The sequence below is a fragment of the Mustela putorius genome, unplaced genomic scaffold (assembly GCF_011764305.1).
Source record: "Mustela putorius furo isolate JIRA1106 unplaced genomic scaffold, ASM1176430v1.1 tig00003834_pilon_pilon_pilon, whole genome shotgun sequence".
Classification (NCBI taxonomy): Eukaryota; Metazoa; Chordata; class Mammalia; order Carnivora; family Mustelidae; genus Mustela; species Mustela putorius.
This window is the reverse complement of record NW_025421987.1, coordinates 72,732,326-72,876,504: the sequence shown is the minus strand read 5'-3', so window position 1 is coordinate 72,876,504 and position 144,179 is coordinate 72,732,326. Positions and strand designations below refer to the sequence as shown.

The 144,179-nt window shown below is 38.1% G+C and overlaps 2 protein-coding genes across 9 annotated transcripts; both read right to left on the bottom strand.

Moving 5' to 3' along the window:
• Positions 1-14,824: 14,824 nt before the first annotated feature.
• SKIL (SKI like proto-oncogene) lies at positions 14,825-43,646 on the bottom strand. Of its 6 annotated transcripts, none has more exons than XM_045088623.1 (8): positions 43,195-43,643; positions 42,686-42,957; positions 39,805-41,584; positions 25,290-25,387; positions 23,268-23,500; positions 20,588-20,829; positions 20,082-20,306; positions 14,825-19,234 (listed from the first exon to the last, which is right to left on the bottom strand). In XM_045088623.1, the coding sequence occupies exons 3-8, from the start codon at positions 40,900-40,902 to the stop codon at positions 19,076-19,078; spliced, it is 2,055 nt and encodes a 684-aa protein (XP_044944558.1). In that variant the 5' UTR covers positions 40,903-41,584; positions 42,686-42,957; positions 43,195-43,643; the 3' UTR covers positions 14,825-19,075. The 6 variants fall into 6 exon arrangements, with proteins under 6 accessions (XP_044944558.1, XP_044944559.1, XP_044944560.1 ...); XM_045088624.1 differs by having other exon boundaries at positions 42,686-42,938; XM_045088625.1 differs by lacking the exon at positions 42,686-42,957 and having other exon boundaries at positions 20,151-20,306; positions 43,195-43,646.
• Positions 43,647-74,109: 30,463 nt separating this feature from the next.
• PRKCI (protein kinase C iota) lies at positions 74,110-142,683 on the bottom strand. 3 transcript variants are annotated; one of them, XM_004756557.3, is made up of 18 exons: positions 142,376-142,682; positions 125,697-125,818; positions 110,537-110,626; positions 108,599-108,649; positions 105,286-105,371; positions 104,489-104,629; positions 101,091-101,145; positions 99,720-99,778; positions 92,810-92,986; positions 92,272-92,369; positions 90,966-91,052; positions 88,994-89,129; positions 85,900-85,987; positions 84,340-84,465; positions 83,708-83,787; positions 81,321-81,410; positions 80,831-80,946; positions 74,110-76,710 (listed from the first exon to the last, which is right to left on the bottom strand). In XM_004756557.3, exons 1-18 carry the CDS (start codon positions 142,474-142,476, stop codon positions 76,623-76,625), a joined length of 1,791 nt encoding a protein of 596 aa, XP_004756614.1. In that variant the 5' UTR covers positions 142,477-142,682; the 3' UTR covers positions 74,110-76,622. The 3 variants fall into 3 exon arrangements, with proteins under 3 accessions (XP_004756614.1, XP_044944555.1, XP_044944554.1); XM_045088620.1 differs by lacking the exon at positions 142,376-142,682 and adding an exon at positions 111,570-111,794; XM_045088619.1 differs by lacking the exon at positions 110,537-110,626 and having other exon boundaries at positions 142,376-142,683.
• Between the last annotated feature and the right edge of the window lie 1,496 nt (positions 142,684-144,179).

Sequence of the window (144,179 nt, the reverse complement as noted above, 5' to 3'; positions counted from 1 at the left end):
TGATTCAGAACTCTTGCTTCTGCATCTTATGTTCTCCCTGCATTCATACAATTTGATTTGTGGAAACTACTGTACAAGAATATGTCTGTTTTTTGAGGAAGCCGTTGTGTTTGGGAGCATTTTGTCACCTGGATGTTTTCAGATATTTCCTCACAACATTTTAAAAAGAGAGAGAGCACTTTTGTATTAAGAACAATAGAAAACATAAAACCCATTCAACATCAATTCATTGAGAAAGCAACTGTGAAATCTGCACTCTTGTAACTCCATTAGCATTTAACGTTCTAACAGTAAAGATTCAACCAATCAGAATTTAACAATGTTCAGGTCAACCACAGGTCACACACTCAGAGGTATTTGTAAAGCCAAATTTCAGAACTCAAGACACTAAATGGTAGAAAGAGCTTTGAGGTTGTTAAGATCTTGGAATGGAACCTCCTGAATTTATATTCCATTTTTATCTCTGTGTTGTCCCTTAACCTATGTAATTCTCCGGTACTCCATCTATAAAGTGAGAATAGCAGATGACTCATAGGGTTATTGTGAAGGTCAAGTGAGAGGACTTATACAAAGTTTTGTATATGTATATATACATACATATACATACACACATATATATTATAAATGTTAACCACTGTTAATATAGTCATAAGTAAAATGGATCAATGGAAAATATGAATTGCTTTTGATAAAGACTAAAGCTAAAATAATTGGGCCATAATTATCATTATCTATTAACAGAAGAGAAATCCTAAGATGAATGTCTAAAGAATCAGATGTACAAAAGGCCACTGAAGGAAGACCAGCAAAGTGTAACCTCTTTGAATAAATTAGCCACAAATAAAGAGAGAATCTGTCCCTTGGAAAGGAAGTAGGGCAGCATGGACGTGCAGGAGATGGTATAGTGGCGAGACTCCAAATTGCTCTGTACAGTGAAGTCCCTGAAGCTATTTTTGCTGAGGAACTTTTCCAAAAATCATCCAAATTCCTTGGCTGTGGTGACTTTTCTCCCTGAGACTTCCTTTTGATTAAAAAACGACTTCCCACATAGCATAACTTAATAAACTGATCTTCCTAGTCTACCACAAACCCAGGTACCATTTTAGTTACAAAAGGCAGTTTCTCAGAGTCCAGTCACCCCAGATAATTGTCAACAGTGGGTCCCCAGTACTGTGAGACAAGGTCTATCCAGTAAATTTTCTCTCAGAAAACTTTGTCTTGCCAGCTCCTCACATTTTGACTGTATAGCACAGAACTAGTGACATAAAGCTGAAATCCCATTCCAGGTCTTCCAACCCTAAGTCCAATATTCTTTCCATTATTGAAAGTGTAAGAAGGATCTTTCCTTCCTTAATCTTATTCAAAAATAGGGGTGCTTAGTCGGCTAAGTGTCTGCCTTCAGCTCAGGTCATGATCCCAGGATCGAACCCAATGTTGGGCTCCCTGTTCACTGGGGATTCTGCTTCTCCCTCTCCCTCTGTCATTCCCCCTGCACATGCTCTCTCTCTCTCTCAAATAAATAAAATCTTTTTTAAAAAATCTTATTCAAAAATATGTAAAGGAGAGCGTGAGAATGACGGTCACTGACCTAAACCCCACAAGTGTACTGAACAAAGAAGACGGCCTGGTTAACTGTTCTTCTATCATTTCCACCTGAACATAGTCAGTCACATGCCTGTGATTCAGTTAGAGCATGAACGCACATGCCTTTGGCAAGCGGGTCTGCCGACAAGCAGCAAAAGCCGACCTAGAAAGCAAAATTTGGGCCAAAGGAGTGAGCTTGCAGCGACTACTAGTGGTTGTCTTTTATCATTGCATGGTTGGTAAAAAACATTTTCTGTGTAAAGTAGCCTATGAGTTGCAGAGAACCAAGATTAACAGCAACTTCCCACATGCCAATGCGCAGTCATTAGCCCCAAATGCAGTATACACTTCTCTGTAAAAAGCTTTCCTCATAGGGATGCCTGTATGGCTTAGCTGGTAGAACCTGCAACTCTTGATCTCAGGGCTGTAAGTTCAAGTCCCATGTTGAATGTAGAGATTACTTAAAATCTTAAAAAAAAAAAAAAAAAAGTTTTCCTCACATATTAAGAAATATGCTTCTCTTTAGAAAACCAAACGTGAAAACATAGGACATATACGATACCACTTGGATGAGATTATTCATTTAAAAAGTAAATACTTCTAGTAGGACCCCCTTTAAAAGGATAATTCCTCTAGTTGTAACACAAAATTTCAAAGACACACACATTTTTAGAAATATTGTAGCACAAATTCATAGTGTAAACAAATATCTCCAAAATTGTAAGCAAATGTCTCCAAAAAGTCCATTCATAGACTTTAAATGAAATGCCTGTGAGTTTGGGGGTTTTGTCTATTTTGTTGATCACTGAAATCTGAGTGTGGCCCAGTGTCTGGCAGACACAGAGGCACTCTGTCCATATCTCTTGAATGGAGCTGATTGAAATGTTCTCCCAAAAAAGGAGAGACTTCATTTGGCCTCCAAGTTTCACTAGGATGCTGTCTTAGTCTGTCCCAGCTGCCATAATGGAATACCATAGACTGGGTGGTTTATAGACAACAGAAACATTTCTCACAGTTCGGGAGGCTAGAAGTACAAGATCAAGGCACCAATCAGCAGATTCTGTGTCTGGTGAGAATCCTCTTCTTGGTTCATAAACGGCAGTCTTTTGGCTGTGTCCTTAGATGATAGAAGGGTCAAGGGAATTCTCTGGGGTCACTTTCGTTAGGGCACTAATCCCATTTAGGCGGCCTACACTCACGTCACCTAATCACCCTTGAAAGATTAGGTTTAACCGGTGATTGCAGGAGGACACAAACATTTAGTCCATAGCAGCTGGGAATCTGAAGAAGAAGAAATCAGGAGGTAGGGATCGGAACTGGTGTGAGAGCAGGCAAGAGGCAGACTGAAGGCCCTTTGTGGTCTCAGTACCCACCTGCTGTGCTTGGTAAAGAAGAGCTTTCTCCAGTAAGGAACGTGTGCTGCTCAGGTCTCAAGCAGGACAATCTCTGATTACCTAGAGATCCTGGCTCAGTCAAGGTATCTTCACTGAGAGCAGAGCACTTTCACAAAGTTCTTCCATCTAGAATTTCGACTTCAGCTACTGGGGGTAGGGGGGTTGCCTTTTCAGGGTCCCATTTCTTGGCCTGCGTGATGCAATTAAAAACCATTCCTGCAGAGGCCATTTTATTCCAGATTTCCCCTCCTTCCACTTAAAGATGAAGCAAAATAATGAAAGGCTGCATCTGGATTGTTAGGTTTGAGCCCTTTCCAGAATGTTTTCTGTCCTCTGCCTTCAAACGGCTATTCATCTGCTTCTGTATCAGAAGTTTCAGAATACACTGGACGCTATAAACTCATATGTCCTAAAGACCAGTCGCAGTCCATATTTTTAGTTCAAACTGGAGATCGCATTTTTCTGAAAGTAGAGTTGTCATGAAGTATGTAAGTAATAAAAGAAAAATGAGACAATTGACTCGAAGTCCACACTATTAAATTCTCTTTGAAATTAAATTCTCTTCCATTTACCCACCTAAGACATCAAAATATAGAGCAATTTGTCAAACTGTAAATCTTGCACTGAAGAATGTATGAGTTACAGAATAATCAAAATCATCATGTATCCTCTTGTTATTCATTCAATACATGATATTAGATTATAAATTACGTTATCAACACTATACTGTTCCATAAAGAATTACTAGAAGAGAATCCTGTCTCAATTGTACCAATTATTTTCTTTCAATTTTTCATTAGTTTGTTACATAAAGTTTCTACTTTATGAATTATCCTGAATGAGAACATTCCTGGACACTAAGATCTAAGGGAGACATTAGAGCAGGTGGTTAAGAGCACTGGGTTGGAATCCTAGCTCCATCACTTACTAGTTACTTAACTAGTTGAGCAAGCTATTTAACCTTTCTGTTAAGTTATTCTGTTTAGTAACCAATATTCTATTTCTTACTAGTAAAATGGTATTTAAAATAGTAATTATTTTACAATAACCATGATAATTACTATATGTAAAATCCTTGGAGCAGTGCCTAACACATATAACCACTCAATTAATATTAGTTTTTATAAGTAGTTAATCAGCTTGTTTTAAACCTGTTTGAAACAGCATAATCTTCATATAACAAAGCAGTGAAATTCAAAACATTTCATAATCTGGTAGCAGATGAACAAGAATTTGAAAGGAAAGCAAACCGCATCTGTTCTCTAACTAAAGGAGAGAAGGCCTTTTTAACAGCCAAGATATTTCTAGCACTTTGCTCTTTTTGTCATTAAAATTTAACAACTAGATACAATTCCTTTTTAATTCTACCGTTGGTAATATTTTTGCAGAAATTAGCTTGGCCACTGGAGGGCTCTCATGGTCTCTCATTAATGCTATATAAAAGTGATACGATAAAAACAACACAAAGAATGAACGCTACAAAATACTAATAAAACATGATATAGGGACACCTGGGTGGCTTCATTATTTGAGCGTCTGCCTTTGGCCCAGGTCATGATGATCCCAGAGTCCTGAGATTGAGTCCCACATGGGGCTCCTTGCTCAGGGGGAGCCTGCTTCTCCTTCTGCCTGCTGCTTCCCCTGCTCATGCTCTGTCTCATTCTTTATTTCTGACAAATAAATAAATAAAATCTTTAGAAAAAAATTTTTAAAATATGATACATCCTTTCACAAAAGTAATTCAGCAATATATAGCCAAAGGCTTTAAATACGTATATTCTTTGTTCCAGCTTCTAAAGGTCTACTAAGAAAATCGTTAAGAGTGTATTCAATTCGGTTTTTTTTAAAGATTTTATTTATTCATTTGAGAGAGAGAGAGAGAGAACATGAGCAGGCGGGGAGGATGAGAGGGCAGACGGAGAGGGACAGACAAGCACAATCCTAACAGAGCAGGGAGCCTCTTTAGGGACTGCATCCTGGAGACACTGGGATCATGAACTGAGCCTAAGGCAGAGGCTTAACCTACTGAGCCATGCAGGCACCCCCAGTTTTTCAATTTACATTTCAATTAAGTGTTCAGTTCAGAAGCAAATATGTTGGGGTGCCTGGCTGATGCGGTCAGTAGCATGTGACTCTTGATTTGGGGGTCATGAGTGCATGTCCTATATTGAATGTAGAGCTTACCTTTTTTTAAAAAAAGTAAACATATTATAAAATATGAATTTCAAAATGCAAATCATTAAATTGCATTTAGAAATATCTAGACAGTTGGAGATTGGTTTTTAAATACATACAGATATATTTGGAAAATCAATGCTGAAATAACAAGCAGTTCCTTCAGGTAGTAAGATTGAGGGTTCCTTCCCTTGCGCTTATTCTTTAGGCATTTTCCAGTTTTCTGTAATACGCATGAGTTGATTTTAAAATAAGGAAATAAATTTAATTTTTTAATTTAAAGTGCTTTCAATATTTTTAAATATCCATTACCATAAGGATCTATAAACAGTACTCGTGTCCCTATATATTATGTGACCATCCTGATGATTATGTCACTACCTCACTGACAGTCCTTTTCACTTTTGGAACACATTCCAAACCCTTTAAGATGCAAGAGCACACACACCCTTTGTGAACAACCCTCTCAGCAACTTCTCCCTTCCTTTTTACAGCCCCCCACTCCAAGTAACAGCCATACCTGTTATAATGAACTTTCTAGCAGTTCCTCATAGAAGAATGCCACACTTTCTCATTCCCTGTGCTTTATATCTGCCCTTCACCCTATAGGAAAGGACCTTCTTCACGCAACTATTTTCCAGTCACCCAAACTAGTTAGCTCAAGAGCTTCCTATGACAGGAATTTATGTGCCTTTTCCTATGAAGTTCTGAGGTGTTCCCATAGCACCTTTTGTATGGTTATATCAAAACATAAATTACTAGCATTATACTGTTAAGATTCAAATTAAACTGTGTGACTTGTTCTTTCATAAAGTATAACATTGTAATCCTTACTATCCGAAAGTAGATCCTTCCACCTAGAAGGTTTCCCAACACAGCCACAGCTCTTCCTCCCCAAATTCCCATCTCTCAAAGTTCTGTTCAGTTATCATTTGAAACAGGAACACTCCTTGCCTGTCATGTTAGGCTAAGTGTACTCTTCATGTTCTCCTAGCCCTCTGTATAGAACTTAGACATGCTGCTTTGAAATGATCCATTCAGATGTCTGGGAGTTCCTCCAAGGTAGAAGTTGTGCTTGACTCATGCTGATAGGTCCAGTATCTGTGTCAGGCCAGGGCAAACAGTAATCATTGCTATCTAAGCCAAACACCTCCCCTTAAAACTTTCCAAATCAAAGTTCTAGCTATAATGTATGCAACTCTGTGGTTTCAACCAAGATTATTTTGGTTATATGTATATTTTATTATAGATATATTATTATATTATTGGTTATATGTGTATTTATATATATATATATATATATATATATATATATTACCTATCCTGTGGTAAGCAACCTCTAAGATAACTCCCGGTGGTCCCTACCTCCCGGTATTCACTCTTGTGTAGTGCCCTCCTACACTGTTCCACAGTGGGTCTGTATGAACAATAGCATAGGACAGAAGTCATATATCACTGCAAGATCAGGTTATAAAGTGTCTATGGCTAAATAGGACAGTGGTAAGTCAAACAATGAACCTGGATGCTCTAAGCTCTCATTCTCCCACAGAAACATTTAAAAAAAAAAAAGCAATGGCAGCATCAACTTTGTCAGTACTCTGGAAAATAGCAAAAGCTTTAAGCAACCAAGCAAGCACCCAATTAAAAAAAAAAAAATCTTCTAAAATGATAAGAATGTTTGGGGATGTTTTGTTTGCCCTTTTTATCCCCTCTCTAGTGTAGAAGTAGTCTTGATCTTAAAGCACCAGCCCAGTTTCCAGATCCCTCCCTTGAACAAGAGGGAGCAGAGAAAACCTTATTTGAAAATCATCATGTACATCTGGGGCGCCTGGTGGCTCAGTTGGTTAAATGTCTGCCTTCGACTCAGGTCATGATCCCAGGGTCCTGGGATCAAGTCCTGCATTGGGCTCCCTGCTCAGCAGTCTATTTCTCTCTCTCCCTCTGTCCCTCTGCCCACTTGTGCACTCTCTCTTTCTCAAAGAAATAAATAAAAATCTTTTAAAAATGAAAATCATTGTGTACATCTGTTCTGACTTGTCTGGGAATACTTGAACTACTGATGAAGTTTCTCATCTTCAATATGCCTGATTTGGAACTTAAGTGGAAAAAGCAGTGGGGATTGCTTATAAACAATGCAAAGGTGGACTACAAATTCACAGATGCCTGGCACAAGAGATAACAAGGTAGAAATGAACACAGACTAAGTACTGAAGGAGAAGCTAGGATGAGATTCTTTGGGAAATTAGAACATTCAAAAGCAGCTCTGTGTGTGAAAGCCACACACATGCCAGGCAAGTTACATGCCCAGAAAAGATCCAAGAAGGCCTTAAACTTTCATTTTGGGCTGACTCCTAGGATGAGAGCAAGTATAGCTTAGTGTTGAAGGAGTGCTCCAACACAGAGTCAAACTGCAAAGACTGGGAGAAATGCTTGTACTTCTTTGTTTGCTTTTGTTTCTCTTTTTATATTTTTTGTGAGTTTTGTTGTTTTGTCTGTTTAGCTCCTGACATTCAAGGAAATCTTTCAAAACATTAGCTGAACATGAACTAAAGGAACAGCTACTTCAGTGACCACACAGAATAAGGAATAGTCTGCAAAATAGTGTGGAAAAGTCAACCAAGAAATTTATATTTGGCAAAACTGTCCTTCCAAAATAAGGGAGAAATTAAGACATTCCCAAATAAACAAAAACAGGAAATTCATTGATACTAGACCTATCCTACAAGAAATACTGGAAAGAATCCTTCCAATTGAAACAAAAGGACACTCAATGGCAACATGACACTTTAAGAAATAAAGATCTCCAATAAAGGTGAATTCTTGGACAAATATAAAAGTCGATATTATTGTAATTTTGGTTTGTGGTTACACCCTTAGTTCCACATGATTTAAAAAAACAACTGCATTAAAAATAATAAATCTATGTTATTAAGCACACAATATATAAAGATGTAATTTGTAACATCAATAATAATAAAGTGGGGGAATTTAGTGGCATAGGAACAGAAGTTTATATGCAATTGAAGATCAGTTGGAATCAATTCAAATTAGATTGTTGTAAGTTTAGGATGTTAAACATACACCTCATGGAAACCACAAAGAAAGTGTTTACCGAACATTTTCACAAACGAAAAGGAAAAGGGATTCCAAATATGTCATTACAAAAAACTCAACTAAAACCAAATTAAGGCAGTAATGGAGGTAATGAGGGACAAAAAAAGTAGCAAAATGATGATAGTAAGACCTTTCTTTATCAGTAATTACTTTGAATATAAATGGATTAAACTCTAATTAAAAAACTGAGATTGGCAGAATGGATTTTTTTTTTTTTTAAGATCCAAGTATATGCTGTGTACAACACACTTTAAAACTAAAAACACAAACAGGTTGAAAGTGAAAGGATGGGAAAAGATACAGAAATACCTCAGAGATATGTGGGCTCAATTCCAGATCACCCTGATGAAACAAATATCACAATAAACTGAGTCAAATGAATTTTTTGGTTTCCCAATGCATCTAAGACTTATGTTTACACTATACTATAGTCAATTAGGTGAGCAACTCCATTTTGTCTGGAAAAAACAATGTAAATACTTTAATTAAAAACACTTCAGAGTTACCTGGGTGGCTCAGTCAGTTAAGCATCTGTCTGTGGCTCAGGTCATGATCCCAGAGTCCTAGGATTGAGCCCCTCATTGAGCAACCAGCTCATCATGGAATCTAGTTCTCCCTCTCCCTCTGCTCCTCCCCCTGCTAGCGCTCTCTCTCTCTCAAATAAATAAATTTTTTTTTTTAAAAACCACTTCATTGCTAAAAAATGCTAATCATAATCTGAGCTTTCAGTCAGTCATAATTACTGATCATGTCACTACAACAAATATAATAATAATGAAAAAGTTTGAAATATTGCAAGAATTACCAAAATGTCACTCAGAGATGTAAAGTGATCAAATGTTAGAAAAATGGCACCAGCAGACTTGCTTGATGTAGGGTTGCCACAAACCTCCAATTTCTAAAAATCGCAATATCTGTGAAATGCAATAAAGGTTCAATAAAACAAGGTATGCCTGTAGTCTGTGAAAATAGTAATCAAAAGACAGCTGGGATAAATGTGCTAATATCAGATGAAACAGACTTAAATCAAAAACTGTTACAAGAAACAGGGGATATTATATATTGATAAAAGGTGCAGTTCATCAAGATGATATAAGAATTGTAAACATATACGCACCAAACAACAGTGTCCAAAATATATGAACCAAACATTGACAGAATTGAAGGGAGAAACAGTTCTACAATAAGAGTTGGAGGCTTTAATACCCTGCTTTCAATCATGGATAGAACAACCAAACAGAAAATCAATAAGGAAATAGAGGAGTTAAACAACACAATGAATGAATTAGACCTTACAGATATATACAAAACATTCCACTCAATAACATCAGAGTACACATTCTTCTCATGTACATATGGAATTCCCCATGATAGAACATATGTTGAGCCACAAAATGAGTCTTAATAAATTTAAAAAGATGGAGCTCATGCAAATTTTCTTTTCTAATCACAATGGAATGAAACCACAAATCAATAACAGAAGGAAAATACACAAATTGGAAAATAAACAACTCAACCTTAAACAACCAAGGAGGAGTGCCTGGATGGCTTATTTGGTTAAGTGACCAACTTTTGATTTTGGCTCAGGTCTGATCTCAGGGTTGTGAGATCAAGCCCCATGATGGACTCTACACTGAGCATACGGTCTGCTTCAGATTCTGTCTTTCCCTCTCCCTCACCTCCCCCTGCTCATGTTCTCTCTCTCTCTAAAAAAACAAACGTACAAACAAGGAGTCAAGAAGAAATCACAAGGGAAATTAGAAAATAGCTTGAAACAAATGGAAAAAAAGAAAAAAACACCACACACTACATACCAGAACCTATGGGATGCTAATTAAATTTCTATTCTAAGATAGAAATTTATAGCTGTAAAAACATCCATTAAACAGAAAGAAAGATCTAAAATCAATGACCAAACTATAAATCCTGAGGAACCAAAAAAAGAAGTGCAAACTAAATTCAAAGCTAATAGAAGGAAATAAAAAGATTAGAGTGGAAATAAATAGAGAAGAGAAAAATCAATAAAATCAAAGGTTGGTTCTTTGAAAAGATCAACAAATGAAAAACCTTTAGCTAGATTGACTAAGGAGAAAGACAACTCAAATTCCTAAAATCAGAAATGAAAATAGGAACATCTCTACTTATTTTACAAAAATATAAAGGATTTTAAAAGAACACTATGAACAATTACATCCCATCAAAATAGATAACTGGGGTGCTTGGGTGGCTCAGTCATTAAGCATCTGCCTTCAGCTCAAGTCATGATCCCATGGTCCTGGGATCAAGCCCCATGTGGGGCTCCCTGCTCAGCAGGAAGACTGCTTTTCCCTCTCCCTCTTCCTGCTGTTTCCCCACTGCTTGTGCACTCCTCTCTCTCTCTTTCTCTCTCTTTCTCTGTCAAATAAATAAATCTTAAAAATCCAAAAGGAAAAAATAGTTTTAAAAAAATAACCTAGATGAAAAGGACCGATTCCTAGAAACAAAATCTACCCAAAAAACAACTCATTTAGAAACAGTAAATTTGAATAAACTTATAACTAGTACGGAGATTAAATCACTAATCAAAAACCTCCCAACAAAGAAAAATCCAGGGCTTCACTGGTGAGTTCTACCAAACACTGAAAGAAGAGTTAACACCAGTCTTTCTCAAACTCTTCCAAAAATTTGAAGCCCAGAGAACATTTCCTAACTCATTCTATGAAACCAGGATTATCCTAATACCAGGACCAAAGACATTACAGAAAAAGAAAGAAAGAAGAGAGAGAGAGAGAGAGAGAGAGAAGGAAGGAAGGAAGGAAGGAAGGAAGGAAGGAAGGAAGGAGAAAGAAAGAAAGAAAGAAAGAAAAAAGAAAGAAAGAAAGAAAGAAAGAAAGAAAGAAAAGGAGAAAGAAAGAAAGAAAGAAAGAAAGAAAGAAGAAAGAAAGAAAGAAAGAAAGAAAGAAAGAAAGAAAGAAAGAAAGAAAGAAAAGGAGAAAGAAGGAAAGAAACTCCAACTAATATAATTTATGAGTATTGATGCAAAAACCAACAATCTTAGCAAACTTAAAAAAATACAAATGCATCAAATTAACATAGTGTACACCTTAAATTTACACATTGTATGTCAAGTATATGTCACTTACATAAATATATTCACCACAAGCAATGGGATTTATTCTTGGAATACAAAAGCTAGTTCAACATACAAAAACCAAGCACTATAATACATCACAGTAATGGGGGGGAGCACATGATCATCTCTAGCACTGCAGAAAAACCACTTGACAAAATCCAACACCTTGTCATTATAAAAACACTTAATATCTTAGATATAGAAGGAATTTCTTCAAGTAAGCCATATCTGAAAAACCCACAACTAAAAAAAAGGGGGGGGGAGGGGAGAATCCACAGCTGATATCATACACAATGGTGAAAGACTGAAACCTTTCCCTCTCAAATCAGGAACTGAACAAGGATTCCTGCTTTCACTACGTCTATTCAGCATAGTATTGGAGGTTCTAGTTAGAGCAGTGAGGCAAGAAAAAGAAGTAAAGCCATCCAAATTAAAAAGGAAGAAGTAATTTTTAGATGATGTGATCTTATGTGCAGAAAACCCTAAAAATTCCACACAGTATAGAATTGTTAGGGTTAATAAATAAATTCAGCCAAGTTCCAGGACACAAAACCCACAAAAATTAACTGCATTTTCTACACACTAGCAATGAACAATCTGAATGGAAATTAAGAAAAATCCCATTTATAATCATCAAAAGGAACCAAATATATAAGAATAAATCTGAGGGGAAATTCTTGTACATGGAAAACTACAAAATATTGTTGAATATATATATATTTATATATATATAAATGCATATATATATTAATGCATATATATATAGATATATATATCTATATATATATAAATGCAAAGCTATTCTGTGGTCATGGACTGGAAGACCTAATATCATTAAGATGACAATACCATCCAAAGTGACCCAGACTCGGGTGAAATCCCCATAAAAATTCCAATGGTGTTTTTTGTAAAAATAGAAAAACCCATCCTAAAATTCATATAGAATATCAAGGGACCCCAAATAGTCAAAACAATCCTGAAAAAGAATAAATATGGGAGACTCACACTTCCTCATTTCAAAAATTGCTACAAAACTACAGTAATCAAAAAAGGGTGGTACAGGCATAAGGAGAGATACATAGACCAATAGAATAAAACAGTCCAGAAAGAAACGTTCTCATATAAGGGCAGTGATTTTGGACAAAGATGTCAAAACCATTCAACAGGAAGAACAGTTTTCAACAGATGATGCTGGATATTCATGCACAAAAAAAAAAAAAAAAAAAGGAAGGAAGGACGAACGAACGAACTTAGAAATTGGACCTCTTGGGCGCCTGGGTGGCTCAGTTGGTTGGACGACTGCCTTCAGCTCAGGTCGTGATCCTGGAGTCCCGGGATAGAGTCCCACATAGGGTTCCCAGCTCCATGGGGAGTCTGCTTCTCCCTCTGACCTCCTCGCTCATGTTCTCTCTCACTGTCTCTCTCAAATAAATAAATAAAATCTTTAAAAAAAAAAAAAAAAAAGAAAGAAAGAAAGAAATTGGACCTCTTACATCATGTATAAGAAAAAAAAAACTTAGAAATTGGACCTCTTACCTTAAATCATTTACAAAAGTAACTCAATGTGGATCAAAGGCCTAAATGTATAAGCCTTTTTAAAAATATAAAATTCTAAGACGAAAATATAAGAGGAAAGCTTTCTGACATTGGATTTGGCAATGATTTCTTGGGTAGGATACTGAAAGCATTAACAGATAAAGAGAAAATGGGTAAATTGGACTTCATCAACATTTAAATGCTTTGTGCATCAAAGGACATTAAAAGTGAAAAGACCACCTACAGAATGGAAGGAAATATTTGTAAATCATTTATTTGATAAAAGATTAATATCCAGAATATATGAAGAGTTCCTCTAGCTCAACAAAAACAAATTATCCAATTCAAAATGAACAAAGGACCTAAGCAGACTTTCTCCAAAGATATACAAATGGCCAATAAACACATGAGAAAATGCTTAATGTCTCAGCCATTAGGGAAATGCAAATCAAACCACAGTGAAATAACACTTCACAATCATTTGGATGGCTATTATTGATAAAATGGAAAATAACAAGTGTTGGTGGGAAGATGAAAAAACTAGAACCCTTGTGCATTACTGGTGGGAATGCAAAATAATGCAGCTGCTGGGAAAATGCTTGGTGGTTCCTCAAAAATGTTAAATGTAGAATTACCCAATGATCCAGCAATTCCACTTGTGGGTGTATACTCAAGAAAAGGCTCAAAAGCAGGGACTTAATCAGATACTTGTAAGCCAATGTTCATAGCAGCATTACTCACAAGTTAAATGTGGGAACGACCCACACGTCCATCATCAGATGGATGCATAAACATGATATGCACAGATATATAACACTTATATTTACAATAAAATATTCAGCCATAAAAGGGAATGAAATTCCAATACATACTACAACACAGATGTATCTTGAAAATATCTAAGTGAATGAATAAAATGGAAGTCAGACATAAAAGGACAAGTATTTTATGATTCCACTTATACCAGATACCTATAATAGATAAATTCATAGAGACAGAACATACAATAGAGGGTATCAAGAGCTGGGAGTGGTGGGTAAAAGAAGTTGTTTAACAGGTACAGAATTTCTGTCTGGGTTAACGAAAACCTTTTGAATATAGTGGTGATGGTTGAACACTGTGAATGTAGCTAATTCCATTAAATTACTCTTAAAAATAATTTGCCTTATTTTATGTATATTTTGCCATTAAAAAAAACTGGGAGGATAGAATAATCAGATTCTAGGATGGCCCTCAATAATCCCTTCCTTCTGGTCCTCCATACCCTTGGTAATACCCTCCAACTGCATATGGGCTGGACTTGTGACTCACTTAAGAGTCTCATTAATAGAAGAAACTGGCATCATTCTCTTTTGGATCATTCATTTGGGGGAAGCCATCTGCCATATTGTGGGGAGCTCCATGGACAAGTCCATAGAGGAGGAAAGTGAGCACCTGTCAACAGCCATGTCAATGAACTTAAAAGCAGATCCTCCAGCTGTCAAGCTTCCAAATGACTTCAGCCCTAAATAACATAGTAACTGCACACACACTTGTAAGAGCTCCTGAGCCATCACTCTCAGCTAACCTGCTTTTGAGTTTCCAACTGTCAGTTACTGTTTGAGATATGTTATTTCAAGCAGCTATATTTGGAGTAATTTGTTACACTGTAATAAATAATAATACCAGAGGTGGGAGTAAAGGAGTAAGGGAAAGAAGTGAAAGCAAAAGACTCTATATCATGAAAGAAAATAATCACAAAATGCTGGTATGTTCTATACCTGAAATATTGCATAAAATTTCATAATTTGTAATTTAAAAAAGATTTCTCAAGTTAATCACTTAGTGTGTAATGACTAATAGATTTGAAGGAACAAAAGGAGAAAATGTCAATCTTAAGGGACAAGAAAGTTGAGCTCACACAGGATACTAAAAGGGCTTCAATCAGTTTTATTGGCATTAAAAGTTTTATTCTGAATTTAATCCACAATCTATACAAGTTATTTACAAGCCATGAAAATGGAAAACAGCACAAAATACAATTGAGGTATAAGCTGAGAGCACAGTATGTCATGTTTCAATAAATATAATTCAAAATTTGTAAACTAAGTAACCAGATAGATGAGTCTTGTTTTATAGTAAAACCATATAAAATATTTATTCCACGTGAGGTAGAGGACAGTTTTGTGTGTCATGTGATGCAACCAACCACAGCAATTTAAACCATAAAACTGTACATCATTGGCAAAATTTTAAATTGAATTGTGGTCAATGTAGTCAACAACTTGTTTCAACAGTTGCAGAACAATTTTACTTACTGCCTTCACAGGTTAGAAATTCAGAAATAATTTAAGACTACTGTGTTGGCTTAAAATTATCAGGATAAGCAAATACTTCTAACAGGATGGTTAAAAGCAAGTATATTTTATTTCTCCCAAACTATAATTCCCCCAAAGTTGTCCTAGATTAAGCAGTTCTTTTAGCAGGACTTTTTTACTAGAACTACTTTAAGTATGCTGTGCTTTATTTTCAAGTGAGGTATCTATATTGAAGAAAAAAATCTTATAAATTTCTTTTACATTCAACTAACTTAATATACTATTTTGTTTTCTGGGCTTAATTTTTAAATTTCAGTTTTTACATTTGATCACTTCCTAATTCAAAACCAGTAGCACTATATAAGACATTTAATTCTATTACTAAAGAAACAAGCCTCAGACTGCATTACAGTTTTAGAAGCCATCTAAAATGGAAAGATCTTCCAAAAACAAAACGAAATGAAACAAACAAAAAACTGTCCTTTTAAACAAGATGTAATATAGAATACCCATATAAATTTCTTCCAGTAATGGAAATGCTTCAGTATCTTATAATAGAAAATAATTTAAGCTGTTTATTCAATCCCACAATGTATAATACAGCAGTAATGTGTCCCTTATTGCTGACAGCTTCAGTTAAAAATTAACAAGTAGTTCTAAGCACAGAAACAGATGTACAGTATGAGCACAACTTTTCATTACACTGATTTTTAATGTCCTGTCGTGCAGATTAAATGTGTAAGAGCAAATGAAAATGCGGATTTTCCCCAAGGCAATCAAATCAAATCAAATCAAAATAAGTCACTGAGAAGAAAAACTTTAGAAGCTGATCAAAAACCTTCAGCACCAGCTTGACAATTAATTTTAGGGAAAAACCTTGAACATATTTCATATTATTGGGGTTTCCTTATCATTCTACTTTCCTTCAAACAGAAGCCAGAGATGTGCAAATAAATTGGTTGTTTTGTCATGACTTCTAAAACCTATGGATGACTTCCAAATATCATCGTACTCGTCTATTTCACCTACTTTAGTAACTGGTTTTTAATTCAGTATGTACAAATGATTTTATATCTCAACTGGTAATATATGTTATAAAATTAGTTCAAGAAGCATAAAACATCCTGACTCTCATGGACACAGAAATTCAAGCAAAAGAATATGCTTTACAAAACCAAAGCACAAGCCAAACTTATGTTGTTGGTCAAATCCTTTCATAGTGTTACAAGCTGCATTTGTAATATCAGGCTGGTTTAGAGCTTCTTCAATGACAGTAGGTTTTACATTTACTACCTTTATAGATTTGGTGCCTTTTACTCACAACAATTAAAGTACAGAAACTATCATCACCCATCACCCAGTAAGTTAATATTCTATCTTTTCTTCCTTCTTAAGATGCCCTAGCACCTCTGATAAGCCGTTCCTTTAGTGCAGCTTTTTAAAGTAAATATTTTTATATTTTTCGTAAAAAGAATATTACAAAGTCTGAGGAAAAATCTGCTTACCTAATAAATTGGCACACAAAAACTAACACCAAAACAAACTTTAAGCTAGCAACCAACACACAAAATGAGCATGCAAAGAATAGAAGAATAAGTTTATATGGATAGTTCAGCAGAGGCCACTTTTAAAGTATTACAAAATCTCTCTATTTTCAACCTATGTGGTGCAGTTTAACTTAAAATTACTTTTAACTAGAATAGGTAAAATATTTACAACTGTCTAAAAAGCTCTATTTTCAAGGAAGAAGACAGAAACCTATGGCACATCAATGTATCTTCTAGAAAATGAAGACTACACAATTTTATGTGGCAAGTTTTCCTAATGCAAAGGACTAGAAAAAATATTTCTTTACTCAATTCTAACTTAAGAGTTTATGATAATTTAAAGATGGTTAAGCACTGCTTAGAGTTTTAAAATAAACTATCTCAAAGATTAAGCAATGTATTTTAGAAGTTTTGGGTTGAAACTTAAGTAAGCTTGTCATTTACATAAGCACAAAGATTTTTTAATATATCAGAAAGATGAAATTATAGGGGTTTGAGTTTGTCTCCCAAAAAGATTAACTGTGACACAACTAAAATGAACTTTATCATAAAATGTCTTTGTGATTCTTCTTTCTCCAGATCTAAATAAAAGATATTAGGAGGGTATATCATTTTTAACATTTGTTCCTCCTTGAGGAAACCAAGAATCAACAAATTAAATTGGAGGGTAATATAGTAAAATTTAAATGGAAAATAGAAAATACACATTTACATCACACTCTAGTAAAGAAACTATACTTTGAGAAGTACAAAAATTCTTTTAGGATATGTAAGTACCATTAAGCGAAATATGAAAATAACTGGCTAAATGATAACCTACTGGTTTTTGAAGTTTTATACCAGTAGAGCATCTATCGTCTACACTGGGAATAGTATACAACCTTAACTCTAACTGATTTATTTTAAAAATAAACTTAGCTCTCAAGTAATTTCATACAGTACCCTACATGAGAACATAAACATTAAATTCCTGGAATAATGATGTCAATTAATGGTAGCTTCAGGAAACTTCCTTTAAAAAATGCATACTAAGAACTTTACCTAGTATCTTTTAAGCCAAGAATTAACGAATATGAAATTTGCCATTAAAGAATGACAGACTTTTCTGTGCAAAAAAAAAGTGCAGAAGATTTGTCCCTCCCCCTAACTATGGAATTCCTTTGTCTTCTAAAAATTATCTAAAAACCTTTTAGTAGCAGAACTAAACTTCCCTATATTACCTATCATACACTACCAGCTGACTGTAAATTCCTGATTTTGATATTAAGTAGTAACTGAAAATGGTCCATTTGTGCAAATATTGATAAGACTTAACATTTAAACATACAAAAATCCAAAATAAACGTCACGGTGTTTAATATGTTACAATTTAAGGAAAAAAGAATCCATTAAGGAAAACAGATCCATTATATAAATTTCAGTAAGACCCATAACTACATATAAAAACTGTACAGGAGGATTATGGATTGTATACAAACTGAAGTACATCAATGGTATCAGTTTTTCTCAAAAACATTGATATTTTCACACCTCTATTAACAACATAAACAAAAGTTCAAAAATCATTACATTTTATTCCCTCTTCTAAAGTTGCTACATAAAAAAAATTCTAAATAAAACCACATGTAAACCAAAAAACACATTACAACTGCTTCTTGTATTTAACAGCAGTATATAATAAAGTATGTTATTCTTCCTCATTACGCCTATGGGGTGTGCTATAACCTCATCAATGAAATTCCTCTTTTGACAAAATGTCTCTTAGGAGACATTAAAAAAAAGAGAACTGGTGGAAACTCATTCTATAATATAAACAAAAGAAAAGCAGATTTTATGTGTAATGACTATATCAATTTAGAAAGGAGACTGTGTTAATGAAAAACATGGAGATTCAATTCCTTCAGTAGCTCCATATATCTGAAATATGGAGCCACCATTATATTAAAATTGAGTCTGAAATATGGGTAACAAAACTGACCGCAACTATCCATCACACAATGCAGCTTTTAAAAAGTATACAACTGCTAAATTTGCATTTGAAATATAGGCAGATTATATAATAGTTCAAACCATATAGTACTGTTTCTAAGCTGGCTGAAAAAAAGAAGTACAAAGAAACATACATTTTCATTCATTTGGAAAATGTAAAAATTTATGTACTAATATATAATCTCTTCACTTTCTATGATCTACAAATGGATAGGATGCCTAGTTATCTTCATGCAAACAAGTTATTCAGAATTCAATAACCAAAGCAAATAAACAAACAAAACTAAACCCTGTTGGGAATACACAGATGAATCTCTTTAAAGGTTTCTATTCTTTCGCAGTCTTAGATGATTTCAAAATTTGCAACTTTAGCTCTTTTATCATCATCTCTAACTTTTGTCTTGCCTCCCGTTCCTGTCGAAGTTCATCTTGGAGTTCTTGCCTATCAGCCTCAGCATGGTCCAATCTCTGTCTCAGTTCTGCCAACTGTGAGATTTAAAAGACTGTGTCAGTTTTCATTGTTTTGTTTTTCCATTTAATTTTCACACCGTGGCGAAGATCTACTTTCAAAATTACTTTTTAAAAAATGAACTACATTTGTAACTTCATGCATATACAATCCTTGAATATCTAATAATATTCATCCAATTTTGACATAACATCGAATGGGGGGGGTCAAGAGAACTAACACCTAAAGCACTTTCATTATGCCCTACAATTTAGTATACCTCTCAAACAGCCTGCTCGAGTTAAGGGTTATTTGTTCATCTTCCCCAAGTTGTGAGCTACTATTCATTTTTGCTCAAGTGCTTTTAAACATTTGAACAATTCATGTCTGTTAATTTGTTGATTTGAAAGCCCATATACTACATTAAGGTAATTTAACATTTGACATTCAGAGAGCTAGAGATTAGCAATTTGGGCAACTAAAATACAGAAACCTAATGAAAGTTTAATAAAGCAATCAAATTCAAAAAATCTCTTGGGGGGCACCTGGGTGACTCTTAACCATCTGCCTTTGGCTCAGGTTGTGATCCCAGGGTCCTGGGATTGAGCCCTACATCAGGCTCCCTGCTCAGCTGGGAACCTGCTTCCCTCCTCCTTCTGCCTGCCACTTCCCCTGCTTGTGCTGTCAAATAAATATATAAATGAAATCTTCAAAAAAAAAAATCATGTTGGATGATACACCATAAACTTGTGTTGAACAGAATTTTATATATTTTGAAATCTTGCCCAATGAACTGAACTTGACAAAAAGTAATTTTAATAGGGAAGGTACAGCTTCAATCTCCACACCGAAAGGGCAACATTACACAAACTGAGTCATTCTTACCTGCGCTGCATATTCAGCCTCTTTGTCTTTTTCTAAATTTGAATCACAGGTACATTTTTGCTTCATTACCTGCTCTAATTTTTTCTCTAAGTCTTTCTGTTCAATATAAAATTCTTCCATTCTATGAGCATGTTCATTCTGCAAAGATTCAAGCTCTTTCTGTAAATTCTGCTGTTCTTCAGTGAGTTCCTTCATAGCTTTTGAACTACTCAACATTTCAACTTCCTGTAATACACAGAATCACATTACAATTTTTATTTTATTTCCATCATGCTAAAAATTTCAATACAAAAAAAAAGGGCAGAAAATATCTAAAATTCAGCTGTCACATCAGTTTTATATATAAGTAATTATCTTGAAAAAACTATTTTCTCTAAAAATTTGAAAGAAAATTGCTTATGAGCATAGAACTCTAAATCTTAAACACATTTAAAACCTCTCTCTTCATTTTTCTTGAGAATATGCAAACGTATCTTTATAATAGACTATCACTTTAATAATTTTACCATCTGAAGTTGTTGCTTCTTCTGCAAAATTGAGTTGAGTTTTTCCTGTTGTTTTACATAAGTTCTCATTACTTCTTCCATGATCTTTCCCTTATCATCCTCACAAATGATATCTTTGACAAGAAGTGGAGATGAAGCTGCAGTATCACGGTCTATTCCTGCCTTGCTTGTGTCTCTGATGAAACTGCAAGTAGCAGACTCGGGTTTCTTTTTACTTGTAGAATTATTGGAGATTGATGGATCTTTGAAAAGCAAAAATGAAGTAACAAAAAGTGAGCATCATTGTGAAAAAGTCACTAGAACCCACAAACTAAATGAAAAAAAAAAAATTGCTTTTACAAGTGAAATAAAAAATAATGAAATAGCTAAGAATAAATTTAAGAAAAGTAGTATAAGACCTATTCAATAAAAACTACACAACACAAAAGATCTGAACAGATCCAACAAGACACAAAAAGGTACTCAATATCATTAGTCATTGGAGAACTGCAAATCAAAACCATGAGATATCACTTTATAACCATTAGGATGGCTATAATCAAGAGAGACAATAACAAATGTTGACAAAGATTGTAGACTGGAACCCTCATCAGCTGTTGGTTGAAAGAAAAATGGTATATAGCTGGTTTGAAAATATCTGACAACCCCTCAAGATATTAAACATGACCCAGTAATTTCACTCCTAAATATACACCCAAGAGAAATGAAAACAGGTCTATGTTAAAACATGTGCATAAGTGTTCATAGCAGCATTATTCATTACAGCCAAAAAGTAGACACAATTTGGGGCACTTAGCTGGCTCACTTAGTAAAGCATGTGATTCTTAATCTTGGATTCATGAGTTCAAGCCCGAAGTTTGGCATAATATTTAGTAGTAGTAATAAAAAAAAAGGGGGACACAATTCAATGTCCATGAGCTAATAAGTGGATAAACAAAATGTGGTATATTTATCTATAAAATAGCAGAATATTATTAAACCATAGAAAAAAAGTACTAAAAAAGTACTAAAAATATGCTACAACAATAAAAGGTCACATATTATATGATCTCTTTCATATGCTATGTCCACAATAGGCAAATATATAAAAACAAAAAATAAACAGAGGCTGGGGAAAGAGGAAAATAGAGTGTAACTTCTAATGAATCACAGGGATTTGGGTGGCAGTGCGGGGGGGGGGAATGAAAATGTCCTGAAATTAAATAGCTGTGACTGTTGAGAATTTACTGAAAGTCACTAAACTGTACACCTTAAAGGGATACATTTTATGGTATATGAAATATATCAACAATTTAAGTCACTAGAATTTGGGAAATGAAATATAACACAAATATGACATAAGAGTACATTACTAATTATTGTTTACCATATTTAAATTCAAAGAAAGCTGAACTTCAAAATTAAAGTACAGAAATCGCTCAAAGAATCTCAGCTATCTATGAAAACAGTTAAATGACTAATGGACACTTTAGCTACTCCAAGATAGCTGAAATAACTGTCACACTTGCCTAAGCTGGAAGCAAAGCTCTGCTGCTATGTAAAGGGTAAAACAGGCAGCATTTGTGTAGACATGTCTCCTTTGCTCCACAGTACTTTAAAAGGCACTGTAACTAGGCAGATTTTTTTTTTTTTTAAGATGCCCAGCCAGCAGTCTGCTTTTTATACCATCTGCCAGGCTCCCACACCTATTGAGTTTTCGATCTTTGCTTATCACATGGCTAAGTTTCCCTGAGTCCTATACCTAACTACTCTTATGTACTTCTTAGCATTATTTTTTTTAAGACTTTTATTCTTGGACATCTGGGTTGCTCAGTCATTGGGCATCTGCCTTTGGCTGGGGTCATGATCCCAGCAGCCTGGGATCAAGCCCCATATCAGGGTCCCTGCTTAGCGGTTAGCCTGCTTCTCCCACTCCAGCTTCCCCGGGCTTGTATGACAGACTATCTCTGTCATAAATAAATTAAATCTTTTCAAAAAAAAATTTTTTTAAGTTTGGTTGTTTTTGTTTTTGTTTTGAGTAATTTCTACATCCAGCGTGGGGCTCAAACCCAGAGACCAAGAGTCACATGCTATACTGACTGAGCCAGCCAGGCACCCCATTACATACTTCTTAGCATTATAAAATGGTTTCTCAGTTCAAAGCAAATTAGAAAGGGCCTTCTGAAGAAAACTAACAGCAAAAAAAAAGGGCAGGAAAGGAAAAAAACCAATCATGCAAAAAACACTTACAGTATGAAACCATGTAGACTACATATCTACAGCATTAGCATCTATAGCTATAACTGTTCTAAAAAAAAGTTTAGGAACTAAGGTTCTAAGTAGTCACTCAGAGTTTTGAAAGGTGCACTTTTTTTTTTAAGATAAAAGCTTCAACTGTCTGGAACACTCGCTTAAATAGAAATCCTCTTTGTAAATGCTGAATGAGGGAACCTGGGTGGCTCAGTTGGTTAAGGTTAAGCAGCTGACTTCCCCACAGGTCTTGATACCCACTCAGCCCGGGAGCCTGTCCCTCCCTCTCCCACTTCCCCTGCTTGTGCTGTCTTTCTCTGTCAAATAAATAATATTGTTCTTAAAAGAAAGAAAGAGAGGAGAAAAAAGAAAGAGAAACAAAGAAAGAGAAAATGCTGAATAAATGTGTTTAAGTATATGATTTTAAAAAAAAATTTTTCTGAATACTTACCTAAACGGCTACATAATTCTCTGTTTGTTTTTAAATCCATTTTCTCCTGTTCCTCCAATGAGACATCTGGGTAAGACGCCAGTTTTTGATGTTTCCCACTACTATGAGGCTTCTCTGACTGTCTCGGTATAGATTTACTTGCCTCTGACTTTGTGACCTCTTTAGACTGGGATACAGCAGAAGTAAGGGACACATTTGGAGCAACCACTTTATCGCACATGTATAAGTAGTAGCTACAAACAAAGAAAGGCAAAATAAGATATATAACACATTTGGGTAAAAAGCAAAATACATTAAATCTATTTCTATGGTTAAAAAATTTTATACTAAAACAGACAAAATAACTCAAAAAATAAGGACTGTAAGGGTAGGCATTGTGGGGAACCCTGTGTATTGTGTAAGGCTGATGAATCACAGGCCTGTACCCCAAAGAAATAACATATTATATGTTTATGATTTTTAAAAAAGAAAATTAGATCATAGAAAAGAATTCTTTAAAAATTCAGTACTTTAGACAGTAAGTGCAAAATTATGAATAATTTTTATTATATTGCAAAAATTTCTAAGCACTGAAGAGACACTCACTGGCAAAGAAAATTACAGTCTCATCTCCTTCCCTCAAAACCACCTGAGACTAAAAGCATGAAGCACTTTAGGGCTGTTTAATAGCCCTGAATAGGTAAGGCTTATGCTAGAAAGAAAACAGATCAACGCTACTTGAAAAACCATTTTCTTGACTACCACCCGTGAAAGCAAGGAATCCTTGCTCTTTGTTATAGAGGCTGATTCAGTCCCATACTACAAGGCTATGCCCTGATTCACCATAGGCCCAATGAGTAGCTCCTGGGGCCTTTCTTATAGAGCACTCAATACCACCCAGCTCCTGTTCCTGGGCAGTCAGTCCTACTTGTTTCAAACCCCACACAGCAGTCTTCCCAAAATACATTAGTATTTCCTAATTTGATTAAAAAAACAACAACAAAACTTCCATAGTGAGTTGCACAAAACTAAGACTGAAGGGATAACTACCAATTTTGCTCAAAGCTCACATAAATTGTTCAGCAGATTATCTGAGAGACCCATGGAATAAATTTGAGCTAGATACTGAAGCACTGTATTATTAGCTATAACCTACATAACCTTTAGCCAGAAGATGCAACCATTTAACTGATGTACTACATAATACCTTAAACTCTAAATGCTCTCCTCTTATATCTTATTTTCTTTATCCAATAATCTATATTATTCCTCTTTACTAATTACAAGAATTCTGAGGATTAAAAACTCTGTATTCTGCTAAGAACACTGACAGGTTTAATAATGTCCAAAGACTTACTTCAAACACAATAGGAATGGTAGAAACTGTGCAAATGTAAATTAAGACTGCGATTCTTCATCACCATATTTGGGGGGAATATATATCTACAGCACTAAAAATCTAGAAATCAATGAACAGTTTATCATCTAAGGTGCATTTTTATTAAAACTATGAAACTGGATTTTGAGGGATGTGGCTACTAAGAAACTTCTAAGTTTCAAAAAATTTGTAAAACACCAAAATTGCATACCAAACTCCTGAAGAGTTGGTTTACCTCTTCTAGGGAAGCAAGGAAATTAAAGGAAAACTTCCAGGGGTAGGGGGAGGGTGACTGGGTTATGGACATTGGGGAGGGTATGTGCCAAGGTGAGTGCTGTGAAGTGTATAAACCTGGCGATTCACAGACCTGTACCCCTGGGGCTAATAATACATTATATGTTAATTTAAAAAGATATATATATAAAAGGAAAACTTCCAATTTTTACTTTAGAGAGAAAAGGAAATGACAAGTTCCTAGAAAGAACATAAAAACATCAAGAAAAGGTTATCTCAAATATTCAATGCAATTTACAATTCATTTAACAAGCCTAAAACTAAAAAATGAATTCTCAGGAACTAGAACAGTACCTGACATATAGATGTTGAATAAATGAATGAACAAATGAATGAATGAACAAACAAATGAGCTAATAATACTCACTTACCTGGGGTGTAAAAATGAATGTGTCTGAGCAACATGCTCACCCTCCTGCTTTATAACAGGGTACCATGACTGTAATTCCATTCCTGATGGTGTATCTATCTGTAGAAAAATGCAGAAGGGAAAAAATTCATTGAGGGAAGATGTGATGGTTAATTTTTTATGTCAGCTTGACAGGGCCAGTGCATGTCTCTGGAGAACCCTAATAAAAAGTATGTTATTTGAGAGTCCTCTGCTAACAAGGCAGCCTTCCCTTAAAGTACCAAATGTAGTCACTAAAAATTATATGAATTATCCTATCACAGAAACAACTTCAGTATGCATATTAACATGGACTACCAAAAACGATTTCATAAAACTTCATACTAAGGAATCTATTTTTAAAATCCATTATAAGGGCATTTGGGTGGCTCAGTCAGTTAAGTGTCTGCGTTCAGCTCAGGTAATGATGCCAGGATGCTGGGATCAAGTCTGGCATCATCAGAGTCCAGTATGGTCGGGGCTCCCTACTCAGCTCAGCAGGGAGTCTGCTTCTCCCTCTCCCTCTGTCCCCCCACCTCTGCTTGTGCACTTGCTCTCCCTTACTTGCTGTCTCTCCCCAATAAATAAAAATCGTTTTTTAAAAAAATTAAATTAAATAAAAATTAAATAAATAAATAAATCCATTTTAAATAGTACCTTGCAAATGTACAGCATCAATAAGTGCGGATTCTTCTTGCTGTGACAATCAGCTAGAATGTCCCCCTTCCCTACTGTACTTGTTAGTGGATTAGATAACATTCTATAGCAATAAATACTTTGCCAGGGGAGAGATGTCACGAAGATGGCAATACAGGTTGTTCTTGACTTCACACTCCCTCACAAGAGAAAAAACATCTATTCAAGAACAAGATACCATAAGAGAATCCTGTAACATGGCAGTGTGGAGTTGGTGAAGCTGAAGCACCCCACCGCACCTCAGAGACCGAGACAAACTGCATTACAAGGATGGATGTTAACTGAACCTGCTGTGGTAATCACTTCACAATATACGTAAATCAAACTATCACGCTGTATGCCTTACACTCATACAGTGATTACGTTGATTATTTCTCAGTAACACTGGAGGGGGAAAAATGTGGACAGACAGATAAACAGGTAGATTTATAATAAAAGATGTATGGTGGAATGTTAAAAAAAAAAAAAAAGTAAGAAAGAAAAAACAAAAATTAGAAAGACAAGGGAACCCAGTCAGAGCCTCACAGAGTAACCTGAGTGGAGAAGACAGGGTACAACATCCAGAAAGACCAAGGCAAATCAAGTCAGCAGGTCAGAGAAAGCTGCCCAGAGAAAACTCTACAGATCTGAGGTGGAGGATCCACCTCAAGAATTCAGCATAAGCACCTGAGCAGCACTCGCTCATGAGGAAACTCCTTAAAGCTGAATCCTGCCTTTCTCTGGACAGCTGATATGGTCACTGATACAATGGAGGTAAAGAGCTGTGGAGACCAAAGGAGTAGCAATTTTATCCTAACATGGTAAACTCAAATGGCCATTATTCACTCCACAGTTCTCTACCAACTTGGCTGAAACACTGATGGGACTGCATTGCACATTTTACCTTCCCTCCACACAGTCTCACTTCCACTCCCTTCCTTTAGCAGGCAAAAAACAACTCCCCAACAAACACCTTACACACCAAAAAAAAACCCACAAAAAATAACAAAAAAAAAAAAAAAAAAACTTCACCAGGTTAAACTTGAAATTACTTTGCTTGCTAACACTTATTGGTAAAACACATTTCCTCATAAACTACACATGTGAATAAAGGAAAAGAAGAAAGTAACTGGCTACTTAATGAACATCTATCTACCTGATAAGAACTTTATAAACCCTACTTACTTTTTTTTTTTTAAGATTTTATTTATTTATTTGAGAGAGAATGAGTGAGAGAGAGCATGAGACAGGAGAAGGTCAGAGGGAGAAGCAAACTCCCCAAGGAGCTGGGAGCCTGATGCGGGACTCGATCCTGGAAGTCCGGGATCATGACCTGAGCCGAAGGCAGTCGCTCAACCTACTGAGCCACCCTGGCGCCCTAAACCCTACTTACTTCTAACAAGTACTCCTTTATTAAACGGGTATCGTTAACTCCATTTTACAGATTAGTAAACCGAAGTTCAGGAACTGAAAAAGAAAAGAATAACCTGTGACTACGAACTTCTCCCTTATTTTGGTTTGTTTTATATGGCCTCTCCACTACCACCAACCACCAGCACCATTATGCACATGCACAGTATTTCAAGTCACAGTAATTACCCTGTTATTTTTGAAAAAGAATATCTTAAAGGGGGGACAAGACACAGTAGAGAAGGGAGCTAAAAGGACATAAGGTTTGGGTGAGCAACAAAGACAGGAGGTTAATGGACAATCCCAATGGAGTAAGAGAGGATGGAATTGAGACTGAGATAAAGGAAAGATGAAACAAAAACGAAAGCTGGATATTCCTCTGAATGTCTCCTGGTAAGATGTGGGAGAGAAATGACATCCTCATCCAATAATCCATAAACACAGCACTCAGGGGACAGCCACTAAATACTAAGAGGTTAGGAAAACTATTTTGCCTGATGTCCCAATATTCCAGTTCAGAACAAAGAAACTACATAAAATGGAAAAGAAACAAATCTCCAGATGCTAAGCAGTTATGATTAAAGCAAAATCAATTCATAAACTGTCCACCATTTGACTGGGGATACCCTTCTAATGGGGGAAAACAATTAGGATGAAGAAACTCAGGAGAAGCCTGATAACCCTTGGCCCCAACAAAATGGGTTGAAAATGAAAAGGAAACCACTTCTGCAGCAAACATTATATGTAATTTAATCAATCAGGAGATGATTTAAGACCAATGAAAAGCCAAAAATAAAAATATGGTAACTTCAATTGGTGGTAAATCAACATTTTGGTTAAGAATGAACAAGGAATTTGAAAAACTAACGAGACCACAAGATTAAGGAAAATGATGGTATTTTCAAAGGATTTAAACAGTTGATTATTCAGTGAGGGCCTCTAGGCTCTATACAGTTAAAAAAACAAACAAACTCAGGCGCCTGGGTGGCTCAGTTGGTTAACTGTCAGCCTTGGGCTCCGGTTGTGATGCCCCACTCCCACACCCCATACCCCCATTCCTGGCATCATGCCCCACCCGCATTGGGCTTCCTGCTCAGTAGGGTCTCTGCTTCTCCCACCTCTGCCCTTTCCCTAACCCCCCATAACAAGCTCTCTCTCTCAAATAAATACAATCTTAAAAAAAAAAAAAAAAAAAAAACACTCACAATCCAGATCAATTATTCTAAATAAGTTCAGAATCTGAGGCAAAATCAAATGCTTATTCAGAAAATAAGCCAATCACTTGTTCACACAGTTTCTCAACCTATAGTCCAGTTCTACAAGTAAATTAGAAAGGGTGGATGCCAGGCAACAGCTGATAGCCTAAAGAGAGGAGAATTATAAGATCCAAACACAAAACCTGATTCAAAAAGCAAGACAATCTGAGGGCTTTATCATAGGCCAGGACAAATAATTTAATATATCTCAATTGTCCCCTACCTTCATCACAACACAGTACAGTAACTGATGTTTAAGAAGTCTTGAGTTAACATGACATAGTTAAATTATAGTCTATATTTATGAGATATAAATAGTACACTGTATACACATACACCATAACTATATGCCTACCACATAGACTGAAAACTAAGACATTTTAGAATGCATTAAAAAGGTTAAAGTTTGGGGCGCCTGGGTGGCTCAGTGAGATAAAGCCTCTGCTTTCAGCTCACGTCATGATCCTAGGGTTCTAGAATCGAGTCCCACATCGGGCTCTCTGCTCAGCAGGAAGCCTGCTTCCCTTCATGTCTCTGTCAAATAAATGAATAAAATCTTTAAAAAAAAAAAAAAGGTTAAAGTTTTTGGGTTTTTTTTAAGATTTTATTTATTTCGCAGAGAGATAGAGAGAGCACAAGTAGGCAGAGTAGCAGTCAGAGGGAGAAAGAGAAGCAGGTTCTGGACTGAGCAGGGAGCCAGAACTGAGCAGGGGGCCTGATATGTGGCTCAATCCCAAGACCTTGGGATGGTGACCTGAGCTGAAGGCAGACACTGAACTGACTGAGCCACCCAGGCGCCCCAAAGGTTAAAGTTTCAAAAAAACACTTCTATAAAGAGTAGCTTCCTCATCCAGAAAACTCACTTAGGCAGAACATTTTTCACCACAACACTGTATAACAGGAGGTGTTTACAAGCATGGATAAGCTCACTCTAACAGATCAATGAAATAAAACATCAGCTTGAGTTAAATGATAATTTCTTTTCTAGAAGTCATTTGTTAAACTCATTATTTAGAAAATAAAGCTCCACTTTTTTTTTTTTAAGATTTATTTATTTGATTTAGAGAGATCACAAGTAGACAGGAGAGAGATCACAAGTAGGCAGAGAGGCAGGAAGAGAGGCAGGCAGAGAGAGAGGAGGAAGCAGGCTCCCTGCCGAGCAGAGAGCCTGATGTGGGACTCGATCCCAGGACCCTGAGATCATGACCTGAGCTGAAGGCAGCGGCTTAACCCACTGAGCCACCCAGGCGCCCCTAAAGCTCCACTTTATATCACTTTTATATCCAAAATAATTCTAGATGTACTGCCCAAGATACCAACTGTTTCCAGATATTTTAAATTCAAATTACTAAAATTCACTTATATATTCAAAATTTTTTCGATTATAAGCTGGAATCCCCAATCTTCAAAATAGCAAGTTCTAAACTTCTTCACCCAAAGATCTTGACTTGAAATCTGAATCAATATTAAAAACAAACAAACAAACAAACTGACTCAATTTTGATCACATTTCAAAACTCTACAGCTTGATTTGTGTAAGTTTTACTTTTATTCATGAGCCAAACTCAGCATATCTTCTTACTTCTCAGTCTTTAAACTTCAGATGTAAATAATAGCTAGCATTTTAAACATCCATCCCTCTCTAATTTCTTTCCTTTATTTTCTAATCTCACCCTATCCTACTAAAAAAATCACAATCAATAAATTCTAAAGAAATCTTCCTTAAAGATCACTTAGTGTAGTCCCCTAGTCAATGTCTGAATTCCCCATTCAAAATCCCTAACAAGAGGCTATCAAGCCTCTGCTTCAACTGCAGCTTGAGGTCAAGGACCAACTTCCTTACTTTTGTATTTTCAGTACCTAGCACCATGCCTGACATATAGTAGGAACTAATAAATATTTGCTGAATGAATTCTGAATGACAGCTTAGCTCATTAATTCCCAGAGTGGCCTTTTATCAGGTTACTCCACTACCCTGAAACTGAGAAGACAGTTTCTTTCACACTCAATACCCTTCTACTCCATGAGGTACCAAAGAAGCTCAACCATTTCTGGGTCATATTTTTAGAATCAGATCTACAAATTAAATAATATAAATGATAGGGAAATGTACAACACTGACCATGATAAACTGTTGGGATTTAATTTTATCCAACATGTGGTAAGCCATAAACACATTTATAACAACTTATCCTAACTGTGTGTTAAAGACAATTAAGAAAAACACATATTATACAACAGAACATTCACAGGCATGCCAGATTTTCTCATCTATTCTGCATTTGTGTCAACATACAAATTAGGTCTTCAAAAAAAGAACAATATAATTAAATGGCACAGCAGTAATGCTAGCACTGATCAGGAATAAAAATTAGATACCAAAAGATACAAGCATCTATTCCCTCTTATCTTACCTTTAAATGTAGGAAAACTTCATTCACTTTGTATATTTAAACATTAAAATACATTACTTGGCAAAGGAGAGAAATAGATCCCTTAGCATCTAAAGTTGGAGTCTTAAACATTTTAAAATGCTTTTATTGCCCAGCTTCCCTATCATTATCTATCACAAAATGAACAGATGGCATCCTCATCCAAAACACATAAGAAATTTTTCAGACAAATTATTTCATTTCAAAGGTTCTTTCTCTAAGTCATAAAACAAATAATGTCTATGAAAGCAAATTTTAAACAATCCCAAAATGTATAGAAGAATTCATTTTAAATAAGTAAAAATCAGGAAATGTTTTATGAAAATTTCTCTAAATTTCAACTGTATTATGTAGGCATGAACCTTTGATAGACTTCCTAATAAAGAACAACTGTATTCTGGTAGTACACTGCTTATTAGTCTCACAATGACAAATAATTCAGAGAACTTGATTTCATTTACCAAAAAAAATAAATAAATAAAAATAAACATTTAGTTGCCACTTTCTAGACACAAAACAATCCTACCCACTCAGCACTATTCATATACAAACCCAATTTATACTTAAATCAATCAACCAATCAATCAATCAATCAATCAAAACCCTTTACAATTCCTAGACTTATCTCTGATAATAAGCTTTGCTTTTAGGTGGCACTCCAGTTTTTCATTACAATATCAGATTAATACTATCTTTAATGAAAAACAAATATTAATGAACTAAAGAAATCAAGGCAATACCTCAACATATTGGTGAGACTTCCAAATATCACCAAAAGTCAGAATTAAATTTTTTCAAATATGTGGAAAAATTATTTTTAAATACAGAATTTAGAAAGAGCTATAAAACATGTAGATTAATTTTTACATTGTGGTGTTCAGAAGACAGTAAGCATACAAAGAACTAGCAGACTGGTAAATTTAACAGGTTACCTAATGATGTGCTTATATAAGAAGTAATACATAATGCATATTAAATTATCATTACTTTGTACAAGCCCAACATAAATCATTAGCAACCTTACTAAACACATGACTGAATACATAGCTAAGCAACAGCTCCTTAGGTATAAAGTGAATATACCCGCCAGGGTCTTCTTACTGTGTTATTATAATACTAAGACATTCAAGTGGCCAATAAACGATTTCAGAAGGACACAAAGACACCCTACCACACAGCTGCCAACAACTCTTACTGAAAGAAATTCAATCTCTCACTAAAGGATCAGCTTTCCTCAATACTTCCAACATGTTGTGAATGAGTGTTTCAACAACTGAAACAGGAATAGTGTTACAAGTAGCAAATAGCTACTTAGAGAGATCTTTAAGACTAAGCAAGGCTTAGTCTTGTGCCTTGCTTCCTTGTAATTATTCAAATTAATCAACCCAATGAAAACTGAAACAATAAGGGCACTAACTGCCCAAAAACAGATCTTCAGGAGTTATAGGAATGTCTGCTACTCCCTCACACTGAAAGATACCACATATCTCACAAAGCCAATTTTAAGTTTAAAGTGCTGAAAAATGCTCATCAGAAAAACAAAGACTCACATTTTTATAATGTGCAACTATTATCTTAAATCCTTTATGGAAACAAAACCACGTGAAGTCCATGTGAAGTAGCATGGTATCACGCCCATTACAATGTGAAGGAAAAGGAGCAAACTGATAAAAAATCCTGTTAATAAAATCCTGGTACTTTTAAAAATAATTTAAGTTTATTTATTTATTTAAGTAATATCTACACCAAATGTGGGGCCTGAGATCAAGAGTCACATGCTCCTCCAACGGAGTCAGTCAGGAACCCCTAAAAATAATATTTTTTATATTGTAATTCTACAGTGTCCAATCCATTTAATATTACAGTAATTTAGCAATCTCCATGTCATATACACATTTTCACTAAAATATCTGTATAAATATAAGGTTTTGTTTTTCTATCCCATTTCAGCATACATGCTTTCAAAAAATGATCTCAGATTATTTTGGTCTTGAATTAATGCATATTGACAATATCAAAATGTAGATTAATTTTATTATGTGCAACATAGTCCATTTTTTATTTTACTCTATTTCATTTTATTTGAATGTGGATGACCCACTAAATTGATTTCATAACCCTCCTGGCCCTTCTCAACCGTGGTTCTCAAGAGACAAGCCCAAATGCCCCAAGGCATCCATTGTATGCAATGAATTAACTTCACTCCAAAGCATTTAGAAGGGTACTATATACCATCATTGGAAGAACTGATGAAACCATCACTCAGGTAATTTTATGTAGGGCTTAATTCTCCCCTCATGGCAGCCCAGATGAAAAAGGCTGAATGAATGAAAAATTGCAATTTGAAAAACCTTGCTCTAAGTGAACTGTCTAAAAACAGGTCCAAAAGTATTATTTCAACAACTGGTCCTGTATTTAATAACACCTGTGTACTGTGCAGGTGCTTTTGCACAGATTTACAAAGCATTACATATGTAGAGGAATTATCACTCTATGCTACAAGTATGAAATTTTTTCTTTGCACTTGTTTAGGATTTACTACAATGAGCCTATACTATTTTAATAATCACACCAAAAAAACTTTTTAACATGGAATAAAAGCCGTAGTGTTACCAAAATAAACTGCAGTGAGTTTCCTAAACTTTTGTGTTCCTTGTCCCCATAACCCAAAATATGCACTTTCAGTGCTATTTGAAATCTCAAAATAAACTCAATACCATAAATAAAAACAAAATGCTACTTGCTTTAAAACTAACCCTGGTTTCTCCTCGAAAATCACTGGTAACTTTATAGGGCTAGTAATACTTTTCATTCAGTTATTCAAACCTTTATTAAACATCTACCACATTCTAGATTCGGAAACTAGAAGATAAATTCCTGCCCTCAGGGGCCTGCATTTAGTCTTTATGTACATATTTCTGTGACCCACTTCTGAGTCTATAAATCAAAATGAGTTTTACAGGGTGCCTGGGTAGCTCAGTCCGTTAAGCTTAAGCAGCTGCCTTCAAAGGCTCAGGTCAGGATCCTGGGGTCCTGGGTCCCAACACCAAGCCCAAAAGCCCCGGGAGTTGGGCTCTCTGCTCAGTGGGAAGCATGCTTCTCCCTCCCCTTGGCCTGCCACCTCCCCTGTTTGTACTCACTCTTTGTCCAAAAAAAAAAAGCAACTTTATATTCTTTCTAGTCATTCTTCTGCCTAGAATGGGGCTGTAATACTTTATTTAGTGATTGAGGCAAACCGCAGCTTAAGAAAAGGTTTAGAATTTAATTATATATTTTTTTTTTTTGCTTTCTGTTGTCTAATAAAATCCTTAAGTTTTTTACGTATGAACCTTCATTAGACTAAAATTCTGCTTGTGGACAAAATACAGGTTCTTGCCATTCCTAAAGCTATTCCCAAACTAGTTCTACCTCTTTACTTGAACAAACTGGGTTCTGGCTCCATAGTTTCCTCTCCCAGAATTCCAAAGGAACTGAAATTAACCCAATTCTTGATTCCTTCCTTGTTCTTCCAATGGCATAAATTATGACATGTGTACAACTATGAGAACACTATTGGTTGCCTCCACACTGATTCAGGTGTGCCCTTTTTCTTCTTCCTTTTTTCCCATTTCTCAGACCAAAAAGAATAAATTCCTAAGTTTTTTATCAAAGCCTTTTTAAAAATGTTAACATTTATAACTGTTTTATTATTTTTTAGTGGTAAAAACAAATATAGGCTCTGTATTTTCTAAACCATAAGGGGGCACTATTCCCAAAGCCATTCTAAAGATTTCATTTAATAGTCCTTAACATAATTCTTATAACAGACCTGTTTCACACTTTTCTTCTCGCATAACTTTGTTTTAGTAAGTAAATATCCAATAGTATAATTACTGTGTACAAATAACGAAGAGTGAGATACATCTGAACCCAATACTCAGTTATTTTATTTGTATTAGAAATATATTCCTATAATTCTAAATTAAGACAAGAAGATATATGGGGAAAGGAAAAGTCCCCAAATACGTATTAGTAAATATTTCAATGATAGTTTGAAGCACCACCCTGCATTCCTAGACTCTTAACTTCAAAGTGCTTTCACTTCCATTCTCATTCAACAGTTTATCTGCAAATTATATATGTGTTTATTTCCAGATCAAACCATCATTTTAAAAAAAAAAAAAAAACCCTCCACATATTCTGAAATATAATGTTGTTTTTCAAAAATCTATTCAGTTAAAAAAAGGAATTTGCTGAGTGCATCTGACATGCCAAGCACTAAACTATGTTCTGGGAAAATAGGAAAAAGATAGTCTCTAAACTCATAAAGTCAGTTATTAATTTTAGAAAGTTAAACAAAAATATTCATACTGGCACCCTATATGAGCACACTTTATCTGATGCTAACCTTATCCCCACTTGATCAAAATTTATGCTAATCACAAAATGCACAATCTATCACTGATATATCAAACAAATTACCACCAAATCTGTCCCAACTATTACTAGAACACATTTTGTCTCAAACTACTGTTTGTAGTTGCCCATTCTTTCAAGTGTATTTCCTCACTTCATTTAGGTTTGGAATAAGAAACGCACTTCCTCAACAGAAGAAACAGTTTACAAAATGGGAAAATTTTTTTCTACTATTACTATTATTCCAATGACCTCTGCAGAAATGATGAACTGAAAGTAAAATGCAAAACTAAAAGTAGTAAAATGTTTAATGGGTTTTAAGAAACAATTTTGTTGATACCTTTAGGTCATCTATTTGCATCACAGACAATCTGTAGGGGTTTTTTACCCCTAGGCAGAGTAAAACCATATTCTATTACTTAAAGAGTCGTCAAGTCTAAATGTTAGAAAGCTAAATTTTAATTTAAAAAAATATATATCAGGGCATGGGGCACCCGAGTGGCTCAGTCCCTTAAGCAACTGATTCCTGGTTTCCTCTCCCATCATGATGTCATGGGTTGTGGGATGGAGCCCGACTCTGGCTCCACGCTCAGCAAGGAGTCCTGCTTAGGATTTCTCTCTCCCCGTGCCCCACCCCACCCCGTGCACACAGGTGCACACACACTCTCTCCCTAAAATACATAAATCTTTAAAAAAAAAAAAAAAAAACCATAAGGGCATACACCATCTTAAAGATTATCTGCCACATTCTGTAACAGTAAAGAACCACCTATGACTACAAGTGGACTTTTCTAGTGTGCTTAAAAATATTCTTAAGTATCACCCTTCAAATTTTATTTACAAATAATCAATTTGCAGGGTGTCTGGATGGCTCAGTCGGCTAAGCATCCTACTCATGATTTTGACTCAAACCATGATCTCAGGGTCATGGAATCAATCCCTGCATCAGGCTCCAGGTTTGGCATGGAGTCTGCTTGGGATCCCTTGAGATTCTCTCTGCCTCTCCCCACTCACACAAGCTCTCTTTCATTCTCTCTCTCAAATAAATAAAATTTTTTTTTAAAAATGGGCAATTTGCTTAGCAATCTTTTTTTCCATAGACAAAAATGTATGAACAACAAAATCAGACTTAGATCAAATAAATAATACTCACTGAAGATTTGGAAAAGAAATATGACATTCTTGTATACATTCACACACTGTAAAATACAAGAACCATATTTCTAACAAAAAGCTCTGGTGATATACAGAAATAAATAGTTTAAGAACACCATGTTGCAAAGCCACCTAGGCAGTTCTAAAATCAAATGTGTTTCTCGTCGTGACCTGAGTAATAAAGAGTTCAAAATATACCTTTAATTTCTACAGAGCCAGTTCCTCCTTAGAACACTGACCTTATACCACTTATTTCACCCATCTAAATATAGGTACTATGCAAATTAAATGTAGTTATTAGTCATGCAAATAGTTTGGTGATCATTACTAATATAATTTCCATCCTTGGAAATAATTTAACAGTTGCCACATTTCAATCAACTCCTATTGAGTTTCCTAATTTTGTTTTTTAATCTAAAACAATACTTTGACTACATTAACTATATAAACATATTGAATTACATTAGTATTCATACTAAACATAAAGTTCTTTATATGAGAGGTTAATTTATTTAGTATATTCTACTATTTAAAAAAAAAAAAAAGCTTGTCTTGACTTTTCAAACACGCTTCCTCTAGGTCTATTTGGTTTGTTTGGCAACCAACTCACTGACTCAGAGAAGATAATAAAAAATGTTCCCCAGTCAAGCAGATCTCCTAGCCCCCCTCCCAGTTAAATACCTGAGTCTATAATTCAAGTTAATACAGAGGTTATTAACCAATATACTAAGAGAAATTGATAAGAAAAGTTAATGTTTCTCAAAATTAAGTTTCTACTACTAAGTCTGCTTTAGGAAAAAGCACTAAAAATTACTAGACATCAAGTCTGAAGAAATGCCTCATTCTACCACCCAGTAAGTTATACAACCAGAACATGTGACCCATCTAGGACTGGTTTCTCATGAGAAACCTCACTCACAGACCTTCAAGCAAGAACTACCTCACAAAGTTTTAAGGAGTAAATTTTCAAAACATGAAGTGACAAGCACAATAAACCACTTAAGTATGTATTACACGTGAACCGAAAAAGACTTCCTTCTTAAAGATTTGATTGCTAGAAATTTTCTTAAATTCCATTAAATTGCTTAAAATTCACATAAAATTGGAAGAAATACACCAAAACACTGAAGTAAATCCTGCAAAAAGGTAACACAGACAAAAGGTGGGGGGGGGAAATCTCACATCTTCCCCCCAAAAAAATTATTCAAATTAGTAATTTCTGAGACAATAAAGGACTACATCCAGATGAAGAATGGTTTCCTTTTTACCCAAACCCCAGCACATTCAGTTTAAGTAAATTCACATCTTCTTTTTAACCTTTATCTTGGTTCTCAGATGTTCTTTTCTCACGAACATAGAGCAGAAATATCAGGCAAAGTAGTTTATCCCAAAAATGCTTATGTCAGGGGCGCCTGGGTGGCTCAGTGGGTTAAAGCCTCTGCCTTCCGGCTCAGGTCATGATCCCAGGGTCCTGGGATTGAGCCCCACATCGGGCTCTCTGGGCTCTCTGCTCAGCAGGGAGCCTGCTTCCCTTCCTCTCTCCCTCTGCCTGCCTCTCTGCCTACTTGTGATCTCTGTCAGATAAATAAATAAAATCTTAAAAAAAAAAAAATGCTTAAGTAAGAGCAATGAAGACTGGAGCAAGGACAGGCGGCAAATAATGTGGTCACCTATGGACAGGTAAGGGTAGAGCCCCTAATTAGCTTAAGGCAAGATATCATAAATATCAAAAGGGCATTCCACATTTAGAGAATTTCCAAGCACAAGCCTCAGCGTGGGACCAATCCAGCTGTGAGCAAGTCCAGCAGTTTGAGAAGTGGCTTGAAGTCAATCCTGCTTCAAAATCAGTCAATAAATGCACATGAATAATATAAACTTATCTAGGAGCCACAGGCAAGGAACTCCAAAGCGCTGACCCTTTGGAAGCAGCAAGTAGCAAACTCTCCTAAATTAGAGTCTAAAATTACCTTCTTGAGCTTCAGAAGCAAATCGCAGTTTTAAAACTAAACTGTAACTAAATTTCCCTCAAAACCTTAAAGGTACTATAATAAAGCACTCAACACCAAATCTAGCCCAAGCTCTAATATTGCTGTGAATAAGCTTCAGTCATTTAATACGCCTCATTCATTTCTTCTGTGAAGTAGAAAAGGCAGAGATTATTTCAAGAAATAAAACTAATAGTGGAAAATTAGATTCTTAAGATGAAACATGGCCAATCTTTTGTTGTAGGAATCAAATAAAATTATATATGTAAAGGCTCAAGAACAATGTTTGCCACGTTGTAAGTATTAAACAGTGCTAGCAGTATATTGGTTTTAATCAAGTAGAAAAATATATATAAAAATCAGATCAACAAACTGGATATTTAATAACCCGTATCTTGTTTTACCCAGACATTCAAACTCTTAGAATGAAAATCTTAAATACCAAATAATGTGGTGGATACATAATGTTTAAGATCTCTTTGTTGACAGGTTTTTACATTAATATTTAGTTAAAATAATCTTTTTATTCTAGCTGTCAGTTTTTTTAAGTTATTTCTTTAAAGAAAAAAACCTTGCTTACTAGAACCACAAATTCTTCAAATAAATCTGCCTTAACCATTTATTTTCAATACCAAATAGCCAGATATAGAAACAATGTCAGAAATCCAAGATCTACCTTTGAAAAATGCTGTTTGAAGCCCACAACCAGAATTGTTTTGGCTAGCTATTATACCATTTGCAAATGGAAATAACACCAAAGTGTAAATTATCTTGAGTCTTAGGACAACAACAGATCTAGTCATCAAAAAGCAGGATGTGTGAAAAAGAAAGAGAACATGACTTGAGAAAGAAGCCCTAATCCTCCACTCCCTGGCTATATAATCTTGGGAAAGCCACTTGATCTCTGAGCCTCATTCTATTTATCTGTAGAATGGGAATAATCCTAATTCTTACAACAGGTTGTTCAATTCTTCCAAATGAGCACACACGGAGGAGAGCATTTTATAGCTTAAAATGTGTAATACAAACATTATGCATTACATAGATCAGTATTTTTTGTTATTGTTGCATTAGCAGCAACAGTGTCTTAATGCACAGGTTAAGTAATAGTCTAAATTTGGAATTGATTTCAAAGTAAACCACTGCCATTATTCAAAATTACTATTTAAAAAAGCAAAAACAAAACTTGCCTTGGATTGAGTTCTCTTTCCATTTCTCATGCTAAATTTCTCCTTCATTTCTTCTAAAATTATCTTCAGTTTCTTTTCTTCAGGTGTCCCTAAGTATTTCTGGTTTACATGAAGATAGCAATGCCATTTGGCTGACTCAAAGCCCCAGTGGCAAGTCCTTTTGTCAGGTGATCTGTGAGAATGCATCACAAAAGTCTGGGGCGCAAACATTCCACAGCACTCCAGACACTGAATACAGGGAGCATCGGGCTGAACATAAAACTGGGGTGCAAATAGACCCTGACATTTGCCCAAGCATTCGTGTTCCACTTCAAAGGCACTGCCAGTTTCCTTTAACTGGGCCAATGAGTTTTTAGCAGGAAGTACACTACCATTTTGAGGAAAAGTGCGTGGCCGCAATAAAGCATTACATAGTCTTTGTGCATCAGTTAATGTGATCAGCCCACAGGATGGGGCATTGAATGGAAGTATTCCCAGGACCTTTAAGATATGAAGCTGGTCTGAAGTACACCGTGAACAATAGATGTACAATTCATCACACACTGTATTTATTTGCTGGAGTGAAAATTCTCGGAGAACCGAATTTAAGACTTGGGGCAAACAGAGTCTCTTTTCTCCTCCAACCTGAAAGCAAGAAATAGACTCTCCTTCCAACACAGTCTGGGTGAGTTCTGTGGAGCTATCAGAAGGGATGAGCAGTGGGCCAGGAAGAACCTGAGGAGATGGAAGAGGCAGAAATACAGTAGGTGACATGCTTTCTTGGGAATATCGAGCAGAAAATGCTGCTGGTCCACCCAGGGAGCTCTGACTACTTAAATGGAATTGCGCCAAAGTGTGTTTCAAACTGGGATTTAAATGTAAAGGTTCAGGCACAGAGGCACAGGTTCGCTTGACATGTTCCCCATCAGTTTCCATTGGCACTTCATAGTCATCCAAGTGTTCCTTCTTTACTGCTGGCATCTTGTTGATCATCATTTTCCCATTTGCGTGGATGTCTGTCATCATTTTTTTCACTGGAGGGCCGCCATCATCTCCCATCCCATTCAGTTTTTTATTTGTGCCCTGAACCAAGGAAAAATTTGTCTGTAGGTTTGCCATGGCTAAAAACTGTTGTGTTAAATAAATAAGTCTGAAATTTGCATTGTTCTTTAGTCACTCATTTGAAGAGAGAAAAGCAATGCATATCAATACTTATGGCAATTACTCTCATAGAAATTTAAATTTTCAAAGAGAAATCTCCCTAAATTACTCAATAGATTTTGCAACTTTTATTTTGTTCTGCTTCTACTCTAGTATAATTTCACTGCCAGTGCTATAAACTTTCTTCTTTTGTCTCTAATAATAATATAATAGGGAGGCACACCTCTGAGGAAGCCTGTTTTCGTAATTCTTCAAATATACATTAAAATAAACTTATCAATTCTCTCAGTTCAAGAAGTCCAGAATCAATGCAATGGTTTGGTTTGGTTTTAAGCAAAACATGTGAAAAGCTTATGTGATTACTTGTGTCATAAACCGTAGACACAAACACAGATCAAAATGTCACATCCAAATTTAGGTTTTGGCACCAAGGACACCAAAAAAGGGGGAAAAAAGGTATCTTCTCTAAAAGTGATGATCTTGTTGGTCTGTGTTAACAAACTGAAGGCTTGTATAAATCCTTGCACCAGTAAGAAGAGCTTCTGACTCCACTTGAACTTCTACAGTTAAAAAATGATACCTAAAGAAAAACTGCCTGGGGAATCTTCATGGATTACTGTTCATTCTTCTTTTAATTAATCTAGAAGAGAGCGGGGTGGGGGAGAGTTACATTTGAATTTGCTCCAGAAGCTGAAGGGTTGGTTTGAAACTAGTTTCTTAATCTTATACCCAGTTCAATTTTACCAAAGGTGACACTTGAGCAATTTCTTCAAATCTAACACCAGTTAGATAGAAGAACTTCATTTAAACAGGAAAGCAATTTGGAGAATGAGTAATGGGGGCAATAATATCCCTCGAAAGAAAAAGGGCTACCTCAACTGAGAACAGGGAGAACCTTAAGTAGATCATCTCACCCAAAATTCTGTACCAGAGGCTTTCTCAGTTATGCCATTTTAATGATAATAATCCCTTACTACATCTCTTAATATAAAACAATATATACCAGTTTCATCCCCCCCAAAAAATCAGATACAAGTTAACATATCTACCATATGAAACTAAGTTACAATTTTAAGTGCATTAATTCACCTAGTCGGTGTACGCTATTTTTCTGGAATGACTGTAGGCAAAAATTAACTTTCCCTTTAAAAGGTGGGTGAAGTGGCTTAATGGAAGCCAAAAGCTAGACTCCACTCCTGGGAATCTCCATCCTTAACAAGACTAATCCCGAGGAAAAAACACAAGGCAGACAGACCTCACAAAGAATGCAAATGGAGGAAGAAGGAAAAAGAAAAGATTCTTCTTCCACTTCCTTCTTTTCCGAAAGAAATTCGATAAATAGAAATTTTTGCCTCCCGAACTCCCAGCAATCTACCTTAAAATATACCCTTAGGGCTACGGACCAAGGCCACCAGCCAATGTTCTGACTTTCGCCCACCACAGGAACACCTCAGAGAACGAAGGCTGAGAAAGAGGGCAGGAGGCATGACCTACAGTGGGGGAAGCCCCCAACCCTGAAATCCTCGGACCACGCAAATCCACCCACCCATCACAAACTCGAGGGGGAGGACGGAGTGGTGGGGGGATATGGGACGCTTAGGCTGTGCAAGGGGGGGGTGTGGGAAGTGGAGGAAGAGGAGTCCCCCAACCCCCACCCACAGCCTCGGGACAACCCCAAGTGCCCTCCAACACTGTCCCACTGCGGGGGCCGCGGGGAGGACTGTGGAAATCCCCCGCGTACCCTCTCCCCGGGAAGTTCTCGGGTGTTACCCCAGCACCCCTACGGCTGCACCTCCCCCGCCTGCCCGGGGCCAGAAGGGAGAAGGGTCTGCGAACGGGTGGGGCGACAAGTCGGGATCCTCGCGCCGCAGGCAGCCGACAGACGCCGGGGGCATCCCCGAGGAGTGCAGACAGGCGGCTGGGAGAGGGTGGGGGAGTGACGGGCGTCCGGGTCTCCGGGGTCCCGACGGCTCCGGTCAAGTGCAGCGCCCTTCCTGTGTCCGCGCCCAACGCCTGGGGTTAGCGAAGCACGAGCCGCGCTGGGACACCCGCCCTGCGCCCCCTGTGGCCCCGACCCCACCCGGGACCCGCGCATCCGGACCCCTGACTCCGGCCTCCGTGCCGGGAGTAGCTCGACGAGCTTTGTTAACTCCCCACTACCCCGAGCACCGCCGTCGGGCTCCCCCGAGGCCGCGCGCCCCTTGCCTCCCGCCGCGCCCGCCGCGTCCTCACCGCGAGCCGGGGCCGCACCTGTGCTAGCCGCCGCCGCTCGCCCGCTCCCTTCGGCTGTGCCGGCGCCGCTCCGAACCCCACACACATCGCTACACACAGCCCTCTGACGTCACCGAGTCCTCGGCCCGCCCACGTCACTGCGGAGACACACGGCTTCCCGCAGACGCCGCCGCCGTCTCCGGCCGCCCGGGGGAGAGAGAGGGCGGCGGGGAGGGGGAGGGGTGGGGAACGGAGCCAGCGGCGGCACCGCGCGCGCGGTCCCGCCGGCGTCGCCGCCGCCACCGCCTCTCGGCTCCCAGCTCCTCGGGGACGCGCGCGCCGTCTGGCCTATTGTGGCTCCTCAGGGCTCCCCACTCGCCCCGTCGCCTCGCGCGCGCGCCCCTCCCCCCAGGCGCGCTCCCGGCGCTCCTGGCCCCGCGCGCCGTCTGGGCGGCTGGCGCACGGCGCTGTCTGCGGTGCACCCGGCGCAGACAGGATGTTCCCTCCCCGCCCCACCCCCACCGCCACCCTCCCTCCTTCCTTCCTCGAGTCGCCCAGCCGGCTGTCTGGGGCCGCCACCGCCCCGCCCCCGCCCCACCCGCTGCTCTGTGGTGACGGGCCAGACCCGGGGGCGCCCTGGCCGCTCGGCTGCCGCGCGACAGGGAGAGAGGGGGCAGGGCGGCCGCGCGGTGCACTGTGCGCGACCCCAGCTGCCAGCAGGGCGGAGGTAGGGCCCGCCCGGCAGAGCGCCGCCGCCCGAGGTCAGGCACGGGCGACCCTCCCCCCGCGAGGCCGCAGCTGGGCCGCCCCGCCCCGGAGGCAGCCGGGTGGCGGCCGCCCAGCAGCGCCCCCGGTGTGGGCCCTGCTCCCCGGGGCGCGCCGGGGCTGCCCCCCGCCCCCGCGGGGCCTCCAGCCCGCGAGCCGCCCTGCCAGCTGCCTACGCTCCGCCCCACCTCGGCGGCCCCCGCCTCGTTCAGGCGGCCTCCGCCCAGACGCCTTCCCCGGGCTGACCTCCATCCGCCATCCGGCCGGGCTAGAGGGCTGGCCAAAGTTCCGGCAAAACCGAGAGAGAACATTTCTGTCCCTACTTCTCAGCCTCCCTCCTCTCCCCTCCCCACTAGGCTTCTCCCTCGGTTTCAAAACGGAGCTAGAAATTACAGGTTTCTACGGTGTTTACTGAGGGCTTATTATTTGGTTTTTGTTTTAGAAGGGAACACGAAATGAGATGAGGAAAGGTACGACCTAGGAGCTTTTGGCTTTGACCATCGGGCGAGCAGTGTGGTCTTCCTTGTTAGCGTTCCCAGGATAGCCAATTAGCATATTAAACTCTACCGAGTTGCTCCGTCATATTTCGAAACACCAAGAAATCCCCTTTTCTCCACCCCACCGCAAGATCAGGAACCGAAATAGTTCACCGACTTGCACTGCACAGAATTCAAAGGACTCGAGCTTCGCCCCTGGTTGGTTTTTTTTTTCTTCTTCTTCTTCTTTTTTTTTTTTTTTTCTTTTTTCCCTTTTCGCTCCTTTTCGTCCAGTGTCTCCTGGCTTTACTGCTTCGAGGTCGCTCCTACGGGGTCCGCATTTGGAGCTAACCGACTGGGAATAGTCCTGTGCTCATAGATTTTTTTTCCCCTCTTTTCCTCCCAGAAGGCCTACCAGAGGCTCACAAACCTCTCATTCGCCCCACTCCCACGTTCCCTTCCTTACGCCCCCCAACGTCGTGCTCCCGGGTCGTGCCCCCTCGCCCACCCCCCACCTTCCCCTCCTTCTTGACTGCCTCCTTTGCTGAACATGAATAATTCCGCAGCACTTCCCATCTGTTATTGCCATAGAGACAGAAGCTCGGCAAAGATAATGATGTTCTGTGCAGAGCCAGTGGGGGGAGAACAGCATCTGTGAGTCTGGGGGATAGATTTTCTAACCGCGAGAATATTTAGAAGGCCGGCTGCAGATCCAGTGTGGAAGACTGGACAGTCCTGGGACTTGGCATCCGGGCAACTCGTGGCACCTGGCTCGTGTCTCTGGAGAAGAAACAGTTTTGGGGAACCAAAATGACAATTTTTTAAAAAAGTGATTCCAAACTGCAATTAATGACAAATGTTTAGTAGTCGTTCCATCAGCCATAAAAACAAATACTTGCTAGCATGACCAAAGGCCTAAGGACCAAAATAAACTGGACAGTAAATAGACTTTTGAGAAATCAAATGCATTATCCCCTCCACTGTTCTTTTGATTTGCTTTCCCCAGGAATCTGTTTTTTGAGGGAAGGATCTTTTGTGCCTGTTATTTTATGTACAATAGTTTGAGAAATAGTGACAGGCAAATGTAGCTAGAGCCAATCAAGCTTTGAGGGCATTTTTTTTTTCATTATTCATCAAAGTACAAAACGTACCAAATTAAAATTCACTTTACCCTTGAATTCCCAAGGTCTCAGCCTCAAAGGTACAGGTTTGAACACAAGTGAAACTAAACAGGGTATATTTACACAGTTCTGATGCAGCTGAGGAGGCTCTTCCTAAGCCACATTTTTGCAGGCTTACTTAAAGATTTTCAGGAATTATCAGCAAAATTGTATAATATGAAAAAAACACACAGAAGCAGATAATAATGGTTCTTTATCTCAGAATTAAGTAGACACAGAGAATACAATCCTTAGAAAAAATACGCACTGTAAGGTAATGAATATTATAATTCCCATATACTGATGGTCTTCATCAGTGTTGAAAAGTCACCGCAAGTATTGGTTAGTAAATAGCTAGTAGATAGGTTTCAATTGCCTCCTACCTCATCCTGCTCACTGCCAGTAGGAACTAAGCAAGACCACTGTGAGAATGTGTGCCTGTGTGCATATAATGTGTGCAAATGATTGGATGGAGGAGCCGCCTACCCGTTGTCTCATCTTCCACTAAGCAGTCCAGCTAGAAGATCCAAACTAATTGCTACTAGATGGTCTAGAGTTTCTTCTTCATTCGTTATGACCCTCTGGTAATAAGAGAAACCAAGAATTCAAAGACTAGTTCTGACCTGTGACCTGATAAATGATTTGGTGCAAATGCCTTCCTCTTGTCTCCATGTACCCATCTATTGATAATGACCTACCAATATTAATTACGAAGAATATGAAAATGGAAAGGACAGGGTAAAGTGCAAACACTCATTGTAAATTAATTTTATTTTCATGAAGGAGGGGGAAGAAACATCAGATAAACGTTAATAACGGAGCACAAAAACACTGGCTTGTGTTTTTGTTTACACCCCTTTGTGCTCTTTTCCAAGGAAGAAAAACCAGTTGTAGCTTGATGGTTCTAGTGCCTCTTCTCCCGTCTCCCTTGATCTTCAACAAAAAAAAACTTGTTTGACATATTTTCTAGCAGCAAATCAGATGCTACAAGGTCCTTCAGTTTCACAAAAGAATCTCAACTATTTCCTTTTCAACCTTATTTTTTTCTGTAGCTTTTCATTTATTTCTACTTGTCCGAATTATGATGGTACTGATCCTCTTTAACTTCCTCACAGCCCTCTCATCTTTTTCCTACCTATCCCCTCTCCCCTACTCTCCTGCCCCTACTCCCACCCCCCAGTGCACTTTAAGCCCCATATTAGTTTAATGCTACTGTCCCTGCTGGTACAAAAATCCTTCCCCTCAATGACTAGGCTTTTTCTTCTTTTTTTTTTTTTTTAAAGATTTTATTTATTTATTTGTCAGAGATAGAGGGAGAGCGAGAGGGAGAGAGAGCGCGAGTGAGTACAGGCAGACAGAGTGGCAGGCAGAGGCAGAGGGAGAAGCAGACTCCCTGCAGAGCAAGGAGCCCGATATGGGACTCCATCCCAGGATGCTGGGATCATGACCTGAGCCGAAGGCAGCTGCTTAACCAACTGAGCCACCCAGGCGTCCCTAGGCTTTCTCTTCTTATCTGCCAAATCAATACTATGCCTATAAGATCCTAATCCCCATTTTCATGTCTTAAATAAGATAAGAATAGATGTTTAAAAATTATTAACCTCCTTTTCCTGAATAGTGTCATGCAGCACTTTTTTTTTTTCTGGATTTTAACTTGGGCTCTGTGAAACTGGAAGGGAAATATGAAGAAGAAATCAAAAAGGAATAGCCAGAAAGGGTAAAAGAGAAAAAGATCATGTTAGAAGAGTTTGAATTTTTAGCGTATAAATTGCAATAAACCCTAAAATCAATGTAATGGACACATGGAAAGTGTATTTCATTGTGAATTCTAGGAATTTCATGAGTGTTTAGAAAGTGTGGCAAAGTTTGACTTACTGCAAATCAGAGACCTTTTCTCTTTTTCAGGGAAAAAAGTCATAATTAGCCCTGTGATATTGCCAAGCTAAGATTTGAAAACTGCGTAGTGCTAGGACTGTAAGTAGTTCAAAATGCTTCACATTTTCCTATGAAACACAGACAAGAAATTCCCTTTTTAACAAAAGAGAAGTTGAGGCAGAGTTTAGGTTACAAGCCTAACCACTAGGCTGATAAGTGGCAGAACAGAGGTTAGTAGGACATGCATTTGACCCACCATCACTGGCGTTTCCATTCTTCATTTCCTCACTCTTCTTGGTTCTCAGTCCCACATGCTGTAAAGGCTGTCAAATTGGCCAAAAAAATCCAAATATTGAAATTTACAGGTAGGTGCATTGTACCAAGCTTCAGAGAATATTTATCATCACCCACAATAATACTGTTCCTTCCTATGGAGTAATGCTCTGTGATAGTCTACTCTCTATTCTGAATCTTTGAATTTCAATTAGCTACTAATACATGCAGCCTACAGTTTAGGAAACAATGCATTAAAGAATAATAGCCAGTGTTAACATTTATATAGTATTTACTATTGCTAGGCTCTGTTCTAAGCATTTTAAGTATAACTCATTTAATCCTCAAAACAACCCAATAAAAGAGTGGCTATTATTACCCCATTTTACAGATGAAGAAACTAGCACAGAGTTATGCTCAAAATCATACAGCTAGGTACATCCTTCCTCTTCAAATTATGAAAAATATTATCTACATGATTTTCAAATCTGAGTTCTATGTAAGACCAATCTGGAGGTAAGAAATAGGATTAAGGTTTATGTTATATGATTTGAAGGTCACAGAAGATTCTATCGTCCCCACTGCCTTTCTGACATAGTGTTTGAGATTCCCATAATATATTATTTTCACTAATATTCAGGTTAAAGTGCAAATGTATTACATAGAAGGGAATAAACATTATTATTATTATTAGTCTCTATTATTATATAATTATTAATCTCACAACACTGTCTCAAGTTAGGTAATATTACCCCTACTTATCAGATGAGAAAACTGATATTCTGGGTTTAGGTTATATCTTTGCTCTGTTTTGCCATCTTTATCAGATTCATTGGTCACACAGCAGAATCCTATTATAATGCCACACAAGATAAGGAAACTTTGATTAGAGGAGGACATAGAAATAGAAAGTATTCATGTATAGCTCAGGAAGGGAAAGCGCAGGTAAAGAACCAAAGCAGGGAGTTCTGGGCCACCAAATGGTAGACTGAGAATTTAGTAGCTTCGCATAGGGTTGGCTGCCCAGCTATGCGTCTTTTCCTGGCTCCTATCCCACTTCCTCAACCACGTGGCTTCTTCAACTACGAATGACCTTCCCTGCAAACCTAACCAACTGGACCCAGAATAGACACCTGAGCCAAGCTAGACCAATGAGCACCTTCCCAGAGGGGTTTGGAATGAGCACTAAGAGAGTTTAGCCCCAGCCTGGCTGGTGTACTGAATGGAGAAAATATAACCTCCAAAACTTTTGGTGGTCCTGCTGCCATATCGTGAGTGGAAAAGCAGTGTAAGCCATCTGCCAGAAGAAACCCAAATGAGGCAGGTGTAAAGAGGAGAGTGGATAGAGTGCTGATAAGACTCAAGGTTTAGGCTCCAGTGTGTTCCCATGCTGAGCTATACTCCTGTCCTTGGATGCTCCTGCAACCCTGAGCTGAATCCACTCTTAAGCTTGAGCTAGTCTGAGTCCTCGCAACCTAGAGTCAGAAAGAAGTGGAAGAATGGGGTAGTGGCAGAAAAACCTGTCTGCTTCCGTTTTACACAGCTCTGGACTTAGTGTTAACTACCAAATCTCACTAGACTTAGATTCACCAAGAAAACCAAAAACCAAACAACAACAAAATATCTATTAGAACACCCCATCTGGGACTCCTGGGTAGCTCAGTGGGTTTAAGTGTCTGCCTTGGGCTCTGGTCATGATCTCAGGTGCCTTGAATGGAGCCCCGTGCCTGGCTCCCCACTCAGCGGGGGGACTGCTTTCCCCTCAGCCTCTGCTGCTTCCCCTGCTTGTGTGCTCTCTCTCTCTCTATGACAAATAACTAAATAAGTAAATCTTTTTAAAGAAAGAGGGGGATAAAAAAAACTTTAAAAAATGGGGAAGGAAGGGGGAAAGCGGAGAAAAGCAAAAACACTATGAAGACATAAAATGGTTCTCTGGGGCCTCCATTGGTTAAGAGTGTGACTCTTGGGACACCTGGGTGGCTCAGTCATTGGGCCTCTGCCTTCAGGTCAGGTCATGCTTCCGGGGTCCTGGGATGGAGTCCTGCATGGAGCTTCCTGCTAGGCTGGAAGACTACTTCTTCTCCCACTCCCCCTGCTTCCGTTCCCTCTCTCGTTGTCTCTCTCTCTGTCAAATAAATAAATAAAATCTTAAAAAAAAAAAAAAAAAAAAAAAAGCATGTGGCTCTTGGTTTCAGCTTAGGTCCTGATCTTCCAGTCCTGGGATTGAGCCTATATTGGGCCCAGTGCAGAGTCCGCTTCAGATTCTTTATCCCTCTTCCTCCCCCTCCCCCTGTGCTTCTCCCCACTCTCTCTCTCTCTAATAAATAAAATCTTTTAAAAAATAAAGAACAAACATAAACATAAAAAATAAAATAAAATAAATGGTTCTCTGATCAGAATAAAATTTACCTGACGGCAGGAGCGCTGGTCTGGCTCAGTCCATAAAACATGTGATTCTTGATTTTTAGTGTTGTGACTTTGAGCCCCACATTAGGTGCAGAAATAACTTAAAAAATAAAATCCTCAAAAAAAAAAATCTTCACCTGATTGCATTAACAAGCCTACAAAATAGAGATATCCTTCAGAAGGCATAACTGGTCAGGAAGATTAGCAAGGCTCTCTCAATTGTGGAGATGAATGAATGCATCAGCCTTGAGGTATCCAGAGAACAAATTGTGTTCCTTATTCTGAAGCAAACTTCTGTTTATACTTGAGCTTCCCAAACCACTGGTATGTGGAGAAGTCCATGTCAGTGTAAATGTCCAGTTCCTTTCTGACTATAAACAAATGCCTGCTATGCTGATTGTGCGCACCAGATGTTGTGAGTTTGGTTCAAGGGAACCGGCTCACAGACCAGAGTCAATCTTATTTGTTGACAAAATCAAGCAGCTGAACCTTCGAAGCCAAGAACCAAGTTCTAATTAACCCAGATAATGCCAAAAGGTCTATCCCTAGGAGGAGGCAGCCAAATGGCCTCCCCACACAATCCTGACGTGTCCCAGAGACTTGTCCTCGAAATATTAATTCCTAAAGTAGAATCAGGAGAAACGCCAGAGCTCCTCAGTGGATTCTGGGATGGGCCAATAAGAACAGGAGAACCAGAGAGATTAGGAATGGAAGACTGTGAGACACATGAGTTAATCAAAAAGGATGGATAGTGGGGCACCTGGGTGGCTCAGTAGTTAAGCATCCACTTTTGGCTCAGGTCTCCGACCCAGGGTCCTGGGGTCAAGCCCTGCATCAGGCTCCCAGCTCTACGGGAAGCCTGCTTCTCCCTCTCCTGCTCCCCCAGCTTGTGTTCCCTCTCTCTCCTCTCTCTGTGTCAAATAAATACATAAGAGCTTTATTTTTTTTTTAAAGATTTTATTTATTTATTTAACAGAGATCACAAGTAGAGAGGCAGGCGGGGGGGGGGGGGGGGGGAGCAGGCTGAGCAGAGAGCCTGATGAGGGGCTTGATTCGAGGACCCTGAGATCATGACATGAGATGAAGGCAGAGGCTTAACCCACTGAGCCACCCAGGCGCTCCTACATAAAAGTTTAAAAAAAAAAAAAAAAAAGGATGTATATAGTAAGAGAAAGCAAGGGCCAGCAGCATTCTTGTTAGGGAGGTACTGGGTTTGAAACAGAGTTCAAGTTCTTCTTTAAGATACATTCAGATCTGGGGTGCCTGGTTGGCTCAGTCAGTGGAGTGGGCGAATCTTGATCTTGGGGTTGCAAGTTTAAGCTCCACATTTGGTGTGGAGATTACTTAGCAAATGAAATCCTTAAAAAAAAATTTTTTTATAGGAAAATTTTTTTAAATAGAAAATTTTTACTTTTTTTTTCCTCTCACCCAAAAAGTACCCATTAAGTCCCCAAAGAATTTTTGTCAAAGTGGGGTTTGCCAAGCACCTGCACCAGAGTCATCTGAGGAACTCGTTAAAGATCTAGACTCTTGGGCCCCAGAAATACCAAATTAGAATCTCAGGGGTTGGAACGGCAATCAGCAATTTCAATAAACATCCAGGCATGTCCCTGCCTTCTCAATTCTGAGAAGCTCTTCACCCAGGGAAGTATAAAGGAAAAGTAGAAGGGAGAATTCTTCTACCTGAACAACTCTGGCAGCAGAATCAGTCAGAGCGGCCATAGGGGCAGACAAGGCAGAATACCAAGGCAGCATTCCCAGAGACAACACCCACGCCCACTTTCCAGACTCTGTCAGGGGTACGCCCACACTGAAAGCAGGTTTGGCTTTGTGTGTGTGTGTTTGATCTATTACAAAATTTGCAAAATTAAGTGAAAAAGAACACCTGGAATGTTATTTTTTCTATCCTCTGGATGCTAGCCTCCCCTATGGCAGCCAAGGGGCCCTCACCTTTTCTTGAAGAAAAAAAATTCTAGGGCACCTGGGTGGCTCAGTGGGTTTAAGCCACTTCCTTCAGCTCAGGTCATGATTTCAGGGTCCTGGAATCGAATCTCACATTGGGCTCTCTGTTCAGCAGGGAGCCTGCTTCCCTCTCTCTCTCTCTGCCTGCCTCTCTGTCTACTTGTGATCTCTGTCTGTCAAATAAACAAATAAAATCTTTGAAAGAAAAAAAATTCTAGAGATATGACTGTTTCCCAAAACATAACATTAAAAATCTTTCATCACAGTTTCACAGAAGCATGAGAAAGAGAGCAAAGTGGTAAGGCTTCACCGTTTTTGTGAGCTGATTGCAGAAGTAAAACTTTTATTTCTTTCATGTTTACACACATGGAAAGAAGCAGTATTATATTCTTTGTGTTCAGTAAGTGAAATAGTAAGAGATGAACATATGGTAAAAATATGTCAGGACAGGTAGTAAAATTAAAATTTTTCAGATCCTTTGACTTAATAGTTATTCTTCCAGAAATTTATCTTAGCAGAGTTAATGGACAAGTGCAAAAAGGTATAAAACGAGGATGTAGGGTGCCTGGGTGGCTCAGTGGGTTGGGGCCTCTGCCTTAGGCTCAGGCCATGATCCCAGTGTCCTGGGATGGAGCCCTGCATCAGGCTTTCTGCTCAGCGGGGAGCCTGCTGCCTCCTCTCTCTGCCTGCCTCTCTGCCTACATGTGATCTCTGTCTGTCAAATAAATAAATAAATAAAATCTTAAAAAAACCCCTACAAAACAAGGATGTATATCAAAGTGGCTTACAATAGAGATTGGAAACTTCTGATATAAAACACACCAACCATGATGCCAGCAATGCCTTCATCCTCTTAACAGAACCCATCGTGTTCACGGTCTTTTGCTGTGATCTAGACTATTCCTTGAGCAAAGGGTGGTCACTGAATGGATCAGGAGTGGGGCCCTGAATCATAGGCTGGCCAATAATGTAGCTTAGCCTGACCCAAAAGTTCTGGCCCAGAAGGGTTGATACTAATTAATTAGGCCAATTAGCCTTTCTCCTTTTACAATTTAAGAGAAAAATACAGAACTAGCAATTGGAATCGACATACACATTTTTCCTTATAAATAAATTATAAAGTTATATATTAAAACATCAGGCAATAAAATGATTACTTAAAAATATGCTTACTGTAAGTATGGAAGTTATTTTCATAAGAAAATATTAACAACTCTGTTGTTTCATCCATTAATGTCTTGACCATTTATTTACCAGTTAAATTAGTTACAGTAGGTGGTCAACATATTCTTTCAATTGAGAGCATGGGAAATAAGTGTTGATAATAAAGTCTTACATTCACCAAGTTAAATATCTTGAATTTTAAAGCTTGCTAGAACTGGCCTCTGTGGGATATGAATATTGGCTCTGTTACCAAAATCAGAGACTGGATTTCTAATGAATAGGTTTTCTTTACACAGGTAATATAGATTTTAAAGAAACCACATGGGCTCATTAAAGTTTAATATAAATGTGAAATTACTACGCTGAAGTTCCATTAGCCACTTTGTTGATTTTTAAATAAATCATCTTGTCAAATAAAGCTCTATATAATATTGTCCTCGTGTGCTCTAACACTTTCTCCTGCATGGACAAGTGCCAGGCAGTCAGTATATTTTACACATTTAAAAATAGATAAAATAAACATGGCATTACCATGATTTTAGGCAAAGGGAGAACAACCTGCCAATAACTGTTACAAAATTATTCAGTTGTAAACAATCATCCATAACTTCTAAGGCCCTCCATGAAATACACACTGCAGGGTGGCCCATAATAATTCCCACAGGCCTCTAGGACCTTACCAACCCCACGCCTGCTTGGATGTTCTATTGAGAACTGTACCTAATCTAGAAGATCTTCTGGTGTCACCTCTCCACTTTTGTCTTTGATGCCAACCATAACACCTGCTCCACTGATTCTCCGCATATCAAAATGTCAGAAATACACAACTACTGTGAATCAACTGTATCCAATTTCTGCCCTTCAGGATATAACCTCTCCATTTTTTAATTCTTATCAAAGCACAGTTTTGAGGAATGCTATTCATCAGATATTTCCTGGAGGACTGGAAGGCTGTTTGCTCCACTAGGCATGTTATATTTTTCCCCTCCCAGATTTTTTTCCTGGGATTAAGTCAAACCATCAGTGTTCATATTTAAAACAAGGAGAGTTCCCTTCCTTACCCGAATTTGGTATTATGCTCTTCATCTGTGTAATGGATATTAGAAGACAAAGCCACCTGTCCTTCATTGGTTAAGGATGACGTGGCATTTCCTTCATGAGGACCCATGAGAGGTATTTCCGTTGGGCCTCAGCTGCTTTACTTCTGTCTTACAAATACTAAAAAGGTTATTAACCACATCCCCCCACCCCCCACAGCCAGTTACAAGTTCAGAATCAGATTTGTAACCACATCCGGTCACAGTTGTGTGTTAGCTCTACACCTGGTTTGATTCTATTTCTCACCTTAAATTTCTCATTGTTCTCATTTCATCCATGAGACAAGGAAGGAGGGAGGAAGAGGGAGGGAGAAATTGGGAGTAAGAGAAAAAGAAACTGGAAGTTCTGGTTAATTCATGCCACTTCTCAGTTCCTGTCACATGCAAATATAAGGGTAATGTCTACTCTATAATTACTAAGATGACTTTCAAGGTATTTGTACAAAGAGGGCCTCAGAGCTAAGAGAGAAAGCAAAAAGTTACTATTTCCATTCATCTTGTCCACATGATTTCATCGGATGATTCGGTTAAACAGATATCTGTTCCATTTACTTCAAATCACTTAGAGGATTTAAGGACACCCTCAACTGGAACCAGAAAATCCTCAAGCTCCCAGGTAGCCTCGTACCACCACCAAAGTTTTTCAGAACTTTGACTTACACATGGCATCCTTTCATTTAGCTTTTTTCATATCTCTACCTTTACATTTTCAAAAAGGAGACTCTCATGGGCTCAGAATATCTTTCTCAGCCAGGCTACTCTGGTCAGGCCACACCTGGGAGTGACATTCCTGGGCCATGAAACCAACTTTAACCTAACTTGCTGGAATAGAGGTTCTGGGCATTAAAACATGACTGCCTAGAAGAGCTTTTGGGCAAGACAACTTCTTTAGAGGGAAGGCAAACAATATCTAGTATAGCATGAAATAATTAGATAAGAAGTCTCTCTCCCCTCTTAACATCTACTAAAACTGGGGCCAGACTTTAAAGCTAGCATCATTTCCCAGATCTTTTGTGAAGATTTGCCTGTCTATCTCAGCCTTTCCTAATCTCATGGTCATTGATATTCACCGTATTATGTATTAGAATGTAATTTTATGATCTTAGATCATCTTCTGTATTGAAAGATCTGACAGAGCAGGAACTGCATCTTATTTATCATGCCCATGTCCCCCACAGGGTTTGGTATGGTTCCTTTACATGGTAGTCTCAGTAAGTGTTTGTTCTTGACAACACAGAAGTTGATATGGTCAGCCGTCCTATTAACCCACCACATGAGCCAATAATCCTATCAGCAAGATCCTGAAACACACCAAGACCCCCAGTTTTTTGTAATACTTTCCTACTGCAGGTATTTCTCTAATATTTAGGGAGAATCTCAGAATTATCTTTTTTTAAGATTTTTAAATTTATTTATTTTTGAGAGAAAGAGAGAGAGAACACAATGGGTGGGGGGCAGAGGGAGAAACAGACTCCCTGCTGAGCAGAGACCCTGTTGCAGGACTCGATCCTAGGACCCTGGGATCATGACCTGAGCTGAGGGCAGATGCTTAACCAACCAAGCCCCTCAGAATTATTTTTAAATTGAATAAAAATCAACTAATCACAGAGAGGAAAGAAGCAAGTTTCCTGCTTCTTTCTTAGGCCCTTAATCCTCCTCCCACTGCCCTTTACTCCCTTACAGTGTCCAGCAAAATCTCTGGTGACTGCAAAGTCTAGACATGCCCTTTGCCTGTGAGTATAAAGGATGCCCTTTGGAGCCAATCGATATGGCCATAGCCTGTTAGTCCTGACTGGGGCACTTCTGACTCTCACCAGGATGGATTTCCTGTCTGGCTGACACCCTTGGTATACAGATTCTTATCATTAGGTCAACATAGACAGGCTCCCTACGGGACGCCCTTTTTCCTGGTCCTGCATTTCCTACCCATTCTTGCTTTGTCAGTTTGATAAGTGAAATATTTTTTAATCCACTCTGACGAGGTACTAGCTAGTCAGAGTTCTCTGTGGGCTGTCAAAGAGTTGGATATGGCTAAAAGTTATACTTCCAAGAATAGTCTAGATTCAGCTCAAGTACGGGATAAGGTTTAGGTCTACTGTAGGGATCGTGAACTTGACGAGAGGCTATAGCTTAGACCTGTGTTCTTGGGCTCCAGTGTTCACTCTCTTTCTGTGTGTCATTGAGTTTGAATGCTTTCGGATAGAGCATGCGCTCTTCCATGTACCGTGGCCCCAGTACTTCCAAGCACTGGCCCTGGCACACACTTTTACACTCAGCAATTACTACCATTCACAGTGCTAGCTACGCTGGCTCTTCCTTGGCTCTGAAGACCCAGCCTGACTCCAACGGCCCGCACAGAGTAGGCTCTGTGACAAGCCACAGGAGGCCTGGGCATCTACACCAGCTTTCTGACTCCATTGTAAGGAAAGCCAGTCCCATGGAATAACGGTTGGTGGGACCAAGAAGACAAGCAAAAGAATAAGCTTCTCTTTTCTCTAGTATGTACGTCTAAACAACAAGTCTTCTTAAAACACAATCACAACACCAGTGCCATACCTTAACTACTTAATAACAACACCTTAATATCATCAAATATGTAGTCAGTGTTCGCCTTTCCCTGGTTGCCTGATAAAAAAAAGTCTTGCTTGGTGGCTTGTTTTAAAAGTGAGTATGACTGAATCAAGATCCACCTCCTACACTTGGGTGTTTCTTAAATCTTTGAGACTATAGGTACTCCTTTTCCTTTGCCATCTATTGGTGGGGGAAAAAAACTATCATTTGGCCTGTGCATGTGCCTATATTCTGATATTGTTGACTGCGTCCCGATAATGTCAATTTTTCATGTCATGTAGCCTCCATTTTCTTTGATAATGGTAGTAAAATCTAGAGACTTGATCAGATTATGTGTGATTTGTTGACAAGAAGAGTTTATTGGCCATATTGTATACTTCCTATTTATATCACCTGAGACACACAATGTCTGCTTGACTCTTTTTTTTTTTTTTTTTTTTTTTTTTAAAGATGAAGATCAATCATGGTTTTCAGCCAGTTTTCATCGGGTGTTGTCAGCCTGATCCATCTATTATAATGTTCCCCATCAATTTTCAACAAATGCTTTCAGAGGCCATTGATGAGCATTGCCTGGATTTATTATTTTGTTAGAGGTTGCAATATCATTTACTCCTTCTTCATTTATTAGCTAGACTGTGTGCTTGGAAGAACTCTCCCTCATGGTCTATTGGTTACCCTGAGGTATAGGGCTATTTTTCTGCTTTTTGTTTTTCAGAACAGGCAGGCTGTTCACCTTTTATCTACCGGTTTTCAGGAGAATAAGCATCCTCCAAAGAAGACCAAGAAATATTTTAGCTTTTAATCTTTGTGTCATTACGAACATGGATATTAACGTATTTTCCATATCTCAATCTATTACAGAGTGTTTTTGTTCAAAATGTTCCACTTTCAACATAAGGAGCTGCTTTGGTTCTTAGAGGTGAATGACCCACATTAGTATAAGCATTTACTTTCCAATATGTCTAAGAGCTACTTTCCAGAACTTATAAAATGACTTGTTATGAATTACTTAAATCCAGTATTTATAGACCAAAATGTGTGTGCTATTGGGTGTAAGAGGACTCTGAGTTCCTCTACGAAGTCTGCCAGTGGTGATGATGGTTGGAGTCAGCTTCAGCTGGGAGAAGGAACTTCCCTTCTGTGTGTCATCGGTATTGTACTGCTCACTCCTCATGGTTTTCAGGTGCTGCTGTTTCTGTGTGGCTGCTGTGACTTTTACTCTACAAGACTGAGGTTGGGAAATAGCACATACCTACTACCCGACAAGCAGCCGTCCTGGAAAAATGATCTGTGCTTTTTTCCAAACCACTCATTAAAGGGGGAATAAATGAATAAACAAGAACAGCCGCAACAATGATGACAAAAAGCTAGAAAAGATAAGGACAAAGGACAGAAAGATGAGACTGATATGGGAGGGAAGCCCCAGGTGACAAGTGCGTTCCAGGTGAGGCGAGTGCAGAAGAATGAGAAATGACAGAAAATGACACATTTCCTAATGGTTGAACAAACAAACCGTTTCCTAATGGTTGAACCCTAGTATGTCGTGTAATGTTTGAAGATGAACAAGTGATAAATGGGTATACGGAAAACTCAGCAAAGTTGTTTTGGTTTGTGTGTTTAGGTGCTAACTCTAGAAAAAAGTCATTTGAGAAAGGAAATCACAATATATTACCTGGCTCTGCAGTGAATAAAATTGATGTAGTCATAGTAATATAAATCCTCTATAAATAACCAAAATTGTGAAATTGTGCTGTGTGTGTGTGTGTGTGTGTGTGTGAGAGAGAGAGAGAGAGAGAGAGTGTGTGTGTGTGTGTGTGTGTGTGTGTGTGTGTGTTGTGTAAGGGGGTTGAACTTTTGTCTTCCATAGGAAGCAGTCCTTAGATTAAAATATAAAACTCGGAAACTTCAAAAGTAGTATGAATTACCTTATTTAGAATTATGGAGGTAAATGTGGGAAGAAACAGCTAAAAAAGTTGAAGGTGGTTGTTCCTGGGAAGTGGGAATCTAAAGTGAGGGGGTGGGGTGAGGGACTTTTATTTTCATTTCTATTTGACGTTTCAAATTATGTAACTATGTACATTTATAAATTGAGATATTTTTCATTAAAAACTTCAGGGATACCTGGGTGGCTCAGTCAGTTGAGCATCTGACTTCAGCTCAGGTCATGATCTCGGGGTCCTGGGATCGAGCCTCACATTGGCCTTCCTGCTCAGCAGAGTCAGCTTCTCCCTCTCCCTCTGCCCTTACCTGCCCCCCTTCATGCTCTCTCTCTCAAATACAGAAATCAAATCTTTAAAAAAAACTTGTCACATTTCTATTTCAAATAAGTCTACTGCCAGAAAATTAATCTCTGTCATGATTTGGAATCCTTCTCTCCCTAGGGTCATTCAAGAGTCCCAGATGGTCTAGTGTATTCTTAAACACATAGGCAGGTCATCTGGTCTCTAGTGCACATAGTTTCCCATGCAATGTCCAAGTCCATGATGTCTTCCATTCTTGGCCCAAACTTGGGCAGAAGAGTCTTTTACTGCTGCCTTCAAATCTTAGCATCTCCCTACACTTGTCATCAGTAAAGGTCTTGTCACCTCTGGGGGGCCCTGTGTGGAGTGGGACTCCATTGTACCGACTCATAGAACCTGAAAACATAGACATGGGCACTGGCTCCTTCTCCACTTTCTTCTTTCCTTTCCTTCTCTTCTTAATGAACTTTGAGAAACTCAGAGCCTGTTCCTCTTAACTATAAGGATGGGGGTAGGAAGGGGGGTCATGGGCGGGGAGAATATCTGCCTTGGTCCCTCCCCCATAATCTTTGATTTCAACAATTGACAATTTTGCAATCCTATGTAAAGTTCTGTGTACAGATAGCTTCAGGGCTAGATCTCACCACCTCTCACTTGATCCCTCCTCCACTTGCGCTCCAACCAACAAACTTCAGCTGCTAAAACTGAGAGGAGCCTATTGCTAGCAATTTTTTTTTTTTTTAAACTCAAGGTGTAACATTTGTAATACTATACTTTGGTTGTACTTGTGTAATCTGTGTATTGTTTCAATTTTTTTGTAATTTTGTTTCTCTCCCATTATAAGCATCCAGTTCCTCTACTCCCTAAGGGAGTGTGATAAATGGGTCCTTTGCCTCATCAAGAGCCAGTTCTAAGATAGCAATTTTCAAAGGGGCATGTGCACATCCCAGGAATACACATGGTGATCAGTGGGGTGTGGGAAGACGATGCTGAGACTTTTATTCATATGTCTTCTTTCTATTTTTGTATGTTTTCTAATGTACATAAAGGAAACTTCTAACAAAAAATTTACATTTTGGGGGGTGCATTCTCAAACATTCGTTCCTTGATGAATTGTTGTTGTTTTAAGATTTTATTTATTTACTTTGAGGGAAAGAGTACAGAGAGAGAGAGAGAGAGAGATACACACCCCCCACTGAGCAGGGAGCCTAATGTAGGGCTTGATCCTAGGGCTCTGGGATCATGACCTGAGTCAAAGGCAAACGCTTAACCGACTGAGTCACCCAGGCACCCCTTCATTGATGAATTGTGTGATCTAGGATATTTGAGAGTTATGCTCTAGGCCAACACTGTCCTACAGAAATGTAATGTGAATCACAAATGTGAGCCTCGTATGTAACTAAGTATTCCATAGCCACAATTTCTTTTACATAAAAATATATTTATATTATATTGTACTTAAATTATTATATTATATTTAAATATAAAATATATATATTATATAAAATATATCTTAAAATATATTTTGTTTAACACATTATGTCTAAAATATTCTCATTCCAACATGACATAAATATAAAAATTATTAATAAAAATGTTTACACTTCTTTTCTTACTAAGTCTTTGAAATCTAGTATGTAGTCTACACTGACAGCTCATCTGAATTTGAACTAGCCTAATGCTCAGTAGTACATGTGGCTCCTGGCCAGCGCATTAGACCATGGAACTCAAGGGCATCTGACCGGACTCTAGGAACTGCTTTTAAGGTGGGGACCTCGTGTGGTTAAGACAGGAGTGCGCCTACTTCTATCCGCAGCACACCCAGGGCAGTAAGGAGAAGAACACTAGTTCATGGAGTATCTGCTCTGCACTTCAAGCATGTTTCCATCTATGTTTCCATGTCACGTTCTGGCATCATGTTCAAGATAGAGACTATCAAACCTTATGAGGTGAAGAGACAGAGACTTGGATCATGGCACTACTTAGAATCCCAGTCTTCTTCATCCAAAGCCCTGAACGGCAGATTCTTCTAAATGGCACTCTGTCCGTTCCTCTACAAGCTACGGAACTGATTTCCACTCACGGTTGTGTAATGCTGTTACCTACTGAGAATGCTTTCAGAGAGCGAGTGAGCAAAATACCATAGGACCCCAGGGCAGTCAGGATTGCCCTCCCCCACCCCTGAGAGAACAAAAACTGAAAATTCTGCTACGGGGCATTCTCCTGCCCTCGTAGACTCTCCAACTGCTCACTGTCAGATTTCCTAGCGGAGGACTTTCCTGGCTGGGGCTCCTCTATGTGAAGTCAATCTGCAGTAAATTAATTAAACACTGGATTGATTTTCTATTCTCTGGGGTATTTCTAAAAGGGTTATATTCTTGAGCCCCCCTTCTCTGAGTTAGTAGAACATTTCCCTTTTGGAGATGTGATACTTGGAACTGTCTCACCATCCTCCCACCCACCCCGCCCCCGGTATCACCCCCTCCCCATCAGTTGGCATAAAATCTGACTCCTTGCCTTTCCCCAAAGATGGTGGTGGCAAGAAAAGGGGGAGGGAGTCCTGCTGGTTTTCAGGTCATGTTGATTTAACACTTCATGATTTATGCATCCTGTCTTGTCTTGCTTGTAGCTTTTCATTTTTGCATGTTGCTAAATACCTTGCAGGGGTGTTGTTCCTCTTAATTAGTTAATGTTTGCAAGGCACATTACAGATGAAAGTGCAGTGTCAGTGCTAAAGATGAACACTGGGTATCCTCAAGCTGTCCTTTGTCTGCACAGGAATTTTTGTTGTAAGACAAATCGTGAAAGATCGGCGTTGGAAAAAGGCTTGGGTGTTCTCTCCTGAACTGTAGATTCTATTAAAATATACATATTTGGACAAGGGGTGTTAGAGAGGAGAAGGGAGTTGGGGGAAATTGGAAGGGGAGGTGAATCATGAGAGACTATGGACTCTGATAAACAACCTGAGGGTTTTGAAGTGGCGGGGGGTGGGTGGGAGGTTGGGGTACCAGGTGGGGGGTATGATAGAGGGCACGGATTGCGTGGAGCACTGGGTGTGGTGCAAAAATAATGAATACTATTATGCTGAAAATAAATAAATTAATAAAAAAATGAAAAAAAATGTACATATTTGGGAGTCAAGAGCCACAAGAAACACAGGGCTATTTGCATTCACACATTTTTCTGACCCCGATGTAACAGTGCTCTCCCCACTTAGTCAAAGCGTTATGATAGTGGGGAGTGAGTGAGAAAACAACTTTTCTTGTGAATTGTGCTGCCTTAGTGGTAGACCCTCCACCTTCCTGATATGTACCAAGCAATAAGTCATTTTTGGGTTCAGTGAGTGGGTGACTGAAACAATGTAGCTGTATCTTCAACGTGTCTGAGTAGGGAAAAAGATTCATTTAAAATTACAGCATATTAAATTAAGTTTGAGTAATGTTTCGCTAAGAAAAATTTTTAAATACCAGTTTCATTCGCTTTTGTGAACATAGTCACTAAAACTGACTGTATCAAATTTCTAAATGTGTAAAGAATCCTCCTTATGAAGGTATTGATTTCAATGACCCATCTTTGAACACAAATAAAAAATGTTTTCTTTTAGAAGATTGAGTGGCTTTCCATTCTTTATTATTTCTTAATCCTCAGCCTTGAAGCTAGATTATATTTTAGAATAAGGAAACTGCTTGAGGGGGGTGCCTGGGTGGCTCAGTGTGTTCAAGTCTCTGCCTTTGGCTCAGGTCATGATCCCAGTATCCTGGGAAAGAGCCCCACATTGGGATCTCTGCTCAGCGGGAAGCCTGCTTCTCCGTCTTCCACTCCCACTACTTGTGTTCCCTCTCTCACTGTCTCTCTCTCTCTGTCAAATAAATAAATAAAATCTTAAAAAAAAAAAAAAAAAACACGAAAACTGCTTGAAATGGAACAGAGAAAGTTGCAGGGTTCTATTTTAACAGCAATGGTTTATGAAAAAGGTGATTTGGGGGGTACCTGTCATTTTTTTTTTTAATAAACAAAAAATCATGTGTAAACTTCCAGCCAAAAACTTTAGATTCCCCTCACATCCGCAAAATGGCTATTACCTGGAAGTAATTTACAGTTATGTGAATAAATATTATTTTTGCTGATCCAGATTTCATGTTAAGACTCTGGCAAATTATCCGTCAGTTCCACTGCTTTTCAATGTAAGAAAATCTTAGATTTATTTTTAATAACCAAAATTCCTAAATGTTCCAACAAGATCCTCAGTCAATGTAAATTTACATAATTCATCTTCTTCCACTCAACTTGTTTTTCTATAATTAGCGCAGCTGTCACCAGGGAGCCACATTCTTGTGGGCAGGTAGCTATGGGTACAGCAGGCAGGCTTCAGTCAAACATTTCCTTTTAAACCATCCATCAGTTTTTTCCTTCATTCCCCATTCTTTAAAAAAGAACTCATTTTCCACCTAGCAGATTCCCCTTTTCAAATTTTGGCTATTATTCCTTAATTTACAATTCCTTCTCCAGGTTTGCTTAGCCAGAAGATACAAAGGAGTGTGTGAAGAATTTCTTGATCAGGTCAACTTCTAGCCTGCGTAGATGATATTTCTCTTTATAGCTGCCATATTTTTATCGAGACAGATCCTCATTTCCACATGTAGTTATAATGCTGTGAAAAGCACAGGCAAACCACAATATAAGTACAATGACAAAGCAAGATCTAGAACAGTACAATAAATATCTAGCTTTACATCTTTCTAGCATATATAGTCTTTAAACTGTTTTTCTTTTTAGTTTTTGGTAGAATCTTCCTCAGGAGGGCTATATAGTTAGCCTACTCTGTTATCTATTCTGTCATTGCTTCATCTGTAAGATTTATTTTAAGGGCTGAGTAGCCAATGCTTAAGTCATCTAAAGCTTCACTATAAAAAGAAACCCCTGGAGCACCTGGATGGCTCAGTCGGTTAAGTGTCAGACTCTAGATTTTAGCTTCGGTCATGATCTCAGGATTGTGACTTTGAGCCCCGTGTCAGGGTCCATGCTGAGTATGGAGCCTGCTTGGGATTCTCTCTCTCCCTCTCCCTCTGCCTCCACCCCCATCCCACGCTCACTCCCTCTTTGCCTCTTTTTCGGTCTTAAAAAAATAAAAGAAATAAAATAGAGTAGCTGAGATGTTATTTTTTTAAAAATTTTCCCTTAAAATAGTAAATGAAGGAAGGAAAAGCTAGTAGTTATAGCATTTAGTGAGTGCTAAGTATGTGCTAGGTGCTGAGGAGTAAACAAAGAAGTATGTATGAGCCACAACACTTAGGTCGTAATACTCATTATATCTAGATCAAGGGTTTCTAACTTAGATAGGGAGGCAGGTGGCAGGTCACCTACATTTAAAAAAAACAAAAAACAAAAAACAAAAAAACCTGGGTGCCTGGTGGCTCAGTCCATTAAGTGTCTGGCTTTGGCTCAGGTCATTATCTCCAGGTCCTGGGATCCAGCCCAGGGTGGGGCTCTCTGCTCAACAGGAAGTTTGCTCCTCTCTCTTCCTCTTCCCCTCCCCCAACTGTATTCTCTCTGTCAAATAAATAAATTAAATCTTAAAAAAAAAAAAATCTCACCATTACAAGGCTGTTGACATATGTGCAGGGACAGATGAGGATTCTTAGTGAGCGTATTTAATGTCTACGTCTTCTGAACTGCTTGGGCCACAGAAGATTTCCAGTTAGGGAGCTCTTCACAGGAAGGAGGCACGAGGCCCTCGGCCCTAGGCCCCCAACACAGACCCAATCTGCAGCTTGGGAGAGCAAAAAGCTGAGTGTGTTTGAGTGTGAAAGAGACAACTTCCAGAAAGCCAAGCCAGCAACTGGCCTGGACGGAGGTCAGATGGAGGTGAGGAGAACAAAGGAGGAGACCAAAGTGCCAAGCCAATGGGCAGCCTTGAACAACAGCGTCCTGGGCACAGGGCATCGGCACAAGGTCTAGGGCTATTCCCTGCATTAGGCTGTTCTCAGCCAAGCCACCTGAGCCTTCCTTGAAGAAGGAAGTCCAAGAGGGACGTTAAGAGCTGCCATCCCCAGGAACCAAGAGGGGCTGTGCCGGTGACCCTCTGACTGTCAATTCAGGACTTCCCACCTAATCTGTCTCTATGTGAAACATACACTGAGGTCCCTCCGAGGGTCCGTTCCGGACCTCTCATTCGCCATGACTCAGTCTGAAAGAAATTCTACTGCAGCATGGTGGAAACATCTACTTGCCTCTTCTTCCTCGGCGTGCAGCTGGCTGGGATTCTTCAGCCTCCCTGGTTTTAGGAAAGGCCAAAGGACTGAGTTCTAGCTGAAGTAATTCGAGCCTAAGTGAGGCAGGCTCCGTCAGGGCCTGGGCCAAAACACCTCCTGTGAATGTAGCTGCCTGCCTTTCCCCTTCTGATGGTTGGAAGACGGCAGACCCGCCATCAGCCTGGGCCCCTGAATGTCAATGGGAAACAGAACCCCATCCTTCCAGATGGGGTCTTCCAGCTGCAGACCCAGAGCGTCTGCTGTGGACTGTTAAGAGAGGAAGAAATAAACTTCCCTTACCTTACAAGTCTACTGGTTGAAGCCATGTAGCCTACCTTCAAGAAATACTCAGGGAGGCTTCAGATTCACAAAGGCCCCAAAAGGATAGTCCCAGAGAGGATGCCCCCGAACATTGCCTTTATATGGGTCATGTGTATGACCACCCATGCATACACATAGAGACTGTTTCCACAGTAACACTAGGTCTACTAGTTTGCTTGTCTGTCTTTATTTAGAACATAGAAGATCTTTCCCCGTGTACATCGTTTTAGAAATGGCAGTTAGGTCCTCACACCTAACACTTACTTAACCTAAAAGACCAAAAACACTAACTCAATACAGTCCACCATCATTTATAACATCTCTGTCTGATGTCGGAGAGTGAAGAAAACAGGAAATTGAGAAGGGGAAATTAGACGTGGTTTCTGTTAAGCTCACATTAATAGAAAGGGCCTTGGTAAGATTACTCCAGGTTTTAAAAGGGGGCAGATACTCTGTGAAGGCCCAAAGGCCCAAGAATCATGCAAGCAGAGTATGAATCTTTTTTTTTTTTTAAGATTTTATTTATTTATTTGACAGAGAGAGAGAGATCACAAGAGGCAGAGCAGCAGGCAGAGAGAGAGAGGGAAGCAGGCTCCCTGCTGAGCAGGGAGCCCAATGTGGGGCTTGATCCCTGGACGCTGTGATCATGATCTGAGCCACCCAGGCACCCTGCGGAATATGAATCTTAATTGTAGACCTGGAGACGGAGCCACAGGATACTAATCCTCACAAGGCAAACTCTGATTTTTTTTTTAGTAAAAAAGGAATTTAGAAGCCACCCCAAACAAAACAAAGCAAAACAAAAAAACAAAACAAAACAAAAGCAAGGCAATTGCAATTCTTTTCTGTCCCCCCAACCCCAAAATGCCTGTTTCCTCTATTCATCTGAGCAGCAGAGATGGGATGTGGGGTAAGAATAGTAGTTAACTCAGGGTGCCAGGTGGCTCCGTCGGTTAAGCATCTGCCTTCGGCTCAGGTCCTGATCCTGGGATCCTGGGATCGAGCCCTGCATCAGGCTCTCTGCTCAGTGAGGAGTCTGCTTCTCCCTCTCCCACTCCAACTGCTTGTGTTCCTGCTCTTGCTCTCTCTCTCTCTCTGTCAAATAAATACATTCTCTAAGAAAGAAGGAAAGAAAGAATAGCAGTTACCCATGTGATAAAGGAGGTGGGTTAAGGATGGGGGGTGGGGAATTAAAGGCGGCTCTGAGTGGGACGTTCTCTGCTACCAGAGAGCACCCATGGAGAACAATTCCAGGCCTGTGGCCAAGATCCTGCAGTCTTGTAAGCTTCGAAGGATAAGGATAAGGATTCTAAACTAGAGGTACAAGGCCTTTCTTTTCATCCCCACATCCCAACCCTGTGAAATCCTGTTGCGAGTAGCCTGGAGTATAGAACCAATGAAATATTCTTCTGGGTTCTGCAAACATGCACTTAGAAGAGCGCTCCACACCTTGGTCCACAGCCAAGCACCTGGGGTACTACCAGGAGGCTGAATGAAAAGACAAAGAACGCAGCTTTGGGGAATCATTGAGCCGGAGAGAAAAAAAGATGTTTTCTCCATCATCATTTCGTCTCCCCTGAGAATTGAAGCCTTCCTCTGTGGGTCAAGAAGAAGAAGCAAAATGTCCTATTTACCTTAAAGTCAATCCAGCAGAGGTTCTTGCATCAGGGAGAAGAAAGGAGGCAGAATTAAGGTCCAGGTTTCCAGAACAATATTTCCCAGATTTGCCACCCACGTGAGACTTGACTCTAAATAGCTTTGGAGTATTTCTGAGAGTCAGATCCGTCCTCAAAGTATGAAATGTGCTGCCACTGAGCCTTTTCAATAGGATTCACCTGGTTAAGGCAATTGAGGCCGTCTATAAACTGAAATTCTCCTCTCCTAAATTCTTCCTACAAAGTGGAAAACTCATAATCAACAAAACCGGTCTATGTTTTGCAGCCTCTGTAGTATTTCAGGAGGCCCTTTTCCCCAGATTTCCATCTTTTCCTGAGAAATTAAGGGTCTTGTCTAAAAGCTTCCGTTTATATCAGTGCTGGGCAATCCCACAAAACCCCAGAATGATTCACCTTCCCAACCGTAGCAAAAAGTTTCTTTAGCCTAGGTCAGCATTCAGTGTGTGGGGGAAGGCCTTTTCCTAGCTCCACTTTCCAGTCCCTGTAAAAGCTTAAAAACCATTGGCGTGGTCTCTTCAAAGTCCTGGCTCCTTAGCCCCCACTCTACTGTAGCAATGAAAGTTACTCTGATGATCTCCACTCAGAGGGAAACCATCAGCCACCGGGAGCTTCCTCTTTCCAGAAATGTTTGTTCATGCACTCGTTTATTCACTCATTTAATAAATATTTCTGGAGGGTCTGTGTACCAAGCATTGCTCCAGGTGCTGGGACTACAGTGGTCAGTGAAACTGACATGGCCCCTTTCCTTGTGGAGCCCCCAGATTGGTGGAAGTGACAGATGATAATAAAACAAGCCAACGAATGGGACCGCCTGCGGGGCTCAGTCGGTTAAGCATCTCCCTTAAGCGTTAGGCTCAACTCCTGATTTCTGGTCCGGGAAAGGAAGTAGCCCTGAGGGTAGAGAGAGCAATGTGCCAGGGGCCAAATCCTCCTCAGGTGACATGGGATAAACAGGAGGGCGTTATCAGACAAGGAGGTCAAGCCATGGGGCATGAACCTGGAAGAAGTGGGATTTTCCTACTTGGGTGGAGGAGTCATAGTAGGCAGTGGCATGAAGGAACCGGAAGAATGCTGGCCCCTGGGCTGGGAACCATCTGGAGAACAAGCAGCTTCTACTTCAGAGTGTGGAGGGAAAACAATGACTCCAGGGGAGTCAGAAGGAGAAGGAGAGTACCATGAATAGGTTGAGAGCTTTGATAATGTTCATTGACCTAGGATCCCAGTGGGCACTGGAGAAATGGTAGGAGGGTAGGGAAGAGGGAAGGTTGATTTTGGGAAGGGTGAAAACAGAGAATGGGAAAGCGAGGATGAGGCAGGTTACCTCTCTGGAGTCACATGGTGGGCGGTCGGCACAGATCACTGGCATACGGGCACTGTGAACTCCAAGAGAGCTAAAAGAACAAACCCTCGCAGTCACCTAGAGCATTAGTGATAGGTGTGTTTTAGAGGGCACCTTGAGTTTCCAGAAATCAGCAGCATCCTGGACTTCTTGATCTGAGGGTGTCTGAGCTGGGGAAGGAGGCCAGACACAGGATTCTTTCACTGGGCAGGCTCACACCCAGTGTCAGATATGGGAATAGTTTCTTCTTTTTTTCCTTTTCTTTTTTTTAAAGATTTTATTTATTTATTTGACAGAGAGAGATAGAGAGAGAAAGAGAGTACAAGCAGGGAGAGTAGGAGAGGGAGAAACAGGCTCCTTGCTAAGCAGGGAACCTGATGCAGGGCTCAATCCCAGGACCCTGGAATCATGACCTGCGGCAAAGGTTATGATTCCAACTGAGCCACCCAGGAGCTCCTGGGAACAGTTTCTGATGGACTACCACACAGCTCTACCTGCTTGAAAGGAAGGGGTCCTGGCCTGTCTATAGAGTAGGAGGCTCAAACTATGGAAAGACAGAGTACAGCATCACGTGAAAGGCTGGCCAACTTGAACTGACACAGTTGCAGAGAATGGACTGAGGTGTTAAACATACCCACAGAGATGGCCTTTGAGTCAGCAAGACAGCATTTTAAAAATAGTGTGTTCGTTGTGTGTAATTTCTCAGAAGGAGACAGATTTTAGTGCAAACTTTGTATTTATATAAAATCTCTTGAGAAGCAGTAGGCACCGGAAACATAGGGAGTTTGCTTCCTAAATCTCCATTTTTTTTTTTTTTTAATCTGATGAATGGTGAAAGTAGCCCATATTAATACAGGTTAGTGGTTCTCAAAATTTAAACCGAGACTCGTCTGAGATGCTAGTCTCGGGTCCCACTCCAGAGACTTCAGTTTAGTAGGTCTGGGGTGGGTGGCACTGTCAGAAGTTTCTTAGGATTGAATGCAAAAATGTTTGGCATAGACCTGGCCCATGTTAGCTATTAAAATCAGTAAATAGTATTCCTTTCTGGGTGGATTCAACGTCGAGGAGCAACTTTCTTTGGGAAATTCAACTTCCTCTGGCATCAGTGAAAATCAAGCATTTAGTTAAAACACACACACACACACACACACACACCCCCAAAAAACTCCTGCCAGACCTCATGATAAAGTACAAGCTTTCACCTGTCTTTTAAAAAATGCAAAGGAATTCTTATACTTCTAAGAAAACTGTGCAAGTGGACAGTCATCATACTTCCCAGTTCCTCTTACTACCAAGTTACAATGTGCAGATTACAAAGTGGTGTCTACAACACACCGTCTTAAAAAAGTTGTCGATGAAAAAGCCTGTGAAGGAGAAGGTGTGAGGTTGTTTAATGCAACTTACGGCACATTGTACAAGCAGTTATTTTGGGCAATGAAGTAAATACCTGCCTAGAATTGAGGCATGGTGGAAATTCATTTTCAACAGGATTAACAAGAAAATGCCTTTTCTTGGGGCATCTGGGTGACTCAGAGGGTTAAGCCTCTGCCTTCAGCTGAGGTCATAATCTCAGGGTCCTGGAATCAAGCCCCTCATTGGGCTCTCTGCTTAGTGGGGAGCCTGCTTTCCCCTCGCTCTCTTTGCCTACCTCTCTATCTACTAGAGATCTCTGTCAAATAAATAAATAAATAATCTTTTTTTTTTTAAAGCCTTTTCTTGGCAAATTGATGCTTTCAACCCCTTACCTCCAGTACAAAAGTGTTTACGTGTTTTTGAAATAGAAACAGAGTCAAAATTTTTCTGAAATAATGTTTTTAATGGACAATCTGAGTGTTTGTAAACATTCATGGGTTAAATCTGTGAGGTCACGCCATATCTGATATAGAAAGTTCCACAACTGAAGAATCTTGGATTTTATTTTTGCTGATTTCTTGGTGTTTAAATGACCCAAAAAAGCCCTGATTTTATTTTCAGCTGAAGGTACCCTCCATAGAGGGGGGAAATGCCCAGGTAGCATGAGATGTGATATGACTAAATCCTTGCTTGAATTATTCCCCGGTGCCTGGCACATAGTAGGTCCTCACTTGTGTTGAATAAATATCAAAGTTCCAACACCCAGAAGGCAAAGCACTTTTGAGAAAATTTGCCAGACTCCTGAGTAACATATTTGAGATTTCCTTCAGAAGAGCGGTTCAAATGTTGATTTCCGAAAGTTCTGTAAAATCACAATATCCGTTGAGCACCGATGAAATCCTGGAACCTCTTGCTCGCTGGCCTGCGTCTCCCAGAGGGCTGAGGTGACTCTGACCTTGATTACAGCAGCAGACTGGCCCCTGGTGGTGGTAAAGGAGATAGAATCACCATTGCAAGAGGCGGACATACTGCCCTGTGTTTTGGACCTCGCTGCCTGTGGGAGAATGTTAATTTTTGTTTTAATCGTAGGAAATATCCCCTATCTAAAGGAATAACATGCATACAGACTATTCTTTTGAACTTATGCCAACTTTTCTGAACGAATTTTTTCTTTAGATCACAAAAAAATTTCTCATAATAAAATGTTTCTAAATCCCGCAGAATTGGCAGAGTGTTAGACACATTGTAATGCCTCCAATAAATAAAATCAAAAATTTAAACTTAAGGATTAATTTAGCAAAATGTCAAGTCTTTGCCACAGTGATTTAGATTTTCCTCATTGAAATACTGTTTCAAAATGGGTAAACTTTCGAACTGTTCACAAATGCACATCCTTTCGTGATCCTCAAGTTTAAAAACCTGACTTTTAAATTAAAACCTAGAATGCCTAGAAATAAATGTTGCTTAGAGAGAAAATGTTCTGTTAAAGGCCATAAAATGTGAGTTAGAATAGTTCCTGTACTTAACTACCTTTACCTGATTTTCCCCTAAATATGTTATGAATGATGTAAAAAAGTAACCAAGAATAACTACCCACATTGCAGACAGTTTATAACATGTCTAAGTTTTAAATCTCATTTCGTGTCACTACTTCTAGAAACCCAGCATTTACATTTTATGGGAAAAAAAAAAATAGCAGTATCTAATTTTTCAAGGATTTTGATAGATCTTTTCATTCAACTGGCTCTCTTTCCTAATGGGTTTTCCTATAGAATTAGAATATTCTTCTGATCAGCTAAACTGTCAATGAAAAGCTAAAGTTCTTGGGGCACCTGCATGGTTCAGTCAGTTTGGGTCTGTCTTTCACTCAGGTTGTGACCACAGGATCAAGGAATCTAGGATCATGGGATCGAGCCCCACCCCACATTGAGCTCCCTACAGTGGGAGCCTACTTCTCCCTCTCCGCCTGTCACTCCCCCTGCTTGTGCTCTCCCTCTCTGTGAAATACGTAAATAAAATCTTAAAAAAAAAAAAAAAAAGCTGAATCTCTCTCAAATCTCAAATCCAGCTGGCATGGTTTTTTTTTTTTTTTTTTTTTTTTTTTAACTTTTAGACATCCTATAAAAGATCAGGCCAAGCAATCACTTAACTCTTAGAAAAATTATAATTTCATTTTCTTCAATAAAAACATTAAGAATAGTAATTACAGTAAAAATAGTGTTAATGTCAGTAAGGCACAAATGGCTACATGAAGGTGGACTGACTACCGAAAATCACTCTTAAATTCTGAGCCAGATTCATTTTCATCATAAATTTCAGAGATGAATTGTACAAAATCCAGTCTAAGCAGAAGCATCCAACAATTTTCTCTCCCACTCCCATTCATATTTCTGGGCACAAGAGCCAAAAACAATCGAATATAATATATGAAAGCATGTATGTATATATATGAATTCTTATTATATATAAATGAATTCTTTCTGTATATTTATGAATTCTGAAAGCTTTGTGGAATCTACCATAAATTTGAAAAACGTCTTGCATAAATTACATACGAATGTCAAGTAAAACTCAAGACAAGTTTCCCTGGTGAAGATGAAAACTATCACAACTGTACATACTGTATATTTACTGCATTTATTTGGTTCCTCTCATTGGTTTCTTTGTTGTAGACATGAACATCTTTCTCAGTGTGTCCACGCTCCATCCTGAATGTCAAGGCCAGAGATTCTTTTCTGGCACCCTGTATGGTAAACTACAGTATATTCTGGAACAATAAACTATGGATACAAAGTACATGGATTATCTGGGTTTTAACTGATCCTCGAAGTGCTAGGGCAGAGGGGGTAAATCTAGGGAGATAGGCCATCAATACACCAGATTGACTCACTGGTAGGTGTTGTCCAGAAGCTAAGCTACTGAATTTTAAAAACTAGGGATTGGCTTTACCTTTCAGGGAGAAACCGGTTGCCTCAGTGACCGCCTTACTGCAGTTTCCCTAAAGCTGCAAAGCTCCTCTCTGGACTCTGCTTTGGGATTTTACTATCTCAAAGGAAACAATCAAACTCATGATTTGATACTGGGGCTAGCTTGAGCAGAACTTCGTTAATACCACCTCTAACTCCATTTTAAGCAAGAATTGAAATTAGGATAAAATAGTAAAACACAGGAGATGCGGGGTGGCTTAGTTGGTGGAGCATATGACTTGATCTTGTGTTTTAAGTTGGAGCTCCACACTTAGTGTAGAGATTACTTTAAAATAAAACTTTTGGGTTGCCTGGGTGGCTCAGGTCATGATCCCAGAGTCCTAGGATCGAGCCCTGCATGGGGCTGCCTGCTTAGTGGGGAGACTGCTTCTCCCTCTCCCACTCCCCCTGCATTTGTTCTCTCTCCCTATCTCTCTCTCTGTCAAATAAAGAAATAAGATCTTAAATAAAATAAAATCTTTTAAAAAATAAAATAAGACACAGGAGATCAGTCCTTGGTGCTTTTAATATACAACCCCTTGCTCTCTGACAAGTCCACTCAGAGAAAAAAAAGTAAAGGCACTTAAGATTTCATTCTCCTCGTGAAGGGAAGGCGACATTAAGCTGTGGTAAAGAGGTTTGCTAAGTGTGAGGCGCCGATCTCACAGCTGTTATCTACAGACACCAACTACAACCGAGAAAGGACAAGTTCTGGAACTTTAGACCACAGTGCAACATAATTTGGGAAAAACCTATTCGGAATCTGTTCAAATTTGCTTCAGTTTTAAAACTAGTTAAAATGCTCTACGTTCAGCTGATTTCTACTAATTTGTTTTCCAATAGCAGGGATACATAGAAGAGTGAGTTTAAAAATACACTGAACAATATTTTATGAATGAATGTCTGTGATTATGGCATGAGTACTACCAGAATGCTAATTTAAGTAGAGCAAAATTCCAAACTCTAAAATTTCTACTTTCTTTCTTGGACAAATTCTGATGCACTCTGTTCTTACATAAATTTCTGAAATGCTACATATTAAACCTGTTCCAGTCCTGATGAGTATTAAACATTTTATTTAAAGATTTTAAAGTAAAAAAAAGGGTACACAAACACAGATTACATTATGATGACCAAGGCAGTATTCCACATGACAAAAATCAAAACGAAAGTTAAAAAGTAAATGTACAGGTACTAAACAAGCATAATACCTGATATGCAATTCAGGCTGCAGACACGTAAAATGATCTGACCACAGACATGCTTATGCAAAATAAATTTTTTCTTAGAACACCAAAATCCCATTCTGTCAGCTGCCTTATTCCCATTGAGTATTTTGTGAGAACTTCTATATAATATAAAAGGAACTGGCATGGCACTTAAAAACTACAAAAAAACAATGCAATTAAAAACATATTTGTAATGCAGTTTTGTATAAAATATACATGGTAAATCTTATCTGTTAAAAAAAATTTTTTTAAACAAAAAACCACCCTGAATAATGGTTAAAACCTTATCACAGAAAAATGTTCATCATTTGTAACACTCCTGATAGAAAATAGATGGGATTTTTGGCGGGTGGGGGATGGGGGATATCTAACCTGAAGAAGTCATTTGAAATTTATTTAAAATTGTAGATAAGATAGTAACTCACTGCCTACCTCCTTTCTCAAAACTTATCATGAATATTCTAATATATAACTACAGGACATGAAAGAATAGCTCCAAGAAAGTGTTTCTCAAAATAAGGTTCAAAGACCCAACAGAATTCTAAGGTGGGCCCAGCAATGTGCATTTTAAACAATGTCCCAGGTGATTGTTCCCCATTCTGAAATTTGAGAACTAATGCCCAAGGGAAACAGTACCACTTAAAAGCAAGATCATAAATACATTTCCGACATGTCAGAATTTTCTATGGGTTTATGGTTTGAAGCAGTGAATATTGCTTCTTAAAACAAGTTTTAGGTATTAAGAAAAACATATATACCTGTTATATAAACATGGGAACGTATATAAACTTTTTCTTTTTGAGGTTTTCATTGCTTTCAGATTTAGTTATTTCAAGAAAAATGAGTATATGGCCAGAAACTTCAGAAAAATTACATTTCTAATAAAATGTAGCATCACAAAAAGAGATAATTTATTAAATGCCTATAAATTTTAAATCATTCTAGTTTTAAAACTAGCTAGCTTTCCCCCAAATTCAATTTTACCAAGACTGGACAACTGTAAGTAACTTAGATGATTATGGTTACTTTTTACATCCCTTTTCATTAAAAAAAATAAACAGATGCCATCACTGGCATCCCTTTAAATAATAAATTGCTAAACACTAATATTAATAAAAAATAATCTGAAGAACTCTGCCTTTGAAATGTATTCCACTCTGATTACCTGTGTTACCTACTTAATACAAACTCACTTAAGGAGCTGGAAACGTTGTGCATATATGTGCATATATGTGCGTGTCCCTAATATTTATTCGTGTTTTTTTTTTTTTTAATTTCACTGAAGACTCCATAAACAGGGTCCAAAAGTAGGGATGATGGGGCTTTGGTGAAGAAGTGAGTATGGTTAAGCCACTATTTGGAAGATAAATTCTTTTTCTGTATACTAAACTATAAGAAAAAAATAGCATACATTCTGTCTCCACTGGATAATGGAATGTTTTTATAAGTCTGATAACGAGCGCTTCCTTATTATCTAAATCAAATCACAAAAAATACCTATGGGATTTGCTAAGAAAAAAATCTCACCATTGCACTTTTCTGTATCTATTTTAAATGTCTATTTTTTTTCTTTCTATATGCTGAGACATGCTCCATTCAAAAACATCCTGGCTCTTTGTGTGCCATTTATTAACTTACCAGTTAAAAAGGGGTAAGCTCAGAAGTTAATGCCCCTATACTAAAGAAGTCACTCTAATAAGTTTTTCAAAAACAGCTAATGATTGGAATCTGATGCTTAATAAAATGTGCCCATTTTTCTCCCTCAAGCAGAATGCATATTCCCTAATTCAAAGCAAGAGTCATCTTTTATTACCAATTTAATAACTGCTGCCCTTAAAAAATCAGTAATTTAATTATCCAAGGCAATAAAACTTACAGCTGAATTTTTAAACACAAACAACTCAGAAAGTAATAGGAAATATAATAAATTGCTGTTTTTTGAATCATTTTTTTATATCAAAAATAAAACACTTCAAGGTGAGGTGACGAATGAAAAAATTACAGAGGCTTAAGATATAATCCCACCAGGTGCCTTAATGCTACGGATTCTCTGTTTAAAGGCGGTGGTAAGTAGTTTCTTTAAACAAAAGGACAACTTCATTACTCATCAGTAGGCTGCTGGATTACCAATAGAGTTAAGTGTTGACACTGTCTGGAAACTAGTTTCATTTTCTTTTTCACAGTTAGATGTAATAAATTGACTCTCACAGCCAATAATAGAAGATATTGAGTGCTTTTTTGTAGGTGAAAAATATAAAATGGTTCATTGTATCCCAGGTGGTAACAAGTTTATTCATGCATTAAATGGCAACACAAGCAAAATGCACAGCTGGAAAATGAGGATCAGACACATTCTTCTGCAGACATCAAAAGAGGATTGATGTACTCAAAACCTTCGAATTCAGACTGATCGATCTTCCTCACGATGTCACTGTTGAAAGAAAAATACATTAATTTTCATAAACTAACCAACTTTTTATTTAATTGGTAAAATAAAATTAAAAAAATAAAAGAAGGCTAATTTACATAAATTATGGAGGGGAAATCTATTAAGTGTTTAGATTAGTTCCAAAACATTTTCTAGAAGAACCAAGAGCACTGAAAATAAAAGAAGACTAACAATCCCATAAGCAAGTTTAGAACTAAAAGGTGGTGCAAAACTGAAGGCTAGGAATAAAAAAGTCACAAACTGTCACAAGCCTAGTTAATTTTAACTTTTGACCTGAACAACATTCCTCTCTATAGGTGAACATACAGGTCTGAATTAGCATTCAATTTAGTCATCACCTCAACAGGAAGGTGATGATGACAAGACCCAGAAAAAGTTAATTTGACAGAGAGAGATCACAAGTAGGCAGAGAGGCAGGCAGAGAGAGGGGAAGGGAAGCAGGCCCCCTGCCGAGGGCCCCTTGGTGGATCAGCCATTAAGTGTCTGCCTTTGGTTCAGGTCATGATCCCGGGGTCCTGGGATCCAGCACTGCATCCGGCTCCCTGCTCAGAGGGATGCCTGCATCTCCCTCTCGCACTCTCCCTGCTTGTGTTCCCTCTCTCACTGTGTGTGTGTGTGTCTCTCTCTCTGTCAAATAAATAAATAAAATCTTAAAAAAAAACATGCAAATATGGACAGGTACCCAGAATAAAAAAAAAAAAAGGCAATAGGGACAGGTATCCCAGAAAGACACTGCAAGGAGGTAATGGGTCGTAGGGTGTAAACACGCTGGCATTCTGCTATACTGGGTTTCTAATTTAATATGCAGTAAGAATAGTACTACTGAGTATTTTAATACTTAAATGCACACACTAGGGGCGCCTGGGTGGCTCAGTGGATTGAGCCGCTGCCTTTGGCTCGGGTCATGGTCTCGGGGTCCTGGGATCGAGTCCTGCATCGGGCTCTCTGCTCAGCGGGGAGCCTGCTTCCCTTCCCCTCTCTCTGCCTGCCTCTCTGCCTACTTGTGATCTCTCTCTGTCAAATAAATAAATAAAATAAAAAAAAAAAAATGCACACACTATACGGCAGAGCACGAAGTTACACAGGATACAGTCCCTTCCTTCAAGGAGGGAAGGAACGTCATACAACAAAAAGCTACAAATGAAAGCAGTACACCCTGAGTTTCATACAGGACAGCTAAGCCTGGATCTAACCACAGTTCTAAAATAAAGGGTGACTTCTGGTTGGAGAAATCGAAAACACCAGCATCCACTACATAAACATATACTGAATGGAATCACGAAAGATGATGTTGGGTCTGAGAAAATGCAAGTAATTTATTCGAGTTGAAAGCACAGGAACAGAGGCATGACAAATGACAGGTGATCTGAAAGGAAGATAATGGCTAGCTCAAGCCAGTGAGGTTTACCCTGAGGAGTTTCACCTTGGTTCATCAAAGATCTGGCTACACCTGAACTAGCTCAGAAAGAAAGAGAAGATTCCAGTACATAAAGATGAAGGATGCATACAGAGGAACAGCATGAACAAAGGTAAGAGCACACCATCAGGGAACGCAGAGTAACAAGACACAGAGCATAGAGAGAGAGACGGCCAGGGAGTCAGGCAGAAGGAGAGGGTGGGAGGCTCTAACTGCTGGCCTAGGGGACAGATTTTATCTGCTAGGCAAGCAGGAGGTCCCTGGAGGCTTCCGACAAGGGGGTGACAGAACTGGGAGTGCTACTTAGTGAGATGGGCCGAATGGGTGGCAAAGCCAAGAAGATGCCCAATGAGGAGGATGGGGTCATGTTCTGGGTATGAGCTGAAAGAGATACGAACTGGACTCATGGCAGTGGGAACGAACATGAAGGATCTGACGCAAGTCGTGAAGTAAAGGAAGAACAGACAGGATTTACTTGGCCGGCTGAATGTGTTACAGTTTGTTAAGGAAAAGGAAGGGTCCATAATCATGGACATTTTGAATCTGAACAAATACGTGATGACATAGGGAACAGAAAAAGGTAAATAAAAATAACAGATTGAGAACAGAAAAAGAGACCATAAAGAATCATTACTTTTCTTTCTTTTTTAATCTCTGTACCAACATGGGGCTCGAAATAACAACCCTGAGCTCAAGAGTCGCGTGCTCTTCTTACGGATGCAGCCAGACATCTCAAGCATCGTTACTGAAAGTATTTAGGGGTTTGTGTTTGAGGTGCTTGTCTGGCGAACTAGGGGAGACGTTTAAATCAGCAGACAGAAATGCAGCTCAGGAGAGGCACTGGGTGGAGAGGCGAGGTGCTCCAGAACCCTCGTTCTCTCATTCTTCACAGTGGCCTTGCAACACAGGCAGGAAGAGAACAAACAGGCTCAGAGAAGTTAGGACATTCAAACCCAGGTTACCCAGCGGGGAAGAGGTGGTGTCAGGACAAATTCCTGTCCTTTGATTGAATCTGGTGTGATTTCTAACACATGATGCTGTCAGAAGTAATGATATTGGTACATCTCTCTCCTTCAGTAGACAGGAAGCTTTTCGGGAGACTGACCTACATCTTAATCGTCTTTGAATGGCTAATACTTAGCACAGTGCCTTTTGCTCAACAACTGTTTGCCAATTTTGCTGGCAGTCACTGAAAGAGCTGGTGTCAATATTGTGGGGCTGGCTGAAATCCCCAGACACAAACTGCACACAGCAAAGAGAAGGCTGTTGTGAACTGAACCGTGGAACATCCCTGCCTCAAGGGGACAGGGAAAAAAGGGTAACAAGTGGTCACAGAGATGCCACAGAACCAGGATGGCTAGGGCCAACCAAAGCAAGGCTGTGAGCACCAAATGCTGTACAGACCTCAGGGGAGATGACAATGAATCACACGAATCAGAATACGCTTTAAAAGTCAGAAATTAACAAATCAATTCAACCTTCAGACGCTGGAGGAACAGGTTAAACTGCGAGGAGTTGAAGTGCCCAGAGTAAGAAAGCACAAGACAATTGATGTTGACTATTCTGAAGGAGTTCAAGAGAGATGCTGCTTATTTATTTTCTTTTACCATGAGCATCTATTAATTATTTTGGGAAGAAAATGAAGTAAGAAAATGTGACGGTTCAAAGATGTGCTAAGATTCAGGGGGAAAACTTGGATTTTGGAGCATGTTGGTGAGTAGCAGAAAAGCAGCCGGAAAGAGAAATTAAAGGAGGCAGAAGAACAGACATAACCGACAAAATGAAATCCTAGCAGAGAAGCTAAGGAAACAGACATAGGGAAATGGGGCACCCCCTGCAAACGAGGGACATCCAAGCACCCAGAAGAAGGAAAAGGAGGTAAGAGAGCAATTGTGAGCCTCGCCGTGGTCTGGTGAGCGATGAAAAGGGAGCAAGCTCAAAGCAGGAGGTCCCAGTCCTTGCAGTCAAGGTAAGGCAAGGCTGATCCACTGTGGTGGGGGACACAGGGGTAGGACTGAAGGCTTCTAAAATGTAGAGACAGTCTGGAACAGCTGCATGAGGCATGTGAGAGGAATTAGAAGATGTGAGTAAAAATAATGCCGAGGAGGAAGGGCTTCCTCGAGATGAGAGAACAAATCTGTAATGACAGGTCAGTGATCAAATACCCCCAAATTATTCTAAACCACTCTTTTAAAAAAAAGCAATCTGGCAATACACATCAAGAGCCTGAAGCATGTGATCCCCTTGGACCTAATTCGTTTTGTTGGAATCTATCTTAAGGTGACCTACAGGGACTCAGACAAAAACGGCCATCGGCATAGCAGGGCAGCCCAGGGCAGCGGCAGGGGCATGGGCCTTGGGCAGACGTGGGTTTGCGTCCTGACGCCACTGCCTGGTGACTGTGAAACTCTGCTTCACCTCTCTGAGCCTCAGTTTCCTCGTCTGTAAGACGAAGAGGACAGCAAGTCGATTTACAAGGCTGTTGTGAGAATCTGAGATAAGGCATGGGAGGCAAAGTAGAATAGGGTGGCTGTTGTAACTTAAAAGACTGTCATAGATTCAAATACCCCATAACTGAATGGCTAAATAAATCATACTATAATTTGATAACGAAGCACTGTGTAGCCACTAACAGTGAAACTTCCAAAGAACTTTAGAAATATTTCAGTCTATGGAATTACTTACTCATCATCTGGAGTGAGCTGGACAGGTTCATTAGTAAACTGAGAATCGAAGTTGTCCAAACCAAATTCCCCAGAAATATTTGGTTTAAAGGGAGGTACCACCTGCTTTTGCTCCATCTAGAAAAGACATATTAGATGACAGCTCAAGCCTACGTTCCCAGAAAAATTCCACCTCTACATTTCTCCTCTGCCCTCAGATGCCTCCTCGTCCTATCCCAGTGCGTTCATAGCAATGGCTCTACAGTATTCACAAGGATGGAAATCATTTACAAAACACTGATGCGGGCCTTACTAATATTACAACAACCTGGTCCATTAAATTAGTATTCCAAGCTATTACTGTTTTAAAGCTTTTTAAAAAGCACTTTAAAGAGTGGTTTTAAGTTACTGAAGCTGTGATATATTTGTTTTTCAGCATTCTTTCAAGATAATAAAATTTGGCCCAAGATAATAATGAAACCTAACATAGAAAACAATGAAAATTTACATACCATATCCCAATCAACATTTCGAAAAAATGGGTGTCCCTGAATATCAGCAAATCCTGTTTGTGGATGACAACCTAATCGTTCCTTTGGGTCCTATGGTGGGAAGAAATGTTTCAAGAAGTGAGTGGGTATCATGCTTTAGAATAAATCATCTTGTGACCTGGGTTTCATGTCTATTATATGATACTTCTATTTCTGAAATCAGTATGGTCTACCTTTTATTTCTATGTAACATAATACAAGACTTAAATGAGTATCTGAAGCTTGTGACAAGATTTCCTTGTGGCTTTCTCTTCAGCTATCATGTGATTCTAGTGGACATAGGTCCACTCCTTGCTGAAGAAAAAGGGAGGAAAGAGCACCAGAATCATTTGAGTGGCTTCCTGATATTTCTTTGGCATAGGTTAGAGTGCTAGTCAAAATATACAAACCCCAAACTTCACAAGTCTGTTCTTGGCTCATTTTAAAAGCCCTATGCCCAGGGTGCCTGGGTGGCTCAGTCGATTAAAGCCTCTGCCTTCAACTCAGGTCATGATCCCAGGTTCCTGGGATCGAGCCCCGCTTTGGGCTCTCTGCTCAGTGGGGAACCTGCTTCCTCCTCTCTCTCTGCCTGCCTCTCTGCCTACTTGTGATCTCTTTCTCTCTCTCTGTCAAACAAACAAACAAACAAACAAATAAAAGCCCTATGCCCAATTACAGCAACAAGCCAACATCTGTGTACAATAGTGACACAACCATTAGGTGACTCACTGGACCGAGGAGGGACTGCAACTTATAAAAAGTTATGGCTTATTCATGACTGTGAATGAGACCATGTTACCATCCTCCTTTCCAATAAAAGACATTTTGTTTTGAATATTAAAACCTCTCACCTTCATTTTTCAGTGTGTTGACACTTAGATTTCCATTTTAAATCTTTCTTCAAATAAAGTACTCAAAAGCCTCAATTTCTTATTTTATTTAAATTCGTCATTATCTTATCTACATGTACCTGAGAAGGTAAATGCACATCAACCTACCTTCTAACCTACAATTTATTTAAAGTAAGATTTACGATTTGCCAAGATTGCTGTGATACAGTAAGCAGCATATCCGGGGCCTGTCCCAGGTCCCTGACGGAGCTCCTAAAACCCTTGTAATTTCCTGAATCTCAGAAGTGTCATTTTTCATAACAAATCGCTTTTGATTATACCTTAGTTTATGCTAATAAGGTGACTCTTGGTGGGCCTGTCATAGCTTCAGGATGGGATCTGGTTGCCAGAGGAAGCAACCGTGTGATTACTAGAGTTGCAACTTTCAGCCTCCTTTTCAGAGGGGCTGGAAATGGAGTTCAATCACCAATGGCCAGTGATTTAATCAGTCATGCTGAATGTCATGGAACCACCACAAAACCCTCTGAACCCCCTGAGCTCCTGGGTTGGTGAACACCCATGTGCTGTGAGGGTGGTGCACCCCAACTCCACAGGGACAGAAGCTCCCGTGCTTTCAGGATCCTTCTGGACCTTGCCTTGTGTATGTTTTCATCTGGTTGTGCACTGTATCCTTTATAACAAACTAGTGATGGCAAGGAAACTATTTCCCAGAGTCCTGTGAGCCATTCCAGCAAATTCTCAAACCTGACGTGGGAGGGTTGTGGGAACCCCCAACTTTGCAGCCAAGTCACACAGAAGTGTGGGTGCTCAGTACTTGTGACTGGCCTCTGAAGTGAAGACAGTCTTGTGAGCCTGAGCCCTTAAACCCCTGGAATCTGATGTTAACTCTGGGAAGTTAGTGCCCCCAAAAATGAATTGTGGGACACCCAGTATGTCTGGAGAGCTGGAGAATTGGTTGTTGGTGTGGGGGAAAACCTACACATTTGGTGTTAGAAGTGTTGTGAGTAAAAACTGTTCAGAATCATAATCTTAGATCCCAAAACTCTTCTAACCTACCAACAACAACAAATAATTGAATGATCTTCAGACTTTTAAAGGCCAATGATAGCACTTCATTTCTTCTGAATTTTATCTTGGGCTTTTGACATGATCATCTGTAGGGAATACTGCTGCCAAGTGAGTAATAACCCAAAGAAAACTGAGTACTGGAGCTAGGAGTACCACTGAGGCTATCCCCAAAGACTATAATTTTTCTCTCATTGTGTACCTGATATATATCATTTACTTAAAAACACCATATGTAATATATAGCTGGGGGTGAATTACATCGCCAAAATGGAAAGGACAACTCATCTCACGATCTGACGCTGTCAAATTATTCTTTGGTGAAGAGACAAATTCCAGACCTAACTGAATCACATACTCCGATGTTCTGGAATGTTACATTGCCTGACCCTCTACTTACAGTTTCGTTTACATACAGATAAACCACTAAAGATTATTATATGCGATTTATACCTTGTTGAGAAAACTCTTCAGGACACTTGCAGCTTTTACAGAGAGAGAACGCGGTATGCGTATTTGCTTTTCCAAAATAACTAGAAAGACAAAATTACGGCATTATATATTTAACTTTTACATGGGTTCAATCTTTACATTTTTATTACAAGAACATAAGGCACTCTAGCGGAAAAAATAAGACATGACATATATTACTTCAGTATTTGCTTGTTTGTATCCAGTTCGAGTCTCTGTATTTCCAATCGCAGGCCTGTTTTTTTCACCTTTTGATTCCCTTACATTCTTGGTACCCTACTTTATCTCCATATTGTTCTTGGACTTATGAACTCACCCTCAGGGTGCATGTGAAAAGATTGTCCTCTCTAGCCACAGGATTCTTTCCTCTACTCTCTATGATACACAATCTAAAAGAAACTCTGTTTTATTTTTGAGTATGAGAGAGTAGTTGGCAAATGGACTGAAGGTAGAGAGGGAGGAAGATGTATCTTTTAAAAAAATTGAAGATATTAAGAAGTACACTGTCCAAATTATTTTCCTCTTTCTTACTCAAAGTAAAAATGTGAGCCATCCTCATTCATGCTCTAGAATAGGTTATTCACGGAGAATCTCTATAAAATACTGTAAATTACCTTGGAAGAGATAATCCTCTGTGTTTTGATCAGGGTTATCAGAGCTTCCAACAATATCAAATGGAGATCTTCCTGCCATCATCTCAAACATTAGTACTCCAAGGGCCCACCAATCGACACTGAAACCTTCAAAAAAGAAATTCTTTGAAGTAACAAATGATCTCTTCTGCATTCCCAAAAGTAACTTGAGATTCATTCTATTATATAATGAAAAAATAAACATAAAGAAAAACTAAACTCTAAATGCATTGTAACTATCATGGTAGGCAATGACAATTATAGGAATAATTCAGTTTTCAAAAAGGGGAGGTACCAAAAAGATAGCTTTAAAAATATAATATTGGAAGGACCCCTGGGTGGCTCATTCATTTAAGCACCTGGCTCTTGGTTTCAGCTCAGGTCACAATCTCAGGGTCACGGGTACCGGCTCAGTGCAGTCTGCTTGGGATTCTTTCCCTCTTCCTCTCCCTGTGCCTCTGCCCCTCCCCCTACCTGCATAGGCTCGCTCTATCACTCTCCCTAAAATAAGTAAATAAAATCTTTAAAAACAAATTAAAAAATAAAATATTGGAAATGAAACAGAAGTTTCTTTTCTCAAGTATGCCTGTAATTTCAGACTCATGATCTGTTTCTAACACGTTGTTTTTGAGGATATAATTAAATTGTACTTGAGAATAACTTTCGTTGGTCTGAAACCTGATCTTTTGCTAGCTGATTAAAGATCCTTGAAGGACCTTGGAATCAGATTATGAGCAGCTGTCAGAAGTACCCATCCTCCTTTACATCTGCTGAAATCAGAGGGTCAGAACCCAAGAAGTCAAATGTATGCTTAAGATAAATATATCCTCTGGTTCCTGACCAGCAGTCAATCTTTCCCTCATTTTTCAGATTCCTGGAGGAAACACCCCAGGAAATAGAAACAATCTTCTAGGGGTTCGTGACTCTGGAGTCACATGGCTAAAATTTAAATCCCTACTCTGCCACTTTCTAGCTGTAGGACCTTGGACAAGTTATTTAAACTTTCTCTAAAAATGGGAATTAACCAGTGCTTACCTCCTAGGATTATTGATAGGCTTAATTAATATGTATAAACTGCTTATATTAGTACCTAATACTTTTAGTGTTGCCCTTAATAAAATATTATTCAAATCTGTACCTTCAAATACTGATAAGGTCCCACTGTCTCTGATTTCATAGTTTAGGGTTTTCATGTAGGTTTTAAGGGAATCAAGAAAGTTTATATTAATAAGATTAGGATTTAGGGCGCCTGGGTGGCTCAGTGGGTTAAGCCGCTGCCTTCGGCTCAGGTCATGATCTCAGGGTCCTGGGATCGAGTCCCACATCGGGCTCTCTGCTCAGCAGGGGCCTGCTTCCCTCTCTCTCTCTCTGCCTGCCTCTCCATCTACTTGTGATTTCTCTCTGTCAAATAAATAAATAAAATCTTTAAAAAAAAAAAAAAAAGATTAGGATTTAAATACTATAATATAATACAGTGCATTTGGTACCACATTTAACCACCCATCTAGCACACAGCTAAAATACCACCTATTTATTTCTTACCATAATCTTCTCCTCTTAAAATTTCAGGAGCAATGTAATTGGGAGTACCACAAAAAGTGCTGGTTGTATCTCCTGGCCGTAATCCTTCCTTTTATTAAAAAAAAAAAAAAGAGAGAGAGAGAGAGAAATAATATAGTAAGACAGGAAATTATCTTCTAAATTCATCTCTTTTATTTCATCATCATATAAACTCAGCATCTATGGTAATATATAAAGCTTAAGTAAAATACCACTAGCACAGTTGTCCATATTATTAAAATCACAGGTTGCCATTAAATAGCTTAAAGAAAACCTGTCCTCATTAGCTGTTGGTAGAATTCAGTTAAGATAAAAATTACATTTGAGGGACGCCTGGGTGGCTCAGTCATTAATCATCTGCCTTGGGCTCAGGTCATGATCCCAGGGTCCTGGGACTGACCTCACATCGGGCTGAACTGATAATATAATCTCCAATCATGATAGGTGATTTTAACACATATTTATCAGAAAATGACAAATAATACAGACAAAAAAAAATCTAGTAAGCAGAAAAATATTTAGATAAAAGCCAGAGGTAAATATAATATAGAATATGTGTAATCTATGTGCATGTGAGGAGAGAGGGAGGAGGGAAGGAGAGAGGGTGTGAAGAACAGAGATGCCCTGCATACAAACAAGAGATTATATATCCTTTTTTTTTTTAATGAAGATTTTATTTATTTATTTGACAGAGAGAGAGAGAGAGCAAGCACAAGTAGGCAGAGCAGCAGAGGGAAAGGGAGAAGCAGGCTCTCCACTGAGCAGGGAGCCTGAAGCAAGACTTGATCCCAGGATCCTGGGATCATGACCCGAGCCAAAGGCAGCTGCTTAACCAATTGAGCCACCCAGGTGCCCCTATATATTCTTTTTTAAGTACATGTGGGATACTGATCAAATACTAAGTCACAAAGGAAACCTCAATATATTTTCAAAGAACCTGTATCATTTAGACCATTTGCTGGCCACAGTAATTAAATAAGAAATCAACAATAAAAAGATAGTTTAAAAACAAGCTAGGGGCGCCTGGGTGGCTCAGTGGGTTAAGCAGCTGCCTTCAGCTCAGGTCATGATCCCAAAGTCCTGGAATTGAGCCCTGCATTGGGCTCTCTACTCATTGGGGAGCGTGCTTTCCTTCCTCTCTCTCTGCCTGCCTCTCTGCCTACTTGTGATCTCTGTCAAATAAATAAATAAAATCTTAAATAAATAAAATCTTAAAAAAATAAACACAATCTAAATAATACTAAATATACAATTAAGCAAGCAAGAGAAAGACAATTCATTTTTGTGAGTTTCATTGTTTAAGTCATGCATACCCATTATAATAACTTAAAAAATACACAAAGGTGAACAAAATAAATGTGTAATGCCACATAAGAGAACAAAGCATATAGAACTAGACAATGCTATACTTTAGAACTTTAATTAATGTTACATTCTAAACATTTTACATGGTCATGATCTTCTGGTAAACATTTTATTGACTTCACAATGCTCTGTTCTGTGGTCATGCCATAGTTTCCCTAATCATTGTTCTTACCAGTGGCCACTTAGATTATTTATAATATTTATCACGAACTACAATAAAAAAACCGGGTCACAAACTTTTCCTCATAGACCAAAATATGTACTCAGAATATCACAGAGGCAGAAGTACTAGAGAGAAGAGTGTGGCTGTACATCTTTAAGAATCCTGATATATCCCCACCAACTGTTATCCACAAGATCGTAACAATGCATACACTCACCACTCTTGTAAGTAGACTATTTTAATTTTAAAAACCAGTATCTGGCATGTAAAAATTAAGTCTCATTATTGTTTTAATATGTACACTTTATAATAAGGTTAGCATTCCTCATGGTTTTGTTGTTGACTTTTATATTTTTGTCATTTTTCTTTTGAAATAAGAAAAAAATCCTCTGGGGAAAAAGTGATGGAGAGGGGTGTCTTGGGTGGCTCAGTTGGTTCAGCATCTGCCTTCAGCTTATGTCATGATCCCAGAGTCCTGGGATTGAACTGTGTTGGGCTACCAGCTCGGCAGAAGATCTGCTTCTCCTTCTCCCTCTACCCACCCCCCATCTCATGCTCTCTCTCTCTCTAATAAATCAACCAAATCTTTAAAAAAAAAAAAAGTGAGAGATGAAAAAGGTATCACAAATCTCAGTGATGGGTACATAGGGGTTTGCCTACTAAATCTCTATATGTTTATGACTAAAGATTTGTGTGATAGAATAATTTAAGGAAACAGAAATTGAATATAAGAAAAGATAAATGCCTGAGTTTTGTACCTAAAAGCAAAAGTACTTTAGGTAAAGATTTTCTTTTCTCATGTTGCTGAACAGATAATAAGGTCAAATCTTCAATACTATTAGAGAGTCTTAATGTTAACATTTAAATAACCTCCAAGCTCTGAAGGCACATCCCTCTCGGTGAATGGGGGAATGTAATTCACACATTTACATGCTTGTTGCCATATTACTGTGTGAGGATAATTCTGTCCCAGCTACTTTTAACAAGGAGAGTAGCTCCCTACAAATTTTGTGGAAAAACACTGGACCCTTAAATGAAACACTGTTACAGAAAGAATAAAGTATCAAGAAATAAAGGACATGTCCTGAGAGTAACTGAAATTCTTATTTTGTTCTACCATATTTCATGTCAGATATTTAAACTTTAAATATAAAAAAATGACAGATTTCCTGATAAAATCCTTAATGCATCATCAAAAGTTACAATTAAATAGCAAAAACTGGAGGGTGACATGTAAGTAGTTACGTTAAAGTCATGGGATTGCAGACAATTTTTATTTTCAAATTTTCTTCTGTAGTATCACAACATTCAAGATAAAAAGCTTACAGACAATAAAAGGAAATTAACTCTTATTATAGCACATATACACTCACAGAAAATACAGAATTTTGTAAATGGTTAGAAAATATGTATATATATATCCTTGTGCTAAAATCCCAAAAAGCACCCCAAAGTAGCAGTCATTTCCTCAACTTTAAATATTGTTATTTTACCAAAAGAATTTTGTGAGCTGCTGAGACCTTCTGATTAACTAGAAATTTCCCTCACCTTACACATGCCGTAGTCAGTGAGTTTAATGTGTCCTTCTGAGTCCAGCAATACATTGTCCAATTTCAAATCTCTATAAATTATCCCTCGTTCATGAAGATAATTTAATGCTAGACTGATTTCTGCAGAGTAAAATCTAAAATGAAAAATAACTCATTTGATTCAAATTTTTAAATTGTTTTAAGTTTCTAGAAGTCCTACTCCCATCTGCAAATGAAAACACCAAAATCGTGTTAAAAGATATTTTTCTCCCTAATGTTTTTTAGAAATAATACCAAAACACAAATTGAAGTACTACTTTAAAATATCTGAGCCCAAAACACAATTATAAAAGTTCCAGCCTACATTAAAGTCATAAAATTTTTAATTTGCTAGTCTCGACAGGAGCTCTTAATCTGGGTCCTTGGCTGGACTTTGGGCAGTCCACACTGCTACAACCAGAGCACAGCTGTATGTATATGTGTACTTGTACATCTTCTATAGGATTTCCACAGCTTTCACCACTTCTCTAAGAATGATCTCCCCAAATGCTAAGAATCACTGATTGGTCTAGAATAGAAAAAATGCTAAAAGTCCTACTCAAACTACTCAAAATCCATACCAAAATTCTAGAGAGGGAATTAAAATAAATTCTTCTACAACCATACCATTTAATGTTAAAGAGCTTTTTAGATCTGCCACTAACCCACTGGTAGTTAACCAGAACTTTTGACCTGAATAATGAAAACGAAACACCCAAGTTGGTTTACGGCTACTTTGGTGAATGTTACCATGATCATGTTTGGAGGTGCCTAACACATACCTTCTCAGCTACTTAATTCTATGCAGAGAGAACCTGAGATTTTATTTTGTAATTTGGTTCCCAGAAAAGGATGAAATAAAACCAGAACTGGCACTTGATACAGTAAAAACTACTTCTCCCAAGTCCAACAGAACAAACAAGGAACAAATTCAAGCTATGGTCACAATCAGAAATATCATTTGTGGCTCTGCTATGAAGGGTGATCATTTAATAAAGACTAAATACAGGAAACGAACATACAGGAAATTAACAAACCCAAACACAGTTTGGCCCAAGATTAGATTAGTATAATTTCTACCTTCTTACAAAATTGAAGGATATTATCTCCTTTTGGTAAGAAATAATCAATGTCCTAACAAGATTTTCACTGAACAAGTATTTATAAAAATAAAATCTTTAACCTTCATCACATGCATATGCATACTCATATGCTTCATTTTGGCCTTACTTTTATGGACCACTAAAGGGTGTGAATTATTCCTAATTCTGAGTACAAAACAAAACATGGCACAGATGAATTAAACTTATCTAAGGCCATGATCCTTCCCCACCTAATTCCTCCAACATATAAGCAATTTACAATCTTATATAATAATATCAAATTAAAGACATTAAATAAATAATATTTAATGATCTTTTATTTATCAATAGGTATGTGATTAGAGGAAAAAAAAAAGCCAAAGGCAGAACAATTCAGAAATTATAATTCAGAATTACATAATAGCTTAAAAGAAATTATTTTATTACTCTCCAGTATATACAAATAATAATCAATAAAAAACTGTCAGAGAGCACTGCAAACCTTAGATGAGTAAGTGTTTATAAATTCATCAATTGTTTCAATTGTGGATATTGAATAGACAAAGTATTTTAAAATAACTGGGTTTAGAAAACTAAAGGCTCCCCCTTTAACACTGTTTATACTTTTCAACTGCTTATATTAATATGTATATAACATTACATGTAATTTATATATTATAATGTAAACTAACTTGTAGCTTAGCCCCTACATGACTTACAAAAACTAACTAACTAGCATCAAAATACATGATTTATCTACTCTTTTCAACCAGAGACACATAAAAAGTCCTACAGCATTCCCTTCCCACAACGCCCCCTCCCACCAGCCCCACCTCCAGCAAAAATCTAACACAAACAGTACACATCTACCTGGCATGTTCTTCAGGAAGTTTTCTTTGTCGCTGCATATGAAACATTAGATCTCCTCCATTTACATATTCTATGACAAAGAACAATCTAAAACAGAGAAGAGATAAGAGGCAGAACAAATGAACATGAGGCAGGGGGAAGAGAGGCAAACCAAGAAACGGACTCTTAACTCTAGAGAACAAACTGATGGTTACTAGAGGGGAGGTGGGCAGAGGTGGTGGGGATTAAGGAGGGTACTCTCAAGGAGCAACAGGTGTTGTATGAAAGTATTACTAAACTATACTGTACACCTTACACCTGAAACTAATATTACACTGTATGTTAACTAACTGGAATTTAAATAAAAACTTGGAGAGAAAAAAAGTATTTATAGATTCTTTATTTATTTCTTTGACAGAGAGATAGAGAGCAGAAGTAGGCAGAGCAGCCGGCAGAGGGAGAAGAAGAAGCAGACTCTCCGCTGAGCAGGGGGCCCAATGTTAGGATCGATCCCAGGGCTCTTGGACCATGACCCGAGCTGAAGGCAGACACTTAACCGACTGAGCCACCCAGGAGCCCCAAAAGTATTTTTTTTTTTTAAAGAAGAAGAAAAGAAAAGAAATAATAAGAAATAATCAGCAGGGCTTAAATCTAGGAACTTTACATGTCAGCAGGCTTAAAAAAATAAATAAACAACAGCAGAGAGCACATGAAACCAAGATTCAAAATAAGGCAGTGCCATTTTGCATCTTAAACACTACAAAGACCAGTTACAACACAGAGAGCATTCTACAGATTTACCCTTAACAAAAACTCCAGGAATTTGGTGGAAACAAAGGGTAGTTGGAGTGGAAAGCTGTTTAATCACAGAAGATACAAGAAAACAAACCAGCACAGTTGTGTAAACTCTTTCTTCTATTTGAAAATAGTACCACTAAAATCCAGAGCTTTTCACTCTCACCCCAAGTTCAGTATTTGCAAGGTAAGTCATTTTCATCTGTTACTTAAGGTAAAGAAGTTGGGATTTCTCCCTCTAGCTAAATTCTAGGAAGCTTTAAGAACTAAAACTAGACTCTTGGAGATATTTATGATCTGGCCTCTTTTTTTTTTTTTTTTTTTTTTTTTTGCCTAAAGCAGGTAATTTCCTAATGCTAAATGCTGATCCAGTGTTAAAATGGTATCACTGATTAATTAGACTCTGAGTAGTAGGAAATTTTAAGCATAGTACTATTGCTTCCATCTCCATGTCTTCCACTTCCGGCTTACAGCAGAAAGCAGTTCTCATTGTGTAAAGCCCAGTAATCATCCCATTAGCTTTTAAACTTACCTGCTTTCTGTCTGAAAGCAAGAATGCAGCCCAACAAGAAAAGGATGATTGGATGCCTGTTCAAAAACGTGCTTCTCTGTCTGTACCCAATCAATATCCTATTTCAAAATATGAAAGAAATCTATGTCAAACTGAATTATAATGAAAACTATGATAAATTTATTCTTAGTAATTCAATTACCATAAATGTAATTACTAACTAGGCCAAATATCAAAAGCACTGATTTTCATGAAACAACATGAAACAAGAGCATACATACAAAGAGAAAACACCACCAATAAATCTTTCAATATTATGAAATGGTCTACGAAAACTTTTACAAAGTTCTAGTACATTGCCTTGTTAATAATATGGTTTGATTTTGATTTTTTTAAAAATCTAGTAATCATCACATTACATTAAATCTATCTTATGTAATCTGTCTGAAGCATTTATTTAGAATAGACTGAAATTTAAGACACAAACACTGAGGTTTTCTCCAAAATAGTACACTTAATCCAATTTAACAGTTCAGAAATAATAAATCATTGTACTTACCTCATCATCATTGACCAGCTCTTTTTTCACAACTTTCATTGCATAAATACGATCTGTTTTTTTTAATCGCACCAATAGTACTTTGGCATAACTTCCTCTGCCTATTACCCGAAGCAAATCAAAGTCCTGAAGACCTAAACTGGATGAAGCTTTGCCACTTTCCCTGGTATTCATTGCCTGTCAAGAACATTTACATCAAAGAGTTATGCCTGGAGAAATTTTGACGTAATACGTTATATTTATAACACCTGATTATACCTAAGAAGATTTTAAAATATCTTCTAAGTTCTTAATAATTCTCTTCTTACATCATTCCAAATGATATAATCTAACTACACAGGACGTAGGATCAATTCATGAATTGAGCTCAGAGGGATAGTCACAGGAAGTTGAAATCTGGGAAGTGTTAAAGGGTATCTTAAGATCTGATAAAATTTGGGTCTGGAGGCAATGAAGATACATGAATTTTAAAAATGACACTAACTTTGATGACCTGGAGATTGGAGGTACTACTAACAGAAAAACAAAGTGTGCACACAGGATAAGATTGACAGAGCTATTGAGATAATAGGCTTGGTTTTTCATCCTGAGATACAAGCTACAATGGGATATCAAGATTAAAGAGTCTACTGGAAGCTTGATATAAGACATCTGAACTAATGCGACGACAGAGACACTTTCAAAAAAGCTATAGACAGAAAACAAGCATGAGACAGCTTAACTAGTAGAAAATATTTTTTTCTACACAGTACCAAGGCTCCTTTGGAATGAGCAGTAGCCTTAAATTAAAATTAGCCTTAAATTCATTTACAACTAGAAACTTAGAAACTAGAAACTTAGGCTTCTAGTAATTTATAGAGAACACTGGAAGATAATCTTTTTTAACATATCTGCAAAATCCTCTGCATATAATCAACAGATGTACCCATAAGAATTAAGTATGAATTTTCTCAAGTGAAGACTATCAAGAAAAGCAAAGACCAAATTTTAAGAAAAACAAGTGCAAATCAGAAGGAAAAAAGTATTATGAAAACTGAAGGAAAGTGATGTTTCAAGAGAAGGGTCATTTACAAAAATCTAGAAATAAAAATCTGATGTGGTAATAAGGATAAATAAAGAGAGTGAAAGAAATCAGATTAGAGCAGATTAAGAAAGCACAGAATGTTAAGGAGATAAGGCAATCTACAGGCTTTAAATGTAGTTAACTGTAAACTGTAAAAGAGAATGACATGGAACAAAAGCACAACACCTTCATAGAATCAATAACAAGGCAGAAGCAGAAACCAGTGGTATGTCACCGCGAAAGGATATAAATACGCTGCTTATCTACAAAAATAGCCTTCAAAATGAAAGTGAAATAAAAACATTTTCAGACAAACACAAACTAAAGAAGTCCATCACTAGTTGCCTCTCACTAAAGGAAATATTGAGTTCTTCAAGAAGAAAGAGAATCTCATATGGAAGGACAGACATACAGGAAGGAATGCAGAACAAAAAGAAAAAAATGTGGATAAACCTAAATAAAGACTATTTAAAAACACTAGTACAGGGTTCAGTAGGTTAGACATCTGCCTTCAGCTCAGGTCATGATCCTAACCAAAAGATAGTTGTAGCTAAACCAATAAAAGACAAAGTAATTGTAGCCTACTGTGACAGGCTGACTTCTAATATGTCCCCCAATGATCCCCACCAGCTAGTATTCATGCCTTTGTGTTATCCCCTCCCCTTGAGTATGGGCTGGATGTAGTGACTTGCTTGTAATTAAAAAAATAATGCAAAAGCAATAGGATGTCACTTCTGAGATTAGGTTACAAAAGACTGAGTTCTGCTCTGCTGGCATTCACACTCTCTGGATCTTACGGCTTACTTGTTCCGATGAAATAAAGTAAGCTACTTTGTTATAAGCTGCCTTATAGAGAGGCCCATGTGGCAAGGACAGAATCCTGTCAACAATTAGATAAGTATGGAAGTAACTTCTTCCCCAGTCAAGCTTTGAGGTAATAGCAGTCATTGCCAGCACCTTGACTGTAGATTGCATAATGTGATTCTGAGGCAAAGGGCCCAGATAAGTCATACTTGGATTCCTGACACATAGAAACTATGACATAAATCTTGTTGTTTTAAGTCACTAAATTTTGGGATTATTTGTTACATAGCAATTACCTAACATAAGAATTTTAAGGCAAAAAGCATTACTAAAAACAGAAAGGGATATTTCATGATAAAAAAGGGTTAATCCAATAGAAGTATTATGATTCTAAATTTGTATGTATTCAATAACATGGCCTCAAAATATATAAAGCAAAAGCTAACAAAACAAACAAGGAACAGACATATCCACAATGTAACCTTGTGGTTGAGAAAGAATTGTCAGTGAGGCAATAGAAATGGAGTAACATTGTTAATAATCTTGACCTAAATGACCTGTACAGAACACCACACTCAATAACTACAAAACATACTGTATTAGAAAATATGTATGGAATATATACTAATGTTTATGTAACTTAGCCTCCAAGCAAATTTCAAAAAAATTCAAAGGGCAGAGATCACATACAACGCATTTTCTGATTTATAGAGGAATTAAGTTAGAAGTCAAAAAATTTTTCAAAAAAAAATTTTTTTTTCCAAATATGTAAAAACCAGTATACTTGAAAATAATGCTCTGACCAAAGAAGAAATCATAATAGAGATTAAGATATATTTTAACATGAGGGGCACCTGGGTGGCTCAGAGGGTTAAGCCTCTGCCTTCGGCTCAGGTCATGGTCCCAGGGTCCTGGGATTGAGCCCCACATCTGGCTCTTACTCAACAGGGAGCCTGCTTCCTTCCCCTCCCTCTCTGCTTGCATCTCTGCCTACTTGTGATCTCTGTCTGTCAAATAAATAAATAAATAAATAAATTTAAAAACAACAACAACAACAAAAAGATATTATTTTAAAGTGAATGACAAAAAAGCATAAGGAAATAGGGGAGAAACCAATGCACTAGAATAGTAAATAAGCATCCAACAGAGAAGAGCCAAACGTTAATTCTCTGAAAAGACTAATAGAAACTGATACCCCCTGGCAAGAATGATGAAGAAAAAGGGAATGCACAAAATATTTTATCAGGAATAAAAAAGGATGTCATTTCATATTCTCAGAAATGGACAACTTCACGTCAATAAATCTGAGAATTTAGGCTCAACAAATTCCCAAGAATAACACAAACACAAGACAAAATAGAGATATCTAAATTGTCCCAGATCTCTTCAGACATAAACTAGAATTAAAATCCTTCCCACATTGGGGTGCCAGGGGGCTCAGTGGATTAAGCCTCTGCCTTTGGCTCAGGTCATGATCTCAGGGCCCTGGGACCAAGCCCCGCATCAGACTCTCTGCTCAGCGGGGAGCCTGCTTCCTCCTCTCTCTCTCTGCCTGCCTCTCTGCCTATTTGGGCTCTTTGTCTGTCAAATAAATAAATAAATAATCCGTTTTTAAAAAAAATTAAAAATAAATAAATAAAGTTAATGTTATAGTAGTAAATAGAAATACAGTATTAAATAGAAAAATTTATTTTAAAATAATACCATTTACATCCAATACCTATAGTTAAAGGATTCTGAAAACTATAAAACATTGACAGACTTTAAACACCTAAATAAGAGAAGGAATATCATGCTCATAGTTTGAAGATTTCATATTGTAAAGATGTCACTTTTTCTGAAATATACTGATCAATTTGGTTTATTAGCTTGATTTTTGTAGAAACCAGCAAGCTGATTCTAAAATTTACATGGAAATGCAAAAAGCCAGGAAGAGTAGCCAAGATAATCCCTAGACAGCAAAGCAGATGAATTTTACTAGACAGACTTATTATAAAGCTATAGTGATCATGAAGCACAATACCCAATGATAATAATAAAACAACAAAAAATAAGAGAGAATCCAAAATTAGATCATGTCATAAGCATATAACTGATGAAGAGATAGCTTTGCAGAGTAATGGGGGAAGGTATAGCCTTTTCAATATCTTCAATAGTGTTGGGAAAAACAGATTTCAAAAGGACATCCAAAACGCCTGGATGGCTCAGTGGGTTAAGCCTCTGTCTTCAGCTCAGATCATGATCTCAGAGTCCTGGGATCAAGGCGCTTGCCTCCCCACCTCTCTGCCTGCCTCTCTGCCTACTTGTAATCTCTCTCTCTCTCTGTCAAATTAAAAAAATAAAAAAATAAAAAGGCCCCAAAGCAGTATCAAAAAGGAAAAGATGAATGTATTTCACTACCTTAAAAATCAAGAATGTCTATTCATCAGAAGATGCCATTAACAGAGTGAAAATACTAGCCACAGAGTGGAAGAATATATTTTCAATATATAACCAATAAAAGGCTAATAATGTCAAGAAATTACAAAGAACTCCTATAAAACAACATAACAAAGACCACTCATTTAAAAAAAAACAGACACCTAACTAAAGATGATACCCAAATGGCCAATAAATATATGAAAAGTTGTGCAAGGAAATGCACATTAAAAAACTATAATGAGGGGCGCCTGGGTGGCTCAGTGGTTTAAGCCTCTGCCTTCACCTCAAGTCATGATTTCAGGATCCTGGGATCGGGCCCCACATCGGGCTCTCTGCTCAGCAGGGAGCCTGCTTCCCCCCTCTCTCTGCCTGCCTCTCTGCCTACTTGTGATCTCTCTCTGTCTATCAAATAAATAAATAAAAATCTTTAAAAGAAAAAAAACTATAATGAGCTACCACTACACATTCAACAGATTCACTAAAATTAAAATTAAAATACAAAGTGCTGACAAAGATTTGTGAAGCAATCAAACACATTATCGGTGAAAGTATAAAATAATACAAGCACTTTGCAAAACTGTTTGGAATTATCCACTAAAGTTCGGTAACATGTGACTCAGGAATTCCACTCTTAATTATATACCTAACAGAAATCTTTATATATGTGAACCAAACTACACTTATAAGAGTGTTCATAACAGTATATCGTACCAATCCCAATTGGGGGGAATCAATAGTGGAATAGATAAATTGAAACAACAGTGAACATAAATGAAATACTACTACGTGAAACATAACGGAATCTCACAAACACAATACTGAGCGAAAGAAGCCAGACACAGAAAAATACATACTATATGAATCCATTCATATAAAGTTTGGGGAAAAAGCAAAACTAATCTCTGGTATTAAGACAACGGTCACTTATAGTGAGGAGGGAGCATTAGTCACTAGAAGAAAGTACATGAGCTTCTGGGATATTAGTAGATCCTATTTTCTGGTCAGGGTGGTCATTACAAAGTGTATGAAAACTCATTTATCTATATAGACATGATTTGCATACTTCACTGTATGATAAAAGTCTTAAAAAGGGGCGCCTGAAAGGCTCAGTCATTAAGCATCTGCCTTTGCTCAGGTCATGATCCTGGGGTCCTGGGATCAAGCCCGTGTCGGGCTCTCTGCTTATCAGGAAGCCTGCTTCTCCCTATGCTGCTCTCTGACTTGTGTTCTCTCTTTCTCTGTGTCTCTCTCAGTAAAATAAATAAATAAAATCTTAAAAAACAAAACAAAAAGCCCAAAAAAAACTCTTAAAAAAAAAAAAAAGATGTGCAATAGACTGTTACTTATAAGAAAAAATCTTAAAAAAATATTAAAACTCTTGAGGATAAAAGCAAATAAGTCTTTGGTAAACAAACAAACCAATCAATAACAATAAACAGAAACCAAAAAGAACAAAAAGCTGTAAAAGTGTCAAGGATTGAAAAGAAAGAAATACTATAGCAATTCATGGTGTTAGAATAGAGAATTCATTCCTTATTATTAGGAATTTCCTTCTTTGAATGATTCATTCAACCTGTGAACAAAATATGGAAGACGTAGTTGTGGCTGCAGAACAGATCGTAAACGTTAACAACCTTGGCAATGTAAAAATAAATATGCACATAAAAAAGGAAAACTGGAAGAAAGAGAAGGAATGGCTAGAGCGTCAAGCTTATTGACTTACATAGAACAAAAAACTAAGATATGAGATTAAATATAAGTAATCAACAGATGTACTTCAAGATAATGCAGGAGCAAAGGAAGTAGGTAGACCGAACAACACTGGCCATACACTGATAACTGTTTTATCTGGGCAATGGATACAGGGGCTTTGTTATACTACTCTGTTTACCTTTAATTACATTTTCCATGATAAAAAGTTGGGGCTTTTTTAAAGGTAATGGAGAGTAAAACATAATGCGCCTATCAAACACTGGAAAGAGAAGGAAAAGGGGGGAGGTACTGTGAACTAAACCATTATGGCTTAAAATATATAAAGTTGGAAAAATGAGTTATAAGTGTTATAGGCACAATTAGAAATGATTAAAAAGAGTTGCTCTCAGAAGTCAAAGTGGGAGTGGAAGGTGTGAGGCATGATAAATCTTTTTCACTGTAAGCTTTTTTTCAAAAAAATTATCATTTTAATTAAAAACCTATTGCTTTAAAAGCTGATATAATGTTTAATAGAAAAAATAGTAGCAGTCAAGATGCTCAATCATTTATATTTTAAATAAACAATTAGCCCATAAAATGGTAGGATTTACAATGTGTCTTATCAATACTACCAAGTATTCTAAACCTCATTCTTAATTATACTTTATAGGTTCTACTATCTTAAAAAGAAAGTATGCTATTGAATTTTATTTTCTCCTGTTAAAAAAAGAACTTATCTCATGAGTTTTAATTTAAATGAAATGAATAATTAGATTAAATCAGAATAAAACTCTAGCATCATTAAACATCATTTCTGCATTTTTACCATTATGATTTAAAAATCTAAGCAAGTTAATTGTCATATTTTTAAACTGTCGAGTCTTATTAAAAAGCTGATGATGTAATGTACAATAAAACTAATTATCTTACCTCCTTTTCTTCACCAACTTGGTCCAAACTCTCATGACTTGAAGGATTATATGGAATTACTGAAAACCCAATCCCAAACATGGGGAAAAAAAAGAAAAAGGAGAAAACATAGCACCCATTAACCTGAGTTTGACTTAAAATGTTTTCATGATTTGACTTAAGTTTTTATTTCAGAATAAGTCTGCATTATTTAAAATTGAGTATCTGTCCTACTAGTAATAAACTGTATATATTTATGACTTAAATCCTAATCTTTAATGAGAGTGGAGAGCCATAACCAACTGCAACCAAGTACTGATTTTAACAAATATTTTTGGCATTTAAAAAATATTTCTCTTTGGGGCACCTGGGTGGCTCAGTGGGTTAAGGCCTCTCTCCCTTTGGCTCAGGTCATGATCTCAGGGTCCTGGGATCAAGCCCCAAGTCAGGCTCTCTGCTCAGCAGGGAGCCTGCTTCCCTTCCTGTCTCTCTCACTGCTTCTCTGCCTACTTGTGATCTCTGTCTGTCAATTAAATAAATAAATAAAATCTTAAAAAAAAAAAAAATTCTCTTCTTCACAAATTAATCAGTTCCTTCTCTAAGGGTGACTCCATAAACCTTATTCAATTATTTCAGTATGACTAAGGCACAGAGTTAGGGGGCGCTTGGTTTTTACTCTTCACTTCCTTCATACTTAAAATGTTCCTAACTACCATACCACATAGGTCAAGTGAAGAACTGACAAAGACTGAACTCTAGGTTTCTATTCCTTAAAGCTACTTCAGGCCACACACACACACACACACACACACACACACACAGAGCCCGTTTCATATAACCAGCTTCTTGTATGAACAAGAAAGTATATTCCGTCCTTCCAGAAAAACTCCCTCACCTTCCCTTTCTTGATTCATCCAAGATCAGTACATTCTGCCCAATTAATTGCTCTCTAAATTTCACAGATATATATTTAAGGTTCTGGAAGATCACATGATCTTTTTTGAATTTTCTATACTGTACCTTTTACATAATTTCTACTTCTAATAATAAAGCTTTTAATAAAAACAGATCACCTGAAGAATCAACATGACCCACAAAAACAGTATGTCTTTTCATTATTGAAAAAGCTAGGTCGCTCAATTTAAGAAAAAGTCTCAGAATAAATTTATCTGAATCCGAGAAAAGAGTCCTTTATTGTAGTTTACATAGTTGTCTTCTTAAAATGCTAAAGGTATATGTTAAATATTATGACGGAGAGTACCACTGCAAAATGGGGCTAACTTTTATTTGGGAAGAACATAAATGGTTTCAAGCTTAAGCGGAAGCGTCACCTAAAGAAGCTTTAAATGACACTTGGTGATGAATGACAGTTCCTGCCAGTGTCGTTCTTACCTGTCTGTGCATGGTCTGAATGCATGGATGACTGGTCCATGGGCATCATTGGTTCCTACAAACATTTCCAAAGACACAGTAACTTAGCAGGCTCTTTCTAAATCCCAGTCTTAACACTATAAATTCAGAAACATTATTTCGACGTGACACAGCATATTAAAATTTAAACTTGAAAGAATAGAAATTAATAAATGAAAACTCCATTACTATGTTTAATTATATGAAACCATGCAATATTCCCATGAATGAGATAATACTAGTCACATTTCACAGATAACAGAAGAAACAGAAAACTAACTTCAGACCATCAATTAGAAATCAAATTGAACTTCTATCTACTTTGATTTGTGTTTCTTCTATACTATTCTTCCTATAAGCTCCACACATTCACTTTACATCTTTGGCAAAGGGAGGCTCTAGTCCCTAAGTTCCTTAGTTGAGTCTGAAGATGAGTCTATAAATCTAAAATTTTGTGGGTTTCCCATTTTTCTGAAGATTCTCAAAAGTGCCAGTGATCCAAATAAAGAAAAGCAATACATTCTAGAAACTGACTTAAAAAACTCACTGCCCGGGACGCCTGGGTGGCTCAGTGGGTTGGGCCTCTGCCTTCGGCTCGGGTCATGGTCCCAGGGGCCTGGGATCGAGTCCCGCATGGGGCTCTCTGCTCGGCGGGGAGCCTGCTTCTCCTCACCTCTCTCTCTGTCTGTCTCTCTGCCTATTTGTGATCTTTCTCTCTGTCAAATAAATAAAATCTTTAAAAAAAAAAAAAAAAAAAACTCACTGCCCATAACCTCAGGAAAAATGTTAATTCAAACCAAAATGTTCTAATTCATTAATTTTGGACCCAGGTTTAACAAATACCAAAAAAAAAAAAGAGTAAAGTTGAGAAGGAGCATTAGTTAAGACAGTTTTAATTTTTTTTAAGATTTTATTTTTAAGTAATGTCTACACCCAACATGGGGCTCAAAATCACAACTCTGAGATCAAGAGTCACACATTCTCGTGATGCCTGGGTGGCTCAGTGGGTTAAGCCTCTACCTTTGGGCTCAGGTCATGATCCCAGAGTTCTGGGATCAAGCCCTGCGTTGGGTTCCTTGCTCAGTGAGAAGCCTGTCTGCCTCTCCCTCTCCCTCTGCTGCTTCTGCCTGTTCATGCTCTCTCTCTCAAATAAATAAATAAAATCTTTAAAAAAAAAAGTCACACATTCTACTGACTGCACCAGCCAGGTGCCCCTTACACAGTTATAATTTTAAGGCTGTCTGGATTGGCTCCTGGATTTTACAATGCATTTAGTGATTATCAATAATCACTAATTCTATCCCTCTTTCCTTCTACATTTATAAATTTACACGGGTCATTCCATCACCTAAGAATACTCAAGAATATCACAGTAGCCTAAATAAATTATGTTCACAATTTTTGGCCTAGTTTTTTTTCCCTTAAGATGCAATTTTCACCTCCCTAATGATAAACCCACTCCTGAGCTTAAATGAACTAGCTAAATATTTCTAATACCAAAGAGCCACCAATGTGGAGCTCAGCATAGGGTTCAATCTCACAACCCTGAGATCATGACCTTAGCTGAAATCAAGAGTCAGTTGCTTAACCGACTGAGCCACCCAGGAACCCCTGTATCCAGATCTTTTTAAAAATGCATATCCTTTAAGCCAGTAATTTACTTCTGGATTCTTAAGGAAATAATAAGATTTATTTACCAGAAATGTCCTATGATTTTCTTTACAGGAAAATGTAGAAAACAAATCAAATATAAAATAATGAGGAACAAGGTTAAGTAAACTATGACATAGATATGTAACCAAATACTATGCTAAAATTGAAGAGGATATAGATAGATATGGAAAGGTGACCAAAAATACAGTTAAGTGAAAAAAAGGAGTTAGAGAACAGTATATATATGATCTCACTTTTGTTTAAAAGAATGAGACTCAAACATTAAGCACATTCTGATAAACACTCCACCTTATATGAAGCAGTCTCAAAAATAGTCTATAAAAACCAAAAATGAAAAGCCAGGGGGCCACCTGGGTGGTTCAGTTGGTTAAGTGTCTGCCTTCAGCTCAGGTCATAATCCCGGGGTCCTGGGATAGAGCCCTGCATCAGGCTCCCTTGCTCAGCGGGGATCCTGCTTCTCCCTCTGCCTGTTTTGCCTGCTCCACCCCCTACCCCCCAACCCTGCTTATGCTTTCTAACAAATAAGTAAAATTTTAAAAAAGAAAAAAGAAAAGCCAGAATCTAATTAAACTTCTAGATCCAACTATAATACACAGAAAATAAAAAGGACAAGGGAACATTTTAAACATAACCATAGAGAAGCAAAGAGAAAAATACTCCAACACTTTAAATGACAACATAATTTCTTCTACATTTAAATTTTAAGGGGGGGCGGAGAGAGAGAGAGAGAAATGGAAGAATCAATAAGTTGAGAAAATATCTAGGACACATATCAGTCAAGTGCAAATATGAACTTCATTTAGATACGGATTCAGAATGAAAACTAAAAATTTTCACATTTATGAGGCAACTGGAATGTTGAACATTGCCTAGATGAATATTCGATATAAGGAATTTGCTTTTTCGTTTTTAAAAGTCCTTATCTTTTAGATTTGTTTCAAAATAACACAGGATGAAAGCAGGTTACACGGGTGGGGGTGCAGCTGAACTAAGACTGGTCATGAGCTGGTACCTACTGAAGTTGGGGGACTGGTATATGGAAGTTCATTACACTATTATAGTGACTCTTAAAAATATTTAAAATTTTTCCTTATAGAAATTTCCTATATGGAAAAATTTTAAGTATGCATATACATTTATACAGAAAAAGTTCTGGAAGGATATACACCAGAAGACAATTTATCTTTAGACAGTAGATTTCACAGGGGATTTTTATGTAATTTTTCTTTATCTATATTCCCCTTTTTTTCTATAATGAACATGTTGTAACTGCATGTTTAAAATAGGAAGTGAAAATAAAAATTTTAAATTCAAAATCTCCCCAGTAATCACACACTTTAAATAGCAAACATGAAGCCTCTGATTCTTCTTGCCTGATCTCTGTTTAGTGTAGATGCTAAAACAATGGGAGCTACAAACTAATGAGTTTATCTTAAGGAAGAAAAAAAGGCTCTCAAATAGTTCTGCCTACCTCTACCTAATTTAACCTGATGATTCTGTAGCAGATTAAATCAAAAAGTTAGCTACATACCATAACAAAATTTCTAATAATAATTCCAAAACTCACAATATGTCAACTGGACTGTAAAGTTAGGTTCTGTATCAACAGTGTTTAACTGTGATTCCTTACCACCCGCGTATTATAGCCCTCCATCCTAGCAGTGTTACTGAAAATGTTCTATTAAAAAAAGACAGTTGTGCCTTACCGGTGGCATAGAATGCCGCCCACATTCGATGGTGACAAGTTTGTGGCACTTCTTATGAACGAGGAGTTTGCAGTTGATGCACTTATACCCCTGACGTCCAAGTCCCCATATTCGGTCAGTACAGATGGCACAGTGGGCACGCTGCAAAGAGTAATTCAACAGCAATTTATTAGCAAATAAAATGTCATAATCATTTGCCAAAATAGTGAAAATAAGGGGCAGCTGGGTGGCTTAGTCAGTTAAGCGTCTGTCTCTTGATCTGGGCTCAGGGCATGATTTCAGGGGGGTGAGATGGACCCCTGTCTGGGGTTACTTAACTGCCCCACACCTCAGCTTTTTTCATCTATAAAACAGAAATATGTAGTACCTAATTCACAAGGCTGTTGTAAAGATTAAATGGGTCAAGAGACGTCAAGCATTTGGAAAAGCACCTGGTACTTAGTAAAAGCTAGATAAGTGGTTTGCAATTATTATTTCTGAAACAGTTAAAGTTAAAATCACATTAAAAGGTTTGCAAAATAAACTTTGCTTATTTCTGGTTGTCTAAAATTATAGTAAAAAAGCCAACTTTCTTTTAGCTAAGGTAACTGTACAATTCAATCAGAGGTATTTTTAAGAGTGAAAGGAGATGCTATTAAAAATTACCTCAAGATAACACAGATACTGCCCCAAGCAAAATGGGAGCGTGTCACCCTACTGACTCCTTTAAAAGGGGAAAGAAGACTACCCTTCCTTCACAGTAGGGAGAAAAAAACCAGATATCTCAAGTTATTAACATTCTACAAACTAAGGTTTACCCTGTTGAAACGCTTGGCTTGGAAAGTGTGGCCATTTGCACAATAAAGCTTTCTCCAGCGGCGCGCACCTCTGCGATAGATAGATTCTAAAGAGAGATAAAACGTTAAAAAAAGGAAAAAGAGCAAGTGTGAATAAAAGTCTTCTTATAATTAAGTCTGTGACCTTCTTTCATGATATTCACTTTAAGAAACAAATATTCTTTTTTTTTTAAGAAAAAAATATTCTGATAAAAACCTGAAAGTGAAGAAATAAAACAGATTCACCAAGGAATTAATGAAAACAAAGCCTATGGAGCAAAAGTGTATTAAAAATTACTATTAAGGCTTTTCTGTCTTTTAATCCCCCCCCCCGCCCGCCCAATTTTTGCACACTTGGGTGGCTCAGCTGGTTAAGCGTCTGCCTTCACTTCAGGTCACGATCTCAGGATCTTGGATCAAACCCTGCGTCTGCTTCTACCTCTGCCCCTACATGCCACCTCCACCCCCTCTCACTCTCTTGTGCTCTCTCTTACAAGAATAAAATAAATAAAATCTTTAAAAAAAAATTTCCCCCCAGTTTTAATTTTGAACAATTTTAAGCCCACAGAAAAGCTGAAAGCCTAGAACAATGAACAGTTAATCCTTCATGCAGACTTACCAATACCTAACATTATGCCGCATTTGCTTTCCTCTCCTTTTGTCTGCATCCTTTAAAAGTAAGTTGCAGACATAGCATCTCACCCTTAAATACCTAACTATCCACTTACTGCCTTAGATTAATTTAAGGGTGTTTCTCCTAATGCTATTTAACCCTAACACCATTACCATGTCTTAGAAAATCAACATTAATTCAATATCCCCTAATAGCTCAAATGCAAATCTCCCTATTTGCCCTCAAAGTATCTTTCATAGCTTTCTCTTTCTCTCCAGGATCCAAGCAAGATTCAAACATTGCCTTTGGTTGCTATACCTTTTTTGTTTCTTGAATGTAGGCTGAAACAGTCATGTTGCCATATTTGCTGTTTTTCCTTTGTGATGTTGTTTAAAAAAAAAAAAAAGAGGAGTCCAGGCAGTTGTCTTATATTATGTCCTACATTCTGCATTTGTCTGCTTCCTCATTAGAATCAGTATCAAATACTTTTGGCAAAAATAATACATAGGTGATATATATTGCCTGTGGTATCACATTAAGAGATACACAAATGCAGGGCACCTGGGTGGCTCAGTGGGTTAAGCCTCTGCCTTCGGCTCAGGTCATGATTGCAGGGTCCTGAGATTGAGTCCCGCATCGGGCTCCCTGCTCAGCAGAGAGCCTGCTTCCCTCTCTCTCTGCCTGCCTCTCTGCCTACTTGTGATCTCTCCCCCTCTCTCTGTCAAATAAATAAGTAAAATTAAAAAAAAAAAAATGTCAGATTGCTGACTCCCAGTTCAATCACTCTGTTAAAGGCAGTGACTGCTTGTTCTCTTCACTGTAAAGGTACATTTTACTTTTCATAGATGCTCTAAAGGGGACACTCTGCAACCACAAGAATGTTATCTTCCCCACTAATTTTTCTTTTTTTTTTTTTTTAAGAGGGGGAGAGGGGCAGAGGGAGAGGAAGAGAGAGAATCTTAAGCAGGCTTCATACCCAGCACTGAGCCAAAGTGGGGCTGATCTCATAACCCTGACATCATGACCTGAGCTGGAAATCAAGAGTCAGAGGCTTAACCAACTGAGACACCTAGGTGCCCCTCCCCATTAATCTTTAATCAAGGTTTTTATATTAATACATTTTCTAAACAAAAAGCTTCCCTAAGACCAAATCTAGTTGACCTGTGTAACTTTGGTTAAGTCAATCACTATTATATATATTGCCTATTAGTCATTACTATTAACATTCCACAGTGATAGTTAATACTGTAGAAAGATTCCATTAGGTTTCTAAACTCATATTTTAAAGCCGATGTAGCACTGGGTTTACCATTTAAAATTAAGATAGAAAAAACTAGTGAAATGCTCTAAATTAGAAATCTTAAGATAACATAATACAGAACCTTAAATACAGATACTTTTATTTTTATTTATTTATTCTGTTAGGAGTAACCAAGGCAGAAAATTTCTGTTAATTATATCTTAACCTAAGGGCACCTGGGTGGCTCAGTCTTTGATCCATCCATCATTGGAACTCTGGGAAATATTCTCTGAATTCAGACCTACATTTTTCACTACTACTTCAGTGTTCTACCTACTTCCTTAAATTTCCCCATCTTCCTAAATAGTACATTCAACTCTCTATATAAATATTCATATCTCTTTTATTTTTCTTCAGCAAGTTGCAGGAAGAGTCACAGAACTGGGGCGCCTGGGAGGCTCAGTCAGTTAAGCGTCTGCCTTAACTGCCAGCTCAGGTCATGATCCTGACCCCATGTCAGGCTCCCTGCTCAGTCAGGAGTCTGCTTCTCCTTCTTTCCCTGCCCCTCCCCCCGCTTGTGCACTCACTCTCTCTTTCTCTCTCAAATAAATAAATAAAATCTAAAAAAAAAAAAAAAAGAGTCACGGAACTTCAAGTTTAAAACTATTTCATTTAATTCAAAGGAAAATATTTATCACAATTCTTGTAAAGTCATGCATATGTGCAGAAACCACAAATGAAAATGAGTAATATCCACAACTAATAAGCTATACAAAATATCAAAAGCAGTAACTTATGATCATAAATAAGTTTACATATTTAAGTTCCATCAGACCAGATAGTTGTTTGCTCTTTCAGTTCTTTTTACTAATGGTAACTATCAGCCGAGACATTGAAAAGAAAATCCCTAACAATTGCTAACTATGCATTTTCAAGTACTTAGAAAGGAAACATCATGTTACTTTCAAATGTTACACACACAAAAAAAAAAAAATAAACAAGCATGTTCCTTATGTATATACATGTATGTCTATGTGTGAACACATACAGATGCAGAAATAAACAAACATAGAAAATCTTAATAATTGGTCAATGAAGGCAAAGGATATCTTTGTGTCTTTGTTTTCAATGTTGTTTCACTTCTCCATAGGTTTGAAAATTTCCAAAATTAAAAATTAGGAAGAAACATGACTTAAAATTCACTTAATTTTCCTCTCAAATGTAAAACAGATATTCATGTCAGTAACTTGTAACTAAAAACTGCCTGATTTTCATCTGGCAAAAGTGGAGAATTTAGGCAGTTGCTAAGATAGCCTAAATTAGACTGAAGAATGGAAAAGAAATGAAATGGACTAAAAGTTCTATTTCTGATTTCCTTTCACTTGTGCCTTTATGCCATAAATAACTCTACGTTCAAAGATATGAAGTAAATACACACTCACTGTCTTCTCCTGGACATGGCATTCCAGGACGTTCTGGTACACAAGGGAAGACTAAAAGAAAAGAAATTAAAATTAATATAGAAAATTGAAAACATACAAATTACATAGAAAAATTCTAAATCAAAAAAATTGACCCAAATTTCAACCTAACCCTCTCTTGACACAAGATATTTAGCACACAGTCAGTAATATTTTTTCAAGGGATTGGTTTATTCGGTCTATATGAAAAAAGTTTTCATATAAGTTAAGAGCCAAAATCAAATGCATTAGAAGCTCAAATTATCACACTAGTTCCTATTATGTTACTAATTGATGTTTTTGCCCTTAGAAAAACCTTGAACTATTTCCTTAAATCTTTGTCGTACTGTCAAGTTTGCTAAAATGAATAACTAAAACAGAATTAGAAAAATGTATACAGGAACGCCTGGGTGGTTCAGCTGGTTAAGTGGCTGCCTTCGGCTTAGGTCATGATCCCAGTGTCCTGGATTGAGTCCCAGGTCAGGCTCCTTTCTCAGCAGGGACCCTGCTTCTCCCTCTGCCTCTGCCTGTCATTCTGCCTGCCTGTGCTCTCTCTCTCTCTGACAAATAAATAAAAAAATCTTTAAAAAAAAAAAAAAAGAAAGAAAGAAAATGTATACAAATATGAACACAAACCATTACAGTTCTTAAAAAATGTATACTGAATTTAGGAAAAAATTTACAGAACTAAGATTACCCAAATCCAAAAAATATACTTTTTATCTTAGGAACTACAAATTTATAAACATGTTAATTCAGGCCATTTTCATAAAGAGATAGAAAATAAAGACAGTATATTTATGAACTAGTTAACTATTTGTAGTCTGTGGTGTACAAAAGGACATGGCTTAAAAAAACACAAAGTATGAGAAGTATGGGTCCTTATATATTCTTAAAAGTTGAAATATAAGTTAACTTCAGTTGTGCTATGGTATAAAAATAACAAAAACTTAAAACAAACTGTTTAATACTCCTGATCAATCACTTCTTTCAACATTCATTGCAGTTTTATTCTAGAAAGAAATGACTCCAAAAATGGATGACTTCTGACATTCTGCTAGGACCTCAACCAATTAGATTACAGATCCCTTAGGAGTCACTATCTCAAACTATGAAGGTAGACAATATCCAGCTACTGATTTTTAAAAGACACACTGTAAAGAAAAGTATAAGGGACTAATAACAAGGTGTTGACTCACTATACTTACGGGCAATTTACATTTGCTCAAGTTTTAAAGAGTTCTTTAGATTTGGCCTCCTAAAAATATTACATGAAATATTGCCGATGGATTGCAGTGAAATGTGATATATTAAGTGGGTTTTACAGGACATAAAAAATTTGAGGGGTAGCATAGTAGAATGAAAAGAACATAGACTTGGAAGCGGAATACCTAGATTCTATACCCTGGTCTACAATGCACCATTACATGATGGCTGCGTTTCTTTTCTTCTTCTCTACCACTCGCCAGCTTGTGGGCCTGCAGATGTTTAACACAGTAATCTCTATGACTATGCAAATAGTTTCACTATTAGCCCTCAAATAAAAGAAAGGACATTTCAGGTACCTTCTCTTTGGAGATCATTATTTGCATACATTACAAAACTGCAAGGGAATGACTCAGGAGAATCCTACTAGGCACTCAATTTTAAATTCTCTCTTAAACTTTGAGGTGAAACACTTGAGAGAAGATCAATTTAATATCCACGAAGGCATACCCAAATAACAAATTTTCCAGGAGTCTAAGATGATTGATTTTATTTTCTCTAGCATATGAGAAACTACTGAATATGAGCAGTCACATAGCAATGAGAGTAGAGATTAAGAAAATGACATCAGGATTATGTTTTAAAATGTCAAGAATATAGGGTTTAAAAAAAAAATTGGAGCTCTAGAAGAGTAAGAAATGACTACTTCTTTACCATGAATCAGGAGTTCAGAATCCTTGTTTAGCTCATAAAGCCTAAAGGCTTCTTCTAACTCCAACTGAGAGGATACTGTACACGGGTCTCCTAAAAAATATAAAAAGTAAAGCAAAGCTCACCTTTTAAACCCTCTAAAATGTAATGTTTAATAAGCAATTTTTAGTACATAAAATCTTGAGCAAAACCAATTGCCTTTATATAAAATCTTGAGAAAAACAATTTCCTCACACACACACACGCACACACACAGATGGACAAGTATTTGGCAAGGACAAATTTTAGATATTTAGACAATTCTGTTTTCTAAAGTGGGTAACAAAATTCCATTTTTATTTCTACAAAATATTACATGAGGCTCATCAATACCCAATTTGATACATACAAAAACCATTTAATTCTCAATAACATAGATATTCAGAATACACCAAATGGAATCTACCCTGACCACATTTGGACTGTTACTACAAGATGCCTAATGGCCAGGGACAAGCTTTCTGTTACCTTCCTCTTTAAAGGAGGAAGTGAAAGTGGTTTCACTGCCATAATGTCATCATTCTGTCAAAATGTTCCTTCACCTGTGAGTCTTTCCTTACCCAAGAGGCTCACAAAGAAGAAGCACAGCTACTAGAGTACTCCAGACCTCGGAGAGCCCTGCTTGAGCTCTTTCAAACGTGAACGCATAGTTTTAGGAAACTTACCCAGAGAAAGGTTAAGGGAGAAACACCTCCCTAATCAACCAGCCAAAGAACTGAGTCATCCCTGGCCAACAGTGAGATGGCACGTCTCCCCAGATGATGGCATTCCTCAATGAAAAAGTCATTTTGATCATAGCTGGAGCCTGAGCTGGGTCCTCCTCAGGGCAGTGCTTTTGCACATTCCTGTGGTTACACCAAATGTGACCACACACAAGATGCCACCAACCTTATCCAAACCTCAATCACTCTCCGCAGAGAACTATGTCTATTACTCAAGAGAGAAAACCGAAGCCATCTCCTGTCCTCCAGGCTCAAAAAAATGAGTACCTCTGTACCTTTCTCCAACTTGGAGACTCCCTTAAGGAATCTCTTCCTTTTATCTTCTCTGGGCCTTATCCCATTAGTCCCCTTCAGTTCCGTTTTCAATTTTTCTTTCCTTCCACTAGCTCTTCTCAGGCAAAGGCATGTTTGAGTCTCCCTCTCAGCAATCTCCCACACACTCAGGTTCCATTCTCTTCATTCAGTAGCCACACGTCTCAAGAGCAAACTGAAGACTGAAACTGGAGGGGGTGGGTGAGAAGAAGGGGAAGAACGATGGGGCCTTTGGCTTTTGACTTCATACTTTTCTTTTGTAATTTTAATCAGAGGTTTATAATCCTTTAGGTTTATTAGAAATAGCTTTTCTTAATATCAAGAGTGACTCCACCTTGCTTTCTCCAATGTTTCTATCCTCTCAAAAATTCTGCTAACCAGTTTTAGTCCATATGGTCTACTAAAAGTGCTATATCCACAGTCATGAAGAGAGCTGCTAAATCCCCTTTTCTGTCTTTACTCTAATGGACCTCTCTATAGCATCTAGCAAAGTTGCCCACTGACTATTTACAGAAACTCGGCATCTAGGTTTCTTTTTTTTTTTAACTTATTTTATTTAAATTCAATTAGTTAACATATAGTGTATCATTAGCTTCAGATATAGAGTTCAGTAATTCATCAGCTGCATATAACACCCAGTGTTCATTCTATCACATGCCTTCATTAATGCCTGTTACCCAGTTACCCCATCCCTCCACCAACATGCCTCTAGGTTTCTAAACACCATTCTCCTGGTTTACTAACTCTCCATTTTAACTTTTCATTTTGAAAAATTTCTTTTTCTTTTCAATTCCTTTCCTTTCGTTTCTTTCTTTCTTTCTTCCTCTCTCTCTCTTTCTTTCTTTTTTAAAGTTCGCTTCACTCCCAGCCTGGAGGCCAATGCAGGACTTGTACTCATACCCTTGAGATCAAGATCTGAGCTGATATCAGGAGTCAGACACTTAAACAACTGAGCCACTTAAGCGCCCCTCATTTTGGAAATTTTCACACATATTACCAAATCTGGCTTCCCCTTACATACCCACTCACTTCTACAGTATCATTCTGCATAAATCTCTTTAGCTTAAAATTAAAATTCCTTAATATGATCATAATACCATTATAAACCTATAAAGACTAACAAAAATTCATTTTATATAAAATATCCAAATGTAACCATATGCAAAAGAATAAAGTTGAACTTTTATCTCATACCATAAATAAAAATTAACTCAAAATGGAACAAAGACTTAAATGCAAGAGCTAAATCTATAAAAACCCTTGGAAGAAAACATAAGGAGCAATCTTCACAACGCTGGATTTGGCAATGATTTCTTGGATTTGACACCAAAACCACAGGCAAGGGAAAAAAAAAAACAACAACATTTCTCCAAAGAAGATGTATAAATAGCCAATGAGCACATGAAAAGATGTTTAACATCATTAATCATTAAGAAAGTGAAAATCAATGAGATACTGCCTCCTTGTGATGAGACTACACAAAAAGGGAGAGAGAACCAACTATGCCAGCATCCCAGTGAGCCTCCACATGACTCCAGACCCAGCTGCCCTCTGATTGCCACTGCAGGAGAGACCTCTCGTGAGACCAGCAGAGCGAGTCAAATCACAGAAGTGTGAGAGATTATAAAATAAAGTGGCAGGCTTTTTTTTAATGCTACTATACTCTGAGGTGAGTTGTTATGGAACCAACACCTTACAGCCATCTTTCAAGCTGAATCTTGAAATTCTGTGAATCTTTACAAGACCCAGGACAAATGCCACCTCTTCTGAACAGCCCTATCTAAGGATGTAATATTTCACACTTTTTGAAAAGCCTAGGATAACCTAATTTTTAATAAAGGTTTTATTGAGATATAATTCACAAAGCATTCAATTTACCCATTTGAAGTGTACAATGGCTGTCAGTATGTTCGCAAGTTGTTAACTATCAACAGAATCCGTTTTAGAATACTTTTATTATTTCCTCCTCAAAAAAGCCCCTTGTCCATAGTGGTCACTCTCCGTTACCCCCAACCTCTCCTCCTATTGCCAGACCTAGGCAACCACTAAATAACCACTATTTTCAGCATCTATAGATTTGGCTTTTCTGGACATTTCATATAGATGGAATCATATAATATGTGGTCATTCGTGTCCCTCTTTCCTCCCTGAGCACGTTTTTAAGGTTCCTCCATGTTGTAGCATGTATCAGTATGTCAGTCTTTTTTATTAGTGAATAAGACAGCAAATATTCTTTAAGTATTTGTGTATTTGAGTAACTTTTCATGATGATTTCCTACAAGTAGGATTGATTAAAGTGTGCCCATTTGGGGCACATGGGTGGCTCAGCTGGTTGGCTGTCCTACTCTCAGTTTCAGCTCAAATCGTGACCTCGGGGTCGTAAGATCAAGCCATGTGATGGACTCCACATTCAGCGTGGAATCTACTTAAGATTCTCTCCCTATCCTTCTGTACCCTCCTTGCCCCTCTCCCTGCTCGTGCTCTTTCCTTCTCTAAAATAAATCTTTAAAAAATAAAATGAAGTGCCCCCATTTAAAATTTTGGCAATTATTTAGAATTTAGAATTTAAATTTAGAATTTAGAATTTAGAATGACAAATTTTAGAATGACAGGAACTCCAAAAGGTTATCATATATATAACAGTGTATCTTTCCTAACTCCCTATAAGTAATTATTAAATTTTAATTATCTTCTAATCTGGTAGTGAAAATGTCTTATTTTCAAATCTTTGGTTTTTTTAACTATTAGTAATTTTTTAGTTTTTTTGGTCATTTATGAATTAGCTATCTACATTTCTTTAAGTAGATTTTTCATCTTTTTTTTTTTTTTCCCTAATTATTTTATATTAGAGATACCAACTCTCTGGAAATGTTACAAGTATTTTCTGTCAGCTGTTATTACTCTTTTATCTGTGATTATGGTGTTTTTCAACATAAAAATTAGAGTAATTCTTCCCTCTTTACATTTCCTTTTTCAGAATTTTCCTGTTTATTTTTCCAAATGAAATTGTCAGTTTTTTAAAAATCCTATTAGAATTTGGGGGGGCGGTCATGGTCTTTATAGATTTATCTGCAGGGAGTTCTCATTTTACACGATACTTCTTCCTAACCCCATTCATTTAAGGTTTTGCTTATGGAATCCTGTTGTTTTTGTTTCAGTTTTCTTTACATGGGTTCTTCACATTCCTTTAAAGTTTACCCCTAGATTAAAAAAAAAATCATATTGTTATATGGATGGAATCTTTTCTTCTGATTTATTTTCTGACTGAGTATAATTTACATAAAAGAAAGATTGGTTCTCTCATACATTCAGTCTTTAACTTGGTGTTATTAATATCTTAAAGATGCTAGATAAAAAATAGTGAGTCAAAATGATTCAACCAGGTTACATAGATACACCATTTTTGGATCAACACTCAATACACTGATAATAACAAGTACTGGTGAGGATCAATCCATATATACTGCTGATGGGAATGTAAAATGGTGCTGCCACTTCAACAAACAGTCTAGTAGTTCCTCAAAAGGTTAAACATAGTTACCATATGACCCAGCAATTCTTCTCCTAGGTATATATCCAGAGAAATGAAAACATATGGCCACACAAAAAGTTGTAACTAAATGTTCATAGTGGTAGTACTACTCATAACAGCCAAAAAATGGAAATTACCCAAATGTCTGTTAATTGAACAAGTACTCATATGACACGTGTAGATTAGGCAAATCTATAGAAACATAAAGTTGGGGCCCCTCAGGTGGCTCAGTTGGTTAAGTAACTGCCTTTGGCTTAGGTCATGATCCTGGAGTCCTGGGATCAAATCCCACAGCAGGCTCCCCGCTCGGTGGGGAGTCTCCTTCTCCCTCTGACCTCTACCCTCTCATGCTCTCTCTCTCTTTCTCAAATAAATAAATAAAATCTTAAAAAAAGAAAGAAAGGAAGAAAGAAAAACATGAAGTTGATTAGTAGTTACCTAGGTCTACGGGCTGCATTGGGTAAAGAACTTAGAGGGAAATAGGTAGTGAATGTTAATGAGCATGGGATTTATTTTTTGGGTGATGAAATGTTTTAAAATTGATTGTGGTGATGGTTGTGTAACTCTGTGAATATACTAAAAACTCCTTTAAATAATAAATTATATCTCAATGAAGCTGTTTTAGAAAAAATGCTTACATAATGCAGTGTTTTTATAAATGTGAGTCTGACAGCAAAGAAAATTCTAGTCCAAAAGCAAAGTCTGTCTTAGTTTGCCTCAAAGAAATAAAGTAATTCATTCACAGATTCACTTTCTCAGTTATCCAAATTTCTCCCATTTTGCCACATTTATGAAAGTGAAAGTCAATTTAATTATATACCATTTTTGATATAGCTTAAAAAAAAAAAAAAACTTGTTTCTACAGTAGATTTAAGTATAGGCCAAAAATAAAAAAGCAACATAAAAAGTAATAAAAATTTCACATATCAGTGAGTGTGTAAATCATTCCAGTTAAACAAGCCAACTGACTAAATTAATTCTAAATAATGAAATACTCAAAGAATTCTAGAAATAGATTGAGTCTAAAATTTAATTAACACTTCATTTCCAATTTTCCAGGTGAGGAAACTGAATCCATGCTGGCAAATACATTTAAACTTAGCTCAGGTTGTTTTTAAACAATGAGAACATAGGTGTTACTATATATATATATATACACACACACACACATATATATGAGGGCTGCAGTGGGTAAAGAACTTAGGGGAAATAGGTAGTGAATGCTAATGAGCATGGGCTATATATATACATATATATGTATATATATAGGAACACCTATATTCTCATTGTTTAAAAACATATATATATAACATATATATGTCTCTGCACACATATCTATCTCTCTCTCTGCAGAGGCCTATTACTTATATTGTGAGGATAATGGGAAAACTGAAGATCATATATTTAAAATGATTCATGGTATGCTTGGTCCATTATACATATGGCTTTTATTATTGTGCTTTGACTAAATGCCATGGATGGAATTAACTATTGTTAAAAGTATCATTACAACCATATTTTAAAATCAATCTTTCCCTTCTGCTAGACACTGTCTTTTTGCAAGACTAGTACCTGCTTGCTGTTGGTTGAAACCTCGACTGGGTGAAGTACCTGTATTCAGTATTTACCTAGAGACTGATACTTTTGAAAAATCACAAGTGTGAAAAGAGGAGTTAATTACTGACATTACGTATACTCAAGTCTATTTTGTTTTTATCTGTGGTTCAAGTATTACCTTTTTGGGCCAACTGTTTCATGCCTGATAAAGTAGGACACGTAACTCAGAAGTAAAACATTCCATGAAGAGTCATCATGAAACAAAGATAGGAAAAAAAGCTATTTCTCAAAGCCCCCTCTATTACTAAAGTCCAAATTCACCTCCTGAAACAGACATACAGCCAGAGTGAGATCTGCTATAGTCAATGAATTTCAAGGTAATAAAATGTGTGTATTATAACCAGCAGATCAAGTCTTTCTTTCAATATATCTACATTTTCTTTCACCTATGAAAAGAAAGAAGAAAATTAGGGCACTGGACCTCAGGGGTTTGATAAATATGTAAGACTCAGTTATTTATTAGATAACCTGACAAGATGCAGAACTTAAAACACATACATAGGGGCACCTGGGTGGCTCAGTGGGTTAAGCCTCTGCCTTCAACTCAGGTCATGATCTCAGGGTCCTGGGCTCGAGCCTCGCATCAGGCTCTCTACAGAGCAGGGAGCCTGCCTCCCTCTCTGCCTACATGTGATCTCTCTCTCTGTCAAATAAATAAATAAAATCTTTTTTAAAAAATGAAACATATATATAACTCTAGTTATATTAGGTATTTCAGCACATGACTCAATTCAGTGCCGACACTTAAGAGAATCAAGGCAGCCTACAACCAAAGTTGGCAACCGTTCACATTTGCCTGAGGTAGTATCACCAGAGTCCTCTCCCGGATGCCTGAGTAGGCTGTAGATTTACAAACTCCCCATTCCCGCTGAACCATCCTACTGCCATCCCCCCTCTGGAAACTGGGTTCAGAACACTACATACTACTTGTGAAAGCTCCTGCACTCCCTGCTCTGAAGGGCTGCATTGCTTAAAATAAGATTTGCAAAAAGTTTCCAAGAATGCTAGAGTGTTTAAATGGCCCAATATTAGGCCCAATCACAAAAGCAGTGGACATCTGGCTTCTGGCTTGCTTTTCTAGAAGGTGGAAATCAGTGGTTACAGAAGCATATTCTATCCTATCAAGCTGCCTATCCTCAACTTCCACTTCTGGAGATGATGAGGTAATAGGAACTGGATTCAACCCTCCACCTGAAACACAAGAAAACTACACAAAACAAGTGAAAAAAAAAGATTCAGGAGATGGAAATAAGCAACAAAGGATCAACTGTTTCCAAGTAACTTAAATGCATCCCTAAACAAAAGTCAGAAATATTCATAAAAATACAAATATATCCATTGCCAATGTCACAATATCCAGGATCCAGTAAAACAGACCCAGGCACATGAAGAAGCAGGAAAATACGAACCACACCAGGAGAAACATCAATCAACTGGAACAGACCCTGAAAGATGAAAGAATTTGTAGGAATGGATATTAAAAGTTATTATAGTTATATCCAATATGCTCACAAAGCTGTAGATATTGGGCATGTCAAGTAAAGATGGAACATAAAGGCCCAAATTGAACTATAGTAGGTGAGATTAATGGCAGAAGAAAAGACTGGTGAACTTAGGCAGCAATGAAACTACGAACATGAAAAGCAGAGAAACAGACTGGGGGAGAAAAAAAGGAACAGAGCATTAGTGAGCTTTATGACACCTCAGGAGAACTAACATACCTGTAATTGGAGTCCCTAAAGGAGGGGTCTGGTGACAGAAAAAAAAATTGTTTGAAGAGATAATGGCCAAAATTTTTCCAATTATAGAGAGAAAAATCTTAAAAGCAGCCAAAGAGATATATTACATAGAGAAGCACAAAGGTCACTGACTGCAGATTTGCATCAGAGACAATGCAAGCTAGAAGACAGTGTACAGAATGCAAAAAAAAAAAAAATAAATTTAAAAAATTATTTGCCGAGCAAAATTATCTTTCAAAAACAAAGGTGACCTAGAGAGCAGGAAGCCAGAAATCTATTTTCACAGAGAAATTTATAGGGACAGAAAGACAAATTCATAGAGACAGGAAGTCTAAGAAAAGCATGTGAGGGAGAGGAGCTGTAGGAGGGGAAAATGTGGAGGGTTTTTTTTTTTTTTTAAGGTTTTATTTATTTATTTGACAGACAGAGATCACAAGTAGGCAGAGAGGCAGGCAGAGGGAGAAGGGAGGAAGCAGGCTCCCTGCTGAGCAGAGAGTCCAATGTGGGGCTTGATCCCAGGACCCTGAGATCATGACCTGAGCCGAAGGCAGATGCTTTAACCCACTGAGCCACCCAGGTGCCCCAGAGTTGTTGTTGTTGTTGTTGTTTTTAATTTAAATTCAATTAGGGGAAATATTACTTAATAGGTATAGTTTGTTTGGGACAATAAAAAGATTCTAGAATATGGTAAAGGAAGATGGTTGCATAAAATTGTGAATATGCTTAATGTCCCTGAATTGTACACTTAACAAAAGTTAAAATTTTATGTTAGGTATATTTGACCACAATAAAAAAAAGAATTTTTAAAAAGAAGTATACTAGTTCTCTAGGCACATGAACAGACTTCAAGACATATGTCCAGTAGAAAAGGGGGAAGTTTCAAAATATGTGCTAGTATGATTTATATGAATTTAAAAAACACATGAAAACACTGCATTTTGTTATTTATATATTTAGAATAGTGACAGAAAACCAGATTAGTGGTTCCCTGGAGATGAAGGGATGTAAGTGAGAAACAGTCTGAATTATAAACTTTTCCTACGATAGTAGTTACCCCTTAAAATGCAACTGGAGGCGGGGATGCCAACGAAGAGACCTTCCCACAGACCAGAGCGTAAGTTGGAGTTTCGGATCTCTGGTGACCAGTCAGCATCTTATGGCCCCTCTTGTCTCACCTCTCAACTCATCTCCACCCTACCACTGCAAGGGATTTTTTCCAGGTGGGCCCCAGTCTGATCCCCTTGCCTTTCAGGCATCTACACGGCCTGCTGTATAAATGGCAGCAGGCAGAGTTTCCCGGACAGAATGCCTGGAGCACAGAGTTGGGGCAGAGGCCAAAAGAGAAAGAAGGGCTTGAGGACTTCTCTAAGTCAGCCAGTTGTCTTCAGCATGGGGTACTCTCTCCTTGGGAGTACAGAAGACTTTCCAGGGATGACCAGGATTAGAGGGTTTTTAAAAGGTATCAATTTGCATATCCTCAACTTCCATATAAATTCTTTTCTAAAAATCATCAGCCCAAGAATGCACCTGTGCTGTAGTACTCCACCTCATCTCCTTTTCAAATACGTTTTTTCCTATTTTATTTTTTAAGAAGGATATATACCAGGGCACCAGGGTGGCTCAGTCAGTTAAGTGTCTGCCTTTGGCTTAGGTCATGATCTCAGGATCCTGGGATGGAGCCCTGCATTGGGCTCCTTGCTCAGCAGGGAGCCTGCTTCTCCCTCTCCCTCTGCCTGCTGTTCTGCCTACTTGTGATCTTTCTCTCTCTCTCTCTCTCTGTCAAATAAATAAATAAATAAAATCTTAAAGAAAAAGAATACCTACCAGATGATCCAGCCATTCCACTTCTAGTTATTTGCCCATGAGAAAAGAAAACCTGTATCTATACAAAGATTCATATGTGACTGCCATAGAGTTTTTATTTGTGATAGCCCCAAAGTGCAGCCTCAATGGCCATCAACAGAGGAACAGTTCAAAGACTGTGGTACATCCGTATAATGGAATACCACTCACTCAGCAATAAAAATAAATGAACTACTGATACACACAACACACATATCAATAATTTTTCTCAGTGAAAGAAACCAGACTAGCCTGCCCCCCCAAAATGAGTACATACTGTGTGATTCCATGACTACAAAACTCTAGAAAATGTAAACAAATCTACAGTGACAGAAAACAAATCATTAGTTACTTGGCATGGGTAGGGGTGAGGAACTGCAAAGCACACTGAAACACTTGGGGTAATGGATAGGCTATCTTGCTTATGATGATGGTTTCCTGGGTGTCGAAACTCATCAAATTGCATGTATACTTTTAATATGTACACTATATTGTGTCAATTATACCTCCTTCATTTTTATTTATTTAAGATTTTATTTATTTGGGAGAGAGAGAGAGAGAGAGCAGGCATAAAGAGAGCACAAGCAGGGGGAACAGCAGAGGGAGAGGGACAAGCAGACTCCCCACTGGTGGAGCCCCCTGGACTCTGGACTCTGGGATCATAACCCAAGCCAAAAGCAGATGCTTAACTGACTGAGGTGTGCCTAGGTGGCCTTTTAAATATAAACAATAATAAAATAATAATTTACATGTGTTATTGGTGAAAAGTATAACAAAAGGTGGAATATTTTTGGAGGTCAATTTGGTACCACCTATTTTCAAGGACACTTCCATTTCAAGGAATTCACCCTATAAGTAATATAGTGCAGGTGTCCCCCAAAAAAGTATGTACAAAGATAGTCTCTGCACTAATATTTTTTATACACTACAAAATAATCCTAATATCCATCAAAGGGGGATTGATTAAGTTATGGAACAACCATGTTATACAAACACTATATAAACCACATTATATAATTCTACATAGATTGATATGGAAAGATAATCCACAAGATGTTAAGTGAAAAGGCAGGTTAAATAACAGCCTATACAATATTTGGCTATTTGTAAGAAAGGAAACAACTGTTACCCTTCTAGTTGTACATTCACCAAAAAAGACATCATTAATTTGTTTATAGGAAAGATCTGAGGATCTGAGGATCCTCAGAGAGACTTTTTCCTTCAAACAAATCAATATTTTTGTTAAAAAGCAAGCACCACTCTTAATAAAAACTTAACTAAGAAATAAAATATCCAAAGGTTAATTTCTAATAAAAGAGAAGTGACAGAATAGAAGCAGTTAAATATAAACCTGGTAATCAGATTCTGAATGAGTAAGAAACTGATGGAATTAGAAATATTAGATTGTGAATATAAAAAAGCTTATCCTTAAGGAAAAACAGTCACAATTAAAGTTTGATGAACTAAAAAGTCATTTATCATTCTCTGTCCCATACTCTCTCCTCACATGAGAAGGGAGGTATAATTGTTACAAAATTACTATTCATTCTAAAATGTTTAGTTAGATTAAGCAAACCAGTTTTTCCACAGACACATCAAAACAAATCAGTAAAACTGGTTTTGAACACAAGGAAAAAGAATGGCTGTCATAGATCTACTTTAAGAAATGAAGTAAGCTTGTGATTATTTGCTCTAACAGAAAAAACACCACAGTTAAAAGATTAGCTTCTAGACAGTGTTGCTCATAAACCAGAGAAATCACAGTCCTGTGTCCCACTGATTCTGAAGAGAATTTTTTCTCTAGATAAGCACCCCTGATGCCTACCTGGCTAAAAATAAAGGTAACGAAATTACAACTGAAAAATAATTGCAAGGAACTTAAAAATAATTACTACTGGCTCTATATGCCTAAAATTAAGAAGAGACTGGTATCAAAATTAACCAGGGAAACAAGGATCACATGGGAATCAGCAGACTTTAATAGAAAGTTTAACCTTTTACTTGAATGAGGCTATAGTTTTATAGTTCTCCCCAGAAAAGTAGGACATTTAATAGCTATTTAGAGACAAAGAACTTTGAATTGCATTATAAAAGGATAAGACTGTTTCACCAGAGAATTAATTTAATTTACTATGTGAATCTGTTAATTAAAATATCCTATAATGTTAAGAAAAAATAGAATAAACCACAACTCCCAACACTTAAATCTTCAATAATATACATAAAACTACAGGACAGCCTTGCTTTTAGCCTCTTCTACAACTCATAAATGTTTTTTGAGCATACTATTATTGAGTACTGCTCTAGGCACTGGAGCTCCATGGCAAAGACGAGATCTCTATTCTCATGGAGCTTACATTCTACCATAAAATGAGATTCAAAGTGAATAGGAGTGAAAGGCTTCTTGGAGGACAGGACATTTGAGTAACCTGAATGACAGGGAAGAGATAGCCATATAACAATGTGGGAACAGAGCTTCCCAGGTAAAGACAATACAAAGTATAAGAGTACTATAAAATTTTGTTTCATTTTATTTTATTTTATTTCAGAGACGGTGAGAGAGATAGGGGTAGGGGAAGAGGGAGAGAGAATCTTAAGCAGGCTCCATGCCCGACCTGGGACTTGATCTCACAACCCCAAGATCATGACCTGAGATGAAATTAAGAGTTGGATGCTTAACTGAGCCACCCACGCACCCCAAATACTATAACAATTTTTAATGGATTATCTCTAAATCAATTTAATAAAATGCATTATCTATGATTCCTATGTGTACTAGTTTGAAAACCACCAATTGAAAAAAAAATCTCAAATGGGAAATAAATGGCATGGAATTATCAGGAAAGGTTTAAAATGAGAATAACATTGGGGTGCCTGGCTTGCTCAATTGGTAGAGCGTAAGACTCCTGATCTCAGGGTTGTGAGCTCAAGCCCCATATTAGGCATAGAGTTCATTTAAAGAAAAAAAAAAAGAGAGAGAGAGAGAGAGAATAACATTAGTTCATGATAAGAATCAATTTATTGATGCTAACTATATTGTATATACTGTGCTAAATTATATAGTCTCATATTTAGGCTGAAGATATACTGTGAGATATCCACACTATTTAGAATTAACAATACTTAAACTAGCCTTGTGGTCAAAAATGGATGAATATAGACAGACTTGTCCTTAAATAACACAGAATTTAAAATACCAAGCTAGTATTTCCCTTACTAGACTTCAAAAAATGTTAAGACTCATAATATCTGAGGTTAGTGAGGGTAAGAGCAAAGGGATGCTCTCATTCAATGTAACTGTGCCATAAATTGGTTTGAACTTGTTTTGAATGTGAATTGTCCCTAGCTACCAAAATTTATGATGTGCATATTCTATGCATTTGCTACACAAAGTCCCATACAATTGCACGAAATTTCATATAAAGATGTTCATTATGTATTGCTTATAGTAGCAAAAAAAAAAAAACAAAAAACAAATACCCTGGAAGTAGTCCAAACATCCACCAATAAGGGATTAAATAAACCATGAAATATCTACAATGATGTGCTATATTATACAGCACTTAAAAAAGTAATGCTGTAGGGGTGCCTGGCTGGCTCAGTCAGTGGAGCATGTGACTCTTGATTTTGAGGTTGTGAGTTCAAGCCCCACTTTGGGTGCAGAGATTACTTTAAAAAAATAAAATTCTTTAAAAAAAAAAGGTAATGGTATAATTTCATTCATGCTGAAATGAAAAATGTCCAACTCAAAATGTAAAAGGGAAATATCATTTAATGATTTATGTGATTGAATTATTTTTGTATTAAAAAGTACACTTATAAATAATGTACAGAAACAAACATATTTGTATATACAGAGAAAGTATTTTGAAGGATATATACTAGCTGTAACAGTGGTTTTTCTCTCTTACGCCTGGGACTGATGAGGAAGGAAAGAAGAGAAAGGGCAAACAGAAGACTTCTTTCAAAATTTCAAAACATCTGTGCTACTTTTTTTTCCCAAACAGCAAACATGGATTACCTTAGAGAAACTTCTAAAAATGTCTTTAAAGGGGTGCCTTGTTGGCTCAGTTGGAAGGAACATGTGATTCTTGATCTCGGGGTCATGAGTTCTATCCCCACATTGGGCACAGAGATTAGATAAATAAAACTTTTTTTAAAAAAAATGTGTTTAAAAAGTAAAAGTAGATTTTGAGTTTATGTACAACTTGGATCTAGGATAATATCTTTCCAGGGCTCTTCCTATCAGGAAACCTAGAAATGGCCCCAAATACTGAGCTACATATTATAACAACTTCCCTTAAAAAGAAATTTCATTCTCATTACAATTAATAGAGGGCCATAATACAAAGTTAGTAAATTTAAGGTATCTTTAAGCTATACTTCGGTGACATTATAGCATGTAAAATAAAGTCTAATGTGGTTTGCAAAGCCTTCCAGGATTGAGTCAACCCTAAGCTTCTACAAGTTTAATATTCATGTGACTTACCTGTAGTTCCTGTTAAAATATAGATTCAGATCCAGAAGTCTGTGATGAGCCTTTTCTAAAAGTTCTGCAGACCACACTCAGGAGCAAGGATCTAGTCCTGATACCACACCATTCCCTACACGTTAATTTAGTGAATTACTGCTCTTCCACACACACCATGTTCTTCATACCTCTGTCCTTTTTCTATCTTATTCTTTGTCAAAATGGTTTTCCCCTCACCTCCACCACTTCAAAAACTTTTACTCTGTTACTATTTTAGTCCAAATGTCACAAATATTTCGGGCACATGGACATGCTACTGCTTTTGCATTTCAAGACCCCTACGGATTTATGTTCAACTCACCACATCTGTTATTTACATGTCCATCTCCCAATGAGACATTGACTTTAAGAGCAGAAAATATCTATCTTTAGTACACAGATATTCAATAAATGTTTTCTGAGTTCAAGTCATTAAAGTATCAATGCCACCATCTTTGAAATCATAGTGTCACAATCACTTTTATTGTGTAACATTTTCTTTGAAGAAATATTCAGCAAAAAATACTGCCAAATTATCGACGGTAATCTCTAAAGTATAAAACATTCATATTCAAAATTAAAGTAAAATATAACACTATTTGATGTTTATGTTAATGGGGGAAGACAGTCACATTAATTTCTCTTTTTTTTTGGAGTAAAAAGGACAAAACAAAGACTGTCCCCTTTGGTGATATTCTTTTAAGTACCTGAAGCAAAATAAAAATGGCATCGAATTTCTAATTTACCTAATAGTCCATAAATTAGGACTTTTACTGTATTTTGAAAATAAATGACAGAATAGTATCTTAGATCAAATGCTTACACATAGAGCCCGCTCTTTATCACTCACCTTCCTCATCTATCCATTTCATGGTGAAAAGCTGTTCATTGTCAAAGGAACACATATCTCGAACCTCACTGCAAAGGCCCTCGAAGGAGATTGAAGGTTCAAAATGGGTTATCATGATATCCCTGAAAAAGAAAAAGAGTTTTAAGTTTGAAGATAACTGAAACTAATGATGTTCTACATACTACTGAATGCCTGGCGATCTGAAGGACGTCAGGTATTTTGTGAGTGTATCATTATTGCTTCCGGTAGACAATCTCTGTAAAGTAAAAAAAAAAAAGAAAGAAGAAGAAAAACCCATATCAATAATTTCAAAAATAAAAAAAAGTAGAATGCTAACTAAATTGAGTTTAAATTAAAAATTTAAAAATAAAAATAGTGGATTTGTGAGAAACTTCAATTCAATCTCCTTCCTTCTTCAGGAAGCCCACCCTAACTGCTCTGACGGTTGTCCCACTTTGCTTTAATATTAGTTTTCAAGAGCACACTCTTCTGTGAGGCACTGCACTCCACAGATGAACAGCTCAGTTATTGATCAGTTTCTGCCTTATATATAATTGAAATCTGTTCTAATCGCTGACTCCAGATCTCCCCTCCCTAAGAAGTCTACCCTTCATCTAAGAGATGGCTCTTCAATAACTGGACAAAGATCTGTCATGTCCTCTTCCTCAGCCCTCACATCCACAGATTAACTATCCATGAGACTTTCATCCATTCTTTGTATGGCATGATTTTTAGACTGCACACCTTCATTTTCACCTTTTCCCAAAGAACTCCCATTTGCCCCAATTGGTTTTATAATATGACTAATGTTTTAAGGTAGATATGCAGAAAACATGGGAATAGACATAAATGTGTATTTACGTTTGTTTTAGTGTTAGATAAGCAACAGTATTCAAATAAATCTACCTAGCAGCTACTCACTGTGAAGCCTGAAATCCTAACAGGAGGCCTGGGGTTTCCTCCAAGGAGCCATGAGAAGGCTCCCCATGATCTAATCTAGGCCCAGTAGCCAGCCACAGTATCCTTTCAAATGTTAAGTCAGATAGCCTGAAAGACTCTAATTTAACAAACACTTACACTTACAAAGATCTCCAGGTGTCAAACTGTTCTAAGAGTTTTACAGAGTTAATGTAGTTCACATTCTTCCTATTTTAAACTCTTCAAATGTCTTGGTCTCTCATGCAGAGTAACAAAGTCCCTAGCAGGGTTTACCAGGCGCTGACTACCTCTCGGACCAACTTCTACTACTTCCAACAGGTAAACCAGTGTTTATGGTCTACCACCTACCCCTGCTAGAATATAAGTTTGATGAAAGTTACTTCCAACAGGTAAACTAGTGTTTATGGTCTACCACCTACCCCTGCTAGAATATAAGTTTGATGAAAGTAGGGATTTTGTTTTGTTCGTTATATTCCTAGTGGCCAACACAGTGCCTAGACCCAGTGCCTAGCACAGAATGGATTCTTTTTTTTTTTTTTTAAGATTTTGTTTATTTATTTGACAGAGAGAGAGATCACAAGTAGGCAGAGAGGAAGCAGAGAAAGGGGGAAGCAGGCTCCTTGCCAAGCAGAGAGCCCGATGCGGGGCTCAATCCCAGGACCCTGAGACCATGACCAAGCTGAAGGCAGAGGCTTAACCCACTGAGCCACCCAGGCGCCCCACAGAATGGATTCTTGAGAAATATTCACGGAAGAAAGGAAGAATTGTGAACACACATAGGTAGCTTGAACACAGAGCACAGAGAGGGAAATAAGGAGTTTAGAATTTTAAGTCATCTGTAAAAAAGTAAAAAAAAAAAAACAAACTATAGTCTTTAGGGGCTATCAAAGGTAAGCAGAGAGCAGAGCATGAAAACTGACTGGCCTTTTCTTGAGAATCACCCTAAGCAACTCAGAACTTTCTGCCCCTGCCTCTGAGAACCCTCTTGCCTTGGCTTTCATAATAGTATGCCACCCTGGTTCTCTGCTTTTCTGAACTCTAGTCTCTTTTGGTTGTCAATCACAAGATACTCTTTACACCCGCTCTCACATTCATCCTCTGTCACTCTTTCTTTCTCCCTAAACCTAATTCACATTCAGTGTTTTAACTACTATCTCTATGTAGTGGGTCTCTTAAATCTGTAATTCCAGCTCTCTGTGTGTGGTATTTAAGTTTTTTAAATAATCTGGTTCTATTCTCAAATTGAACCCATCCCCAACACATATACTCTACGACAGACATCTGGTTTACTCATGACCTTCACACAGAAGACCTTGATGATCCAAGTTTTAATTCTGACCTTTCCTCAGTTCAAGGCCCAGTTTATATGGGGAGGTGGGGATCAATTCTTTAACTGGTATTTCAACATGAACCTCCATTAAGCCTTTTTCGACCACACAAGCCCAATGGTCTACATTTCTAAACCTGCCCAACATGTATCTTATGTTCTATCTTCTGTTATTTAACTCATACATTGATAACACATCCCCAACTAAACCATACACAACTGGAAAACAAGAATTCTCAGACTGTTTCACAGATTCACGTAACTATTAACATAATAAGAACTTAAACATTTCTTAACTGACTACAGAAGATATACTCTCTAGGAGAAAACCAGCTTCCAGAAAACACACTTTTGACAGGGTACTATCACGGTTTATGTTTCCTTTGCCTATAAGCATTCATAGAATACTGAATGTGCTCCAGGTATTTAAACAAACTGTATCTTATATGACATTCACAGTAACTGTCAAACTAGACAGACTAACCTATTTTACAGATTTAAAAAGCAAAGCATAAAGGAATATTTGCCAGTCTCTCCCAGTTAAAAAATAGAATATGGGGACGCCTGGGTGGCTCAGTGGGTTAAAGCCTCTGCTTTCGGCTCAGGTCATGGTCCCAGGGTCCTGGGATCGAGCCCCACATCTGGCTCTCTGCTCAGCAGGGAACCTATTTCTCTTTCTGCCTACCTCTCTGCCTAATTGTGACCTCTGTCTGTCAGATAAAATCTTAAAAAAAAAATAGATATGAATTCAAATCCAAATCTAATGACACCTGGGGTGGACACTGTGCTCTGACCCTTCCCCTCCACAACTAACCTTTTAAAAGCAACAAACAAAAGCAACAAATGCCTTTGGCTTAATATGGCAGAGGAACACATATCTGTATCCCTTCATTCGAAGGGACCATGGAACATCAGAAAACTGAAATGGCGGGGCGCCTGGGTGGCTCAGTGGGTTAAAACCTCTGCCCTCAGCTTGGGTCATGATCCCAGTGTCCTGGGATAGAGCCCACATTGGGCTCTCTGCTTAGCAGGGAGCCTGCTTCCTCCTCACTCTGACTGCTTCTCTGCCTACTTGTGATCTCTGTCAAATAAATAAATAAGGGACGCCTGGGTGGCTCAGTTGGTTAAGCGGCTGCCTTCGGCTCAGGTCATGATCCCAGGGTCCTGGGATCGAGTCCCACATCGGGCTCCTTGCTCGGCAGAGAGCCTGCTTCTCCCTGTGCCTCTGCCTGCCTCTCTGTCTGCCTGTGCTCGCTCGCTCTCTCTCCCTCTGTCTCTGACAAATAAATAAAATCTTAAAAAAATTTTTTTAATTTAAAAATAAATAAATAAATAAATAGAATCTTAAAAAAAAGAGAGAGAGAAGAAAACTGAAATGCCAAATTATCTAAGTCTTAGAAGTAAGAAGTCTGCACCACCAGCGGACCAGAAAGTAAAAATCCCAGATGACTGAAAACAGATGAAATAAAAGTGTTGAAGAAAACGTACCAGCCCCAAACAACAAAGTTAAGAGGAACCTTTAAAAGAGAAAAGTTTTATTTATGCAAGATTACTTTTCCTTCTTTAAGCATCTGATCATACTACTTGGCTCTTCAAGTACTTAACACCTACATAAGCATTCATTATAAATGTGGGGTTTTTTGTTGTTTTTAAAAGATTTTATTTATTTATTTGAGAGAGAGAGAGAAAGCACACGTGTGCATACCAGTTGGGGGTAGGGAGGAACAAAGGGAAAGGGATAAGCAGACTCCCTGCTGAGTGCAGGAGTCCAATGCAGGGCTTGATTCCAGGACCTGGAAATCATGATCTGAGCTGAAGTCAGATGTTTAAGCAACTGAGCCACCCAGGTGTGCCAGACTTTTTTTTAAATTTATTTTTTATTTTTTATAAACATATATTTTTATCCCCTGGGGTACAGGTATGTGAATCACCAGGTTTACACACTTCACAGCACTCACCATAGCTCCCCAATATCCATAACCCCACCCCCTTCCCCCAAGGTGTGCCAGACTTTATCCTTGAGTAGTCTCTACACCCAAAATAGGGCTTAAATTCACAACCCCAAGATCAAGGTCACACACTCCACCAACTGAGCCACTTAGGCAACTCATAAATGCTTTTAACAATTGCTTTAAACAAAAATTTGTAATTTAAAGAAGAGAACAATGTTACAAACTTTTAGAATGTAAAAATTTCTAAGAAAAATCAAGATGTGGAGAAATTTTATTTTCAGAATGTTTCTTAGTAGAGTCAATACTCTATCTAAAATTAATAATTTAAAAATAAAAACAGGGAACAAGAAAAATCCAAATGGAGGCACCTGAGTGGCTCAGTCAGTTAAGTGTCTGCCTTTAGCTCATGTCAGGAGCCCAGAGTCCTAGGATTCAGTCCCACAAGGGGCTCCCTGCTGAGCATGGAGTCTGCTTCTTCCTCTCCTTCTGCCCCCCTCCCCATTCGTTCTTTCTCTCTAATAAATAAATAAAATCTTTAAAAAAAAAGAAAAAGAAAAAACCAAATAACCCAAATAAAGATGGGCAAAGGACTTGAACCAACATTTCTCCAAAATTATACACAAATAGCCAACAAGCTTATGAAAAGATGTTCAGCATAGCTAAACATTAGTGAGATACAAATCAAAACCATAATGAAATATCACCTCACACCCATTAGGATAACTACTATCAAAACAAAACAAAACAAAATAAAACAAAACAGAATAACAAGTGTTGACAAAGATGTGGAGAAACAGAAGCCCTGTGCACTGTTGGTAGGAATATAAAACGGTGCAGCAGCTATAGGAAAAAGTATGGAGGGTCCTCAAAAAATTAAAAACAGAATTTCCACTTGATCCTGTAATTCCACTTCTGGGTACAGGTCCAAAAGAACAGGACATAGGGACTCCAAAAAGTATTTGTACACCCATGTTCATAGTAGCATTAATTTCAATAGCCAAAAGATGGAAGCAACCAGAGTGTCCATTAAAAGAGAAATGGATAGGGGCGCCTGGGTGGCTCAGTGGGTTAAGCCGCTGCCTTCGGCTCAGGTCATGATCTGAGTCCTGGGATCGAGTCCCACATCGGGCTCTCTGCTCAGCGGAGAGTCTGCTTCCCTCTCTCTCTCTCTGCCTGCCTCTCCATCTACTTGTGATTTCTCTCTGTGAAATAAATAAACAAAATCTTTAAAAAATAAAAAAAAAAAAGAGAAATGGATAAACAAAATGTGATCTATAAACACAAAGGAATATTATTCAGCCTTCAAGGAAATTCTGGGACACCAGGCTGGAGCAGTCAGGGGAGCATGTGGCTCTTGATCTCAGGGTCCCAAGTTACAGCCCCATATTGGGTGCAGAGATTACTGAATGAATGAATGAATGAATGATAAGGACATTCTGACACATGGGTGAACCTTGAAGACATTATGTTAAGCGAAATGGGCCAGTCACAAAAAGACAAATACTGTATCAATCCACTCAATTGGAACAGTGGTTCCCAGGGGTTGGGGGGGGGGTGGGAAATGGGGAGTTGTTCAATAGGTACAGTTTCAGTTTTACAAAATGAAAAGGCTCTAGAGATCGGTTACACAACAATGTGAATATAGTTACACTACTGAATTGTACACTTAAAAATGGTTAAGATGTAAATTAAGTGGGTTTTTTTAACCACAATTAAAAAGAAAAGCAGAAGAAGGTACATTATTTAAGTTACAAACATAATGATTAGAAGAACTAAAAACCAGGAGAGACAATGACAAAGAAGTACTAAATTCCTCATCTTTCATACTGAACAACAGATATAATAAAATAAAACAAAATTTTCAAGATTTTTATTTTTATTTATTTTTTTGAGAGAACGAGCACAGGGAGTGGGAAAGGGACAGGAGAGGGAAAGATTCGTAAGCAGGTTCCATACCCAGCGTGGAGACCAACGCTGGCTTATCTCAGGACACTGAGATTGTGACCTGAGCTAAAATCAAGAGTCATATGCCTAACCAACTGATTCACCCAGGCGCCTCAAAACAAAACAAAATTTAAAAAGTAGTTAACTCTGGAACTCTGGGTAGTGGAACTGGGGATTGGGGAGAGATCAGAGATGGAAAGAAGATGTGCTTTGTACAGACTCTTCTTGAATGGTATAGATAATCATTAATTTCTCTACCATATAAAGGTATGATTTTATTATAAAATTTGCTTTCTAGAAAAAATATAAACAAAATATTTAAAAAATTTAAAATGACTTTTATTAATAAAATTGTTTTAAATATTTTAAAATTTTATTTTTAAAAAAGAAAATAAAAATAGAAAATAGGTCCTTCTTCTAACAACATTATTAAGAGATATGATAACCTTAAAGCAACTTTGGGAGGGGTTGTTCAATTTTATTTATCTTTTTAATATTATATTTTTTCTTCCAAGCTTTTATTTAAATTCAAGTTAGTTAACATATAATGTAGTATTGGTTTCAGGAGTAGAACTTAGGGATTCATCACTTACATCAACACCTCATGCTCATCACAAGCACCCTCCTTAATACCCATCACCCACTTTGCCCACCCCCTCCCACCCCCCCAGCAATTTTTCTTTCAAAATACCCTTAAGGTCATTAGTATAAGGGAGTAAAAGTTGAAAGAATGTATTTTAGAATTAAATAAGTAAAAGCTCCTGTAGACTTTCTCTGGCAAAGAACAAGTATGGCATTGTGTTTTTTGAAGGCAAGGGAAAAAAAACCAGTATCAGATATCATCAAAATATGACTTCCTTATTAAGGTCCACATGAACTTAAAATTAACACATATGTATGCATGTCTGTATACAATAGGGATTTTTAAGAAATCTTATTTTGCAAGAGCTAAAAAATATTTATCAGAATATTTTTAAAATAATCCTTAAAAAATGTAAGTACAAACATCCTAAAGAGACTCAGTGAAGGAGTCATGCTTTATCAACTGCCACTCCTTAAGTTCCAGGAACTAAAACATTTAAGGGAGTTTTATATAAACACTTCTCTAAGTAATTGAAAAAGCACCATGTTCATACCATCTACAAACACCAGATCCTTATTATAGCCCTAAAGCTAAAAATGAGCTACAAAATAAAGATATTACTTTCTAAAGGTATAAAACAAATTGTGCATGAAAGATTTTTTTTTCTGGTTTTAACTTCAGTGTTAGCATAAATTATCTTACCACTGGTCTTCGACAGAATATAGTCTGCTTCACCACAAAAATTCCCCAAATGGCAAATTTAGATATAGTTTTAGCTGAATTTTTAAAAAAGAAAAAAAAAGGCAGTCTTAATTTTGCTACTGGGCTTCAGAAGACAAACTGCTTTAAGCATTCATTATGTTCCTATGTTCTAAAATATAGAATCTAAAGTTTTTCCGTAGGACCAAATGCTTTTAAAAATAAACCTGAAAAAAGAACCACCAGTTCAGTCCTTCTGCTATCTCAAAATAAGCTTTTCTCCAAAATTAAATGTAGTATAAAGAGAAAAAAGTCTTATTTGTAATCACTGATATAATAGATTTAGGCAGAATTATCCATGGATGGTAAAATCACTGGGTTAAAAGTTCTGAGGAAAGAGAATATTCATACAATCTCATAGTGCCACTCCTCTAATTTATTCATAAAAAGTCATAAAGCAACTGCCATTTTTAAATGATCATGATGATAAATAGGGCCCTGAGTGGTGCAGTTGGTTTAGTGTCCAACTCTTACTTTCAGCTTAGGGTCATGGTCTCAGGGTCATGAGACTGAGGTGACCCCCACCACCCCCAGGCTCTGAGCTCAGGGAGGAGTCTGCTGGAATTTCTCTTTCCTTCTACCTCTGTCCCTCCCTGTGCTTGCTCACTCTCTCTGTGCTCTCTCACTCTCTCTCAAGAAAGAAAGAAAGAAAAAGAAAACTGGCTTAAAAAGAACTATGAAATATGACTTTGACAAAAAAGCAAAAAAGTGATTTTAAAAAGGCCCATCCCTATAGTAAAAGGAAAAAAAAATTCTCTGAAGGGTTAAGACTCAGCTTTGTGCTGTGGCTTACTAAGCCTCAACATTACCATCCATACAATGAAGATAATAGTATCTGCCTCTGGATATTGCCGTGAAGATTAAATTAAAATGATGGGAAAACACTCATCATAGTTCTTGGAACAACTGGATACATTATAAAGATTAGTTTCTATGCTTTTTAGCATTCCTCATAGAGGGGGAAAAGAGACTGGGCATCTTTGGAGATAATTTGTGAGATTTTTCTAACTATTGATAATACCTCATTAAGGTAAGAGATGCCCAGGTGACTTAGTCAAGCGTCCAACTGTTAATTTTGGCTCAGATCATGATCTCAGAGTGGTGAGATGGAGTCCTACATTAAGCTGGGCATGGATCCTGCTTGAGATTTTCTCTCTGTCCCCCCTCCCTGCTCCCCCTTTCCCTCTCTTAAAAAAAAAAAAAAAGATAAAAGATCTTGCTAAAATTCAACACTGTCTAGAAAACCTAGCCAAATAGTTAAGAAAAATAAGCAAAATATATAGTAAAAAAAATAAGTGAGATATATATTAAAGAGGCAAAATTGTTATTTGCAGATATTATCTAGCTATAAATTCCAAGTTCACTAAGAAATTATTAGAATTAAGGTGACCACTTAAACTTAAATATTCAAAAATAGATGATATATCATAAGCCTCTGAAAACAAAATACTGCATTCACAAAAAGAACAAAATTATAAAACATTTAAGTATAAATTTAACAGGAAATGTGTAAAATCTAAGGGACAGAAACCTTAGTGAAAAAAAAAATCAATAAATAGGTATTATACCTCATAGTTAAAAGGCAAAGCTCTGTATTATAAAACTATCAGTTCTCACATTAACCTATAAATTCAAAGCAATTCCAAATCAAAATACCAGCAAGATTTTTTCTTTCCTGGGGACACCTGGGTGGCTCAGTCTCTTAAGTGTCTGACTCTTTCAGATCAGGTCATGATCTCATGGTCCTACAATCGAGTCCTGCATCAGGCCACATGCACAAATGGGAATCTGCTTGTCCCTCTCCTTCTGCTCTTCCCCCTGCTCACTTTTGCTCTCTGGAATAAATAAGTAAAATCTTTTAAAAAAAAATAAAAAATAAAGTAAAATTTAAAAAAAAAAGATTTTTTTTCTGGAACCTAGAAAAACCTTCAAAAACTAAGCTGGAAGAGAAAATAAATATACAAGAAGAGCCAAGGAAATGTGGAAATAGAAAATTAATGAAATGACTTTTCCATAGCATATATCAAAACTAACTAAAATAATTAAACTAATGGCGGTATGTGCAAAAATATATTTCTCTCCCCAAAATCAGTGAAAAAAGGGACACCTGGGTGGCTCAGGTTGGTTGAGTGTCTGTCTGCCTTCAGCTGAGGTCATGATAACATGGACCTGGGACAGAGTCCTGCATCTGATTCCCTACTCAGCAGAGAGTCTAATTCTCCCTCTCTCTCTTCTTCTGCCTCTCCCTCTGCTCATGTTCACTCTCTCTCTCTCAAATAAATAAAATCTTTAAAAAAAAAAAAATCAATGAAACAGAATAGAAAGTACTTAAGTTCATCTGAAAAATTTAGTATGGAACAAAGTTGTCCTTCAGCCCAGTGGTTAAAGAACCTATTCAGTAACAATATTAGAATACACTTTAAAAAAAATTAAGTCGTATCAGTACATCACAAACAACTAAACCCCTAAATATCAGATTGATTGAAAAGATAATCACTTGAAAAACTGCATAATTAATATACAAAAAATATTTTTAGATGGGAAATACACATAAGAGAACCCAGAAGCTAAAAAGAAGGGGGGAAAAAAAAAAAACAGATGGATTTGATTAAAGTGAAAAACCCAGACAAACAGGTTACAGAAATGTTGGCAACTTTTTTAACAGACAAAATGTCAATGCCCCTTCAAATAAACTAATAAAAAAAAAAGAATCCAAGAGAAAAACTGGGCAAAAGACATGACTAAACAAGCTGCAGAACTACAAATGATCAGTAATGTATAAAAAGATAGCTGTAAAAAAAAGTTAGCATTTTTTGCCTATTGGGAAAATTTTTTTTTTAATTGGGAAAATTTTTATTTATTTTCTTAAGATTTCATTTATTTGAGAGAGAGAGCAAGCGCATGCACACGCAGGAGCACGGGGAGGAGCAGAGGAGAGTGAGAAGCAGACTCCCAGCTGAGCAGGGAGCCCAATGGAAGGCTTGATTCCAGGACCCTGGGATCATGACCTGAGCTGAAGGCAGATACTGAACTGATTGAGCCACCCAGGCGCCCCCACTGGGAAAAACTTTAAAGACCAATAATGTGCAGTTGGGAACACAAGGAAAATACTTCATTGGTACACTGTTGTTTGAAACATAAATTGGTAGGTGTTTGGAAGACAATTATCAAGTTTTAAAATAGGCAAATTTTAGACCATGTTTGCAAGAATATATACTAAATAAAAAGGATGTTCCTTCAGCATAATTTGAAATACTGATTTAATGAAGGTAATTTTTTATGCTCATCAATCAGGGAAAAGATTAAATTATGGTATAACAACACTAGAGAACACTATACATCGATTATAAAGTAAGCAGTCTGCTCTCTCTATGAATGTCTCTAGTTATCCCTGCCCACCTTCACATGGAAAGATGATCGTGAATGAAAACAATTCAAGTTGCAGAAACGTGTAGAAATACAAATCTGTTTACTTGAAAAAAAAAAAGGGTTTGTGTGCATAGAATATCTATACTTAAAGACATATTAATATGATGCAGAATATCCCAACTATTAACAATGGATACCATTAGGAAGTGGGGGTGAGAGGGGAGAAGGGGAACTTTCCACTTTAGGTATGTCTGTATTGTTAAAATATAGTTTTAGTCCTTTGCCTTTGTCATCTGCATTTGATAACTGGTTGCATTTTTGTTTCTATCATCATTCTCAGCCACATTCTTACATAGGTAAGCTGCCAGGTACAGGGCTTGGGACATACAGCAGGCACACAATAAATGGCACTTCAGTTAATTCTAGGCATTTCCACCTGGATGCCTGCAAAGCATGAAGAACTCAAAATTCAGTTACTTGTTCCACATAATGAATTACCTCCTCTCACTAATCTTTTCCTCCTTTATTCCCTAGTCTCTCTCAAATAAGAAACCCATTGTTGTCAGAATCCCTTTTTCCCCCACAGGCAATCAATGTGTAATTCATATTGATTCTACCCCTAAAATCACTGTTCAATCCGTAGCCTCTTCTCCCCCTCTGATTCTCTCAGCTGGACTACTTCCAAAGCCTCCAAATTAGTCTTCATCCACTGCTAACTCATCACCCATACTGGTTCTGAGAGTGAGCCTTCTAAGATGAAAATCTAAGCATGAATCTCTCTTACTTAAAACCCTCACCAAATGAAAAAAAAGTCCGAAGCCCAAAGTATGATATTCAAGAATCTTCATGAGTAGTGCTTGTGAACCTCTTCTTAGCCTCACTTATCAGTGCCCACTTCACACTTTATGTCCTAATAAGGAATGACTATGAGACTAACAACTAAACTGATCTGAATTCCCCAAACATACCATGCAGTTGTGCAATGCCTGGAATGACCCTCACCCCACATCTTCATCAACCAGGCAAACCTATTTATCCTTTAAAAGCCTCAAATGCTTCATCCTCTAGAAGGTTTCCCAAACCCCTCCCCAATATCCAACCCTGCAAGGACCTTACCATAAACACATACACACTCCTTTATTAACTCTTCTATGTCTGTGTTCCTAGAAGTTCCTCAGTCCCTTGAGGGCAGAGCCTTATATTAGTCACCTCTACACCCTCTGTCCACCCTAGCACCATGTGCCTACCTTAGAGTAGGCAGCAGGTATTCAACAATATTTATTAAAGTGAGTTTAAACACACTTTAGGTAATACATGAAATCCTAAGCAAGAGTGGAATTTTAAAAATTCAGGTTTTCACTACGCTCACTTCAACCTTGGAAAAAAACCCAAACACTCAAGTTACCTTAACAAGAGGGTTCAGAGTTGTACTAGAAAGCTCTCATGGACCTCCAGGAAGAATTTTTTCACAGAAAACTGCCTCCTCCTCTGCTTTCTCAGACCTGACGTTTGTACTTGGTTGGTGCTGGCCTCACTAGCCTCTCCCTTAACTCTGCAGCTCCAGTCTTCACTGCTACCAAGCAATTTATCTCTGTATTATCTGATTCAAATTTCTGAGAGAGCTATTTTGGTTTTGGGCACCAGGCCACCAAGTCATTTCTCCTCTGATAAAGCTATGAGGAGTTGTCCTGTGGTTAGGTGTCATGCCAGAAGCTCCAGGACTAATAACTAACATTCCCCCAACTCCCAACTCAATATACTCTTTGTATTTCCTTAGAACATTCTAGAGATATGCCTTATATTGCTAAAATTATTTTGCAATACTTTTAAAAACAAGTCTTGCCAAGACTTGTTCACAAAAAAATCCTGCATACTTCTTCACTGAACCAGCTATACAATCCAAAACACAAGGAGTTAATCTCCTATTTGTAGATGTGCACAAAAAGAATACTCCAGAATGTTATAACCGTTCAATGGCAGTGGGTTTAAAAAGCATTTTTACAATCTTTCTGTGAAATTTCCCATACATTTATAATGTAAAATGAAATGAGTAGTCCAGACATTTCCTTGTTAAACTCTATCCCATAATATCAAGTAACTTTAATATAAGGATAAGCACATACAATAGCAATTTATCACTAACCAACAAAACCTGTTTCTCTTCCTCCTAACACTACTAGGTAATGATTGAAGAAGGAAGGCCACTCACTGACAAACTCCCATGTCAAGGAAAGAAGGGTGTATAGGCTGTGACACAGTCAGATTTTTTTTTTTTTTTTTGAAAACTGATTTATTTATTTTAGAGAGAAAGCTTGAGTGCGTGCTGGGGGAGGGGCAGAGGGACAGCAAGAGAGATATGAAGCTGACTCCCTCCTGAGCAAGGAGCCCCACACTGGGCTCAATCTCATCACCCCAACCAAGATCACGACCTGAGCCAAAATCAAGAGTCAGACAACTGACCAACTGAGCAACCCAGGCACCCCAAACCAGTCGGATTCACAATGCTATTAATCTGCTGCTTAAAAACTAGAAAAAATCTAATTAAATCTGTTACATCTAGAGGGATGTCACATTTGCACTAAACAAATTTAACTGAATGAGAGAACACTATACACGTCTTTGAAAGGAGAAGGCAATTGATTCACTGAAAAATTCTGGCTATTCCAAGATTCAATGTTCATTGGAAAGAAACACTGTTACAAGGGGATAGGAGAAAACTTTCCAATAATAGCCTTTCATAAGATCTGAAAGAATAGAAACTTTTTTCAAATGCACCTTGTCCTTACATTTCTTGATACAAAGGAAGAATTTTCTATTTTAAAATCAGGTAGGTGTTCTAGTTAGCCTACCTGTTTATTAGCTACCCTCACTGGTGACTCATTTTAGTTTCATCTGTAGTAATGAGCAGCTGACTATGTAATATCAAAACCACCGGTTTAGACTATTGTTAATAAACATATAATCTTAACAGATCTAATTTCAGGGGACAGAAATTGGTACAATTTAGAGAGTGCTGATGTTGTCTTTAAATGAGGCTTGAAATGAAGGCACTGTTAGAAAGCTTCCAATGAATAAAAAGCAATAAAGGGCAAAAAAAATTCTTTAACAAAAATTCATAGATTTTTATTTTATTTTTTTAAGATTTTATTTATTTATTTGACAGAGAGAGACACAGCAAGAGAGAGAACACAAGCAGGGGAGTGGGAGAGGGAGAAGCAGGCTTCCTGCTAGGCAGGGAGCCTGCCGATGCTGGGCTGAATCCCAGGACCCTGGGATCATGACTGAGCCGAAGCCAGATGCTCAACGACTGAGCCACCCAGGTGCCCAAATTGATAAGATTTTAAAAAACAAAATGTTAACTTGAATGTTTTGAAGAAATTCTAGTCAGGCACTTAAAGGATTATATGTTCTTTTTTATTCTCTTTTATAAAAATAATTGTAGCAATAAGCCAAGACAATATGACACCTACATTCCTGAAATATAACAGACTTTGATTTCTTTCCAAAGGAGACGTTTATGGTAATTTTAATTTACTAACTAGGCCTATTTCTATTTGTAAAACCAGTAAAAATGGGGGGGAGCTAAATTTCTTCCTCTTCATAGTTAAAATTATTGGAAATTATTTAAATTTAGTAAGACAAGAATTTATATTGTTTAAAGTCATAAATGTAAACCAGAGAACTGAAAATAATGGTTTAACAATCAAAAATTGAGAAGCACCAAACAGGAGAAGGGCAAGCAAAAGGCAATGTTCACCCAATTTCTAATCTTTGAGAGGACGGGATTAAGAGGTACTATCTAAAGTTGAATCATGAAACAGCAGTATAACTTTTAAAGTAATAAAGCCAACCACCAGAAGAACAGAAATAAACTGTTAACAGCATACCTCTGGAAGTTGGGACAATGGGATGAAAGTCACTTATTTTATACCTCTGTACAATCTGCACATTCCTACCATGTGAGTATATTCATTTAATCCAGTTTTTTAAAATGTCAATAATGAGACACCTTAAAAAAAAACCCAAACGCCTACTATATATTTCATTCTCTAGGCCTAATAACTCATGGACTGTCAACTTTGTAAAATGGAAAGTGAGGTGACTCTCTGGGTGGCTCAGTTGGTTGTGTCTGCCTTGAGCTCAGGTCGTGGTCCCAGGATCCCGGAATTGAGTCCCAAGTCCTGCTCCCAGCTCAGTGGGGAGCCTCCTTCTCCCTCTCCCTCTACTGTTCCCCCTGCTTGTGCTCTCTGACTCTCTGTCTGTCAAATAAATAAAATCTTACTTAAGAAAAAAGCCTATATGACCAGTCACTATTCTTAAAAAAAAGAAAGTAAAGTGAAATACCTCATCTATCAAGTTAAAGGTAAGATAAAGGAAGCAAAAACTTTTTTCCCCCACATTGCAAAGTTCATAGCTGACCATATTCAAGTCAAAACATCTCTTGGGACCACTACAGACTTTTAAAAAACAGGCACACACACTTCTAGGTATTGTCTTAAACTGAAGACCTCCTTGATCAATTTAATCAAAAACACTGATACTGTCCAAAATAATTCTTGTAAACTACAGCTGAATACAGTCAACCTAATAAACAAGAAGTCAGAGTCGTTATATCAAACCAATAACACATTTTAGGGCTTCCATTTCCTTTGAAATCAAAACAAGAGAGGCGGGTTTTTTTGTTTCTTTGTTTTTTTTTTTTAATTTGCTATCTTCACTGATCCCCTCCGGAATGTAAAAGTATGCATTGCAGTTTCAACCTCCTAGTACTTGAGTTTTTTTTAAGCAATTTACTTCTGCTTGGACAAACAGTCAGACAGGCCAAAGCCTCTGGGTTTTCTGTTAACCCTTAACTTCAAATCTTCATGTTCACACTAACATTTCACCTCTCTAAAGCTACTAAATATAACTATCTCGTATTTCAAACCACAACTGAATTCAAGAGAAGGGGGTATGTCCGTCAGGTCACTGATTATAGACTATGATTTAATACAACAATATTAGGACTGGGTTATTACTGGTGTAAGCACAGGAGTTGTAACAGGTAATAATATACGTAAAGATCACAGATTTTAAAACCATCCTCTTCTCTCCTTGCAGTATCTCTCCCCATCAAAATGGTCCTTGAAGCAACACTGACAAAGAAACATTCACAGTTCTAATCTACACATATACAGCCTAATCTCGGCGAGACATAAGTACCTAATGCACATCCCTAAAAACCATCAACTTTACTCTTAAATAATAACTCCTATGTCTAATACACAGGCAGCCTGACCACAGTCCGGATACACTTTGTGAACTGTTCTAGGCGAGGAAGGTAAACCTGACTTAGAGAACCAGAGGCTTTAGGCCTTCTGGTAATTCAAAGAACCAGCAAACTAAAGCGGTCCTGTCTTTCAAGCCTAGAGCAAACTTAGTTCACTGAGGCATCACTCGGAATCAACTCGCAACCCCAAACACATTCAGACTTCATGACGTAAAGCCCTAGTAAATCTCTTAGTAGGCGAGTCTCTCTCGAACCCACCAGGTGGACGTGCTCCATTCCAAGACTCCTCCCTCGGACCCTAGTCGGGAGCCATCAGCCGCGCGACTCCCGGGCGCCCTGAAACACACCTTGGGGTGCCCCAACGCAGCGCCCCATGCTCCTCCCCCGACCACTTGGTCACCCACCGTGAGTCCCTAGAGGCTCCCGCCCGGACCCATTCGCCCACATCTCCAGCCCCTCACCCTCCCCGCCTCCAGTCCAAGTGGAGCGGGCCTTTCCCTTCCCCTCCCACCCCCACCCCTACTCTGAGACACTCACCCGCGATAGTAGGCTTTCACCCGGACCTGGTGGGAATGGTCCCCGCTGCCGCCGCCTGCGATCGGGTGAGACATGGTACTGCTGTCCCTCTGGGTCGGCATCTCCTTACTCCCCCGCCTCAACGCGGGAGGCCGTGGGTGCGGGGGGCGCGCCGGGCGCCGTGGGGGCCCTCCGCTGCCCGAGCCTCTTCCAGAGGCGCGGCTGCCGCTTGCTTACCTGTCCACTCCGCCCGCGGCGCGGACCCAAGGGTCGCCTCGCCGGGGCAGCCGGAACCGCGCGGCTCCTCCCGCCGCCCGGGCCCAGCACGCCTCCCCGCTCGGGTCCCTCCCACCTCGCTCGCTCCAAAGGCCCACATTCCGGGGGAGGGCGGGCGCAACCATCGATCCATCTCAAGGAGCCTCACCGCCCGGCTGCACCATTCTTACGGGGGCTAGGAAAAGGGGGAGAGAGGATGGGAGACGCAGCCTGTCACATCACACGGGCCGGAAGGGAGACCTTCTTGGAAGCTGTGACCGAGAGAATGCCAAAGTTCTCCCTACAAAGCCCCCTTCCTGCAGGGAAAACTTTAGGGCACAAGGCGGCAGCATCTCACCCCGGTTTCCCAACTTGGTTGCGTCCGCGGTCAGCCGACTAGGGACTGGGATAGATTAGCCCTGCCGGGTTTCTGGGATTTGGAGTCCCGATGGGATTCTGGGACTGGAGGTTCTTTACGTCGGAAACCATCCGCCCCTGCTCTCTAACCGAGTCTGTCTCCGGCTTGCACCCCGCGGTAAGGGTTCGGCTTGAAATCCTGAATCCAGCTTGGGCATCTGAGGTCACTGGAAATGATTGGGCTTCGTCACGATCTTCAGTTTGTCGCCTGATGAATTCTCCCTTCCAATTGCATAAATCATCTCAATTATACAGTGCCTTTTTGGGAAACAAGACTTTGGTAACCGGCTCAGCACAAGCTCTTTTATGGAAAGAATTTAATAACATAGGTAACAAATGTAATAATGAACGTAATAAAGGAGGAAACTCAACTGGAAGGTATGATGAAAGACCGACATTTCTTCCTTTGCAGCCCCCATACCTCGGCCCTTGTATAGTGCCATCGCATGGCACAGGTGCACAGTATTTACCCAGTCCATCCATCAGCATTGTTTTTTTTTTCTATTTTTTTCTATCACTGCTTAGCTAAAGATTAGGGTATAACAGATCTGACCTTGTAGCCTTGTCTCCGACCTTCCACTGATCTTGGCTCTGTCACATACTGCAAATACAGGTGGGAATCCAGCTCCTGCCTCAGTCCTGGCACCAACACATGCTAAAAAGGCTGGAATAATCAGGGAAATAACTTTCTCTATTATGATCAATAGGGTTGGAGGATTGACTCATCAGTTACATCTGACACTTAGTCTGGCATGATGTCCTTCAATTGCTACAAACTTGGATTATAAACACTTTTTTAAAAAGATTTTATTTACTTATTTGACAGAGAGAGAAGCAAAAGCAGGGGGAGCCACAGAGGGAGAAGGAGAAGCAGGCTCTCTGCTGACCAGGGAGCCAGAGGGGAGCTGAATCCTAGGACCCTAGGATCATGACCTAAGCTGAAGGCAGGCCCCTAACCAACTGAGCTCCTTGGTTGGTTGGTTGGATGGTTTGTTGGTTGGTTGGTTAACCAACCCCGCTGCCCCTAGATTATAAACTCTAAATAAAAATTCCTGGTGAAAGGGACGCCTGGGTGGCTCAGTTGGTTAAGCAGCTGCCTTCGGCTCAGGTCATGATCCCAGCGTCCTGGGATCGAGTCCCACATCGGGCTCCT

Coding starts and splice junctions, on each gene's coding strand:
- SKIL (XM_045088622.1), bottom strand. CDS start 40,902: ATGGCAAACCTACAGACAAATTTTTCCTTGGTTCAGGGCACAAATAAA. Junction 20,307..20,587: donor AGAAGCAACAACTTCAGATG/GTAAAATTATTA, acceptor TGTGTATTACAG/GAAGTTGAAATGTTGAGTAG. Junction 19,235..20,081: donor AGGCTGAATATGCAGCGCAG/GTAAGAATGACT, acceptor TAAATCTCACAG/TTGGCAGAACTGAGACAGAG.
- PRKCI (XM_004756557.3), bottom strand. CDS start 142,476: ATGCCGACCCAGAGGGACAGCAGTACCATGTCTCACCCGATCGCAGGC. Junction 110,627..125,696: donor GAAATGGATAGATGAGGAAG/GTGAGTGATAAA, acceptor TATATTTTTTAG/GAGACCCGTGTACAGTATCC. Junction 89,130..90,965: donor CTTCCTGAAGAACATGCCAG/GTAGATGTGTAC, acceptor TTTTCATTTTAG/ATTTTACTCTGCAGAAATCA.